Source organism: Macrotis lagotis, chromosome 1 (genome assembly GCF_037893015.1).
Source record: "Macrotis lagotis isolate mMagLag1 chromosome 1, bilby.v1.9.chrom.fasta, whole genome shotgun sequence".
Taxonomy (NCBI): domain Eukaryota; kingdom Metazoa; phylum Chordata; class Mammalia; order Peramelemorphia; family Peramelidae; genus Macrotis; species Macrotis lagotis.
Genome location: NC_133658.1, coordinates 244,405,053 through 244,526,948, shown reverse-complemented (window position 1 = coordinate 244,526,948; position 121,896 = coordinate 244,405,053). Strand labels below are relative to the sequence as shown.

At 36.1% G+C, this 121,896-nt stretch overlaps 2 protein-coding genes across 5 annotated transcripts; one reads left to right on the top strand and one right to left on the bottom strand.

The window, feature by feature from the left end:
* Positions 1 to 5,627: 5,627 nt before the first annotated feature.
* Positions 5,628 to 37,450, bottom strand: ESCO2 (establishment of sister chromatid cohesion N-acetyltransferase 2). 2 transcript variants are annotated; one of them, XM_074210007.1, is made up of 12 exons: positions 36,846 to 37,448; positions 35,718 to 35,783; positions 35,388 to 35,438; positions 33,159 to 33,951; positions 31,711 to 31,807; positions 22,783 to 22,840; positions 19,447 to 19,594; positions 17,873 to 18,004; positions 13,806 to 13,895; positions 12,518 to 12,661; positions 7,769 to 7,950; positions 5,628 to 6,576 (listed from the first exon to the last, which is right to left on the bottom strand). In XM_074210007.1, exons 4-12 carry the CDS (start codon positions 33,930 to 33,932, stop codon positions 6,444 to 6,446), a joined length of 1,758 nt encoding a protein of 585 aa, XP_074066108.1. In that variant the 5' UTR covers positions 33,933 to 33,951; positions 35,388 to 35,438; positions 35,718 to 35,783; positions 36,846 to 37,448; the 3' UTR covers positions 5,628 to 6,443. The 2 variants fall into 2 exon arrangements, with proteins under 2 accessions (XP_074066108.1, XP_074066107.1); XM_074210006.1 differs by lacking the exon at positions 35,388 to 35,438 and having other exon boundaries at positions 36,846 to 37,450.
* A 3,621-nt stretch (positions 37,451 to 41,071) lies between these two features.
* Positions 41,072 to 87,396, top strand: CCDC25 (coiled-coil domain containing 25). 3 transcript variants are annotated; one of them, XM_074210008.1, is made up of 9 exons: positions 41,072 to 41,207; positions 46,445 to 46,492; positions 61,450 to 61,489; positions 71,596 to 71,647; positions 72,052 to 72,127; positions 75,309 to 75,412; positions 75,698 to 75,900; positions 83,533 to 83,578; positions 86,992 to 87,396. In XM_074210008.1, the coding sequence occupies exons 1-9, from the start codon at positions 41,183 to 41,185 to the stop codon at positions 87,019 to 87,021; spliced, it is 624 nt and encodes a 207-aa protein (XP_074066109.1). In that variant the 5' UTR covers positions 41,072 to 41,182; the 3' UTR covers positions 87,022 to 87,396. The 3 variants fall into 3 exon arrangements, with proteins under 3 accessions (XP_074066109.1, XP_074066110.1, XP_074066111.1); XM_074210009.1 differs by having other exon boundaries at positions 41,085 to 41,207; positions 46,445 to 46,532; XM_074210010.1 differs by lacking the exons at positions 41,072 to 41,207; positions 46,445 to 46,492 and adding an exon at positions 49,100 to 49,183.
* The last annotated feature ends 34,500 nt before the right edge of the window (positions 87,397 to 121,896 follow it).

The following is a 121,896-nucleotide window of genomic DNA, read 5'->3' as shown; positions in this document are numbered from 1 at the left end:
CCAGGACTTTATCACCCATTGACTCCATCTTTTTTACTATATTATACCATTATATTCTGCTCTTTCTTATGTCCTGTCTATATATACTCCTTCTAACAGCTCTTATAAATGAGAAAGTTCATATGAGTTATCAATATCTTCTTCCCATGCGGGAATACAAACAGTTCAATATCATTAAATTCCTCATAGTTAGTCCTCTTCCACTCCCTGTATGGTTCACCAGAGTCTTGTACTTGGAGATCAAACTTTCTGTTCATCTGTCATTGTTTCAATAGGAAAGTTTGAAAGTCCCGTTTCATTGAAAGTCTATCTTTTCCCCTGAAAGAGGATGTTCAGTTTTGCTGGGTAGTTGATTCTTGGTTGTAAACCAAGATCTTTTGCCTTCTGGAATATTATATTGCATTCCCTATGAGCCCTTAATGTGGATGCTACCAGATCCTGTGTAATCCTGACTATGGAGCCTCTGTAGTTGAATTGTTTGTTTCTGGCAACTTTTAGAATGTTCTTTTTGATTTGGGAGTTTTTGAATTTGGTTATGATATTCCTGGAAGTTTTTCTTTTGGATCTCTTTCAGGAGGTGATAGGTGAATTCCCTCAATTTCTCTTTTACCCCCCTCTGCTTCTAGGATCTCAGGGCAATTTTGCTGTATTATTTTTTTTAAGTGCTTTGGAAAGGCAATGGGGTTAAGTGGCTTGCCCAAGGCCACACAGCTAGGTAATCATTAAATGTCTGAGGCTGGATTTGAACTCAGGTACTCCCGACTCCAGGGCCCAGTGCTCTATCTACTGTGCCACCTAGCTGTATTATTTCTCAAAAAAATGAAGTCTAGGCTCTTTTCCTGGTCGTGACTTTCAGGTAGCCCAATAATTTTCAAATTATTCCTTCTGGATTTGTTTTCGAAGTTGGTTGTTTTTCCAATGAGATATTTCACATCCAATTTTTGGCTTTTTTGGAATTTTTATTTCTTCCTGATTGCTTGAAAAGTCATCAGCTTCCTTTAGTTCCATTCTATATTTGAAGGAGTTATTTTCTTCAGAGAGCTTTTTTATCTCCTTTTCCAGCTGACCAATTATGCTTTTTAAGGCATTCTTTTCCTCATTCACCCTCTGTTTTGCTTTTTCTATTTGACCTAAACTGGTTTTTAACATATTATTTTCTTCAGTGTTTTTTGTATTTCTTTCACCAAGCTGGTGATTTGGTTTTCATGATTTTTCTGCATTGCTCTCATTTCTCCTCCCAATTTTTCCTCCACCTCCCTTGCTTTTCAAGGTCTTTTTTGAGCTCATCCACAATCTGAGACCATTTTCTATTTCTCTTGGAGGTTTTGGATATGGAAGCTTCAATTTTGTCATCATCTGAGTATGTGTTTTGATCTTCCATGGGACTAAAGTAATTCTCTACAGTCAGATTCTTCTTTTTCTGTTGTTTACTCATTTCTTCAGCTCAAGACTAATTTCCAGCACTTCCAAGGCTTTGGGGTTGGGTTTTTTTGTGGGGGGACACCCCACTGGGACCTTTATTCCTCCAAGGTCTTTTGCTCTCTTGCTTGTGCTTTGATATGTAGATGGCCCCTGCCCTGGAGCTATAAGGAAGATCCTGCTATCTTAGTATGGGAGCCCAAACTGCAACCTGGATCTGTGTAGGCAAACAGCAGAGTTCTACTCTGAGGGAGAGCAGAGAAATCTCTGCAAACTTCCCTTACAGTCTCCAGGGGTGCAGGCTTTCTCCAGATTCTCGTTGCAGATTCTGCAGCCTGTGCTCCTCACTCCATACTTATTCTGGTGTAGCAGAGTTCTCTCCCTGACCCTTCAAGCTGTTGCCGGTGATCTCAGGGATGGGCTGGGCTGAGCTGCAGGCCACAGCTTTTTTCCCAACCCCTGGTCCTGGTGAAGCATACCTTTCCCGCAGAACTTCTAAGTTATCTTGGACTGGGAAAATGTATCACTCAGTCTTTCTGTGGGTTCTTCCCCTCTGAATTTTGGCTAGAGTCATCATTTGTTGGTTTTTTGCAGTTTGAGGGGAAGGAGTTCCTGGGAAATACTGCCTTCATGCCGCCATCTTGGCTCCGCCTCCAAGCATCTTATTTCTTATAGCAAGATAGCATTCCATCATAATCACATACTGCTGTTTGTTCAACTATTCCCCAATGGATGGGTATCCCCTCAATTTCCAATTCCTTGCCACCAGAAAAGATCAGCTATAAATATCCTTGTACATAAAATTCTTTTCCTTTTTGTCTTTCGTCTCTTTTGGAATACAGACTTGATAGTGGTATTGCTAGGTCAAAAAGGTATGCATGGTTTCATAGCCCTTTGACCATAGTTACAAATTGCTCTACAGAATTAAATCAATTCACAACTCCCATCAACAATGCATTAATGTCTCTTTCTCTACATTCCCTCAAACATTTGTCATTTTCTTTTTCTGTACTATTGGTCAATCTAATTAGGTATAAGGTAGTAAACTCAGAAATGTTTTTATCAATAGTGGAGTTCATTTTTTATAGTACAATGGTATACCATCACAATCATATACCACAACTTGGTCAGCCATTCCTCAAGTGGATCACCCTACAATTTCCAGTTCTTTTCTACCACAGAGAGCTACTATAAACATTTTATAACTTATGGGTTTTTTCCCCTTTTCCCTAATTATCTTCAGAAATAGATCAAGTAGTGATATTCCTGGGTATAGTAGTTTCATAATTTTTTGGCATAATTCCAGATTATTCTCCAAAATGGTTGGATCATTTCACAATTTCACCAACAATGAACGTGTCCTATTTCTTTCATATCCCCTCTAAGATGTCACTTCAAATATTTTAGCCAATCTAAGTAGAAGTAAAATGTTATCTCAAGGTTGATAATTTAAGAGAATTTTTTTCATGACTATAAATTGTTTTGCAATGGAAAATTCTGTTTATATTCTTTGACTATTAGGGAACAACTCATATTCAATAAAGTCCTATATTTTAGTTAAGACTGATAAACTATAATACCCCCCCCCAATTTTCAGATTTCCTTCTGATCTTGGTTTCATTTACACAAGCCTTTTTAATTTAATGTAATCAAAATTATCCATTTTACAGCTAACTTTGCTGTCCTTTATTCACAAATTGTTTGCTTATCCATAGTTTTCAAGTGCCCCATTTAGTACAGCCCCCTAAATAATCCCTTCTATAAAACCAACAAATGGACTTTTACTTGAAGAGTTCTGAGTAGGAACTTAACTCCCAAATAATAGTAAGATTTCAATATATTTGTTATTTTTCCCCCTTTGTCTTTAAAAATGCTATGTTCTATAGGATACCTCTCTGGGAGGAATAAAGTACTGGGGGGGAAAATATGTAGTAAACAAAATAAATCAATAAAATGAAAATCTAGGTTGCAAAAATAGGCTACCTCTATACTAGTGATTTAGCAAATTGCCTAGTACATAAGCATTAAATAAACAATAGATTTATTAAACAGAAGAGTTGCATTATCATTTTTATTTTGTGGAGTGTATTTTAAATATATATTAAAATTAATGTTTTAAAAATGCTAAGTTTCTTTTCTTTTTAAAAATCTTTGAATGTTGTGAATCCATTTAGAATGTATTGTGGAATATAGTGGCAGGTTTAGTCTAAGCACAATTCTCTATTTTCCAATTTTTCTAGCAGCTTTCATCAGTTTTTTTCCTTGGGAAATATTTTTTCCTACTTTATCAAATATTGGATCATTGAATTTCATTGCTCTATTGTTTAACAATGGTTTTGAAGATTTGAGTTTAACAATACCTTACATTATGATGTATGGAAGTTTGCAAACATGTATAGTTAAGATAAACAAATTCCTGCAGTAGCTGTATTCCAAAAAAAAAATTGTTTCCATCAGTCTCTTTCTGGAAAATGGGTAGCATGTTACATCTTAAAGTCTTTTGGAATTGTGACTGGTCAGTCTTTCAATATTGTATAAGTTGTTCTGTTCCCTTTACATTAATTCATTCAAGTCTTTAAACTTTGTTCAAATTCCATGGTTCTTTATCTGGATACAGATGGTATTCTCCATTGCAGACAGCCCCAAATTGTCCCTGATTGTTGCACTGATGGAATGAGGAGTCCATCAAGGTTGATCATCACCCCCATGTTGCTGTTAGGGTGGACAGTGCTTTTCTGGTTCTGCTCATCTCACTCAGCATCAGTTCATGCAAATCCCTCCAGGCTTCCCTGAATTCCCGTCCCTCCTGGTTTCTAATAGAACAATAGTGTTCTATGACATACATATACCAGTTTGCTAAGCCATTCCCCAATTGAAGGATATTTACTTGATTTCCAATTCTTTGCCACCACAAACAGGGCTGCTATGAATATTTTTGTACAAGTGATGTTTTTACCCTTTTAATGTTACCTTTTTCTAAACTTTTTGATCTCTGGGGGAATGAATTATAGGCATGGTAGCAGTATAACTACATGAAATTCCAGCATTTTAGTAAGTTTTGGGGCATAGTTCTAAATTGCTTTCAAAAATGGTTGGAACACATTGGGTGATGTTGAACCATGCAGACTTGTTCAAGTCAGCAGTACAATAATCATAATAAATCTAAATCTAAAAACAATAAATCTAAAAGCCTTGTGATGGAAAATAGCCATATTCAAAGAAGAAACTAGGGAGTATTTAAATATAGACTAAAGCTTACTATCTTCAATTTTTAAAAGTTGACTTATGTGTTATGTGGTTTTTTTCCCCCGTTTTCTTCCATTTAGATTTGATTCTTTACATGATTAATATGGATCTAGGTTTAGCATCATTATACAACAAAGTCTATAATAAATTTCTTTCTGTAAAGGAAGAGGAGAGAGGAAGAGGAAGAAATTTAAAACTCAAAAATCTTAGGGTGGCTAGGTGGCACAGTAGATAGAGCACTGCTCTGGAGTCAGGAGTACCTGAGTTCAAATCCAGCCTCAGACACTTAGTTGTGTGGCCTTGGGCAAGCCACTTAACCCCACTGCCTTGCAAAAACCTAAAAAAAAAATCTTGCAAAAAAAAATGACTGTTGAAAACTATCATTACACATAGTTGGAAAAATAAAATATTTAAATTTAAAATGGTTGGACTAATGAATGTTGAAAACTATTTTTCATATAATTGGAAAGAGAAAGGTTGGATCAGTTTATCAATCTACCAACAGTTGTATTAGGATACTTTCCCCACAGACCCTACAATTTTTGACATTTTCCTTTTTTAATTGTCATTGTGTGGGATGCGCAGCAGAAAAATGTGCATTTTTCCAATTATTCTTATTAGTTTTTAAGTATTAGCTGGATGATCAATTATTTAATATTGTAGAGAAGGAAATCTTGTTTCACAACAGGTTTGTGGGCTTTCCCCCACTTTTTTGGTGAGCTATGTCACAGAACCTTATAGAAAATTTTCAAGTACCCCATCTTGTCCAGCCCCCTAAATAATTCCTTCTATAAAACCAACAAATGGGCTTTGTTGGGGGAAACACTTGCTGTTGTTTCCAACAAGTTAAGTACATATTATTGTCTCACCCTTAAGTTACATTTACTTATTTACTAAGCAAACAATTGTTAGTCTAGTTGGAAACTTAAAAAAAAAGAATCACTAAAATATCAAGAAAGTTTTTATTTTAATTAAATGTATTTTAACAAGCTATTTCTAAATATCAGTGCAGAAAACACCAAAATTCACCTTGAAAAGACATAAGCAAACTTATTTACACCTTTCATAATTTCCTCTAAACATAATATCACCTGAAGAGATACTGAAATATTCAATCTTATAAAGTACATTTCACCAGTTTAAGATTCTTAACAAAGTAAGGTGCATTTAAAGATGAAAAAAAAATTAATGGAATTTTAAGTTGTCTTAAGTAAACAATTACAAATTTATTAAAGCACAAGTAGCACAAACTGTCAAATTTTCACTTGATTTAAATTATGGAAATTACAATTACTAACAAGTTAAACTTGATGAATCAATTCAACACACATTTGGTTTATTTCAGATGTTTCTCGATAGCATTAAAGCATCTAAAACGTGTCAAAAAGTTTTTATATTTACCTGGAAGATATTAGAAATTTGAACCATAATTTAATGAGCATAAAAAATTCTCTCAATATAACAAACCACTCTAATCAAATGGCTATACTGTTTACTAAAACTTAATCCCTCATTTCTAGAGACTCAATACTATGAAAAAGCAAATACTTTTTGTCAAACTTTCTCTTTGCATCAAAAGGCAAGAGAGATAATCGTTTTTTACAATCATAGCCAGGCACTAAAAAATGATAAATCAGAAAACAAGTCATCCTGTTACAAATTTTTTAATAATTTGGATCTTAGGGGGAAAAAAGGATAAATTTGTTCTCTGATTCACTAATTTAATAAATAAAAACTGCTAAATAAGCTTTAATATTTTTGAGTATAGCTAAACTTGTCTAACTAATAAAATTATATACAAGGAAGTTGGGTGTGTTGCAGTATTTGGTCGCAAATAATTTGCCATCTGGTGTTGGATCAGAAAAGGCTATTTCATTGGTACTCAGAAAGCAGCCAAACATGAAGTAATTCCTAAAATAGAGAAGGAAAAAACAAAAAGAAGTCTCATTGGAAACAACTTACATTATTTAACAACCACTAAAGGAAATCATTTTGGATCACAAAATCAGTTGGAAGGCATATGGAACACATCTAGCCCAATATTTCTTTCTTTACCTTTATAGGAATTCCCTCTACAGCATGCTCACAAATGGTTATCCACTTTTAGGACAAGTGCAAGGACTTCTAGGTGAGGAGGATCCACACTCTCCTGAGAAAACCTGTTCCCTTTCTTTAGTTGTATTGAAGTTGGCCAAGAAAAAATGAAATTAACAGAACTATAGCAGATTCTAGATAATTTGAAGAAATAGGAGCTCATGTTGAAATGCATAAGCAAAAATATTTAATCTAACTCCAGCATCTACGAGTCTAAATTCATTTATGTAGTAAAACTTATTTGAATTCTATATCTCACTTGTATTCTTTCAATCCTTTCCTCTGTCCAAGGAACTATTAAGAGGACAATGATCACAAATGAAGAGGAAAGGGAAAAATGAGTGCCCTGAATTACTCATAGAAAAAATATTATGACTTCCTAACAGAGCTGATTATATTCCATTGGCTGCACAATTTTAGGGTAGAGAAGGCAGTGGATTCATCCCATCGAGGATGTAGTTTAACATTATGTTAAACTTTTCCTTTTTTTATATAAAGAAAGTCAATTAGGGGCGGCTAGGTGGTGTAGTGGATAAAGCACTGGCCCTGGAGTCAGGAGTACCTGAGTTCAAATCCAGTCTCAGACACTTAATAATAATTACCTAGCTGTGTGGCCTTGGGCAAGCCACTTAACCCTGTTTGCCTTGCAAAAACCTAACAAAAAATTGAGTTAGAAAGTCAATTAAAATTAAGTATAGATATCTCTTTATTTTTAGACTGCAAATATTTTCAAACAGCAAAACAAAAAAAGTATTCCTGGGGACCAGGACTGGGACTCTCTCTGTGCTTCTGTCGGTAGGTTGTACTTAAGAAATTTTCACAAAAAATACGAAGTCCATAAAAACAAACAAACACAATATAGTCAGATAGCCGCTTCTCTGGTGTCCTTTACTTAGCTTGGAGTGGGGGCAAACCTGTCTGATAAAAAGTGGGAGAGAGGAATAGGGCAACTTCCCTGAATCCACCTGCATCTCTGGGCTCCCTCCAACCCCTTCTTTCTCCTCCTTACCGGACAGTATCCACCAATCGACGGGCAATGCCCTTTCTTCTCATCAGGCTAAAGACCCAGATCCGACTGATCCCACAGAGCGCTGGTTCTGGGGTGCTGGAACACTGCCAGGCTCGCTGGTTGTGAAACATTTGCTGGTTTGGAGAGTCTGCATTAGTTGGTTCAGTTAGGACACGGAAGGCCTGTGACAGACACACAGAAGTTTCTTGGTAGCTAATGTTGCAACAAGCACTATTATTTCTTAGTATACTAATAATGACAATGATAGTAACTAGCATCTACAAAGCACTTTGAAATTTGCTAAGAGTTTTACAATTATTATGTCATTTGATTTTCAGAACAACCTTTGGAGATAGGGACTATAATCTCCATTTTAAAGATGAGGAAACCAAAGGAGAGAGAGATTAAGTGACTTGCCCAGAGTCACACAGCGTGTTTGAGGCCAAATCTGAACTCAGGCTCTGACTCTTAGACTCTTTGTTTTCTGCATACTGCTCCTGCTAGTTGCTTCATTTCTTTTTATCTTCCTGAAAATTAGATCCAGAACCAATCCTGTTACAAAAGCTGCTGCTTCCATTGGTTATATAAACTAGGACTTCTTGTTCCAATCTCTAAGTTACATGACTTAATCATATCTATACCAAAGCTAATGCTAATAAAAAAAAAAGTTGCAGGGTTGATATATATATTCCATATTACTGAAAATTCTATGTTAAAACTGATTTAGAGGGTGGCTAGGTAGCACAGTGGATAGAGCACTAGCCCTGGAGTCAGGAGTACCTGAGTTCAAATCCAGCCTCAGACACTTAATAATTGCCTAGCTGTGTGGCCTTGGGCAAGCCACTTAACCCCATTTACCTTGCAAAACAAAACAAAACACCTGATTTTAGTTGCTTTTTTCTAATAAATAATTATTTTTGAAAAAAATAATTCTAATAATTATTTTTGCAAAATAAGAAGCCCAATTTTAATAAAAGGTAACAGCCAGTATTAATTCTCCTAATATTTTTTTGAAAGGATCAAAAAGGTATATGGATAAGTCAGTCACATTCCACTAGTTATCATGTAAATATTAAAACAACCAAGTTGGGAATGTTTCCTTAAATGTTCACTGTCCAAAAAAAAAAGTCTACTCTTGCTCTGATTCTTTGTGTCCAGGGAGGTGTAGAACATGAAAACAGAAGAAAGAAGAAAGAGGTTAAAATGACATGTATTTGTGTGTCTTTATAGAAAATGATTAGATACGTAGATATAAGTATAGATATAAAACATGTAAAATACATTTTTATTCTTCAAAATATTAATACTTATTTTCAAAGAAAAATTGCATTTTCTTCACATTGTGTATGTCTGTGTATATACCCTGAGAAACACTGTCACAGGTGAAAACTGAGTGTCAGATGGCCCAAAGAGGCAAACCAGAGGTGCATGGATTGTAAAGAAGTCAGAGGTTGAAAAATCCCCTATAAAACAATTTTTACAACTAGTATTTCTGACAAAGGATTCTTTTCTATTTTAGAGAATTGAATCAAATTTATTAGGAAAATCAAGCCACTCCCCAATTGACAAATGGTCAAAGGAAGTGCAAAGGCAATTTACAGATGAGGAAATCAAAGCTAACCATAGTCATATAAAAAAATTGCTCTAAATCATTAGTGATTGGAGAAATGCAAATTAAAGCAGCTCTGTGGTATCATCTTACACCTATCAGATTGGCCAGTATGATCAGAATCGATAATGTCCAATGGTGGAAGGGATGCGGGAAATCTGGGACACTAATACACTGTTGGTGGAGCTGTGAACTCATCCAACCTTTCTGGAGAGCAATCTGGAATTATATCCAAAAGGCAATAAAAAATGTGCATACTCTTTTATCTAGCAATACCACTACTGGGTCTATACTCTGAAGAGATCACGCAAAAGGGCAAAAACACAATTCATACAAAAATATTCATAGCAGCTCTGTTTGTGGTGGCAAAGAACTGAAAATTGAGTGAATGTCCATCAATTGGGGAATGGCTTAACAAATTGTGGTATATGTAACTTATGGAACACTATTGTTCTATTAGAAAACAAGAGGGATGGGTTTTCAGAGAAGCCTGGGAAGACTTGACTTGCATGACCTGATGTTGAGCAAGATAAGCAGAACCAGAACAACAGTGTACACCATAACAGCAACATGGGGGTGATAATCAACCTTAATGAACTTGCTCATTCCATCAATGTAATAATCAGGGACAATTTTAGAGTATCTGTGAAGGAGAATACCATCTGTTAGTCTTTACTTTGTTTCCATGTCATACATTGATCCAAATTGAGTGTGATGAGAGAGAAATCATATCCTTAAGAGACAAAAAGTCTAAGAGATAACAAGATTAGACAATAAAATATCAATTTTCCCCCCCTGTATTAAAGGGAATAGTCCTTGAACTTTGTTCAAACTCCATGGTTCTTTATCTGGATACAGGCAGACGCCCAAAATTGTCCCTGATCGTTGCACTGATGGAATGAGCGAGTCCATCAAGTTTGATCATCGCCCCCATGTTGCTGTTAGGGTGTATAGTGTTTTTCTGGTTCTGCTCATTTTGCTCAGCATCAGGTCATGCAAATCCCTCCAGGCTTCCCTGAATTCCCATCCCTCCTGATTTTTGTACAAGTGATGTTTTTACCCTTTTTCATCATTTCTTCAGGGTATAGACCCAGTAGTGGTATTGCTGGATCAAAGGGTATGCACATTTTTGTTGCCTTTTGGGCATAGTTCCAAATTTCTCTTCAGAAAGGTTAGATGAGTTCACAGCTCCACCAACAGTGTAATAGTGTCCCAGATTTCTCACAACCCTCCCAACAATGATCATTATCCTTTCTGGTCATATTGGCCAGTCTGAGAGGTGTGAGGTAGTACCTCAGAGAAGCTTTAATTTGCATTTCTCTAATAATTAATGATTACAGCAATTTTTCATATGACTATGGATTGCTTCGATCTCATCAGTAAATTGCCTTTGCATATCCTTTGACCATTTGTCAACTGGAGAATGGCTTTAAAAAAGACTCAGTTCTCTGTATATTTTAGAAATGAGTCCTTTGTCAGAATCATTAGTTGTAAAGATTGTTTCCCAACTTACTACATTTCTTTTGATCTTGGTTACAGCAGTTTTATCTATGCAAAAGCTATTTAATTTAATGTAATCAAAATCATCTAGCTTGTTTTTGGTGATGTTCTCTATATCTTCCTTAGTCATAAACTGCTCCCTTTTCCATAGATCTGACAGGTAAACCTTGATCTTCTAATTTGCTTATAGTATTGTTTTTTTATGTCTAAATCCTGTATCCATTTGGATCTTATCTTGGTGTAGGGTGTGAGGTGTTGGTCTAATCTAAGTTTCTTCCATACTAACTTCCAATTTTCCCAACAGTTTTTATCAAAGAGAGAATTTTTATCCCAATAGCTGGACTCTTTGGATTTATCAAACAGCAGATTACTATAATCATTTCCTGCTATTGTACCTAGTCTATTCCACTGGTCCACTACTCTTTTTCTCAGCCAATACCAAACAGTTTTGATGACTGATGTTTTATAATATAATTTTAGATCAGGTAGGACTAAGGCCCCTTTCTTTTGTACTTTTTTCACTAAATCCTTGGAAATTCTTGACTTTTTATTTCTTCATAAGTAAAATTCAAAGCCTTAAGGAAAATGATAGGTGGAAACTACTATTGTATGTAACTGGAAAACAAAATATTAATAAAAACAAACAAAAAAGAAAGATCTCGTATATGGCAAAAATATTTATAAAAGCACTTTCAATAGTGGCAGAAAAGCAGATACAAGTAGATGGGCATTGATTAAGGATTGGCTAGACAAATTGTAGTCCATAAATGTAAGGAAATGATTGTGTCACAAATAAGGAATATTTAGACTCATTATGAACCAATAGCAGGATTAAGAAGCAGAAATAGGAAAACAAGTAACATAATGACAACAATATTGTAAATAGAAAGAACAACATAAAAGGAAACTGATGGGTATGCATTTTACTGACTAAGCTTGGGCATTGAATAAAAGTTTTAAAAATGCAGCTCTCCTTCATTGCAGAGGTGGAATATTTATGTATCTCGGGCCAGCTCTACCACTTGGCCTATACCCCAAAGAAATTTAAAAAAATAAAATAACTAAGGAGTGCAAGAATGCAGGGATGGGCACAGCAAAAAACATGGAGAGAAGAGATAAAATATTCATTCTCCTTCATGCATTTAAGTAACCTGGAAAAGTAGAAGCCAGGCTGTAAAAATCTTTAAAGCCAAATAGAGGCATTTGTATTTGCCCCTAGAAGAACTGGAAGTCATTAGAATCTACTAAACCAGAAGGATGGGGGTGAATTTGAGATTTTGGAAAATCACTTTGGCAGATGTGTGGAGAGACTTGAAGCCAGAAGACCAACCCAACAACGTGTGAGGAGTTTTGGTGGTAATAGATTAAGGTAATTTTCAGAAGTAATAATACCAAATTATTGGCAGTCAGACTTGGACTATTTTTAAATTCAACTTAAAAAATAATTATAGTGCAAGGAGCAGCTACATGGTAAAGTGGATCAAGGCTCTAGCCCTGAATGAGAAGGAACTGAGCTTAAATCCAGCCTTATATACTTAGTGTATTACCCTGGTAAGTCACTTAACCCAGATTGCCTCTTCACACTGTACCACACCCTTCCCACCTTCCAATCATAATATAAGTTTAAAAGATATACATACTTGTTTGATTGGCTCAGCAATTAAACATCCAACTACTTTCTTTTCATCAGATATGTAGAGGAAGGTTTTAATTTTGCTTGGATAGTTTAGGATAACTTGCTTATATCCTAGTTCATTATCTACAAGTTCACGGACATCTTCTGCCTATTGAGAGTTGTTGGAGCAAGAAGTCAAGTTACTATTATATATTTAATAAACTATCAAAGCAGAATAAAAATGTGAGATATGTATAAAAGTGCTTCTTAGAAATAAATCAATGATTTTCCTTTACTCTAAACAGCATATTAAGGAAAGAATGAAATGCTTTCCTAGCCACTCAAAAGCCCATTTTCCACAAATCATTATTGCAAAATATGAAATGTTATTTTTTAATAACTGAAGTTTGAGAAGGTTAAGAAGCACAGCTGAACTTCAAGGGGTTCCTTTAGTTATGTTCTACAGACTTCAGTGTAAAGATTGTCATCCTTACAGAGCACTGAGCAAAGTTATCATTTTACATTTAGAAAGTAAAGTTGATTTAATGTTACTTTCTTGAAAAAAGAAGGATTTTAAAAGGTCAAATTTTATCCCTTTCACACTAATGTTCTATTAGTGGAGCTGTGAATTGATTCAACCATTCTGGAAAGCAAAACTTTCCCAAAGGGCAAAACATCTGTTCAAACCCTCAGATCCAGTAATACTATTACTAGGTCTTTAGCCCAAAGAGATAATAAAAAAAAAAAATGGGGAAAATCTCTTATGTTCAAAAATATTTTTAGCAGTTTGTTACAGTGGCAAAGAATTAGAAAATTGAAGGGATGCCCATCAATTGAGAAATGGTTAAACAAGCTATGGTATATGAATGTTATGGAGTAATGGGCAGCCAGAATTTTGAGAAGCCTGGAAAGACTTGCATGATGCCGATACTGAATGATCAGAATTAAGACCACATTGTGAGATGATCAACACTAATGGACACAACTCCTCTCAGCAAATTTAGTGATCAAGGACACTTGAGAGACCTGCTATTGGCAAAGCCATCCAATTTAGAGAAAAAACTTTGAATGCAGAGCAAAGCACTGTACTTTTTTTTCTTTCTCATGTTCCCCCCCACTTAGTTCAAATTCCTCATTCACAATATGACTAATATGGAATTATGTTAAACATTATTGTACATGTACAACTTTTCCCAGATTGCCATGGAGATGGGTGGTAGGAATATATGGAACTAATAAACTTGCAAATAAATGTGGAAAACTACCTTTGCATATAATTGGGAAAATAAAAAAATAAAAATAAAATTTTATACCTTTCGAATAGCATATTTTGGGTCACTAGGAAGTACTAATATAATCTTGCCATCCCAAAATTCTGCCACAATACGTTCTTTCTTCCAACCCTGCCAAGATAAAAATGTCTAATTAATGAAAAGTAACATTAGTGATTAGTGATCCTTTTACATTAAAAAGTAAAACTCAACCATTCAGGAATTTGTACATATTATCAAGAGGGCAAATGTGAACAATTTTAGGATACTTACAAAATTAAGAGATGTTTAATGAAGCACTCACTTAGGACTTGGTGAAAATCAGTAGTTCCAAAGTTCACCATTATTGACTATTAAATGGTAACCCCATATAACAGTCAGTTCCTAGTTCCAGTACTTTAACCTGAGGTGTTATTGAAATCTCCATTAATAAAAGACAAGATAAATAGGCCATACCCTCAGTTCTGAACTGGTATGTCTTTAACCAGCCCCCCTTGCAGCTTTTGAGTTTTTATATCCCTAAAGAAAGTTGGATGGAAAAATCATAAATAATACTTAAGGGATCCATTTATTCTGAAACACCTTAGAAGGAGGCAGGGGCTGGGAAAAACTTGTATATATGTATTTTTAGCAGTGGACTCAAAGAGTTAAGATTCAAATTCTTATCATATACTTGAGTTTTACATTTCTGCTTTTATATATGGGAGAGGCAGCTCTCCACATATGCCTTCCATTTTATGCCAAATTTTATCCTTTAAAAATCACCATTAAAGGCAAATTAACAACTTCTCCAATACTATTCGTTTAGCTCAAATAGAACATGACGAATACTTTACCCTGCTGGAGAAAACGTTCATTCTTGTTTGAAAATACTAATGCAATTTTCATTATTTAATTGTCATATTGAACCATCTCTAATATGTATGTGGGAAGGGTCTATAAGAATTCTGTAAAACTGACAAAGTGAAGGAGAAATTACTAAGGTGAATTGACAATGGTTAAAGAAGGGAAAGGCAGTAAGAATGAAAACAAATAAAGGAGTGAGGAAAAATAGGCTAGAAAGTGACCATGGGAAGAAGACAAATTGTGCTGAAATAATAGAAAAGTGACTGTACAAACTTTTAAACAGACAACTATTTTAAAATAAACACAACTATTTTAAAGACCAAGCTAACAGTCAGGCTCCCAATCTCTTCTACCCATTTCATTCTTGTGTTAGCTGGGCAAATCCCTTTGACTACAAACCACTGAATTTACAAACAGAGCTTTTTAAGAGGCAACATAGCAAGTCAAGACACAAATACCCTTTAAAAATTATGGGGAATAGGGCAGCTAAGTGGTGCAGTGGATAGAGCATAGGCCCTGGAGTCAGAAATACCTGAGTTCAAATCCGACCTCAGACACTTAATAATTACCTAGCTGTGCGGCCTTGGGCAAGCCACTTAACCCTGTTGCTTTGTTAAAAAAAAAAAGGGGGGGGAATGCAAAGAAGTCAAAGACAAATCCGATGTCCACCAAAACATTCAGAAAGGTATTATTTTTTAAATTAGAAAAGACTAGAAGGAATCAGTGGATTAGAGTAGACACAAAAGAAACAGTAGTCATTCATTAATATATACTATATATACACGAAATATATAATGTATGATAATGTAGTTTGATAAACCCAAAGACACTAGCTTCTGGAATAGGAACATACTTTTCAACAAAAACTGCTGAGAAAAATGAAAAATAGTATGGCAAAAACCCTATACCTAAATAAGGTCGAAATAAGGTACAGGATTTAAATATAAAGGGTGATACCATAGGTCAGTTAAGAGAACAAGAAATACTCTGTCAGATCTATGGAGAGGGGACAAATTTATAACCAAACAAGAAATAGATGGGGCAGCTAGGTGGTACAGTGGATAGTGCACCGGCCCTAGAGTCAGGAGTACCTGAGTTCAAATCCGGCCTCAGACACTTAATAATTATGGAGCTGTGTGGCCTTATGCAAGCCACTTAACCTCATTGCCTTGCAAAAAAAAGAAAACATTATAAATTGCAAAATAGATGATTTTGACCACATTTAATTTTTTTTTTTGCAAGGCAATGGAGTTAAGTGGCTTGCCCAAGGCCACACAGCTAGGTAATTATTAAATGTCTGAGGCCGGATTTGAACTCAGGTACTCTTGACTCCAGGGCCCGTGCTCTATCCACTGCGCCACCTAGCCGCCCCAACCACAATTTATTTATTTATTTATTTATTTTTAGGTTTTTGCAAGGCAAATGGGGTTAAGTGGCTTGCCCAAGGCCACACAGCTAGGTAATTATTAAGTGTCTGAGACCGGATTTGAACCCAGGTACTCCTGACTCCAAGGCTGGTGTTTTATCTACTACCACCTAGCCGCCCACCCAACCACATTTAATTTAAATGTTTTTTGCACAAATAAAATGAAGCCAAGATTAGAAGGAATGCAGAAAGGGGCAACTAGAGCACCTGCTTAGCTGTGTGACCTTGGGCAAGTCATTTAAACCCATTTGACAAATAAAATTTTTTTATTTTTAGGTTTTTGCAAGGCAAATGGGGTTAAGTGGCTTGCCCAAGGCCACATAGCTAGGTAATTATTAAGTGTCTGAGACCGGATTTGAACCCAGGTACTCCTGACTCCAGGGCCAGTGCTTTATCCACTGCGCCACCTAGCTGCCCCCAAATAAATTTTTTTAAAAAGAAAAAAAAGGGATGCAGAAAACTGGGAAACAATTTTCATAGCTAGTGTTTTTGATGGACACATTTATATACAGAACTGAATCAAATTTATAAGATTACAAATCATTCTCCAGTTGATAAATGGGCATAGGATATAAACAGGCAGTTTTCACATGAAGTTATTTGTAGTCATATGAAAAAATGTTCCAAATCATTATTGCTTATAGAAATGCAAGTTAAAACAAAGATGAGGATATCTCCTCACATTTACCAGATTGATTAAGATGAAGATGTGGGAAAATTAGGACATAAATACAGTGTTGGTGGTGCTGTGAACTGATCTAGTCATACTGGAAAGCAATCTGGAACTATGCCCATAGAGCAATTATACTCAATTATACTCAATATCAACATAGATCTACATCCCAAAGAGATCATAAAAAAAATGGGAAGTCTCCCATGTTTAAAAATATGCATAGTTTTTAATACTGTCAAAAAAACCCCAGAAATTGAGGGGATGTTCAACAGTTGGGGAATGAGGGTCGCTAGGTGGCGCAGGGAATAGAGCACCGGCCCTGGAGTCATAAGGTCCTGAGTTCAAATCCGATCTCAGACACATAATTATTACCTAGCTGTGTGACCTTGGGCAAGTCACTTAATCCCACTGCCTTGCAAAAAAAAAAAAAAGAACCCTAAAAAAAGAAGTAATGATTACCAAGAAATCAAAGATGTGGAACAATGTACAGGAAAAAAATAAAAAACAAAAAATGAAGTGACTGGTGTATAATTAAAGAGAGGAAAATGTTAAATGCTTCCCTACATTGTATTTGCTGGCAGACGTAGCTAACGTACTAACATTGCTAAACTGCTCTCCCTGCCTCAGCCCCCCTTTTATTTATTCTTTGTTAGAAAGTCTGAGGGAAGAGAAGGATTTGGAAATGAAGGTGACAAAAACAAAAAAGATCAAAGAAAAATTTTTAAATAATAAAATAAGGGAAGCCAAGATTTAGGAAGAAACAATTCACAGATTAAATTCTTCAGGAGGCCAGTGGAATGTTAGGCTGATACCAAAGGGTCTAGCTAAAAGCAATTTTGCTGGTATTGCTCCTAATTCACTAAATTGTTGCTGTTAGTCATGAATAAAACTGATGATCATATTTCTAAAATACACCTCCCACTTCAATTATCTGACATTTATAAGTCTGCTCCACCTAACTAGCTTGACAACTGTGAACCAGGAAGTCAATGAAGAAAGCTTGGAGTTTAGGCACTGCTAAAAAAAGAGCCAAGAATTGCCTAAGCTGGTAGCCATGAAAGCTGCTGTGTGTGTGTGTGTGTGTGTGTGTGTGTGTGTGTGTGTGTGTGTGTGTGTGCGCACCCCATTTAGGAATGATGGTGGTTAAACTACCTTTTGACTTACCACATATTTAATTCCTTCCAGGAATCTCTGGTGATAGTGGGCATGTTGTGCTTCATCCTCAGGGCTAGCTGCTGAGTAGATCATGCCACAAGACTTGCAAACAATGGCTCCAAAATGTTTCTGACCAGCATCCTATCATTAAAGAAAAGGATAGAAACAGAAAAGCTGTAGTCAAAGAGAATTTGAAACTGAGGTCCCTTATGAGTATCTGTCCCAAACTGTCCCTTAGCTAAACATGATTCAATACTACTTAGAATGACATTCAAAAGAATACAAAGAAGCCAGGTAAAGGTTGAAGAGGGTATCTAAAATAAATGATGGAATATCATGGACAGGGATTCAGGGCAGTTTGATTAAAAGATTAGGTCTAAGACACCAAGAATGTGACTAAAATTAATGAAATTATGAATTTTATTGAGAGGATAAATATGAAGTATTTCAATGGCTCAAAGATTATATGATTTAATCATTATGTAGAGTTTCTTGATCTGCTGTCATAAACTACAACATATCTATGGAGGTCTTCATTCAACAAAGATTAAACAATATACACATGGAACTATGTTAGGCACTAGAGATATAAAGCCAAAATATGAAAGAAATCCTATCCTCAAAGTACTTGTGTTCTATTCTGAGGTAGTATGGATCAGCAGAAAGAATAAGTGTTTTGGAATGAGTTTGAATCATGGATCTTCCATTTATTATCAGTGGACATGTCATGTCCCCTTCTCAAGATTGTTTCATTTATAAAATGAAGGAATTGGATCAGAAGATCTTTAAAATTCCTTCATTTCTGGATCTATAATCCAGAAATTCTATTCACAAACTGCCAAGCCTTCAAAATGAATGATCTTGTCTAAACATAACTTGTCCTATTCTGATGGATCATTTTAACAGAATTTTTGGAGGCTCTTCTAGTAAAGTATGAGCTCTGACAGTCCTACCAAACTAGAAAAGACCTTAAATTATGACTCAGGGACTGACTAATGTATATATTTCACATATGTTAATCTGTCACCTGAGGGCCAACCTGGATAAGATCTTAGGAATTACTGTATTAGCTCTTGCTTTGCATAGCAATGTTTCAAAAGGCTACACAAGATGTAAAAAGGAACAAGATGAAAATCTGATAGTAAATATAAACTCAGTTGATAGATCATCAAGAAAAATTAGGAGTATCCAAGATAATTGATTTCAATTGTCATGATAGACACATCACATTTTACAACAAACTATTTTTAGTGTCACTTGTCAGAGACAGAATTCTGTGATCACAGGATGGCATTTCTCATGTTCCTATTAAATCTAATTGGTAAACACAATCCTTTATCCACTGTCAGAATTCAGTCATCAACATTTCCACTGAAACTGTACTATGATTTCTTGTAATACAACATAAACAGGCAGATAAGACATTTTTTAAATCCACATTTTATTCACAAAGATAACATTAGATTATGACAAAAATTGACAATCTATATAGTTAACACCATATTATGCGAAAACAGTAGACTACTTATTATCTGTACTAAGGAGATTACAAACACTATGAACTTTTACTTTAATTTACTCACAATAATGAACTGGTCTTTCAACCCTTTGTTTAATTCTTTGTTGTTTTTGTTAGTCTTCTGTGCTTGGAGCTCTTTCAAGACATTTGAAGGCTTATTAATAGTTGTATCAGGTCCTAAAGGTAATTGTTCTTCTGAAAAAGCTAAAGAACTTAGAACAGAAACACATCCACATGAGCTACAGAGTTTTAGTTAACACTGTCATTTTTAAAGAAAATTAAAATAGCAGAATAAAAATTCAATATGAAGAAAAATTAGTGACTGGTAGTTGAAAGAGATCACATTCTTTGGCTTTAGCAATGCAAAAAGCAGAATGTTCCAACCTCTTTATCACCACTCTTTGAAGCACAGGAAGTCAGTGACCTTTAATTTCTTTTTCTTTTAATTTAAGGCAATGGATTAAGTGACTTGCCCAAGGTCACACAGCTAGGCCATTATTAAGTGTCCGAGGCTGGATTTGAACTCAGGTCCTCCGGTTTCCAGGGCCAGTGCTCTATTCACTATACCACCTAGTTGCCCTGTCCTTTAATTTCAAAACTGTCTGCTCATTCCTATAAAAAAATACAATTCCCCATAATAAAGTCAACCTTTTGGACTTTACTACTTCCCATTCCCAATGATCTTTTGAGTGATGCTAGATCCTACAGTTCTAGCCTTTGCTCTTCAATCTTTATATTTCTGCCCTTTGTATAACTTCATTATGGACATGACTCCAAAAGCTACACTTGCTGGTTGAACCCTGAACTTTCACTAGTTTCCTATTTCTTAGTGCTTTGAAAACTTTTCTTCTTCACCTTCCATTCAAATTGTCATCAACTATCTTTCTTTTCCATTTCCATTGCTCCTGCTCTAGTATAATCCTTTATCATGTCGCACTTTTATTAGCAGAATACCTGAAGGTTCATCTCTGACTCTAATCTTTCCCATCCCACATTTTGCCAGACTAATTTTTCTTAATGATTTGAACATATCACTTTTTTTTTGTAAAAACCCAATCATTCATGATGGATAATAAAGCCTTCATTCATCTCTTTGGATTACAATCTTATTCTTCATTCTCCTTGACATTCCTGAAATTATAATCCTGTATACTTTTATATTGATCCTTTTTGTAAATAATTGCTTTTGTCCTGGTTCAGAATTCAACTGGTCTGTAATGGATTAAGTCCAGCTGTCCTATAAATCACTAACTAGTTCTTGCCTCAATTTAGCTGACCTTAGGGGATATATAGACACAAGACAGACAAGTCTAATAATCTTTTAGACCACAAAGCCAGCCATCAAGAATGTCTGGTTTGTTGTCCAAAAGGACTGGGTGCCATATTGTATACAAGCAATGAACATTTCTTAGTCAAAAGGAAGGAAGGGGGTTGTTGCTAGCTCCCATCACCAAACTTTCAACCAATCATGTTGTTCCCTTAGCCACAAATCTGTAATGAAATCATGTTGCCTTCAACCCTATGATGTCACCTAACCTGTTCTGTTCTTTGTTCTTTATTCCCCAAAATTTATAAAGGGGAACTGTCCTTTTGCCAAGGTCTTTGGCATTGAGCCACCCATCAACCTTTTACTGACCAGGCAGCACATCCGTTATAATAAATGTTATCTTGTGGGAAGAATGCCCTCTTTTTACCCATGTTAAATTTAACCCATGACAATGTCTCAGCTTACTTCACCTGTGTCATCACCAGGATCTCTGGAGTGTCTTCACTGTTTCTTAAGGTGGTATAGTGGAATGAATGCTGGGTTTGTAGTCAGAGGACCTAGGTCCCAAACTCATTCCTATCACTACCTGTAAATCCTTTCAGTTCTCTGGGCCTTAGTTTTCTTAGCTATACAATGAGGGGGTTGAACTAACTGACTTCTGATTCCCCTCCCTGATACAATATATAATCCTATAGATGTAATTACTCATTCCCACTTCTCTGTCAGAAATGGGTTTTCTGCATCCATTCACCTAGGAAGGTTTATCTTAAAAGTTTCACTTTCAAATGGACAGTGAGTGCTTCTTTCTTTGACCTCTCCTTCTATATATATCCGATGCCATGTAATTGTGCACTCTATTAAAAATGCTAATTTTATTTTGCAACTGTAAAATAAAATTAGTATTTTTTAATAGAGTGCACAATTACATGGCATCAGATAGAAAATGCAACAGGACTATGATCAGGCTGTCAGAAAAGTGGGCTGGTCTGGCAACTGGGAGGCTGGTGTTCTAGTTACTACTCAAAGTCACTAGTTATGTGTCTTGGAGGAAGCTACTTTATTTCCCAAGACTTAACTATCCCAACTATAAGACAAGGGTATTGAACCAGATGACTTTTAACATGCCCTCCAAAATGCCATGACCCTCTTATCTCCTTTCCATCCTCCTTAGTTTCTAACACTGGACAAAAGCACATAGAGCTACTGCTATTATTGATGATGATGATGATGAAATAGCTAGCATTTATACAACTTTAAGGTTTGCAGCACTTAACTAACCATATTTCAATTTGTCTTCACAACAATCTTTGGAAGCAGATGTTAGTTTTATCATTTCCATTTTACAGAGGAAAAAACTGATGCACAGCAAGGTTAAGTGACTTGCCCACAATTACATAACTAATAAGTATGAGGAAGATTTAAACTTCTAGATTCCAAGTACAGTGCTCTGTAAGCTGTGCCACCACTGCTGTAATGGGAAGAACAACAATTTCTGGAATTTGGTATTTTCATAATAAATCAGCCAGGTCTTAGATAGAAAGTAGCTGCTCTAAAGTGAAACCGAGAAGTCACAAAGTCATCAGTCAAATTTTTATTCTTATGTTAGAAGGTAAGGATCAAGTGAAATAATAAGAATAGTTAAGGATAGGCATCCATTATTAGCAAATGAAGATCACTTACAGACAACTTGCAATCTTAAACTAGCTTTGTTTTTCTTATCAAGTTGCCTCTTGGTCATCTTTCACTAGCCATCAGATAGTAAATTCATATGGAATATAAAACATGATTAGGAAAAATTATGCAATACACAATTTGCTATAAAATATGTCAAGTATTATATTCCAAAGCTAATTGGGATTAATTATATATTAATCTGTTAATCAATAGTTGCTGTAGTTGACTACACTTAGTTTATGCAAAAAGGCTGACAGATTAATGGATTTCATTTCATGTATCTAACGGCTTCCTCTCCTTTCAACTAAGTTAAATAAGAAATCATACCTTGTAATAGAGAGAAAGGACCTAAATTATACATATATTGGCTAAACTATCAGTAAATAACCAAAGGTGGGTATTATGAATTGTTAAAATTTCAACTAATAAAAATTACTTAAGGATCAAGATTATTCATACCTTTTTTGATTTATTGAAGTTGCACTAAATATGGGATAGGTAACAGACTCAGTAGATCCTGAAAGAGAAAAGTACAAATAATCCACATTGTAAATGCAAGTATTATATATATTAATCGAATCATAGAGTGTTTTACATAGTCTAAGTTCAGCTTTAACCCTAGAAAGGATTGGTTGCTAAACTTTAATCAGTTGCATAGGAAATGACTAAGTAAAAGGTTTTAGATTAATCTTGGAATATTTCAAGCAATTACACACACACACACACACACACACACACACACACTATAATAAAAATAAAGGAAAATATTTAAATATGAAATAACAGCATATATATGTAAAAGAAAAAAAGAATTGGTTTTGCAGGCTATTTAAATCTCTTAGTTATCTATGCAGTTGTAACATTGCATGCTTCAACATAAAATAATGAATTAAAAGATCAAGAAGCAAAGCAAGAGAACTAAAGTTAAAATCTTATGATTGTAAGTTTCTTGAGAGCAGGGGCTGATTTTTGTGTCTTTTTGTATCCCCAACAGTGTCAGTTACATAGTAGTGTTCAATAAATGTTTACTGAGTAACATGTTTAAGGAAAGTTATTTTACACTGCCCTCTGCAAATTTTCCCCTATAAAAAAAAAAACACTTTTGCCCTACAACTTTTTGCCTTTTTCAAAGTCACTATAAACCTGTTTGAGTTTTTTGGCTTTCTCCAAAAGTATAGCTAAAGTAGATGAGGCAAATCTAGGGACCAGGTAAGCTGTTGCTCAAAAGGCAAACTCTCTTGGAAGAGATGTAAAAACATTTGAGAGTTTGGCATAATCATCATTAAGGAAAAATTGAGCAGGTAAAGAGTGTATGTTTGTCAGGCCTGTGATGTACTGTCCATCACTATCTCCCCACCTATAGCTATTGAGGACAACTACATGTAAATGGCAATGAGTTAGGACAGGGTAGGTAAATAATATATTCTTCTTTGTGTTTTTATAATTTCAATGACATGTGGTCTAGACCATGACATGTGTTTATTGAATTCTAATCAGGAATATCAAAGTTCATTTAATGGATCACAAACATCTTTTTTTTTTTTTAGATTTTTGCAAGGCAGTGGGGTTCAGTGGCTTGCCCAAGGTCACACAGCTAGGTAATTATTAAGTGTCTGCGACCGGATTTGAACCCAGGTACTCCTGACTCCAGGGCCAGTGCTTTATGCACTGTGCCAACCTAGCCACCCCTTGAAACAAACGTTTAAAACATGTTAATATTTTATTGTACAGTATGACAAAATTTCAAAATATCATCCCTCATCAGGCAATGGAGAAGCATATGGTAAGCTGTCTTCAAAATCTTACAAAGAATTATTAAGGAAGACCAGAATAAATTATGTCAGCCACAAAACGTTTGATGGGAAAAAAAAGCTGGCAACATGACAAGAGCAAGGAATTTGTTAATAGTCTGTATATTCCATGGCTATCCTCTTGTTATGAAGAATTGAAGGAGAGGCTACAGAATAATGGTGGATCTCCTAGGGCAAAAATGGGAGAGTATGGACCAGAGATGCTTAATAGGGGTAGGCATGGATGTGCTGCTATCTGCATCATAGGAACACATTTTCATATTGAGATCAGATTCATATGATTTAAAAACCCCTATATTTTCCAAAACATACATTTGTAAAAATACTTGACCTTTATTTTACTTCCGTTTTCTCTGCCAAGAAGAATGATCTTGGGAGTAGAAAGAAAAGCACAAAAATGTTTAATAGGGAGTTAATATTCAAAAAAAAGAAGGGGGGGGGCCCCTTTTTGGTCAAGTTAGTTGCCTGAAAGGAGAAAGATCGCTCAGCCACTACATACCTAGTTCCACAAAAAAAGAAAAAAAAACCCTTAAAATTCACACCAGATCAAATAATGATCATGAAAATCCAATAAACAAATACAATTAAGGGACTTTTTTCATCCCAGAACTGCAGGAAAAAGTCATTTGGAAGTTCAAAGCCAGTAATGAGAAAGGGGTTGTCAGGAAAGTGAGTGTCTCTCCAGCAAACAAAAAAGACAGCAATACTGCTGCTTGGAAGACTGTGTTTGGAGTAAGAAAGAATGCAGGGCTCTCCTAAGAAAGCCTCAAAACCCTGGAGAGGAACTGAGACCACTGCTGTGCTTGGGAAGGTTTATTAACAGTCCCCTTCACTATGCCCTAGTGGTAGAAGTCAGCTCAGAAACCCAGTGATGCAGAGCAAGGCCACCAAACCTCAAAGCACAGCAGGAGGTGGAGCCAGGTCCTGGAACAAAGCTGCCAAGCTAAGTAAACCATGACAGTGATCAATATTTCTAGAGAAACACAAGAGTAATTCTGTAACAACAAGCAAAGACTCAAAATAAAAAAATGGATTTTCCACTCATTACATGAACATCAAGAAGAAACTAAGAAAAGAAATAAATAAAAGCTTTGGAGGAAAGACTGAAAAGGAAAAAAAATTATATATATATATATATATATATATATATATTGCTTAGAAAACTCTACCCATAGTAACATAGTGACTCCCTGAAAACTAGAATAAATCATTAGACCATAATTGAAAAATTGAAAACAAAAACCCCACATATGCAGTATCCAAAACTAAACATAAATGACCTGGAAAAAACTTAAGGATAATTGAAACTCCTTGAAAATCATGAATTAAACCAGAAAATAAAGATAGAAAGCATACCCTAATCACTTCTTGGGGGCAAAAAAAGGATAAAAATTCCAGGAATATCAGACAAAATCCAAATCTCCCAAAGTGAAAGAAAAGAAAAATTCCAAGTATTCAGAAAAAGTCATTTAAATTTATCATAAAACTAAGTCAAGACCACACAAAAATAGTAGCTTTTACTAAAAATCAAAGATAATCTAAGAATACAGGGGTTCCAAAAGGCAAAATATATAGGCTCAGAACTAAGTATAACTTACTTTGTAAAGCTGAGTATAATTTCACAGGGGGAAAAATTTGAAATTTAATGGAATAGAAGACTTCGAAACACTTCTGATAAATATAGAAACATCAGTCTCAATAGAGAAACAAATGGTGAAATTGCCAAGGGGATGAGGGATGGGAGAAAGCCCCAGCGATACTGAATGAAGAATTTTATTGGGGTTATTTTTTGGTTTTGTTTTGTTTTTGCAAGGCAATGGGGTTAAGTGACTTGCCCAAGGTCATAGAGCTAGGTAATTATTAAGTGTCTGAGGCCGCATTTGAACTCAGGTCCTCCTGACTCCAGGGCCAGTGCTCTATCCATTGTGCCACCTAGCTGCCCCTTGAATGAAAAATTTTAAAAGAAAAAAAGTAAGTCAAAGTACTAGAATTCTAGAATTTAAGATCATGCCTATCAATTAGGAAATATTTGAACAAATTGTGATATGTAAATCTCATAGAATATTATTGTGCTGTAAAAAATGATGAAAGAGTTGATTGAGAAAAATCTGGGTAATATGAAGAGGCAGTGAAGAAAAACAGAAAAAAAACCAGAAAAACAATTTATACAACAATATTATAAAGAAAACAACTCTGGACCAACCATGTCTTCTTAGGACCTATGATGAAGCATATTCTTCACCTCTTAAAAGAAAGTTGATGAACTCAAGACCCATATAAGGATATAGCCCCTGTGCAGATTCATATTGTTTAACAACCAGGGTTATTTGGTATGTTTTTTCCTTTCATTTTTTAATTAAAGGAGGTTTGGGGAAGCAATACTGATACAAAAACCAAAGAAACCACCAACTACAAAAAGAAAAGTCATTAAATATTTAAAAATATACCATGTACACTTTAGAGATCAGAAGGAAGCACAGACAAGCAAACCAGTTTTGAGAGTAATATGTATAATTTACTGCACTTTTTTTAAAAGAAATATGAAATAGCTAATCATAGTTTCATATAAAATCTTTTTATGTCCTATTGTATATATAGAAATTCTTTTATTTGGCGGTGCTAAGTTCAGAGAAAAAAAATATATATGGAAGAAAAAAATAATAAGTAGGAAGGTAGTATAATTCTGAGCACTGTCTTTGAAATAGCGTAGAAAAATGTAAACAAATAGCAGAGTGGATTAAAAACCAGAATCCTACAATATGCTGCTTACAAGAAACTCATTTGAAGCAGAGAGATACATATAGAGTAAAGGTAAAAGGTTGGAGTAAAATATATTTTGCTTCAGCTGAAGTAAAAAAGCAGGGGTAGCAATCCTTATCTCAGACAAAGCAGCAGCAAAAATAGATAGTGTTAAAAGAGATAAGGAAGGAAACTATATCCTCCTAAAAGATACCATAGACAATAAAGTCATTTCAATATTGAATATATATGCACACAGTGGGACAGCACCCAAATTCTTAGAGGAGAAGCTGAAAGAATTACAGGAAGACATAGATAGCAAAACAACAAAACTCTACTAGTGGGAGACCTCAACCTCCCGCTATCAGATCTAGATAAATCGAATCATAAAACAAACAAGAAAGAAATTAGGGAGGTAAATAAATTGTTAGAAAAATTAGATATGGTAGATTTATGGAGGAAACTGAATGGGGATAGAAAGGAATACACCTTTTTCTCTGCAGTACATGGAACTTATACAAAAAAAAGAAATAGCCTAGAAAATAAAAGTATTGAGGACAGACTTCCTGATTTTAAAAGAAAAGCGGGAGGGACGAAAAAATACCACATCTTAAATTATACCACAAAGTCATAATCATCAAAATAATTTAGCACTACTGAAGTAAAAGAAATTTATTGCTTTTGATTTCATAAAATTCAAAAGTTTTACACCAACAAAACTAATGCAGTTAAAACAAAAGTAAAAAATTTTTGCAGAATATTTGTTCCTTTGATAAAGATCTCATCTTGAAGAAATGATTCAAATTTCTACGAAAAATAACCAATCCCCAAATGACAAATGATCAAAGGATATGACCAGGCAGCTTTCAGAAGAAATCCAAGCTATTTAATCACCATAAGAAAAAATGTTCAAAATTATTAATAGAGAAATCCAAATTATAACAATTCTGAGGTTCTGCAGCATACCCCTCAAAGCTGACAAAAAGGGAAAATGAAGATACTGGAGGAACTGTAAGGAAACTAGGCATTATCAATGTTTTGTTGGTGAGGCTGTGAAATGGTCTAGTCATTCTGGAAAGCAATTTGGAACTTTGCCCTAATACCAACCAAAAATATATATATATACTTTTAAACCACTACTAAGTCTATAGCCAAAAGAGATTAAAGACAGAGGAAAAGGGCCTGTACATACAAAAATATTAACAATTCTTTCTGGATAGCTAGGTGGCACAGTGGACAGAGCACTGGCCCTGAAGTCAGGGGGACCTGAGATCAAATCCAGCCTCAGACACTTAATAATTGCCTAGCTGTATGACCTTGGGCAAGTCACTTAACCCCATTGCCTTAAATAATGGATGGAGATGAGGGGGGAATTCCAGAAATGGGGGACCTACTAGTGAAAAATAGTCATAATTTTCTTCCTAATGACAGCCCATTCTCATATTCCTTATAAGTCTAAATTTAGTCTTGATGAATAATTTACTGGTTATAGTGTTATTTAGGCAGCTAAGTGGCTCAGTGAATGGAGCTCAGGGTCTGGAATCAGGAAGACCAGAATTCAAATCTGACAGAATCACTTACTAGTTCTGTGACCTTGGGCATGTTACTTAACTCTGTTTGCCTCAGTTTCCTCTTCTCCAAAGCAAGACAGATAGAAAATGGCAAACCACTACAGTATCTTTGCCAAGAGAACCCCAAATAGGGTCACAAAGAGTTAGATAGGATGAACAGTGTTACTTATTAATATTATGGGATACTTTTGAAACATTAATAAATATTCATTAGAGACTATTAGTCTATAGTTCTTTCTCTGACTTAGTCTGATTTAGGTATCAGGACCATATTTGTTTAGTAGAAACAAGAGTATTTTCCCCCTATTTTTGAAAAGTTTATGAAATACAGAGATGATTTGTCTTTACATTTCTGATGGAATTCACAATCTGATCTTGTCCCTGGTGTTCCCTGCCCCTGCCCCACCACCTCAAGAAGACTCAAAGCATACAAAAAAAGCCATCTTCTCTAATATTTGAAGGACTATCATGTAGAAGGGGGATTAGATTTATAAATTCCAAGAAGACAAAATCAAGTCAAAAAGAGGCACATTTAGTCCTGCTATCAGGATCTTCCTAATAGGCAGAGCTATCAAAAAGTAGAAGAAAAAAGATTGTCCTGCAAGGTACTGGGTTTTTCCTCATTGAAGGTCTTCAAGAAGAGGCTGGCTGATCTCATTGTTGGCTCTGGTAGACTAAGAAGTCTTTTTTGGTTGGTTTGAAATAATAGCAGAGGTTCCTTTCAACTCTAAAATTCTGTGATTTGCCAAAAAAAAATTAAAGTGTCATGGAATAAATCACAGTGGCAATAAAAAAATTTAGATTTGCTTCTTTCATTCATGATTTCCTTATCAATTGCTATTTGTATCATTATAGGTTGTAATGGAAATCTTATTTCAGCCTATTAGTAGTTATTTATAACTTAATAGTATATTTATTTATAACTTAGAAAATGGCCTTGTCTGGATATTAGCAAAGAAATATCTTCTCACTCTTCATCTTTAGTTGTTTTCCCTTTTATATAGCTGGGGCTAAACTGAGTTCTAAGTAACTTATCCCCAGTCATAAATAACCACTGAGAACCTTGTACAATGGAAAGAATTTAACTGGAATTTTTTTCCAAGTCAGTCAGTATAGGGAGCCACATCTAGGGGTACTGTATACAAAGTTTAGCCAGGAAGGTATCACACAGAACTTTTCAGCCTCTGACTATAACTTGGGGGAAGAAGTGGTCAAGGGACAGGACTAGGATAGGTCTGACTTTGCAGGAAGCATGAACAGGAGCCAGTTGGAAGCTCTGGTATTTCAACTAAGACCTACTGTGAACTGAGGAGGAACCTATACACAGATGGCCCACCTGTGACTGCCTGCTGAGTTGTGGCCTGAGGTTGGGTACCAAGTAAGAGGCACTGAAAGGGGATGGCTAGGTGGTGTAGTGGATAAAGCACCGGCCTTGGAGTCAGGAGTACCTGGGTTCAAATCCGGTCTCAGACACTTAATAATTACCTAGCTGTGTGGCCTTGGGCAAGCCATTTAACCCCATTTGCCTTGCAAAAACCTAAAACAAACAAACAAACAAACAAAAAAAAAACCAAAAAAAAAACAAGAGGCACTGAAAGGCCAGCAGTGGTGATCCTGTTGTGGGGGTTTGCAGATCCTGAAATTCTGTTGCTATCAAAACCTGTAGAGCCTTCAAGCTAAGACTTATCTTAGGGCTGGAACCTTCAGAAACATATTGGTGCTCTAACCAGAGGCAAGTCTAAATTTGTGACTCAAACTAGCATCAGAAACTTTTAAAGTTAAGACGAAAAGGACAGCAACTTAACTATGCTCTATGTCAGATTGCTTTGGGCTAACCAAAAGGCTGAAGGACCTGAGACAATCCTGAGAGCCTTGAAGGAAGACACATCACTAAATAACTGGAGAAAGCAGCAGTAATTTACCAGAAAATATAAAACTGAACCAAATGAAGCTTAAATATTCTTTCTAGAAATGTGTAATAGACTCTAGTCCTAACACAATTTCCCAGTCTGGGAAATGAGACAGAAGAAGTTGTTTACCAGGGGTTGGGGGTGGGGGGTGGGAAGAGCTATTATGGTATTAATGCCATACTGTCTTAAGACACAAACCCAAGAGAGAATGACTCCAAGTCTATAAACCAAGTCTCAAAAACCAAAAAAAAAAAAACCACAGCATGGATACAAGTTAAACTAGAATTCCAGAAAAAAAAAAATGAAGCCAGCATTTTCAAACATCAAAAGATTTGGAAGACTACCTCAGTACAAGATATTAAAAAATTTACCTACATTAATAGACTCCTTCAAAATCAGAAAGTACCAAATAAAAGTTACTAAAATCCATGAGAAATAATGAAAACTTCCAGGAAATCATAATAAAATTGAAAATTTTCAGGTCAAGAGAAAATACCACAAGCAGCCAGAAAGAAAGAGTTCAAATACCAGGCAGCCACAGAGTGATCACACAGCATTTAGAGGCAGATTATAGAATACAATATTCCAAAAGGCAAGAGAGATACAGCTTATAACAATAACTGACCTAACAAAACTGAATACAGGGGAAAATGGAGCTTTAATGAATTGAGTATGTTTCAAGTATTCTGGTGAAATGGCCAAAATTAAGCAGCAATTTTGAAATACCAGCAACAGAGTCAAGAGAAATATAATAGGTAAATATAATTGAGCAATCTGAAAGGACAAAATTAAGAGTGAAGAAATTTATATTCCAATAGCAAACTGAGTTGTGTCCAACTCTGTGACCCCAGGAACTTTTGTCTAGTGTTTTCCTTACTGAATGGTTTGCCATTTCCTTCTCCAGGAAGGCAAATTATGGTAAACAGGGTTAGGTTACTTGCCCAGGGTCAAACAGTTTATATGTTTCTGAGGTCAAATCTGAACTCAGTTCTTCCTGACTTGCAGGCCTGGTGCTCTAGCCACTGAAACCATCCTGTTCCTCCAATATATATTTAATATCCCTCATAGCACTAATGTCATTATATAAGAGGGCCTGGGAACAGTCTTTTTTATCTTAAAATAAAGAGGGTGGAAAAAGGACAAAGACCTTTGAACCTTCCTTTCATCTAAAATGGTGAAAGAAGGGTGGAGAGCTATATATCTATATATCCACCCACACAGAGCTAGGTGCAGAAATACTCTACAATCTATGCAAACTTTCCCAAGTCAGCTGGCACTATATAATTTCCAAGTCAGTGTGCTTTCTAAAATATTACAATTAACAATTTTTGAAAAAGCTGTTTTAACTTTACTTACCTTCCTTACTATTCTTACTGTGAGATCCCTTTAAAGAAAAAGACTTATCCTCAACAAGTTTCTGTCCTTTAGAAGAAATAATTCTATCATTTGGTCCCTAAAAATGAACAAGTTAGAAAAAAGAAATCACATTAATGTTTAGTTCCTAATTAACTAATAAGGTCACAACATACTGTATTTGTTCACCATAGATTTATGTATTAAAAATGCACAAATTTGTAAATTCTAAATCTGATTCTTTTTTAATTTAATTTATTTGGAGGCTGCCTCTTGAATAATGACAAGACAGTGGAGACCTTACTGATAGCAAAAGACCTGCTAAAACTTGTGTTTGCTAATAGAGCCTTTAAGGAAACTGGTGAGGTCTAAGTCAAGATGAGGCAAAGAAAATAACTCTTGGGGAAGAACTTATTTCCAGTAAGATATTCATAATGGAAGAAGACTTTATGCATCACTTCCACAGGGATGTTTTCAAGTAAATATGGGATATTAAGAAATATATTTTTCTATGAAGTTTCAGGAAAGAGAATGGGAATAGGGAGTTATTTTGAAGCATATATCTTAATATTACTTAAGTTTGCAAACTGAGTGCGTTTGTGTATATTATACATATATACATGTATGTATGTATGTATATATATATTGTGTGTAAATATATATATATAAACATATATTTACACACACATGCAATCAACCTGGAAATTGAAACCCTGATAATTAAAATACTTTGAGGCCAAGAAAAAAAATAAAAGAATTTATTTGGGATTTCTATTTGATATCCAGTGACAAGTGAATTATTAACGAATCTATTACCTTTCAACATTTACAGTCATCTATAGTTCATGTGTTTCAACCTTCAGGATTATGCCAGATAAAATAATACCTGTTTTTTTTCAGTTTTTGTGTGAAGAATTGTAAACTATTTTAAATATAAGTTTAAACTACCAGAAGGTCAATCTATATAATTTCAAAACAACATATTCATCATGTAGCATCCTATCTTCTATTACCATATTATTAGAATATTACTCATTTGGAATGATTGTAAGACTAAATTTTTTTCAAGTTGTGTGTTGTGGAATTCTTGGTCACAACTAAAAGATTCTTTTTTTCAGGTTTTCTCAGGTTATGGGGAGATAACCTCCTTTCTCTGTTTCTCCCAAATACTCTTGAGTGATGTATCTGATTATTAGGGCTAGTAGGATCTTAGGAATCACATATAGTTCAACACATTTCATAGATAAGAAAAACTTGAGGCCCAGATGGGGTTCATTTTTCAGCAAGTGAGTTGCAGATCTCACTTCCCAGCATACTCTTTGCACCATACTACAGATGCCCCTAAATAATCTCAGTAAACCTTTCTTCAATCTTTTATTTTTGTGTCTTTCAATTCTTAGGCTAAATTTGCCACCATACATTCTTCTAAAGATTTCTGGAATGTGACTTACCTCCGAAATCTCTCTTTCATTAGTGGCACGCAAACCAGGTTTCAGACTTGATTTAGCCTTATTTGCTGTGAGTTCAGACGCTGTTTGACCATCTACAATTACTTTTTTGGCCAAAGAGTGGGATTTTTTCCCAGCCACAAAAAAAGCTGCCCCACTCTGCAGAGTCACTTGGGGTTTAATGTTTAGACTCAGCACTTTGCGAGGAGCTGGGATCAAACTTTTGTCAGGTTCATGATTGTTATCTTCCTGCCCCATGACTGGTTTAAAAATCACTCTGTTTTGCTGGGGTTTTACAGCATTTCTTGACACTGTTTTAATGCCTTTGTTGCTTCCATACTTAGGAGCTGAATTCCTTTTTACTTTAGGATTTGTCTTCTTGAGCACCTTTTGATGTTTTTTTCCTGTCTGGGTGGGAACAGGCTTGTTATATCCACAGTCATTGTTCTGACAAAGAGACCTACTCTCTTTGACAAGCTTCCTCTCCAGAGGGTTCAAGTACCATTTATCTCTATTATAAAAGGAACTAGTGGACAGGGCAGATTTGAAGGGAGAACCTGGCTGTGGAGACTTCATCTGGATCAATCCCCCTCCTTTTTGAATAGTACAGGCTGTTTCTAGTGGATATTTATTGAACTGACTTGAAACATGGTGTCCTTGTAAGAGGTAACATACATTTTCTTTATTCACATTATTAATTTGGGACATTCCCTTTTTAGGGGTTCCCTCTGGGGATGAAGACATACTTTCAGTAAAGTCCAATATTATTTTCTTCATTGGATTTTCAAATAATAGGCTATAAAAAGAAAACAAATCCATTATTTTAAGCATTACTATTTTCAGGTCCCCTATCATTATATAATACTAAAACAATTTTTATTATTGGACCCTACTAAAAATGGGATTCTGTACTTTTGGGTTAATTAGTTGTGATTTGAAGATATTTTCCCCCCTGGAAATCCTATTTTAATAAATAATAATAAATCCATTGAATAAAATGTCATTACAAAGAAGCATCTTATAATAAAGCTATGTTTAAGTCCAGTAGATTAGACAATAGTAAGAATACCTTATTGAGCTGGTAAAAAGGAATTCTTAATAGTTCATTTTCTTATGTTAACATTATTAGCTAAATTGCTTTAACTCTACTTTTCTCCATCTGAAACACTCTAGTCAAATTCTAAGAAAAACACAAAACAACATGCTGGATTTTTATTTATTGTTAAACATTTCTCAATTACATTTTAATCTGCTTCCTGTCACTTGGAAATTCAAATTAGACACCTCTGGCTCCTGTCAATAGTCTTTCACTCAGGTGCCAGGAAAAAAAAAACTACCCAAAAAAGTATCTAGAAATGGAGAATATTTCTTTTCAATTGGTAATTTACTAAGGAGTCTAGGTATCTGTCCTGTTTTTTTTCCTAGAGTTGGTTCTAGACTTTTTGTTTTGAAAAGTATTAAGATAAGCTATCTTAGACAGACTAGGGGACTTGTTAAAGAAATAAGAATTATATATTCTTTGGTACACTTTTATTCAATTTTAGAAAGGAAAGAATTTTTTTGTTTTTGAAAAGCAATGGAGGGGCGGCTAGGTGGTACAGTGGATAGAGCACTGGCCCTTGAGTCAGGAGGACCCGGGTTCAAATCCGGCTTCAGACACTTCATAATTGCCTAGCTGTGTGAACTTGGATCCTCCTGACTCCATGGTTAGTGTTCCATGCTCTATCCACTGCCACCTAGCTGCCCAGGAAAGAATTATTCTTGACACTTTGTATAAAGGCAGACTTTCAGCATTAGATTTGTTAAAAGTAAAGAAAAGCTTTATTATAATCAATTTTTTTTTTTAGGTTTTCTGCAAGGCAAATGGGGTTAAGTGGCTTGCCCAAGGCTACACAGCTAGGCAATTATGAAGTGTCTGAGGCCGGATTTGAACCCGGGTCCTCCTGACTCCAAGGCCGGTGCTCTATCCACTACGCTACCTAGCCACCCCTATAATCAAATTTTAAGTCAAAAAACTATTAAAAATATTGATGTTTCAATTCAATTACTGCACAAATAATATTTTACTTTTCAGCATAAGAGTTCTAGAATAGAGGTTAATAGAAATTGCAGCTATATCTCACTGACAAAAGGAAATACTAAGAGTAATATATTTCCTTTTAGTAGGAACAGATACCTACTAGAAAAGATATTTCTAGAATTATAAGTTTGTATTAGGACATGCCTTCTTACCATGGCCCCAAACATCAAGATACCTCAGTTTCAAATTCTCTCTCAGCTACCCTTTTTGAGAAGGCAAGAGGAAAAAAAGTCATTTCAAATACATAGAATCATTAGCCTCATGTCATAAAGTAAGTTTTAAAAAACAAGCAGGAAAGTTTAAACAAGTCTGGACAACATTTGGTTTGATGTGAATTAAAAACTTTTCAGTGATGAGATCCAAGTAGAAAGTTTAACTGAGGTAGTTATCTCACCAAAAGTCTTAACAGGTGTACTGTAGAAGGGATTCTTAATTGGGTATGGGTTGGACTGATGGGCCTTGATTTCTTTTTATAAACTCACCTGCCATATTTAGAAGAACTTTGATTTCTTTTCCTTGGAGTAACATTTGCCATTTTATGAGAATCCCTAGAACATAAGATTTTTAAGGATGACCAAATACATAAAATAATTAGAATCAGTACATAAAAACAATTCTCACATATTTACCATCTGCATCAGAAACCTGAGGCAGTATCTAACAAAGGAGTTCTGGTCTGTTAGGAAGTTAAGGGAATTTTATGAATTCCTCACTTGGCTCTTGTGTTTAAAGGTTTACCAAGTGCTTATTCCTGTGCCACAGAAAGTAGTACAAGAACCTGGAAACAGATTCAAAGGCATTAATTGATCCATGGCAAGTTCCCAGCAAGGGCGTGATGGACTCCCCATCTCTGGGGCTTTCCACTACCCCATGCTCATTTACCACCACGTGATGTGTCATTTGGAAGCTCTCCTCCGAAGTTAACATTATTCAAGACTGCGGGCAGTCTCCAGACTTAGGGCTTTTTTTTTCTCTTTTCCGTTTCTTCAGTGCTTACTCGCGTGTAGCGCCCAATAGGTGCTAAATAAAAGGATTCTATTCATTTTCTTTTCGTAAAAGCAGAACTAAAAATAAGAAAAGAAGGGGTGTCTGGGGCGGCAGCAGAATTGGGAGGGCAGCCAGGGAGCCGTGCCGGGGACACCGTCCTCCAAGGGCAGAGTAGCGGTAAGTGGAGGGCTGGGGCCGGCCCCGGATGTCAGGATGGCCTCTGGAGGACTTTCGGGCAGGTTCCGCAATGACCCGGGGCGCTGGGCGGCTGCGGGACTGGGCCAGCCGCACGCACACGGGGGGGGGGGGGGCGGCTCCGGGTCTTGGGGCTGGTTTCCCCTCGACTCGGGACCCCCCCACCCCGGAGCCTGGAGCTTATCTCCAGCGGGCAGGGTTCCAGAGTCCTGCGGGCTTCGCTGACCAGAACCTGGGCTGGGGGGCGCGACGCCCAGGGTGGCAGGTTCAGAGGCGGATTCCTCTTGGCCCTTCCCCGTCAGGCACCAAAAGGGCCCCCCAGAAGCCTCCCACGAGGCTGGGCCGCTCCCCCTCTCCGACCCCCACCTCCTCTCTTCCCTCTGGGCGCCCCACCCCACCCCCACTCCTGGGGGCCGCGGGCTCCTTACCTCCGGGCGGCGAGGCCGCTGCGCTCGCAGTGCTCCAGCTTCCCCCAAGCCGCCGACCGTTTTGAATCTGTATTCAAATTAGCGCGCGGAGCCGAGGCCCCGCCCCTCCTTCGTCCCCATTCGCTGGTTCCGACTCGGCTTCGGCGACGAGCCCTCCAATCGAGTCTCTTGCTCGCTCTGGACCGCCTCTCTCCGACCGGAAAGACTCGCGCTCTCTCTTCTGCGCCAGTCAAGTCCGCAGAAGACCACAAGTCCCAGGATGCTCTGTTATTAAGAGCCGCTCGCAGCCGCGCGACTGGAGTAAGGCGCTTGCTGGGAATTGTAGGCCAAGTGGAACGCCGCTTCCCAGGCCTCTAGGATTTTGTGGGAGTGTTTGTCGTTGTAACCGCGTGATTCTCTTATGATCTTACCAGCAAGTTTTGATGATGTCACCGCCCTGTTTACCAATCTTATAGTTTCTGGGTTCTGCCCTTCGCAGGCTGGCTGGCGCCCCATGTGGGGCACGCGGCTCCTAATTGGTCAGCTCTGAATCGCCGCCTCGCTTTGCGTCACCCTCCTTGAATCCCAAGCTGTTCCCTCAGCTGAGCTCGGGCGGCTCCTCCTACCTGGGGCCTCTCTTGATTTCCCAGCGGTTAGTAGAACATTTAAGAATATGCAAAAGTTAAAGATTTGGCATTAGATAACCCAGGTTCACCTTTCTCTGTAAACTGCAGAACATCTCTGCCCCTGCGGAGACTCAGGTCCTCCCATTTTCCCTTGAGGCTGTTGGACTGTAAGGTCCCTCCCTGCTGTTTCCTTTTTTTTTTTTGAAGTAGAGTCTTGTCTCTTGAGACCGGAATGTCTTGGGTTCAAGTCCCACACCAGACTCACACTGGTTGTGTGATCTGGTCAAGGAAACATTGAACTTCTCAAGTCCAGGGAACTCCTTAAGACTTGGTAGATTAGGTAACCAACTGCACTGGTTGCTATATGTGGGAAAACCCTAGTTTAGCCTTCCTATTCCCACCCTTTAGAATTAAAAACAAAATCTGTCCCACACTTGACTCAGAGAAAGGGTTGAAATGTTTGTTTGGTTGCTGGGAAAGGGCTTTTGAGATCATAGAGTCCAAATGTTTCATTTTACAAATAATGAAGCCAGTACTCAGGAAAAGTGAGTGACTACCTAAGGTCTCACTCATAGCCAGGATTCTAACTCAGATTCTTTGACTCCAAATACTGTGCTTAATATATTCAATAAACATCAATGCACATGCACAAATATCACTTAATGTACTCAGTAAATTCTAGCTGTTTTTTATCACCTCCAGGATCAAATATAAAATCCTCTGAAATTTAAAGTCCTTCATACCTCCAACTTCCCACCCTCAAACTTGTACTTTCTTACATCTTATTCCCACTATGGGCTCTTCTTACTCTTCTATCCAGGGCTAAAGTCCCATTATTTACAGGAAACCTTTCTCAATATCCCTTAATGCTAGTACTTTTCATCTATTGATTATTTTCGATAATAATTAACTCCTGGATATGGTTTAAGTAATTGTTTGCCTGTTGTCTCCATTATTAGAGAATGAACTTCTTAAATCTTTCTTTGTGTCACTGGGCTCATAGTAGGTGCTTAATTCAATGACTGACCAATAATGATCTTTTTAGGAAGGTTGTACAAGGATTATTCCCATTTTACAGAATTATTCTCTATCTAGAGTTCATGTGGGATTGTCTTTGTTTCATGATTCAGAAGGCAAAGCAAAGGAGCTGAGTGTCAGCATGGGGAGTTCTTTCACCATCATGGCATCATGATATCATGGTCTTCTTCCACAATGAAGGACAAAACATCATCATTGTCACTATTTGTAACTTAGCTCACAAAAGTTTATACCTACATTTTATTTTTATTGTTGGGGGTATGGGAGGAAGCTTTGCTAGACAGATATTTTGGAATCTTGCCCATTTCTCTCCCAGTTAGATTTTTAAAATTATAATTATTATTATTTTTCTAATTATATGTAAAGATAGTTTTCAACATGCATTTTTGTAAAGTTTTCTCTCATCCTTCCCCTCCTCTATCCTAAGACAGCAAATAATCTGATATAGGTTGTCCATACATAATCATGTTGCACATATGTCTATATTAATCATGTTGTGAAAGAAGAATCACAACAAAAGGGAAAAACTATGAGAAAGAAAAAATTAAATTAAAAAATTGAAAATGGTATGCTTTGATATTCATTTAGACTCCATCATTCTTTTTCTGGATGAGGATGGCATTTTCCATCACAATTTTTTTAGAATTGTCTTTGATCACTGTATTATTGAGAAGAGTTAAGTCTATTGTAGTTGTTCATCACACAAAGCTATTACTGGGAACAATGTTCTGTTTCTGCTCACTTCACTCACCATCAGCTTATGTAAGTTTTTCCAGATTTTTCTGAAATCTGCCTGCTTATCATTTTTTTTTCTCGATTTTTCAAGGCAATGGGGTTAAGTGGCTTGCCCAAGGCCACACAGCTAGGTAATTATTAAGTGTCTGAGGTCGGATTTGAACTCAGGTACTGACTCCAAGGCCAGTGCTCTATCCACTACACCACCTAGCCACCCCCCATTTATCATTTCTAATAGAACAATAATATTCCATTACATTCATATACCATAGTTTGTTCAATCATTCTCCAATTAATGGATATTCCCTTAATTTCCAATTCTTTTAAGGCTTTGATTTTTTCTGTTAAAGGTAGTCAATGGTTTATTGTTTGGAAGAGAGTTTCCATTTTCTTCCCATGGTTGGGTGGAAATCATAGGTCCCCCTTCTCTAAAAGAAGTTTTAGAAAATATGGTTACCACATTACACTAAGCCAGCTGCCAGTTTGACACAATATTCAGGGATTTTACAAGACTCCACTCTCTAGAGCAGTGGTTCCTAACCATTTTGTATCTTGAACTCCTTTGGCAGTCTGGTGAAACTTTTCTAACAATAATATTTTTAAGTGCATATAAGATATAGAATTACAAAGGAAACCAAAAATTGATGAAAATGTGGTAAGCATTGGTCATCATTCATTGTGAAAAATGATCAATAAAATCACTAGGGTGATGTCTTGACTTTCAAGTGAATTGGATTTCAGTGAGATTATAAGTGGAAGCCCATTGACAGAAAAATGGCTAATAAATATAATAGAATTTCATTATGCTTCAAGGAGATGTGAAATGCAGAGAAACATGGAAAGACTTTTATGATCTAATGCATTTAAGTAAAACAGTCAAGAAAATCATATTCACAAAGATGACAAAAATGAAATTTAAGTGTAATTTTCAAAATTACAAAGAACAACTATGGATCCCTGAAAGATGTGAAAAGATAGCAATTCCTTTGCCAAGATGAGAGGTGCTCGGATGTAGAACATCACATATACTTTCTGATTTTACACTATATTAGTTTGCTTTTGTTTTTCCTCTTTTCTTTTTTTAAGTTTTTTTGCAAGGCAAATGGAGTTAAGTGACTTGCCCAAGGCCACACAGTATCTGAGGCTGGATTTGAACTCATGTACTCCTGACTTCAGGGTCGGTGCTCTATCCACTATACCACTTAGCTGCCCTTCTTTTTCTTTCTTTAAAAAATATTATCTGTTAAGTGGGATGGCTCTCTGGGAGGAGGACTGATAATGTGAAAAATTGTTGATATTAAAAAAAGATATTAAAAATTAAAAAAATAAGAACGATGTGTTAACTTGATGATTCCCAGCACTTAGCTTTAGCTACCTCTACAAGTCAAACTGTGAGCACCTCAAAGGACCTCCGGGTCCCCAAACTGATCAGAAGTAGCAGCATTTGCACATTAGTAAAAGCTTTTTCCTCCCCGGAGGTTCCCTGCACTGGTGCAGTCACAGTTTTGGTTCCAACTTGCTCTATGCAAAGCATTAGAGGTTTAAAAAAAAAGTTAACTGTCTTCAAAGAGTTTATATTCTAAATAATTAAATAAAATCCCTTCGGGCAGGAATCACTGTTTTTTTTTGGTGGGGGGTATTCCTGTTCCCAATACACGGAGCTGTTAACTGGAAGCAGCTTAATGGGGCCTTTGAGCTTCACACGCTTCCACTAGGGACTCCCGCTCAGGCCCGGCCAATAATATCCGAGGTCTCAAACCCACGTGGTGCTCCCCCCCCGCAGCGCCGCTCACCGAGAAGGCGGGGTCGACGTTATGACGTCACACGAGGACGCACGGGAACTGCCGGCTCGGAGGGGCGGGTCCGGGAGAAAGTTCCGGCGGAGAGACTTCTTGAGTGACGGACGGAGTAGGTGCTGCTGCTCTGGGCCGTTACCTCGGAGCCGCCGCCGCCGGCAGCATGGTCTTCTACTTCAGCAGCCACGGTGAGTGAGGGCGGGGGCAGTCTCTGGCGCGCTCGGGCTCGGCCGGCCCCTCCCCCCTTTGCCGCTCCAGGTGCTCCCGGGCCGGCCCCGCGCGGGGCCTCGCTCCCGCCGGGCCTCAGTTTCCCCCCTGTGGCACCAGCCAGCTCGGTCCCTCCTGGGTCGTGCCCCCTCCCGGGGCTGCCCCTTGCCCCCCTCTCCCCAGAGGTGGCCCCGCGTCTCCTGGTGCCGCCTGCCTCGGCCGCCCCGGGACAACCACTTAGCAACCTTAACCGCCTTCACCTAAGTGACCCGGAAGGAAAGCGGGAAAGAGGTACTTGAACTTGATGGACCTGATAGGGCAGGGCACGCCGCGGGGGCGCCGCAGATGCCGGGGGTCACTGGACCCATTGTACCCCCGCAACGTTCCGGGGAAATCTGAAGGGAAAAGAGAAACGAGGATGGACAGCGTTGGAGTCAGACAAACCCCGCAAGAGGATCCTAGCGCCGAAGCACTCGGGTTTTTTGTTTCATTCGTTCATTTATTATGTCTAATATGGAAATGTTAGAAAAAAATAGGGACAACCAGCTGGTGCGGTGGGAAGAGCACTGACCCCGAAGCCAGGAGCGGCTGAGTTCCAGTCCAGCCCCGGACACTAGCGCTATGACCTTGGGCAAGTCACTTAACCGCCGACTGCCTTAAATCCAGAGCTGTCTCTAGTTGTCCTGATGCATATTTGACCACTGGGCACAGATGGTTCCAAAAGAGAAAGTGAGTCTGATGACTTTGCACAGCACCCATGCAAATCCAGTTCATGCTTTTGCCATGGCATCAGCTCCCTGATGGCATGGTTTTCTACAGACATCACCATCATCAATATGAAAATATGTTTTGCATGATTTCATATGTGTATCTGATATATCACTTGTCTTCTCAGTTTGTGGAAGAGAAATTGGAGGGAGGAAGGCATTTGGAATTCAAAATTTTTAAAAAATGTGAAAAATAAAATTTAAAAATATAATTGGGAATTTAACAACAATAACTGAAAATGATTTTTAAAAAAGATCCCTGCAGGATGCTATTGACTTAGTAAACCACATTATTACCATTCTATTATGTTTTTATTTATTTTGTTAAGTGTTTCCTAGTCACAGTCTAATTAATTTTGTTAAATATTTTCTAGTCACATTTTAATATGATTCAGCCCTACTTCCCATGTAGGGTATGGAGTTTTGGTGTGCCCTAGTATTTGACATCTGTGATTTAGAGCACTCTGAGTACCTTACTTTTCTGGCCTCATTTTTCTCATCAGTAGATGGACTTAGAATACCTCTACCAGTTTCCTTCCAGTTGTAAATATATAATGAGAGGATCTTCTGATATCTAAATTTGAGATTATAATGGTCCTTTTTCAGTTGTCAGTTCTGTTCAGTTCTAAATCTATGAAACCAATGATCCCATGAAGCTGAAATTCAGTTACTATGTAAGGTCAGTATTCTACAGTTTGAAATTTGTCCTTTGTGTTTGTATTTTTTTTTAAATACAGCATTCTGTCTCATTGATGAGCAATAGAGAAAAAAGAATGCTAATTCTTAATTCCTTCATGATACTTTCTCTAATTCTTATTTGCTCGGAAATGAATATTAAAGATTATTAAATTTCATCTTGTAACCTTTATGCCTGCTCAGTGGTGATAGGATTGATTTATATTGCTTATTGGGTTGGTATGTTATTTTTGAAATGGACTTTTAGATAGAGTAGTTGAGTTACTTTTGAACTTTGAGGTTGTCTTGTTTTGTTTTGTTTTGTTTTTAGGGTTTTGCAAGGCAGTGGAGTTAAGGCCACACAGCTAGGTAAATTTTTTTTTTTTTTAGGTTTTTGCAAGGCAAATGGGGTTAAATGGCTTGCCCAAGGCCACACAGCCAGGTAATTTTTAAGTGTCTAAGGCCGAATTTGAACTCAGGTACTCCTGACTCCAGGGCTGGTGCTTTATCCACTGTGCCACCTAGCCACCCCACAGCTAGGTAATTAAATGTCTGAGACCCGAGGTCGGATTTGAACTCAGGTTCTCTTGACTCCAGGGCCTGTATTCTATCCACTGCACCACTTAGCCATCCTGAGGTTGTCTTGTTTTATCAGTATCCTCTCATTTACTTTTATTTCTCTTTGCTTTGGAGTGAAGTCTGGTGTTAATAGAAGAGTGATAAAATCTTAGACCTAGAGGGATTTCATTTATTATTTTGATTTTTATTGATATTTTATTTTACCACATTTTCAACATTCATCCACATGTATAATTTATGTTACACAGTTTTCTTCTACCCTCTCTTCCCACCTACCTCCTAAAGCAATGAACAGTTTAGTGAGCATTATGCATATACATTTGTGTTTAACATGATTGCAGATTAGTTATTTTCTGTATGAGGAATTAGGACTAAGGGAAAAGAAAGTAAACTATGGAATAGGAAAGATTCATCAAAGTTTATTAACTCAAAATGTTGTTAATGTGTTCAGTGTTCTCTTGGTTCTGCTCTTCACTCAGCATCAGTTGCTGTAATTCTTTCCATCTGTTTCTAGAACTCAACCATTCATGTTTTTTTGTTTTTTGTTTTTTTTTTTTTGGTTTTTGCAAGGCAAATGGGGTTAAGTGGCTTGCCCAAGGCCACACAGCTAGGTAATTATTAAGTGTCTGAGACCTGATTTGAACCTAGGTACTCCTGACTCCAGGGCCGGTGCTCTATCCACTGTGCCACCTAGCCGCCCCTTTACATTTATTTTTTAAGAACTTATTTCTTATTTTTAAAACTTATTTAAAACATACCTAACTGCAGAGTTTAAAAGAATAGCAAGAAGATATGATGATGATGATGATGATGATGATGATGATGATGATGTTTTGTGCTTCACTCTCAAAGAATACCATGAAATCAGGGGAGGTGATGCCATGACAAATATATAAATTGGATTTAAGTGAGGGGGATGCTGTGCTAAGCCACTAACCTCACTTTCTTCTCCAAGGCTATCTGAATCCAGTGACCAGATGTGTCTCAGGACTGACCATGGAGACAATGCAGTTAAATTTCAAGGTCTGAGGCTGGATTCAAACTTCTATCCCCCTGAGAGTGCTCCACTTAATTGTCCTAGCAAGAGGATGTAAAGTTGGGAACAGCTAGGTGGTGCAAGTGGATAGAGCACCGGCCCTGGAGTCAGGAGGACCTGAGTTCAAATTTGACCTCAGACAATAATACCTAGCTGTGTGATCCTGGGCAAATCACTTAACCCTATTGCCTAGCAAAAACTTTAAAAAATAAAAAAGGAAGAAGAGATAAGATTTTCTTAAATGAAAAGTATAAAGAAATAGAAGAAAACCGGAATGGAAAAGACAAGATCTCAAGAATATTTGAGCTAGCAGGAAAAAAAATCTCATGCAAAAAAAAAAGACAAATGTAGGGATTTAACAAAGGCAGATGAGATAAAGAAGAAATGGCAAGAATACACAAAAGAAAAACACAAGAAAGATTATTATGATGTGATTACTGTTCTAGAGCCAGACATCCTGGAGAATGAACTCAAGTGGACCTTAGGAAGCATTACTAACAATAAGGAGAGTAGAGGTGAAGGAATTCTAACTGAAGTATTTACAAATCCTAAAATATGTTGCTGTTAAAGTGCTGTACTCAATATGCCGGCATATTTAGAAAATACAACAGTGGCCACTGAATGGGAAAAAGATCAGTTTATGTTCCAATCCTTCTTGAGTCCAAGTATCCTTCTCCTCTCACCTCCTAGAGAGCTATCCCATATAAGGAGAATTTTTAGGAGGACACATTTAACCAATATATTGAAAAAATGAAAACATATGCTATGTTTAATACCTGTGGAACTCTCCCACCTTCATACAAGTGTGAATTGGGGAAATCTCATCTTTTCATTCCAGTCCTACTTGATTCTTTATAACTTTGTTATGTTTGCTTTTGGTTTTTTTGTTATGTAGTTATTTCTATTTCCATTGTTATAGTTATTATATTATTTGTATATATATTGTATATATTATTTGTATATATATAATATTATTATATATATATTATATATATTGCTTTCTTGCCTCTGTTTGCTTCACTCTTTTGTAGTTCATGCAGATCTTTTTCTGTTTCTCTATATTCATCACACATATTTCTTACAGCACAGTGATAATCCATTACATTCATGTATCACAGTTTGTTTAGCCATTTCTCAGTTAATGGATAGCCACTTTGTTTTCAGTTCTTAGCCATCACAAAATGTGCTGCTTATAAATATTTTGGAGTATTTTTATTGTTTTCTAGTAATATAAGCCCAGTAATGAAGTCTGTAGTATGGACATTTTAGTCATTTTATTTGTACAATTCCAAATTGGTGTACTATTTCACAGATTCACCAATAATGTATTAGTATGACTATCATTCTTCAACTCTTCCAACATTGATTATTGCCATTTTTTAAAAATAATTTTTGTGAATTTTCAGGATTGTGAGGTAGAACCTTAGACTTGTGTTGATTTATCTAGTCTTCTGTCTTGTTGGTTATGTGACCTGGAAGTACCATGTCTTTTCTGTTGACATGAAGATGGTGTTTCCTAAGTTTTCATAATATAAATTTGGAAAATAAAATTTGTCCAAATTTCACAGCTTCCTAAATGCTTGAGCAGTTTTCCACTGTGAAATAGTAGTATTTTTGTTTTGTTTTGCCCTGGAGTCAAAAGGACCCAAGTTCAAATCCAGCCTCAGACACTTGACACTTACTAGCTGTGTAACCTTGGGCAAGATACTTAACTCTGATCTCCTTGCATCCAGGGCCATCTCCAGTCATTCTGATTGATATCTGGCTCCAGAAGAGAAAGTGAGGCTCACGACATTGCACAGCATCCCCTCACTCAAAGACATTTCATGTGCATATCATGGTATCACCTCCCTGATGTGTCATGGTCTTCAAGGATGAAGGACAAACAACAGCAAGAATGCCAAGCATTGTTTAAGTTGATCTTATACTGAAGATTACTACTAGAAAATTTATTTGAATGAAATTTCTTTATATTTGTACTTTTTACAAACCTACTTGATCTTCAGGAGAGATAAAATTTTTTAAATCTCAAAACTAATGTAATATTTAGTTGGAAGCAATGTTGTATATTATCTTGCCCAAACTTTTAGTGTCTGTTTTTCTCATGTCATAATTTTATATTGTTAGCTGATTTCTTTTCCTTTTTCTGTTTTCTTCTTAGTTGATTCATCTGTTTACACCATTTATATGGGAAAGGATAAATATGAAAGTAAGTTTTACAAAGCATTTGATTTTGAAATTTCCAACAGGTAAGTGATAACTATTTTTCTTTCTATTCCATTTTGCTTTGGGACTGAGTTTTTGATCTTTTTTGTATTTGCCCTTCAAGTCAAAATTTCATTATTAAGAATTTTAAAATAGGTGTCAAAATGCTTTGATTTTAATTTTTTGTATTGAAAGAATAGTGTTTGAAATTATTAGGTCAGCTGGTTCTTTTTGGTTGAAATTGGATAAAAATCCTATGTATCTTAGGTTTTGAAGATACTGCACACATTTTTTTCTCCCTCTCCCTATACAGCTGCTTAGTTTAGAAGTTCATTATCTTTCACCTAGAATATTGTAATAGGCTCCTAATTGACCTCCCTACCTCAAGTCAAATCCTTTCCCCACCACACTGCCCAAAGTTTTCCTAAAGTGCACACCTGATTATTTCTTTGTTCTACTCAATAAACTCCTGGGGTTTCCTATAACTTTAAGAATCCAAGATAAATTCTTTTCTCTGGCTTTTTGAGTCCTTTACAAATTGGCCTTTGCTCCTCTTCGTACATTCAGAAGTCCAATCAAACTGATTTTTAAAAATAATTTACATATTTTATTTTTCCAGTTACAAGCAACAGGAGTTTTCAACTAACATTTTTTTTCAAGGTTTTGTGTTTTCTATTTTTCTCCCTCCCTTCTCTCTCCCCTTCCCCTGACAGAAAGCAATATAATATAGGTGTCACTGTATAACCATGCTAAACATAGATTCAAATTAATCATGTGAAAGAAGAATCAAATCCAAATGGAAGGGGGGAAAATCCAAAAAAAAACAAAACAACCAAACTAACTTATAGTTCCTTATAAATAACACTTCATTCTTTGACTGAGGAATGTATCCTGCAGTTCACTTTTTAGAATCAATCAGCTAGTCAATCAGTATAAACCCCTAGTGTTATTATTAGACACTTAGTACATAACTGGCACTGTGCTAGGTGTTGGGCATACAAAAAAAAAGGCTGAAGACCATTCTTGCTCTCAAGAAGGTCGTATTCTTCATGAAGAGACAGTATACAGAACAGCTGAGTCTGAATAAGATATAAACAAGATAAATTTGGTGATAATCAACAAGAAAGGCATTATAATTAAAGGAAATCAGGAAGGCCTTCCTATTCTAGGGGGAGATTTTAGCTGGCACTTGAAGGAAACCAGTGTGGGGGGAGATGAGGGAGAGATTACAGGAATGTGGGGCAGCCAGTGAAAATATATGGAGTCAGGGCAGCTAGTTGACACAGTGGATAGAGCGCTGGCCCTGGATTCAGCAGGACCCGAGTTCAAATCCTGTCTCAGACACTTAAAAATTGTCTAGCTGTGTGACCTTGAGCAAGCCACTTAACCCCATTTGCCTTGCAAAAAAAAAACAAACAAAAAAAGGCCAAAATTTAAAAAGGAAATATAGTCAGGAGATGGTACATCTTGTTAGAGAAAGAACAAGGAGGCCAATTGACAGTAGAAGATACATGTTAGGGAGTCTTTGCTAAGTTCCCAGTGATATTTGCTCCCAGAAATATTGGGAGCAAAGCCAAGTTAGAAAGGGTTTTGAATGCCAAACAGGATTTTGTATTTGCTTCTGGAGGCAATGGGGGGGGGCACTGGAGTGGTTAAACATGGTTAAACTTGTGCTTTTAGGTAGGTTACTTGACAACAGGGTGGGATGGGGAGAGACTTATGGCAGGGAGACAAACCATCAGTTGTTATAATAGTGTAGGTGTGGTGAACCAGGGTGGTGACAGAGTTAGAGGAGAAAGAGGAGGGTAATCCATGCATCTTGGATAGCAGGTTGAACATGGGAGGGTAGGGTGAAAGTAAGAAATTGAGAATGACACTAAGTTGTGTACTTTGGTGACTGAAAAGGATGATTGTGCTCTCAATAGTAATGGTTCTTGGCCTTCGTTATTAAAGGAGACCAAAAATGACATCACTATGTTTGAGACAAATTACAGTGTGTCTGACTGTGGCTGACTAGACCAATATGAGCTTGGAATGCTTTGTCACAGGTTGGGCACAAATAGTCCATGCGAACACCTGGGGTGGGTATTCTAATATCATGTTTCCTTTGAGCTGTTTCAATTCAGCCTTCCTCATAGAGTGAGTGCAGCACCCTCACTGATGAGGGCACACCATGTCCTGTGGCAGTATCTCTTATGCTGTATAATCAGTCCTAAAGTTCCTAAGAGAGACCTCAGGGTGTCCTAAATTGCTTCTTCTGACCCCCTTGTGAATGTTTGCCCTGTGTGAGTTCTCCATAAAATAGTTTTTTTGGCAAGCATAGGTCTGACATTCTAACAACGTTGGCCAACCCATTTCAATTGCACTGTAGTAATATTTGTATGCTTGACAGTTTGAGAAAGGACCTCAGTATTCAATTTGTTCTGCCAGGTGATCTTCAGAATCTTCCTAAGACAATTTAAATGGAAGCAATTCAGTTTCCTGACATGGCGCTGGTAGTTTTTCCCAGTTTCATAGGCAAATAGCAATGAAGTCCGCACAGTGGCTTGGCAGACCTTCAATTTCATAGTCAGAGTCTAATACCTCTTCTCTCCCACACTTTCTTTTGGAGCTTCCCAAATACTGAGCTAGCTCTGGCAATACGTGTGTCAACCTCATTGTCAATGTATACCTCCTTGGAAAGGACACTGCCAAGGTAAGTGAACTTGACCACAGTACTCAAAATGTCTCCATTTGCTGTAATCAGTGGTTCTGGCTGAAGGAGCACCTGTGTTTTCTTGGTGTTAATAGTTGAGCCAAAATTAGCACAAACAGCAGAGAGTTGATCCATACTCAGCTTCAGAGGCTGCATTGAGTGTACAGTCATCTGCAAACAGAAGATCTTGTACGAATACTCCCTCCCCTTTGGTCTTGGCTTGAAGTCTTTTCAAGTTAGTTTATCATCAGTTGTGGTAGCTGACTTGGATGCTGTGTTCATTGTCAGTGAAGTTGTTTGATAACATGACTGAAAACATCATGCTGAAATGCATGGAAGCAAGAACACAAACTTAGTTCACTTCATTGGTGAGAAATTAGGAGGAAGGGAAAAGATTTGGGTAAAAGAACATGAGTTCAGATTTGGAAATATTGAGTTCAGATGTCTAATGGATAACCAGTTCTAAATGTCCAGTAGATAGTTAGAAATTTGAGACTGGGCATCAGCAGAGAGTAGCACCTCAAAGTAGATTTGAGAACCATTAACATGAAGATAATAATTTAATCCATTGGGAGTTGATGAGATTATCAAGTGAAATAGAGAGAGGAGAACAGGGTCTATGACAAAACTCTTTGTGACCTCTATGGTTATCAGAGATGTTCTGAATGAAGATCCAGCAAAGGAGATGGAGAAGGAACAGTCAAAAAGTTGAGAGGAGAATTAGGAGAGAGTAGTCTTGAAAATCTAGTGGGAGCATGATTAACAGTGTCAGAAGCTAGAGAGGCACCAGGAAAGATGAGGCTTGGGAAAAGACCATTAGATTTGGCAATTAAGAGAGCATTAGAAAATTAAAAAAAAAAGAGCGTTAGTAAATTTAGAAAGTTTTAGTTGAATGATGAGGTTGGAAGTAAGATTGGAGAGTTAAAAGAAGAGAAGAAAGGCATCCTTAATTTTTTGTAGGGCTCAACTCAGTTATCACCTTCCTTAAGCCTTTCATGATTTTCCATGTCCCCTACTTTGTCCTTTCCTTCCCAGGCCCTAGTGTGTTTCCTTTCAATTTGTTATATACCTGTGTCTCCCTAAGTGGTTCCATGAGGCCAAGAACCATTTTTATGTTATTTTTGTGTCCCAAACACCTGACTTAGTGTCTGGCACTTTGTTTTTTGATTTCATACATATTAAAGTGTCAGAGACTGGATAAAAAACCATTTTTCACAAACAATTTGTCAATTTTGGTTGTGTAGGAAAACCAGTCTTCTTTGTAGTCCAACTTGTTACTTGGATATTATATTTTAGGATATAGTTTTTACTTTAGAAAAATTGAGAAGAGAGACTAGACTACAGATTGACTCCAGTAGGCTTAATTGTTTGTAGTCCTGACACTTAGAATGCTGGGGATCTTGGGGAAGAGAGTGAGGAGGTGGGTGGTTAGGTTTAGGAAAGGGAGAGTAGCTTTGGTGACCAGAAGGAAGTTAAAAATCACAGTTCTTCTACTCCATAATCATAGAGCAGAGGTGTTCATTCAATGCTTCCTTCAGTCACCTAAGAGTTTCCCAAGTCCTGCCTTTTCTGCTAACTGGAGGGGTAGCTCACAGGGAAAAATAACTTTACCCTGGAGAATACAGAGCTGAACTACTATATTTATGATATCTCTTTGGTTCCCTGGTTTTTGTTTTTGTTTTTTGCAAGGCAACGGGGTTAAGTGACTTGCCTAAGGTCACATAGCTAAGTAATTATTAACTGAGGCAGGATTTTTTTTATTAAAGATATTATTTGAGTTTTACAATTTTCCTCCCCAATCTTACTCCCCCCCCCCCCCATGGAAAGCAATCTGTCAGTCTTTACTTTGTTTCCATGTTGTACATTGAACCAAATTGAGTGTGATGAAAGAGAAATTGTATCCTTAAGGAAGAGACAAAAAGTCTAAGAGATAACAAGATCAGACAATAAGATATGTTTTTCCCCCTAAATTAAAGGGAATAGTCCTTGAGCTTTGTTCAAACTCCACTGTTCTTTATCTGGATACAGATGGTATTCTCCACTGCAGAGAGCCCCAAATTGTCCCTGATTGTTGCACTGATGGAATGAGCAAGTCCTTCAAGGTTGATCATCACCCCCATGTTGCTGTTAGGGTGTACAGTGTTTTTCTGGTTCTGCTCATCTCGCTCAGCATCAGTTCATGCAAATCCCTCCAGGCTTCCCTGAATTCCCATCCCTTCTGGTTTCTGATAGAACAATAGTGTTCCATGACATATATATACCAGTTTGCTAAGTCATACCCCAATTGAAGGACATTTACTTGATTTCCAATTCTTTGCCACCACAAACAGGGCTGCTATGAATATTTTTGTACAAGTGATGTTTTTACCCTTTTTCATCATCTCTTCAGGGTATAGACCCAGTAGTGGCATTGCTGGGTCAAAGGGTATGCTCATTTTTGTTGCCCTTTGGGCATAGTTCCAAATTTCTCTCCAGAAGGGTTGGATGAGTTCACAGCTCCACCCACAGTGTAATAGTGTCTCAGATTTCCCACAACCCTTTCAACAATGATCATTTTCCTTTCTGGTCATATTGGCCAGTCTGAGAGGTGTGAGGTGGTACCTCAGAGAAGCTTTAATTTGCATTTCTCTAATAATTAATGGTTTAGAGCAATTTTTCATATGGCAATTGGATTGCTTTGATCTCCTCATCTGTAAATTGCCTTTGCATATCCTTTGACCATTTGTCAATTGGAGAATGGCTTTTTGTTTTAAAAATATGACTCAGTTCTCCGTATATTTTAGAAATGAGTCCTTTGTTAAACTCAGTTGTTAAGATTGTTTCCCAATTTACTACATTTCTTTTGATCTTGGTTACAGTGGTTTTATCTGTGCAAAAGCTTTTTAATTAAATGTAATTGAAATCATCTAATTAGTTTTTGGTGATGTTCTCCAAATCTGACAGGTATACTAGTCCTTGATCTTCTAATTTGCTTATAGTATTGTTTTTTATGTCTAAATCCTGTAACCATTTGGATCTTATCTTGGTAAAGGGTGTGAGGTGTTGGTCTAATCTAAGTTTTTCCCATACTAACTTCCAATTTTCCCAGCAGTTTTTATCAAAGAGAGAATTTTTATCTCAATAGCTGGACTCTTTGGGTTGAGGCAGGATTTGAACTTAGGTCCTCCTGACACCAGGACTGGTGCTCTATCTGCTGTGCCACCTAGCTTCCCCAGTTCCCCAGTTTTTGTTTTCTTTTCCTGGGTTTCCTGTTTTCTTTTCTTTGAAGTGTGGATGAAAATATGAGACTCTTTAAAGCATAGTGTAAAATGTATTGTACTTGCTTTAAAAAACTGATAAAGTATTGATCTTTCTGTTTTAAATGTTCATTATTAAACAGCCACAAAACATAGAGCTGGAAAGGCAGAATGTCTTTGACCTACAATGACCTACAAAATGTAGGGTTACATATTATAGAACTAAACAGCCTGAAACATCTGAGAATTCTAATCCACATTTTAGCCAGTTGCAGCCAGGTAGGATGAAACATACCTACATTTCTCCTGACCACGAAGTGGGATTCAGAGTACAGAATGAAATCTATGCTATTCCTTACATTAGGACTATGTATTTTCTTCATATCAGACATCTTTTATTTCTCTTATTCAAAATTCCTCATGTTTTATATAGTGTAGCCTGCTCATACTCATCATGAACTTTCCATTGTCACCTGTGTGATTCTCATTTTAACTTTTAGGAGATTGTGTATTCTCTGTCTCTATGCAACATGTAACAAAGATAGAATGTTGGCTTTAAAAATGATGATGAGGGGTGGCTAGGTGGCGTAGTGGATAAAGCACCGGCCCTGGAGTCAGGAGTACCTGGGTTCAAATCTGGTCTCAGACACTTAATAATTACCTAGCTGTGTGGCCTTGGGCAAGCCACTTAACCCCGTTTGCCTTACAAAAAAAAAATAAAAATGATGATGAAACTTTGTTTTCATGGAAAATTTGGATGAAAGCATTTTGCAGTTTCCCAAAGTCAATATATGTCACACCTGTCTGTCTTCAGTCTCAATTCCTAATACAGATTGAGAGACAAGGAGTATAGGCTTTCCATTCAAATATCATAATCTGGGCAATAAACATTCTTTATCTATTTGATTTTCTTTAAATAGTCAGGCCAAACTGTTTTGATTGATAATGGTGCTGTAACCCTTTTCCATGTAGCTTCCTTGTTCTAGGACTTGATATAACTAGCATATCATCTTATAAACAGGAACATCTCAAGGACCAGCTTTGCTATCTACATACAGATTGAAGTAACAGATGTTTCACTGTTGTGTGCATATGGAACTCTTACTAACCTGAACATTAATTCCAGATATACTTATGGGGGAGATCAAAATGGATCTAAGAGAAACAAATATGGGAAAAACAGGGAGATTGGATTAAATGTAATGAGAGATAATTGTGAGGGAACAATATGCAAAATATACTAAAGGAAAGAAAAATACAAAAGACATGGAGAAAGATCTCTGACCTTAATAACAACACAAGGCAACTGGAAAAAAAAATTAGCAGCTGCCTGCTTTTATACTTTTTATTTCCATTCAGTTGTCTTTTTTTAAACAAAAATTTATTTTATTTTTCCAGTTACATACTTTGGTAGTTTTTCAACATTCATCCATTTGCAAATTTATAGGTTATATTTTTCTACCTCACTCCCTTCCCTCTCCCCCTTGATGGCAAATAGTCTGGTAAAAGTTATACATATACATTTTTGTTTAGCATATTTACATAATAGTCATTTTGTTTAAGAGGAATCTGGACTAAGGAAAAGGAAAGAAAACCATGAGATAGGAAGGAAAAACATGTTTTAATAAAATCAGCGTAGTATTCATACAGACTGTGTTTTTTTTTTTTTATTTTTCTCCTCCGAATGTGGATGACATTGTCCATAACAAGTCTATCATAATTACCCTTGTTCTCTGAATTGTTGAGTTTGTAGTTGATCAACTCACACTATAGTTAATGTGTATAATGTCCTCATGGACAGTATGAGTTTGCTCAGTATCAGTTCATGTAATTCCTTCCATGCTTCTCTAATATTTGACCACTCATGGTTTCTTATAGAACAATAGTACTCCATAACATTTAAATACCATAACTTGTTCAGCCATTGAGGTATCCCCTCAATTTCCAATTCTTTGCCACTTCAAAATGAACTAGTATAAATATTCTTGAACATGTGGGACTTTTCTCACTTTTTATGATTTCTTTTGGATATGTATCTAGTATTGATATTGCTGGATCAAACAGTATGATTAGTTTTATTGCTCTTTGGGTGTGATTCCAAATTGCTCTCCAGAATGATTGAATCAATTCCCAACTCCACCAATATTGCATTAATGTACCAATTTTCCCACATCTTTTCCAATATTGATCATTTTCTTTTTTAGTCATCTTAGCCAATCTAATAGCTGTGAGATATGGTACTCATAGTTGTTTTAATTTACATTTCTCTAAACAATAATGATTTGGAGCATTTTTTTCATATGACAATAATTTCTTCATCTGAAAACTACCTGCCTGTTTTTTATCCTTTGACTATATCAATTGGGGAATGACTTGTATCTTTATAAATTTTTTTCAGACTTTATCAGAAACACTAGCTGTGAAAATTGTTTCCCAACTTTCTGTTTTCCTTCTAATCCTGGCTGCTTTGGTTTTATTAGTGCAAAACCTTTTTAATTTAATATAGTCAAAATCATTTATTTTGCAACTTATAATGCTTCCTTTTTCTTGTTTGGTCATAAATTTCTCCCTCTTTCAAATTTCTATCTGGCAGTATTTCTTGATCTCTTAATTTGTCTTTAGTTGATATCATCCTTTATATCTCAGTCCTGTACCCATTTTGACCTTCTTTTGGTATAGGGTGTGAAATGGTCCCCTTACAGATTGAGGTCATCTTCAATGAGGATATTAGGGAATAAACAGATTTTTTTTTGCAAGTGCCATAATGGGTCACATCTTTACCATTTCACAATTGATTGAAAACTACAAAAGACTGTTAAGATCTCACTGTATATATTATTGATTTTGAAAAAGCAGTAGAGAAAAAAATCACCTTAAAGACTTTTTTCCAACAAAGTATTTCTCATCCCTTTGTATAATTATTTAAAATTCCTTAAAACATAAGAACCACCCTGTTCATTGATCCCCTTATAAATATCAAGTGAGGTATAAATCAGGAAGATGTAAGCTCACCAAAAGTATTTATCACTTTGCTAGAATAATTACTAATACTGAGTTGTCTTTTACTTGAAGGTGTTTTCCCTCTTTTATTTGTTTCCCCAAAATAATGTGCAGAAGAAGGTGAGATATATATGTGTATATATATATATATATATATATATATATATATTTATATATATACACATACATATACATATGTATATGTATATATAGCTATGAGTCTCCACTAGAACATAAGGAGGTGGGGTGGCTAGGTGGCATAGTGGATAAAGCACCAGCCCTGGAGTCAGGAGTACCCGGGTTCAAATCTGGTCTCAGACACTTAATAATTACCTAGCTGTGTGGCCTTGGGCGTTTGCCTTGAAAAAACCTAAAAAAAAAAATAAGGAGTCTGGTGACAACTACAGGTGTCATTAATGCATCTCTAAATCAAAAATGGTATTCGTATTTTTTCTGTCTCTGCTACCTAGTAGTTTTTTAGATTTTGGCTTTTCCTTCACTTTTAAAACCAGAGATAGCAGTAAGAAAAGATTGCTTTTCTAACCTTGACTTATTTCCTGCCCTTTAAATTATACCCTTCACTGCTCTTGAATTATGGAAATTTTTTTCTCATTTTCTGTTGATCTTTCCACTTCTTCCAACCCTCTTATCTCCTGGTGTAGCAGAAAAATATCGAATACTGCAAAGAAATTTTTGATACAAGCATGATCTTCTCTAGTAGCTTTAGTCATGTTCAGTGTCCTCGTCTTTTGGATAAGCAGCTTTGGCAATTTTTTCTCTCACCAAGGCTAGTTGCTTATTCCTCTCATTGTTCAGCAGGTGGAATCAGAGAGTCAGTCATGGTTTGATTGAAAGTGAGAGAAAAGAGATAAATCATAGGATCTCAAAAGATGTAAGGAATTTCTCAACTTGGACATAGTCTTATTTATTCTTTCTATAGTTTTACTTTTATTCTAAATTTAGCAAATAACTAACAAAATGGGCATTTTCATATATGCCTTGTAAAACAGAAAAAAAAAGATTATATGCAAAACTCCAGATCTCTTTTTTATGTATAGCATGATTTTCTTTTTCAGGTATATGAGTTCAACTTAAAACTTTCTAACTGTCCCATTTGACTATGCTTTTTTCTGACCTTATCTTTTTTTCTGCACTAAAAAAAAAAGAATGATGCCTCAGTGACTTTCTTTTCTTTCCTTTTTCTTCTCCCTCTTTCTCTTTCCATTATATGAGGAATAAGTCCTCTAAGAAACATCTTCAGTTTGAAACAAAACAAATGTCCACTTTAACTCTATCTGAAAATGTAAGTCTCTTGCATCTTGAACTCATTACTTCTTGGAGATGGATAGTACTTCATCTAAGCTTCTCTGGAGACCATTGAATCTTGAATTTATTTTTGTCCTTTTTACCCACCCCACAGAGGAGAGAAAAATGGCAAAAAGGAAAGTACAGAAGAAAATCAAAATGACTAAAAATTAGTGATTGTTTTTAAATCACCAGAAGTTCTTCATCAACATGAATGAATTCTATATTCAATATTCCCTATTAGAATTTTGATTTCCTTATCTGTAAAATAGGGATACCCAAAGGGCTTTTGTAAGGGAATAGATTAAATGAGGTAATGTACCTGAAAATGCTTTTGTAAACTGTTAAGTACTACTAAATATAAAATTTATAGGGAAGGAAACAGATTAATTCAAGGTCCTCCAACAACTTAGTGACAGAGCCAGAATTTTAACTCAGATCTTCTGGTTCCCAGTCCAGTTATGTCTTTCATTTATGTCATGCTAAATGTATTTTCCTTTATTTATTTGTTTATTTTTGCAAGGCAATGAGGTTAAGTGGCTTGCCCAAGGCCACAGGGCTAGGTAATTATTAAGTGTCTGAGACCGGATTTGAACCCAGGTACTCCTGACTCCAGGGCTGGTGCTTTATCCACTGTGCCACCTAGCCGCCCCTCCTTTATTTTTTTTAACCTTCACTAAAGACCAATTCTGTTGCCTCATTGTGTTATGGTTTTGATCAAGAGTCTTGAGGGCTATGCCAACTGATAGTAAATTTTGGCAGATAGCTGGAGAGAGGGGAAAAAAACTTTGAATATGTTATTCATGCCTATTATCTGAGGGTAGAGCTAATTATCTGAGCTTCTCACCAGAAGGTTGGTGATAAGAAGCCAGTTTTGTTATTGTTCAATCATGTCCTACTCTTCATGACCCCTCAAGACCATATTATGCCAGTACTGGCCATGAGGTACTAGAGTATCCCTGGAGTTTGCCATTTTTTTCTCCAGAGACAAACAACAATTAAATGGCTTGCCTAGGGGTACACAGCTAGTAAGTCTCTGACATAGAATTTGAACTTTTGTCTTCTTGACTTCAAGCCAGTGCTTTAGCCATTGAGTCATCTAATTTCCCAAGAAAGCAGTATTTATTCTAACCTACAGAAGAAGATATTGCTGTTAAAGCTGGATTATTACTTTAATAGCCTTGAATCTAGGCATGAAAATTAATAACTTTCTTCAGTTTACTGGTATTATTTTGTTTAAAATTCAACAGGAAGAGGGTCAACTAGGTTGTGCAGTGGATAGAGCACTGGCCTTGGAGTCAGGAGGACCTGAGTTCAAATGCAACCTCAGTCACTTAATAATTGCCTAGCTATGTGACCCTGGGCAAGTCACTTAACTCCATTGCTTTAAATAAAATAGATATGTGCATGTATTTTTAGATTATGCTGATTATAATGTATGGTCATGCAAAACAAATTCTCACATTGCCCATATCCGTAAAAATTCACAAATATGTCTTGTTTGAGGAACCTCATTATGGTAAATTCGGAAAGGACATGCTAGTAAAGAAGCTTTGAATATAGGCCTGCTGTTGGACCATTGCCTATAAACTAAGGACAAGTCTAATTAAATTCAGAGCCTTATCATTAGAAAGTTAATGAAGTACTTTGGTGGTAAAAATTTAATTTACATGTGATCTTTGGATTATTTTTGCTTTTCATATAACTTGATTGCTTGAATTTCTTCCTCTGAAAACTGCTTATATTTATTGACCATTTATCAATTAGAGAATGGCTTCTTAAGGGGCAGCTAGGTGGTACAGTGATTAGAGCACCGGCCCTGGAGTCAGGAGTACCTGAGTTCAAATCTGCCCTCAGACACTTAATAATTACCTAGCTTTGTGGCCTTGGGCAGGTCACTTAACCCCATTGCCTTGCAAAAAAAAAAAACCTTAAAAAAATTTAAAAAAGAATGACTTCTTAAAAATGTGAATAATTTCTTTATCTTAGAAATTAGATCTTTAGGGGCAACTAAGGGCTCAGTGGATAGAGCACCGGCCCTGGAGTCAGGAGGACCTGAGTTCAAATCCTGCCTCAGACACTTAATAATTGCATAGCTCTGTGACTTCAGGCAACTCACTTAACCCATTGCCTTAAATAAATGAAATTAAGAAAAAAAGAAATGAGATCTTTATTAGGAACTCTGCTGTGAAAATTTTTTTTCAGTGTTTTCTCTTCTAATCTCAGCTGCATATTTTTACAAAACTTTAAAAATTTTATGTAAATAAAATTGACGATTTTGTCTTATGTGATTATGAACTTTGGTAACTTCTTCCTTGCTTCTCTAATTTGTTTAAGATGGAACCTTTTAAATCTCAGCCATTGTGAAATGTTGGTTCAAACATAATTTCTGCCAGGTCCATTTCCCATTTTTCTAGTAGTTTTTGTTGAATTGTGAACCCTAACTGTTTGTTTAGGTATATGTCTAATTCAATCTTCTCTGTTGATCAGTCTTTCTATTTTTTAACCAATCCCAAATAGTTTTGTTGATTATTGCATTGTAGTTCATTTTGAGATCTGGTACTACTAGACACCTCAAAATTCATGACATTTTATCTTCCAGATTTATTTCATACTTTGTAAAAACTATAAAATAAACCTTTGGCAGTTTGATTGGAATGATATGGTTCATTCTTATTATTTTGTTTTTTGTAAGCATTTAATATTTTTCCAGTGACTAAGATCTATCTATATATATGTTAAATCTTTTGTAGTTACAGTCATGAAGTTCCTATGCATGTCTTGGTGGTTGAATTTTTAAGTTTTTCGTACATTTTGTAGTTTTTTAAGAGGCAGCCGGGTGTCTCAGTGAATAGAGTGCCAGGTTCTGGGAGTCAGGAAGACCTGAGTTTAAATTCAGCCTCAAGTTACTTATTAGATAGAGCAGATTGCGTAACCTCTGTTTGCCATTATCCAATGAAGAAGAAAATGGCAAGTCACTCCAATATTTTTGCCAAGAAAATATCATAATTAGTATTGATGTGCTATGGTTTGGTGGGGTCATAAAGAGTTGGATGTGATTGAACAATAACAATAACAACCTGTTTTATTTTTATTTTTAATCTTTTTAATTTTTTTATATTTTAGGTTTTTGCAAGGCAAATAGGGTTAAGTGGCTTGCCCAAGGCCACACAGCTAGGTAATTATTATTAAAGTGTCTGAGGCCAGATTTGAAACCAGGTACTCCTGACTCCAAGGCCGGTGCTCTATCCACTGCGCCACCTAGCTGCCCCAGCAACCTGTTTTAAATGAAATTTTCCTGTCTTTTCCTGATGAATTTTGTTGATAATTTATAGAAATGCTGATTATTTTTCTGGACTTAGTTTATATACTGTTTTGCTGAATTTAGTAATTTCAGCTTAGTTAATTCTTTTAGGGTTCTCTAAATAAACCATCATTTCATTTGCAAAAAGCAAAACAATTATTTCTTTTTCAGAAGTGATGGTTTTTACATATACATCTATCCATATATACACATTTCTTATGCTTTTGGCTTTATGATTTATTATATAGTTAGTGATATGGAGCACAAACTGCTAATTGCCCATGTTAAGATAATGCTAAATTCTTTATCTGAAGTTAGTAAATTACCATGGTAACTAGATATTGAGAATATTGGAAGAACATTAACTGGAAATTGATAACAGAACACTGATATTTATAAAACCTTTTCTAAAAAAAGACTGAGTGACTGTATTGTTGTTCTCAGGAATCAAGCCCTTTTCAAGATGTTGTCTTTAAGCTTCAGTTAAAATATAATAAATGAGTGATTAAAGCATTTATTAAGCTTTTCTGTATGCAGAGCACTGTGTTAAGAACTGAGGCACATATAGAAGAATAAGACAGTCTAGACTCTCAGAAAACTCACATTTCTAAGAGGAAGAAAATACAAAAAAACCCCTTTTAGCTGCAAGTCTGATGGAAAAGTCCCATGGTCCTTAGTGTGAAGAGAAAAGTTGATGAAAATACCTTTTCTTTAATGACATTATTAAAGTTCTTGCTTAAGATAAAATGTTGTTTCTAATGTTGGACTATTAGAGAGTTCCAAGGGCTTTGGTGATAAGAACTTTCTTTTCTGAATCTTCAGTTGTAGCAATAGCTTCTCTAGGAATAGTTTTCAGACTTTTTATTCCACAAATGAAAGCAGGGTCTGTTGCCATCAGTGTCCAAGGGGAGTTGGTTGTCAAGGTAATGGTGGTGGGTTTTTATAAAAAAAGAATTTTAGCCATTTTTCTAATCTTTTAAAAATTACTTCATTAACTCAATTAAAAAAAATTAACTTACCTGGTTTTAAAACAGTAGTCACTTGAAGATACTGTGCTTTTCCTTTCTATCTGGGAACTTTGACTAAGAACTATTGTGCATTTAAGTATTCAGTATACATTTATGGAGAACCTATGTTCAAGGCACTAAATATTGTCCAACCTCAAGGTGTTTTTAATCAAACACATCTAATATGTTGGACTAACCTACTGACCTCCTTGCTGAACTCTGGGGACAGCTAATAGTTTACCACAATCCAATGAGAACTACTGGTTTAAATAGCTTATTCTTACTACTACCCTTAAAATGCTTTAAGAAAAAGGCTGCATAGTTTTTGCTTGTTTTTTGATATTATAAACCATGACCAATCTTAAGATGTCTGGTTACTAGAATGTTTCTTATCCTTCTCTTGTGTTTTCTTAGATGAGGATCTAATAAAATATGGCTGGCCAGAAGATATTTGGTAAGTAACTCTATTTTCTATGAAGTATCACTCCTTGACTGTGAAGAAATCTTCCTAACTTAAGACTTCATGATCAAAGCTAAGACTTCAAAGACTGGGAACAAGGCAGTGTCACATGTTTGTAATTTAAGTAGATTAAATTATAAGTAGCTGAGTAGCTCCTAAGTTTTGCTATTACTGCCTAACATAGGGGCTTTCTCTTAATGATACAACCTTGGCAACAAGCACATCAACACATCCTTGCCTTTTTTTTTTTAATGGGGCCATTTTAAACCAATATTTTAGTTTTTATTTACATCCTTTTTTTTTTTTTTTGGTTTTCACAAGGCAATGAGGTTAAGTGAATTGCCCAAGATCACATAACTAGGTAATTATTATTATTATTATTATTTTTTTTTTTTTTTTTAGGTTTTAGGCAAATGGGATTAAGTGGCTTGCCCAAGGCCACACAGCTAGGTAATTATTAAGTGTCTGAGACTGGATTTGAACTCAGGTACTCCTGACTCCAGGGCTGGTGCTTTATCCACTACGCCACCTAGCCGCCCCTATAACTAGGTAATTATTAAATGTCTGAGACTGGATTTGAACTCAGGTCCTCCTGACTCCAGGGACAGTGCTGTATCCACTGCATCACTTAGCTGCCCCCCTTTACGTCCTTCTTAAATAATATAATCACTATTCTACTATGAAGATTGAGAATAGTTTGACTGGATATTTAAAGGCATACTATTTGTGTGCACAGAATCCTGTTGTATGTAGATTTGGAGATAGTATTTACATGTTACCCTTAGTTTGTTTACTTCTTTCCAGTCCCATTAATTTTAGTCCAGAATCCTTTTATCTAGCTAAGTCTGTATTTTTAAAGTTTTCAGGTCTGAAGCTATCCCTTTAGCTATCAAAGAAGTCCTGGTTAATATTTCCTTTTTTTTAAATTAAACAACATCAGGAACAACAACAAAACAAACTTTTTCTCCAGTGCTTGACACCTGGTTTCTCCTGCCAAGTTAGTATCTGTTCTGTGAACCTAGAGTTATCTCTTGAGGGAGACAAAAGACAATTACTGTCATTGTCATTGTCTTATAAGATATGAGCTTTTAACATTTACAAATAAGACATACAGACAGGTACACCAAGAAGGGTGTTTTGCAAAGCCTTTTGACTCAGAAAAAGGACCATTTATAGACTTAGATACTTGTTATAGACTGTTTACTGAAAATACATGTTCAGTGGGTTGCTTGCACCCAAAATGCTCTGGGTGGGAAGGAATCCTATTACAGATTTCCAGGGTTTCTTTTATACTCCCTAGGACTCAATTAAGTGTTCTCTGATTCTAGTGAAATATTGGGTGTTAGTTGATCCTGTTAGGTGAGAGTGATAATTCTTGCTTAAGTTAGGTAGCTTCAAGAAGCCAAGATTAGCCTAAGTTTTAAATCAGGGAGACTGGAAGAACAGGTCACTTCTGGAATTTTTTTTTAGAGTTTGATATCATACTGTCAGATTTGGGCATATCCTTAGGATTTCTGGATTTGAATCTGGATTGTCACAGAATGAATTCATCCCCATGAGAACCCTCAATATAAAGAATGATCCTGAAATAAGGATGAAATTGAGTGAAAAAGGGGAGAATAGATGTGTTACTATCCATATATTTACACAAAGTTGTCTATTCAAGGGAGTTAACTGGCCTAGCTACTAGAATTTTGTATAAGCTACCTAAAATGAATCATAATCACTTACAGATGTTTAAATTTATGTGTTATGGGCAATAATCAGAGGAGTAGAATGAAGAAAAAAGGAAATTGAACATTAGAAAAATCTAGACTTTCACAAAGACTTTGAACAAAACTGTACATCAAACATTGGCTTAATAGAATAATAAATCAGGGCTAATAATAATGGGCACTGGCTCTGTAATTAGAGAAACTTGGTTTAGTTCTCATCTCCTACATAATCTCTGTGACCTTGGGCAAATCACTTAAACATTTTTGGGGCCCCGGTTTCTCTTTAAGGAGTAAGATTTGATGGCCTCTCAAGTCTCTTCTAGCTTTACATCTGTAATCTTAAGTAGTATTTTATGTAGATTCACCATAAACCCTGTGAGGTTTAATGGATTAGGAAACAAAGGAGTTAATTGACTTGACCAGGGAGAAACTGTATTTGAGATGGAATTAAATCTTAGGTCTGCTCACTCCAAGTATAGTATTTCACTATGCAGCTACTGGTATATTATTAAGGGCTGGATTATAGGGGGCAGAGACAAGATGGCAGAGTAGAGGCATCAACCCAGGTAAACTTTCCCAACATTCTACTTAGACAACTTTAAAATAATATGTCACATTACAGCCCAAGGCAACTGTGGAGGTCATTAGGAGGATCTGTGACATTTGGCCTGTCTGTGTACTTGCATTGTAATACCAGCAGTGCTCATTAGATGTAGCAGCAGTGGCAGCAGCAGCTCTGGGAGCTCTCAGTCTAGAGATAGTGTTGGTGTGGGGTAGTTGGTCAAAGAGAATAAATATGTAGAGGAACCAGCACTGGATGGAGGATTAAACACTGATGAGCATTTTAGTTCTAGGGTGTAAATGGTGCTTGTGATCAGCCACAAAGGAGCAAAAACCATGGTTGCAGTTCCAGGTCAAAGAAGAATATTAGTGCTTGTGTCTATAGGTGAACAGGGGCCCCCTTCCTGGATAAAGAGCAGAGCACAGACCAGGAAATCAGTGACCACATATCTCCCTAGATAACATCACCGTGGAAGCACTGAAAACTTGCAGACTTCCCAGGACTAGCTCTGAAAGCAGCAGTGTGAAAAAGCCTGGAGCTTAGTACAATGTCTCTCCACCCCCCAGGTGGACAGAGTCCAGCTTTAACATAAAGTTTAGTCAAGAAGTAGACTGGAAAAATGAGTAAACAAAAAAATACTGACTGGTGACAGGAAAGATTAAGATTCAAACTCAGAAGATAAAAATGTGAAAATAATTATAAGTAAAACCTTAAAGAAAAAATTGCAAATTGAATATAGATTCAATAAGAATTCCTGGCAGAATTAAAGAAAGATATGAGTGGTATAGGAAAAATTGAGATAAGAAATGAGAGTGATACAAGAAAATTATGAAAAAAAGAATTAGAATTAAAGAGGCACACAAAAAATACTGAAGAAAATAATAACACCATAAAAACAATTGACCAAATGGCAAAACAGGTACCAGATTCATTTAGGAAAAGAGCTCCTTAAAAAGTGGAATTGATCAAAAGGAAAAGGAGTTCACTGAAGAAAATAATTCCTTAAAAAATAGAACCGGGCAAATGGAGGCTAATAATTCATGAGTCATTAAGAAACAATAAAAATAGGGGCGGCTAGGTGGCATAGTGGATAAAGCACTGGCCTTGGAGTCAGGAGTACCTGGGTTCAAATCTGGTCTCAGACACTTAATAATTACCTATCTGTGTGGCCTTGGGCAAGCCACTTAACCCTGTTTACTTTGCAAAAACCTAAAAAATAAAAAAAATTTAAAAAAAGAAACAATAAAAATAAAAAGAATGAAAAAATAGGTGAAAATGTGAAATATCTCATTGGAAAAACAACTGACCTGGAAAATAGAACCAGGAGAGGGAATTTAAGACAAACTGAAGGCCATGATCAAAAAAAGAACCTAAATATCTTATTTTAGGAAATTATGAAGGAAACTGCTCAGAAAGATACAGCGTAAAATAGAAATTGGAAGAATTTATCAATTACCTCCTGAAAAGTGATCCCAAAAGAAAGTCTTCAAGGAATATTAAGAGTCAAATTCCAGAGCTTCCAGATCAAGGAGAAAATGTTATAAATAGTTAGAAAGAGCCCATTCAGAGTCCAGTCAGGATCACTTAAGATTTAGCAACTTCTACATTAAAGGAGCAGAGGACTTGGAATATGATATTGTGAAAGGCAAAGGAGCCAGGATTACAACCAAGAATTACCTACCCAGCAAAACCTGCAGAAGGAGAAATGAATATTTAATAAAACAGAGGACTTAAGCATTCCTTTGTTTTTTTTTTTTTGTAGGTTTTTTGCAAGGCAAATGGGGTTAAGTGGCTTGCCCAAGGCCACACAGCTAGGTAATTATTAAGTGTCTGAGACCGGATTTGAACCCAGGTACTCCTGACTCCAGGGCGGGTGCTTTATCCACTACTGCCACCTAGATGCCCCTGACTTAAGCCTTCCTGATGAAAAAACGAAAGTGATATTTATTGAAAGCAAAAAGAGAAGCATAAAAAGATAAACATGAAAGAGAAGTGATAAGGACTTAATAAACTGTTTATAATTCCTATATGGGAAGATGTTACACATCATTCCTAAGAACTTTATTATAACTAGGGCAGTTACAAGGAGGCTACTTAGTCAAGAGGGTATGAATGTGAGTTGTTCAAGTTGGGATGATCTTAAAAAAAATGAAGATGTGAGAAAGAAGAATACCCTGGAGGAAGGGGAAAGAGAGGGAAAAAAATGGGAAAATTATCTCAAATTAAAGAGCTATATTAAGGAAAAGGTTTTAAAGTGGAGGGGAAATTGGGGAATAGGGGTGGTGGGCAGCACTTACATCTCAAATCAAAATTATTTCCAAGAGAAAAGACTATATAACTATATAACTATATAACTATATAACTATATAACTATATATATATATATATATATATATAAACACAAACACATTCATTTGGGTATAGACATGTATCACCCAATAGGCTGGGAAGGGGATAAGAAAAAGAGATAGGTGTATTAAGTGGGAGAGCAGATTAAGGGAGGCAGTGGTGAGAAGCAAAACAGACTTTTGAGGAAGGGATAGGGTAATAAGAGAAAGAAAAAAATAGTATTGAGGGAAAATATAGTTAGTAAATCATAACCATGAATGCAAATGAGATGAACTCACCCATAAAACAGAAGTGAAGAGCACAATGGATTAGAAATCAGAATACTACAATATGTTGTTTACAAGAACTGCATTTGAAACAAATACAAAGAGTTAATTTAAATGACTGGGACATTCTGGAATCTATTATGCTTTTGCTGAAGTAGAAAAGACAGGAAGCAATTATGATCTCAGATAAGCAAAAGCAAAAATAGGCCTAATTAAAAGAGAGTATCAGGGAAATTACATAAAAGTACCATAGGCAGTGAAGTAATGAACATTTTGCAGTGAATTTCTTTAATAAAGGCTTCATTTCTTTTTTTTTAAATATTTAAATTTATTTTTTATTCTCATTTTGTACAAATTTTTTTTTACATTAATAAAATATTCTTGTTTACAAGTAAACAAAATACCCCTCCCCCCATGAATATAGATAAACTTGCTTGGGCGAAAAAAGTAAAGGGGAGAGAAAAAAAATTAAAATTAAAAAAAAATAATAGTAATAATTGTAGGTATGGCCAGGTGGTGCAATGGATGAAGCACCAGCCCTGGAGCCATGAGCACCTGAGCCCACATCCAGCCTCGTAAACCCAACAATCACCCAGACGTGTGACATGCAAGCCACCCAATCCTCACTGCCCTGCAAAAACCAAAAAGAAGAAAAAAAAAGACCCAAAATAAAATAAAATAGTAATAATAGTAGGGGTGGCTGGGTGGCAGACAGAGCATTGGCCCTTGAGCCAGGAGCACCTGGGTCCAAATCCAGCCCCAGACACCTAAAGATCCTCTGCTATGTGGCTCCAGGCAGGCCACCCAGCCCCACTTGCCCTGCACCCCCCCCCCCCAAATAATAATAACAAAAAAATGTGCTTCAGTCTTTGTTCCAACACCAACAACTCTGTCACAGGTGGGTCACATTCTTTATAAGTCCATCACAAAAGTTACTTCCATATTTTTCCACTGTTGCCATTGCTGATTGCAACTCCCTCCTTTCTTATTTCTCCATTACCATGTTCTATATTTTCTCTCTCCTTTCACTCTGACTCTGCTGTAGGGTCTCTGAGTGGCGCAGCAGACAGATCCCTGGTCCTGGGGCCAAGAAGCCCTGAGCCCCCATACCACCCCTTAGACCCAGCATCCACCTGGCCCTATGGTCCTGGGCAGGCCTTCCAATCCCAGCCCCTTGCAAGAAGTAAAAAAGAAAATGTGTTATATCTGACCACTCTCCCCCCATGATCCATCCTCTCTTCCTTTATTCACATTCCCACCCCTTCCCCTTGCTCCCCCCTCCTTCTTACTCCAGATGTCTATACCCCATTGAGTATATTTGCTGTTTCCTCTCCTAGCCACCTCTGATGAGAGCAAAGATTCCCTCATTCCCCCTTGCCTCTCCCCTTCCATATCATTGCAATAGCTCATTGTAATAAAAAAAAAAACTTATGTGAAATATCTTGGACTATTCCCCCTCTCCTTTTTCTTTCTCCCATTCCATTTCCCTTTTTTTCTATTGACTCCATTTTTACACCATATTTTATCTTCGAATTCAGCTTTCTCCTGTGCTTCAAGTATAAAAGCTCTCTCTACCTGCTCTATTAAATGAGTATTATCAGTGCCATTTTTCTATGCAGGAATGCATGCAGTTCATCCTCATTAAGTCCCTCATATTTCCCCCCTCTCCTCCAATCTCCATGCTTCACCTGAGTCCTGTATCTGAAGATCAAACCTTCTGTTCAGCTCTGGCCATTCCAAAAGGAACCTTTGAAATTCCCCTGGTTCATTGAAAGTCCATCTTTTTCCCTGGAAGAGGACATTCAGCCTTGCTGGGTAGTTGATTCTTGTCTGCATTCTAAGCTCTTTTGCCTTCCGGTATATTGTATTCCAAGCCCTATGAGCTTCCAATGTAGTTGCTGCTAAGTCCTGTGTGATTCTGACTGCAGCTCCACGATATTTGAACTGTGTCCTTCTGGCTGCTTGTAATGTTTTCTCTTTGACTTGGGAGTTCTGGAACTTGGCTATAATATTCCTAGGGGTTGCTTTTTGGGGATCTCTTTCTCGGGGGGATCGGTGGATTCTCTCCATTTCTATTTTGCCCTCTGCTTCTAGAATATCAGGGCAATTTTCCTGTACTAATTCTTTGAAAATGATGTCAAGGCTCTTTTCCTGATCTTGAATTTCAGGTATTCCAATAAATTTTTAAATTGTCTTTCCTAAGTTTTTCCATATCAGTTGTCTTTTTTCAATGAGATATTTCACATTTTCTGCTAATTTTTCATTTTTTTTTGGTTTTGCAGTATTGATTCCTGATATCTGGTAAATTCGTTAATCTCCCTGAGTTCTATTCTTTGTCTGAAGGATTTGTTTTCCTCAGAGAGTTTTTTTTCATCTCTTTTTCCATTTGGCCAAATTTTGCTTTTTAAAGCATTCTTCTCCTCAATAACTTTTTTGAACTGTTTTATCCATTTGACCTAAGCTGGTTTTTAGCATGCTATTTCCTTCAGCATTTTTTTGGATTTCCTTGACTAAGCTGCTGACTTCATTTTCATGTTTTTCCTGCATCTCTCTCCTTTCTTTTCCTAGTTTTTCTTCCAACTCCCTCATTTGATTTTCAAAGTCTTTTGAGCTCTGTCATAGCCTGAGCCCAATTTCTGTTTTTCTTGGGAGTCTTTAGATGCAGGAGCTTGTGCTTTCTCATCTTCAGACTGAGTATTTTGATCCTTCTTGGGCTCATTTGCAAAATATTTCTCAATAGTCTTCCTTTTGTTTCTCTGCTTGCTCATTTTCCCAGCCTGGTTCTGGTTTTGAGGTGCTTTCTGAGCTTTTGGGACACTCCCCCAAGGGTTTCAGTGTGTGAGGCTCCGTCCTCCCTCCTGGTCTGTGAATGACCATATGCGCCCCCCTCTGCCACGGGGCCGAGGTGGGGGGGGCCACTGCTGTTCTATGGGGGGGCCTAGACTGCGATCAGGATCTGAATGTGGTCAGAGCCCCAGAGTCCTGTTCCTGGGGCAGAGGACAGAGCTCTGCAGTCTCTCTTCACTCCCCTCCTCAGCTCAATGGGCTAATGCCCTGGGGGCTCCAGCTTACAGGCTCTGCCTGCTTCTGTTTCCTGGATCAGGGCTGGGGAAAGACCAAGCTGCTTGCTGTGTGCCCTGAGGGCTGAGCTCCATATGGTCGCTCTGGCAGAGGTCCCCCGCTGTTCCCCCACTTTGTGCCTGGTGCTCCCCGGGGTGCAGCTCAGGAGACTCCCTGGCTGCTGTGAGCTGGGGCTCCCAGCGCCCTAGGACTGCCTCCCGGAGGCTGAAGTACTTTCGCTCTGGTGCACCACCCCTCTGGCCGACTGCCCCTCCGACCCCGGGGAGCAGAGCCTTTCTGCTCTTTTCCAGGTTACCTTGAGTAGGAGAACTGCCTCACAGGGTCCCTCTGTGGGTTCTGTCTCTCGAAAGTTTAGTTAGAATCCTTAGCTTATGAGTTTTATCAGGGAGCTCCTAAGACTTGATCCCTTCTTGTCGCCATCTTAAAGGCTTCATTTCTTAACTATATAGGATACTAAGACATTTATAAAAATAAAAGCCATTCGGTAAATGGTGAAAAAGATATGAATAGCAATTTTCAGAAAAAAGAAATCAAAACTATTTATGCTTATGAAAAAAATGCTTGAAATCACTTGATTAGAGAAATACAAATTAAAACAGCTTTGTTGGGGGTGGCTAGGTGGTGCAGTGGATAGAACACCGCCCTGGAGTCAGGAGGAGTACCTGAGTTCAAATCTGGCCTCAGACACTTAATAATTACCTGGCTGTGTGGCTTTGGGCAAGCCACTTTTAACCCCATTGTCTTGCAAAAAAAAAAAAAAGAAAACAAAAAAACAGCTTTTTGAGGTATCATCTCTATCAGATTGACTAACATGACAGAAAAATGACAAAGATTGGAGAGAAAAAAATATAGCACTATTGGTGGAATTAAGAACTGGGCTAAACATTTGAGAACAATTTAGAACAATGGCCAAAGGGCTATAAAACTGCATTTCCTATGATACAGCTGTACTACTTCTAATTCTGTATCACAAAAAGATCAAAGTAAAAGGGAAAAAAAGACCTATTTGGACCAAAATATGACAGGGTTTTTTTTTTTGTACAAAAATATAGCATTTTTTTTTTGACAAAGATTTGGAAATTGAGATGTCACTCAATTAGGGAATGAATGAACAAGTTGTATATATTTGTGATGGAATACTATTGTCCTACAAGAAATGATGAGGGGAATAGTTTCAATAAAAACTGCTGTAAAATAAAATGAATTAAATCAGGAGATTATTGTACACAGTAATATTATATTGTATTATGTTATATCATATTATGTTGTTTTGTACTGTACTATACTATATTATATTATGTTATGTTATATTATAATATTATAATAATGCCAACTGGGAAAGAGTTAGTTTCTCTGGTCAATACAATGACTCAAGAAAGTTTGAAGGACTTTTGATGAAAATGCTATCTGCCCCCAGAGAGAGAATTCATGAACCTTTGAGTGTAAAGTGAAGTATAATTTTTTTCAGTTTCTTTATTTTTCTTGCCTTTTCTTTTTGGCAACATGGCAAATATGGAAATATGTTTTACATGATTTAACAGGTATAATATATAAATTACTTGCCTTTTCAATAGATGGGAGGAGAGAATTTGGAACTCAAAGTTTCAAAAATAATGCTAAAAATAAACATTACATAGTTAAAAAATAAAATAAAAACAAATAGTTAATAAAATAGTTAATAAAATAAAAATAGTTAAATAGTTAAAATAAATTACAAAAAACAAGAATTAGGTTACAACAAGGAAAGAAAAAAATATATTTTTTTTTGTAGTAGAGAATGTTTACAGTGGTAATCCTTAGGAATCAGTGCCAGGAGCAAGAAACAGAAGTACATGAAATTTTCAGATTTATGTAGATGATAGTTAGTTCTCTCAGATTGTGAAATGCCATGAAGAAAGCCACAAATGCCATGATAAATTAATGGATGCTATAACTCTTAATGGATTACTTAAAATAGGTAGGGGAGCTACACATATTTGGGACATATGAATAATATTTTGAGAACTGTCTTGGAGAACTTGCGCTGCTTCTTAAGACCTGTTATGGTCATGCCCTTTCTTTATATTATCATTCTGTACATATGCTAGGCCCAAGCCTCATGTTAAAAATGATTTTCTTCTTTTGTAGGTTTCATGTGGATAAACTATCCTCAGCTCACGTATACCTTCGACTACACAAGGTAGAGCTAACTCCTTTTAAAATATTTTTTTTAATGCAATAGAAAGAATCCTGAGTTTGGAATCAGGTTTTATTCCTCTCTCTGCCACTTTACAAGGATGTGTTTCCTTATCTGTAAAATTATGGAATTGGTGTAAGACTTCCAAATCTATGATTTCTATGATATTTTTCCCAATGAGAAATATTACTCATTTATATAATTAATTTACTTTAATATATTAATTACTAAAATTGAAGAGAATGAAAAGATAAAACTTCCTTTGACTCTTGTAAACAGTGCTCAGCTACAATTGGAATCCTCTCATTGAATAAAATAGAACCCAGTGGGATAACCTGCACTTCTGTACATATTTAGATTTTGATCAGCATTAAACATAATATGATTCATTTAGGTTTGTGTTTCAGGGGGAAAGGATAGAAGACATTCCTAAGGAGGTGCTGATGGATTGTGCACACCTTGTGAAGGCCAATAGTATTCAAGGTAATCGTTGCCTAAGGCATTTTCAGAATTTGTATAGTCTGATGGACCCAAGAATGTTGCTTTTTTAAAATGTACTTTTTAAATATATTTAAAAATTTTTTCAATATTAAAAAAATTGTCATGTGTGCAGCACAATCTGAGAGAATTTATAAGACAATAAATTCTGATTTCAAGAAAGCCTGTATAATACATGTTACATAGCATGTTCAAAATTGTTCATCTTTGCTCTTTTCTGTTTTCTTTTGTTCTCTGCTGTTCGCTGTTTACTTTTTTTCCCTTTCCCCTCTCCCCAGGATGTCTATAATTAAGTGTGTGTGTGTGTGTGTGTGTGTGTGTGTGTGTGTGTGTGTGTATCTGAGTGTATTTGTGTGTGTACATCTATTTACATAAACACACCTGCCTACATATGATACATATATGCATACATTATTCATATATTTGGTTTGCTGTATCTTTAATTTTTATAACATTTCCTGAAAACAACATTCCACTACTCTACTGCTTGCTACCTTGTCCTTCTATTCCTTAATCTACTGTCCTTCAAAGAATTTCTCCCTTATACATCCTTCTAAATCTGCAGTATTTTTTAATATACAAGCATGCTTTTTTTAGTGGTAGCTTTGCTAAGTAGAAAGCATTTGCAGTTTTTTCCTTATGAAACAATTTGTTTTTCATTTCCCTTGTATCTTAATTCATCCCACCTCTTTATTTTTCTTGCCTAAAATGAAAGATTACTTTAGACTTTTAAAAAGTTGTCTTTAAAAGTGATTTATAAAAGGTTTTTGTACATTAATATTATCAGCTCAGCATGAGAAGCATTTGTTTGTAAGTTTGTCATTTGGTCATCAGATTCCATTTCTAAAGAACATTTTCTTTCTCTTCCCTTTTTCATGCAAGTGTACTTTTTGTCTTTTTTCTTTTGCGTTGAGATGAAATAGATTGGTTGATATTATCAAACATTATTTTGTTAGGGAATGATATGTTCTAGCTATAACTTCTTGACAGTTAAGGCGTGAGAAGAAAAGAGCTTCAGGTATTTTGAGGGTAGATGGATGCTAAGATGTAAATTAGGAGTTGAATTTGTTGAGAAAGACATCTTGAACCTATAGGAGGTTTTAGTGGAGCAGATATTAATGGGATTTGACTTAGAGTTGATGAGAAGGTAAAAGGAAGATTTGGTATTAGAACTGAATGTAGTTTGGGATAGAAATAGGGATTGAAGGGGGAAGATATTGTCAGAGAATTAACATTGAGTTTTACAGATACATTTATCTTTTTCTGTTTATTAGGCCTCATCAGACATTATCCCTTGTTTAGGAACAAAATGAGATTTTAAGATGATATGCCTTATATTTTTTTTTAGATTTTTGTAAGGAAAATGGGGTTAAGTGACATTCCCAAGGCCACACAGCTAGGTAATTATTAAGTGTCTGAGTCTGGAGTTGAACTCAGGTACTCCTGACTCCAGGGCCGTTGTTCTATCCACTGTACCACCTAGCCACCCCCGATATGCCTTATACTAAAAAAGATCTTAAAGATACCTGAAATATACAATTTAGATTTTTTTTTTTTGTTTAGGCATTTCAGTTGTATCTGATTTTTTTTTTTTGTGGCCCCATTTATCATTTTCTTGGCAAAGATTTTGAAATGGTTTGTCTTTTCCTTCTTCAGCTTATAATTCAGAAGAGGAATTGAGGCAAATTAGGGTTGTGACATGCTTATGGTCAAATATCTAGTAAGTGCCTGAATCTTTGGCACTGTATCCACTATACTTTGCCCTCCCTAGATTTTCTGTATTTCAAGAAAATAAAATATATTTTTAAATAAGATTTTATATGGGGAATATCTGCTAAAGGTCACATGGGGTCTTATTTAACTTGTTTTATAGATGAGAGAATCATGATCCAGGGAGCTTAAATGAATTATCTTATGACTAGAGACAAGATCTGCTTTCCAGTGTTCTTTTTTAATACTATATTGCCTTATTGTAAAATTCCTTTTTTTCTAATTTGTTAATTGATAAATTTACTTTAAGATACTTAGCTTTTTGTAGGTAAAAGCAGAATTTTCTGAAATTTTAAATGAAATTTACCAATTAAAATTACATTTCTCATTTCTTTGGTTTTCATTCTCATTTCTTTCTCTTCTTTTCCGTATTCACTGAATGACTGATGAAAATTATGGGAGCTCTAAGTGTCTCCTCTACAGTCTTGTTTTACTTTGGTTCCAGGATCTCAGCACTCCCCTCCCCCTCCCCCCATTGTTTGGAACCCCTTTTTTCTCCATATCTCCTCTTCTCACCCTAGTGGAATCAGTCTGCCATAATCAAAGCAGCACTTGTGAGTGATCATAGAAAATAAAAAATTCATAACTAGAAACATTTAATCCAAGCCTCTCATTTATAGAGAAGCAAACTGTGCCCCAGAGGAGGATAAGTGACAAGTTCATATTTACTTAGGTGGTTAATGAATTTGTCTCACTCCCACAGTATAAGACTCTCCCACCTCTTAAACTATCCCAGAGACCTCAAAACTACCATGTTCTTACTATCCCACAGCCCCAGAAACTGTATTGCCATCCTATTTTCCCTGATGCCCCTGAGAATTTCCCCTGGAAGAATGGGAAATTGATTCTTTATTTTCTTTTCCCCCCCTGATTGTAGCTTTAAAAAAAAAAAAAGTCAAGTAGAGAGAGACTCTTCTTGAGGACTCTAATTCCTCAAGATTTATTTTTTTTATTACTCAGAGCTGGCTAGTTGTGGGGTTGAATATAATGCAGCATAATGTTAGAATAGGCAAGGACCTTAGAGAGCTCACCTTGTCCAACTTCATCATTTTAATACATGAGGAAAGCCAAAGGTCAGAAAAGGTTAATTTGCCTAAAGTCACGCAAAACAGAATTCAGACCTAAGTCCAGGTTTTCTTATTTCTTGCTCCTGGTGCTCTTTCTATTATGGTACAATTGTTTAGTGGTAATTTTATTTAATGAATCAGCTGTCATTTTTTGAATAATGGAAAATCATCTCAATGCCTTAGCATTTTATTATTTTGATGAAGTGTTTTGGTTTAATTATGTTTAAATTTATCCTTACTGACTTGTGATTGTTAATGGAAAGTTTGAAGGGAAAGCATTGTCTGATCTTCTCTTGCCTTATATGCTGAAGAAAAGTTTCTCTTTTCAGGCTGCAAGATGAACAATGTTAATGTGGTATATACACCGTGGTCTAACCTAAAGAAAACAGCAGACATGGATGTGGGACAGATAGGATTTCACAGGCAAAAAGATGTAAGTGTTTCCTATTTTTCTGATGAAAATAGGTTCCTATATGAGTATAGTACCTAGTTTTTCCATCTAGCACTATGCTTTTGAGGATTGAGTATGTTTCAAGTTTTAAAAAAGAAAATAAACTGTGTTTGATCACTAATACAATAACTGATAACTCCCTGTATAGGTTCCTCCCTTCCTTCTGTCCCAACCACCTTTAATCAGGAAAACAACTTGTTCCAAAGAACAAAAAAAGCTTACTTTTTCTTCTCATTCCCCACTCTAATTTCTCTTTTCTCTGTCAAGGTGAAAATTGTAACAGTGGAAAAGAAAATAAATGAGATTCTGAACCGATTAGAAAAGACCAAAATGGAGCGGTTCCCAGACCTAGCAGCAGAAAAGGAATGCAGAGACCGAGAGGAGAGAAATGAGAAGAAAGCTCAGATCCAAGAAATGAAGAGGAAAGAGAAAGAAGAAATGAAGAAGAAGAAGGAAATGGATGAACTTAGGTGAGTTGAAATTGTAGGACTAACCTCAGAGATTGATTTCTAGTTTTCTTCTTTGTAAAATAAAGGATTTGGACTAGTTCTGTAGTGTCAGAATTCAAATAGAAATAGATTAAACCTCAAATTAACATCTGTTTTGTGTTTTATTTTTATTTTGTTAAACATTTTGCCAATGACATTTTGATACAGTTCTGAACTCGAGCTACAACCTTAACCCTTCTGGTTTTTACATAATCCCGGAGATACCTTTCAGCCTTTCCCAAACTTTCTCCCCTGATAAACTTTAAAAAAAATTTTATTCATTGTTAGGGACTGTTGTGTGTGGGAGTGCTGTGAACCTTCATCACCTGGTGTCCTTGAGCACCAGAACCTTGTTTTACTAAGTGCCACAGAAGTGGGAGTGGATTAGAGACTGGGAAGTTTAAGCACTGGTATTTGGTTCAATAAACGGAGACCTTGGTGCACAAAGGGAGAACTTGTCTTCCTTTTCTCCCACCCCTTCAGTGCTCACCTGGGTAAGATTGAGGGAGTCAGAAAGAGACTCAACATATGATGTCCGAACAGGGACTCAACAATTCATGTTAAACTAAAATAGAAAATGAGAAAAAAAGAAAACACTTTTCCATATACACAGGAAAATATGAGATGATTCAATTTAAAACGATAAATGTCCATTTCAAGAAAACCCATGTAATAAATGCTAAACTTATTTTTCTTTGCCTCTATCTAGGTTTCCTGTTGTGGTCTTTTTAATTTATATCCTACCAGCAGACTGCAATTAAACACAAACATATATTTATACCTATATATTAATACACACATACATATGTACATACAGGCATATATATATATATGCATACAGACACCTGTAAGACCATACCATACATATTTCTATTTATCAGTTCCTTCTCTGGAGATGAATGGCATCTTCCTTCATAGGGTTTAAGTTTTTCCATGTTTTTCTAAATCAGCCAGCTCATCATTTCTTATATCACAGTGGTATTGATATATTCATATATTCATCATATCTTATGTACACAACTTGTTTAGCCATTTCCCAATTGAAGAGCATCTATCATTTTAACTAACTGGTATGTGTAAGATGATATCTTTACTTTGTTTTAATTTGCATTTCTTTAATCAATAATTTAGAGCATTTTTTCCTATAATTATGTATAGTTTTAATTTCTTCATTTAAAAAAAACTGCCTGTTCTTATCCCTTGATCATTTATCAATTGGAGTATGACTTGTATTCTTATAAATTTAACAAAGTTCTTTATATATTTTGGTAAATGAGACCCAAACTGTATTGAATAATATTGGTGACACTGTATAGTTTTTATGTTTTTTCCTTTTAGTTAAATCTATTTTATCTTTAATTTTGTCTGAGGTGTTGACTCCTTTTTTTATGTAATAAATTCTCTTCCAGTTTATATTTTAACTCTGAATATCTCATTTTTATTATGTTTCCTGAAAACAACATATTGTCGAATTCAAATTTTTAATATATTCTACTGTCCATTTTATGGGTAAATTCATCCCATTCACATTCAAAATTATACTTTATTTCTTTCCATCCTATTTTTCCTCACTGTCCTTCTTACCCTATTTACCCTATCTCTTCTCAATCATCTAATTTACTTCTACCTGCTGCCTTGCCCTCCTGTTCCTTAATCTACCCACTCTTATTAGAATGCCTCCTTTATCCTCTTTCTCTGCCTTAATCTGCCCAAGAGTTTCTCCTTTATCCCCTCCTTCCTCCTAATTTTTAACTGTCCCTCCCTTATCCTAGTCTAACCCCCTTTTTTGTTTATAAATTTAGAAGACATTTATGCCCTTCTAGTTGCATTGTTTCCTCTTTAACCCATGGAAGGTTCCAGGTCCCCCCCACTTGCTTCTTTTGTATTAGTATTTCTTTTCATACCTCATTTGTAATAAAATAATTATTCCTTTTTAATCTTTCTCATTCCAGTTTTGTGTTTTAGAATCACCCTATCATATAGAGCCTAGCCCAAGTCTTTCTTTCAAATTATCCAAATAATAAGTCATAAGAGTATTGATAACATTTTCACATATAAGAAATTCATAACTTTTGATCTTATTTAGTCCCTTATAAATCATTTTTTACTGTTTATCTTATAGGCTAAATTTTTTGTTTTTGTTTTTGTTTTTTGTCTCAAATGCCTGAAAGTCTTTTAATTTATTAAATGTCTTATTTTTTTCCCTCATTCAGCATTATACTTAACTTTGCTGGGTAAGTTACCTTTGGTTGTAACCCCAGTACTTTTGCTCTATGAAATAAATTGTTCCAAGACCTTTAGTTCTTTAATGCAGCAACTACTAGGTCTTGCAATTGTAGCTCTGCAATATCGAAAATTGTTTCTTTTTTGTTGTTTGTAATATTTTCTTTTCAACCTGAGATCTTTGAAACATAATTATGATATTCCTCTAAGTTTTCTCTTGGGAGCTCTTTCAGGTGGTGGTGGATTTTTTTTCTTATTTCTGCTCTATTTCTGTTCTAGAACTTCAGGTCAATCTTTCTTAATAATTTCTTTTAATATTATATCAAGATTTTTTTTTTGATCCTAACTTTCAGTATATTCTCTCAGTCTTTTTCCAGAATTTTTTTCTGATGAGGTGTTCTATATTCTCTTCTATTTTTTCATTCTTTTTATTTTATTTGGTATTTCTCCATGTTTTGTCAGCTAGCTCCCCCTTGTCCAAATCTAGTTTTTAAGTAATTATTTTCTTCCTTAAGTTTTTGATTTTCTTTTTATAGTTGCTTGTCTTTCTTTTCATAATTTTTTTGATTTTCTTGGATTGCTCTTATTTTTTTCCCTAATTTTTCTCAGTCTCTTGATTTTTTATTTTTAATATATTTTATTTTTTCAAATTATATGTTCAAACAATTTTTAGCATTCATTTTATTTTTAGATTTTTTTTTTTAAGGCAATGGGGTTAAGTGGCTTGCTCAAGGCCACACGGCTAGGTAATTATTAAGTGTCTGAGGGTGGATTTGCACCCAGGTACTTCTGACTCCAAGGCCGGTGCTCTATCCACTGCGCCACCTAGCCGCCCCAGCATTCATTTTTTTTATAGTTTTTTTTTTTTTTGCGAGGCAAGTGGGGTTAAGTGGCTTGCCCAAGGCCACACAGCTAAGTAATTATTAAGTGTCTGAGACCAGATTTGAACCCAGGTACTCCTGACTCCAAGGCTGGTGCTTTATCCACTACGCCACCTAGCTGCCCCTCTAGCATTCATTTTTACAAGATTTTTGAGTTCCATATTTTTCTCTTTCCTTTTCTTCCTTCCCCTCTTTCTAAATCTTAAATTTTAATGCCCTTTTTGAATTCTTCTTAGAACATTTTTTTTGGCCTTGTAAGCATTTGATGTTTGTCATTGAAAAAAGAATGACTTTTTTTGGTTACATTTTCTTCCTCTAAATATGAACCCAGATCTTCTCTATCCCTTCTCTACAGTAGCATTCCTATGGTTGAATTTTGAGTTCTGTCTTGGGGCTCAACCTTGGATACTCCTCCCCCCTGCTTCATTATCCTACAAATGTTATTAAGCCCAGTACATTCCGCCTGTGGTAACACACCTCAACTCTCCACAAACCCTTCCCTTGATTCCTTTAGTTATTGTCATTTATCTTCCCTCTTGCTTCTGTACTTCAGATCAAATGAACCTTTTCCTTCCATTGACTTTTATTCAAATGAAATAATATTTGTAAAATGGCACATCATACATTCTTCCTCTTTCCCTTTTTCCTTCCTTCTCCCCTCCCCTCCTCCTTCCCTCCCTCATCTCTCTGAAATAGTGCTGATTTCTAATCAAATAAAATGGTATTTTCTTCTCTTTATATAATCACTATCAGCTTTGATAGATTTTTTTCATTTCTTGAAGTCGTCTCTTGAATTCATGTTTTATATTGCACTGTCTTATTTTCACTTTGGGCTTCTTTTCTTTGCTGGAACCTCTTCCTTTTCCATTGCCTTAATTATTTCTAAGGATTACTCTTCAATTTTTTGGTCATGCTTCCTAATCCCTGGGAAAGATAATTTCTAATAGCTTTAATTCACATCTCTATTCTAATAACTCGCAAATTTGCATCTCCAGCTTTAATTTCTCAATTGCTTTCTTTTTGTCTTAATTTCCAGTTGTCTCTAGACCATCTCTTTTCAGCTGTCCCTTAGTCTTATCCTATATTAAACCACAATTAAGCTCCATTTCTTAACTAACTTCTTCATTTCAGTATCAGCATGGTTTATTAGTAATATTAGACAAGTAACTTTGACATCTTTGACTTTTCTATCTTCTATATTAGTATATGATTAGATTGTTAATTTTTTTATATATTTCTTAGATGCATACTTATCATTTTCACTTTCAGCACTTTAGTTCATGTCTTCATTTTGGATTATTATAGTAGTGTCCTAATTAAAATTCACTGCCTTTATTCTCTATCTTTTCCAGTCCTTTTTGTACATCACTGATTTTCCTGAAGGACAATTCATATTGTTACTCTTCGCAGGAATTTTGAGTCTCTTCTCCTTAGCAAATTACCTAAGTGTTTCTTAGTTTACTTTTTTTTTTAATGGTAATTTTAAATTGATATTTTTTGGTATCTTTCACTCCTCCCACACAGGGAGTCATTTTTTAAAAAAATATAACTATTTTATTTGTTTTTCCAACTACATATACATTGGTAATTTCTACCAATCATTTTTTTTTTTTTGGCAATGTTTTGAGGTTTACAAGTTTTCTCTCTTCCCCCCATCCTCCCCTCTCAGCCTGGGCCTCTGACAGAAAGCAATCTGATATAAGCTTTACATTTGTAACCAGGCTAAATATAGGTCCATATTGATTCTGTTGTGAGAGATCAGATCCAAAAGCAAGAAAGAAAACATTAGAGATAACAAAATTATATAATACATAAGAAAACTTTTAAAAATTGAAGATAATAAGCTTTGGTCTATCATTTAAACTCTACAGTTCCTTCTGTGGATATGGATGGCATTCTCCATTGCAAGTCCCCTAAAATTGTCCTTGATTATTGTACTGCTGGAATGAATAAGTTCAGGACAGGGAGTCATCTTTTAATAAAGAATATTTATTTTAAATAAAAAGAAGAGAAAAAGCAATCAGCAAAACTGATCAATATACTGAAAAACTATGAAAATTATGCAGTGTTCTGTACTTGTGTGCCTCTCACATATGCAAAGAAGTTGGGAGTGTCTTCTCAGATCTCTTTATTTTGGGCCATTCTTGTTTTTTGTAATTTCTAGTTATGTTTTAGTTCAGTCGCTACTTTAAATATTTTTGCGTAGATTAGTCTTTAATCTCTTTGATATAACCTATTCATAGTAATTTTGGGTTAAAGTTACCTGCACAGTTTAGATAATAAAATACTTTTCTGAATGGTTTGATTAATTTCCAACTCTACCAATAGTGCATTTTTGATCCTCTCAAAACCTAACAACCACCATTTTTCTCTTCTGTCATTTTTTATCAGTCTCATGAATGTGAGGTAGAATCTGAATTGTTTTAGTTTGTGTTTCTCTTTAGTAATTTGGAATATTTTGTTGTAGGAATGTTGATAATTTTTGTTATCTTCTTGTGAAAACTGCCTGTTTGACATTTTTTTTTTAGTGGATCTGAATTTGTGGAGTCTTTATGGAAAGTAATTTGGAATAATACTGCTAATGTATATGTATGTACCTTTTGAATATTTATATATGTATATGTGTACAAATGTACATTTTGATTTAATGCAACTGCTACTAGGCTTTTACCCAAAGGCTTAGTAACAAACAAATAAAAGGACCACTAAGTATAAAATATTTATTATAGCTCTTTATGTAGTATCAGAACTGGAAACTAAAGGTGAGGGGTATCCAAGAGTTGGGGAATGACTGGACAAATTATGATATGTGAATATAATGGAATGATATTGTGCCCTAAGAAATCAAGAAAGAGATAGCTCCAGAGAAACCTGGAAGGACTTATATTAAGTGATGAATAATGAATAAAGACTTATATTAAGTGATGAATAATGAAATAAGAAGAAATAGTAGAACCATTTATATTAAAACAACATGGTAAAGAAAAGTAATTTTGAAAGACTTAAAATAACACTGATCAGTGCAGTTTGCCTGCCTGATTCCAGAGGCTGATGGTAAAACATTATTTATCCACCTGATTCAGACATGATGGACTCAAAGTGCAGACTGAAACATAAATTTTGGATATGGATAATGTGAAGATAAAATTTTACGTGAATATACTTTTCTGATACATGGATTTTATATTTTAGGAAGTGGGGAGAGAATTGGTCAAAAGAGTTAAAACATCAGTGGAGATAGTTAAATTAAAAAAAAGAAAAAATGGACACTGAGCATTTAAAAACACATAGAATAGACCAGAACAAAGATCATTATGTAACAAACAATACAACTTTGGAAATAACATATACTTAAGATGAGAAATTCATAATACAAATTTGGAGCTTCATATACAATCGGTTTTTTTTGTTTGTTTTACTATATTTTTATGTAAATGTTCACCTTATTTAGTGTTACATTCAGAATAAAAAAGATAAAACTGCCTGTTCAAATCCATTGGAAAATTTCCTTGATTTTCAAAGCTTTGTTTTCATCTACATTTAATGGAAAGAACATTTGATTTGGTGTCAGTAACTAGATTTTAATCTCAATTCTGCTGGTGTCACTTAACTGTAAATTACTAAACTTTTATGGACCTCAGTTTCTTTATCTGTAAAGGGAGAATTCTCTCTTAAATTATCTTCTCTAATTCTAAATTTTATGATCCAGACTTATTTTCCACTCTTCTCTCCTATGAACTTTGATCTTCATAATATTCTCTACATAATATGCTAATTTTCTGTTTCTGTACTTCTTGTTTTCTGTAAAACTTTATGGTCAAGGACAACAGTTCTCCCCTTCTCTCCCCTCGTTTTACAGATGAGGAAACTGAGACCTAGAGAGACAAAATGACTTGCCTCTCACAGCACTGCTGGGCTAAAATCTTCTCTATTCTTTTAAATTTGACTTAAGTTCCATTTCTTTCATGACCATTCTGTCCCACTGATGTATCCTTTCTTTAGATTTCTACAGCACTTATTTTTCTATATCACATTTTTCAGTTCTTAATTTTTTTTATTATCTTTTTTCCCCCATGTGTATGAGTCCTGTTTCCCCAACTACAAAACAGGGAGCATATCTTCTACTTCTTTTTGTACCTACACTGTCATGAAATTTTTAAGTTGATTGGTTGATTGTGTTTAGTAGTCTTTCCAATAACTTAAGAATAATCCTTTTTTTCCTCTTGCCATGGAAATGCAAACAGTTTTTTGCATTCTTTCAGTGTTTTTCAATGTCTTAGTAATGTTATTTTTGTGAAATTGTAATATATGACAACAGTATACAATACTGTAGTATATGTGAGAGCAGCATTTTAAAAATCCTCATTTTTACTTAAAGTTTTTGTCTAGATCAGAGCTAATATTAAACTGCTGTGTATGTAGAACACATATATTAATTTAAAAAATAAACATCTTATCCTCTTCTTCCAGAAAAGCCCTAGCACTAATTGAAATATCTTTTCTATTGTAGGAGTTATTCTTCACTGATGAAGTCTGAGAATATGTCTTCAAATCAGGTATATTCTAGGTTGTTTGCTTTAATAATATACTTTTAAGTGAGCTTGGTTTAAAATTATTTAAGAAGAATTTAATTCTTATTGGTGATATATCCCTGATGTTATCTTATAGATATCTTATAGGTAACTTGGCAGTTGTTTAGCATCAGGACTGGATTCTGTTACCTTTAAGCTTCACTTTTAATCTTTGCTCCACCTTATAAGACTTTTAAAAATGAAATTATTATGGAGTCCAAGAAATCTATATACTTTTAGTTTCCCCCTCCCCTTTCCTGCCTTGGTCACACAAGAATGTTCATTATTTGCATTTTTTATTTTTTTCTGTACTCATGTGGCAGCATATTCTTTGTAGAAGTAGAGTGAGAAACAAAATTTACATCTAAACTAAAAAAAAAATTAATAGCAGTATTAGCACTCACATTCATTTGCTTCCCAAAGGGAGATTTAACTCTTTAATTCTTAAATTCTAGCCTGAACAAAGAAGAAAACATGCTCTGTACTGTAAATGAGAAGATGGTTACTAGATAGAAAAGACACCAAACCCAAAGTCAGCCTGACTAGTTGTGAATCCCTTTTCTGTGACTGTATCATTTGGATCAGGTTACTGGAGCAGTGAGATGAAGACCAAAATATTTGCACTATTTAATCTCATGTAACTGAGACAAACATTCTTTTTTTTTTAATTAAAGATTTTATTTATTTTGAGTTTTACAATTTTCCCCCTAATCTTACTTTCCTCCCTCCACCCCCCACAGAAGGTAATTTGCCAGTCTTTACATTGTTTCCATGGTATACATTGATCCAAATTGAGTGTGTTGAGAGAGAAAGCATATCCTTAAGGAAGAAACATAAAGTAGAAGAGATAGCAAGATCAGATAATAAGATATCAGGTTTTTTTTCTAAATTTAAGGTAATAGTCCTTGGTCTTTGTTCAAACTCCACAGTTGTTTCTCTGGATACAGATGGTATTCTCCCATTGCAGAGAGCCCCAAATTGTCCCTGAGTGTTGCACTGAGTCTGTCAAAGTTGATTATTGTGAGGCAAACATTCTGTAAAATAAATTATCTGTAACTTTTATCCGAAGTTTGAAGAATCCCATAGGAATTGCTCTCCCCAGAGTTTCTTTTGAAACCTCCAAAACGGGCTGCTTAGCAATGTCCTTTGCAAAACATTGAATTTAATGAAGCATTTGTAAATTATTGCATATGTTTTAGTCATTTTACTTGTAAATGTGCTAGGAATTTTTCTCAAAACTACCCTGCTAAAAATTTTGAAACATTCCAAGTCCAAAGTCAACACTGTTTATAAAAGCTCTCAGTTATTTGTTGTATAAAGAATATTTCCGGCTGAATTTCATCAGAATCTGGCTCCCAGATTGAGTTTTGACTGTGACCTTAAACATTTTCATGCCAAGCATTAGTGAATAGAAACTTTTTGGACATTGGACCAGAATTAATCTGGAACTTTTAATAAGTGTGCATCCAACTGATTAGTGACAGATGTTTAAAGCTACCATGTTAAGCAATGTAATTTATAGAGCAAGGGATTTTATCCCACATGATCCTCTTCTCTGTTCCTTTCTTCTCTTTGTACTCCCTGCTTTCCATCCTCGTGCTTCTCTTGTGCTTCCCCCTTTGCAGGGATTGCCAGGCTTGATCCTTTGAACCAATTTTGAATGTAGTTCAAGTTCCCAAAGAAGAACTGAACCAAATTAATTACTGTCTCAAATTGTATGGATACAAAGAATCATTGTGCCCTTTTCCACTCTTACTCCTCCATGAGTCATCTCACAAAAGATGGCAAAAATAAGAGCACCCAATCTGATTGCTATATTGAAATGTTGACTGCTAAATAGAAGCATTTATACATGGACCAGTAGTAATTAAAAACACCACTGTGCTCCAATTGTAGGATAGAGCCTCTAAGGAATTTTTCAGTGTCATCAGTGAAATCTCTTTGACTTAAAAACTTAATCTATCAGTTTATTTGAAACTGGCCTATAGATTCTGTAGCCCTGCATTTAAGGTAGTCTTCAGCCTTGGTGACTTATTTCACTTTGGCACTTGAATGAACAATAGAAAATAGATTTTCTCCTCATAGTTTCTCCAGAGAAAAGCTACAGTCTCTCACTGTGTCTGAATGTCAAGCAGGCACCTGTATTATTCCTCCTATTATGTGTCCAGAGTTGATACATGATATATTTTTCCTGTGGTTTAACTAACTGTACTGACTGTAGAAGACCAGAGACTAAACTTGTTCCTCTATGTCCAATATTTATAAAAACATCTAAGAAGTCCCCAAATGATTGAATTTTTAGCATGAAACATCTTTCTCTTTCCTGTGTAGTCTTATAGTGAAACAGCTTGAAGAACAGGGCCTTAAGACAGGGTGGGAAGCAAGAACCAAGTACATAAAATAAGTAGGCTTGAGTTTCTGACAGACTAGAAATTACCTAACCACAGTGTGTATTATCACCTCCAAAACTATCAACTTGGGAGAGTCAGGTATTATTGAACTGGTATTTTCATTTGCTTAAATTGTTTTTGGAACTCTGCTTTGGAAATTTCCTTTGGAATTCATTTGTGAGTCACACCAAGAAAATCAGTATCACTCTTCTATAGAGACACCTTATTTTTTCTCAAATTGATTCCTCTTCCAGATTCATTAGATTTGGTTTCTAATGATTTGAGTATTTCAGAGAAATCAACCCTCCCACCCCCACTTCCAGGACAAAAACTCTGCAGCCAATGTGATAATCAAAAGCATATAATACAGGCATTAAAGGGAATTTCTAAAGTGGAGTTCTAGAAATATTTTGAAAAATAAAGCTATTTAAGGTTTATAATGCACTTTACATTATAAGAAGGCTCCTTTGAGCCTTATAATGCTATGAACTAGATGCTATTGTTATCCCCATTTTACATATATGAGAAAGCTGAGGCTCACATGAAGTTATGTACCCAGGGTTTCATAGCCAGTAAGCATCTGATAGCAGGATTTGCACTAAGGTCTTCCTGATTCCAAATCCCATATTCTACCTGGCTATTATATTTGGAATTAAGGATGTATGATTTCACAAAACTGACACAAATTTAGAATAAATTCTGGTTTTTTGGTTTAAAAAAGTTCACAGTGAATTTTGTGTAGTGCTAAACTGGGTAACAACACCTTTGATACTTTGGAGCATACATGTTCACTTATTGTCATCTGTTCCTAGAAAATGGCTTACTAGCTCAATTACAATAATTTGGAGATGACAAAGAGGGATGATTGTTTAATGGCCCATGAATAACTAGGGTAGAAGTGAAGGGTTTGTGAATTATTTAAAAAATGTTTTTAAAAATTGTGAACTAGAAAAATTTAAAGTCTTCATTTTCAGAACTCCTGTAATGGTTTTATTTTTCTTTTCACAGGATGGCAATGATTCAGATGAATTCATGTGAATGAAGAAAATGGACTGTGAATTTTTTGACAGAGACATTTTGATTTTCAGATGTGTTCTGCATACCAAAAAAACCCACCTAATACCTATATAAGTATCATTAGCTTTGAAGATTTGGCAACTTGGTTCAGTTTTGTTTGTGGAAAATGATCCTGTGTATAACAGTAGAGCTTGGAGACAAACAAGGATGTAGCTTTAAGAATGAGGAAATGTTTGTACCAGAAGAACATGTCTTGGCAGCTCATGAGAGTTGGCTCTCCTTGCTCTTGGGATAGGTTTCCAAAATAACTAACTTGGGGAAGTATTTGTGTTGCCATATTATTTCCCTGATAAAAAATTGATGTCATAGAAGACCCGCCTATTTTGCAAATTTCAACCTCTGTGTATGTTTTATATATTAGAATGGGGCATTTGGGGAGAATGTTTTCTTACATTCACCAATTAGAAATGGCTATGTATGTGGCTTGAAATGACAGGAATTTGGGCCTGTGCTTTTTTTGAACTAAGGCAATTAAGAGGGACTAAATTATTCTTTGTATTGCTTAATTTGTTCAAGGAAAGATTTAATATGCATGTTCTGTTTCATTTCTTATCCTATCAGCAGAGTGATCTAAGTCAGACTCCAGTTTCTAGCCTTTTTAATTTAAGACAAGGGAGGTTATCCATTGACCGTCATAATAATGTTACAGTAAAAAAGAACTGTCAGGGGTCTTTGAGATTGGATTCATGCCAGTTTGCATTGACAGACAACTCAACTGGTTACACATACAGATTCTAGATTTTAATTGTTTCTTAACATTAGGGTATCTAAGATCTCAGTCTTATTTCCCCCAATCTTTTTTAAAAGACATGCCATCTACCCAAAACTCCTTTCTTCTGTGTTTTTAAGTGCCATGATCTCTTCCTCCCTGAATATGCTTCAGTATCAATTATTTTAAAAGCCCTATAGCAACCAAAGCATGATGATAGTTTTAGAAATTCACTAAAACAGGCTAAATAGCATAGTTGTGGGAGAGCAGTACCTTCCAAACCTCTTTCTAGGTTTGTAATTCTCATTTCAAGGGTGAACCTTGTCTTTAGGGTTCTTGCCTATTGAATGTAGCAAGAGACTAATGTCCACAATGGGGATAATACCAGAAAAATACTTAGGAAATTTCAAAAGTTAATAATCAATGGACCAGTTTTGTTGTCTTGAAGTAGTAGGATTACTCTTTAAAGGTGTAACATCAGATTCTAGATTTTTCTCCTTTGATCTCGAATAAAACCCTAGGTGGTTTTTATGTAAGTTCTTGCAATTGTATCATCTTATTTCTAAAGTCTTTTGTAATTTTATTCCTGTAAAAGAAGATAAAGAAACAATGAAAGAGAAAACAAAATCTGCAGAGTCGCAATAATAAGTAAGTTTACCTTTTAGCTTATCCCTCTCCAGACTCTCATGCTTGCTGAATCTGTGCTGTAGGCTAGGAAAAGCCTTAACTTAAAAGAAATACTGCAACTTAAAGCAATTCTGAGCATTTTCAGAGGCTCTTTGGACAGAGTGATTTAGAAGACCTATTTGTGTTTATTTCCAAGGTGATGTGCAAAGTTGAACAGGAAAAATGTCATTCCAGGTTATTGGCAGAACTTGGGAACAGAAACTTCTAGAAAGTAGTGATTTCTTATGTAATCTTTTCCCTCTTCTAAACACAAGGTTTTTCCTGTTAGAAAAGAACAAAATAGCATCACTGAATATGAAAGACCAATGATGTTACAAATACCTTTGATACTGTTTTAAAAGTGGGGAGCCCACTCTCAACTGTCACATGTTGACAAGTTGTTGGATGCTTTAAAGTACTTTCCAGTTAATATATTAGGATCCAAACAATTCTGGTTTCCTCCACTATTTATTTTTTACTGCTTTTCAGTGCTTTCCCCCACATCCTTCATCCAAGAAATTTCTCTTTTTAACTGATTCCACCCGAGGATTCAGAATCTATTTCCATGATCTTTTGTCTGCTCCCGTACTGAAAATATGTGAATTTCTTTAAAATATATGTTGATGCTTTTACTTGTTTGAGAATCTTGAAGTAATATCTTTTAATACTTCAAAAGAATGATTTTATTGGTGTAGACATGTCCAGTTCATCTGACCAAAACCTTATCTACTGACCTTCTGATGATAAACAACTCCAAATTTAGCAAGCTTCTTTCTCAAATGAGAGAGAGTAGAATTCTGAGCCCAAATATTTAAGGTCTTTTCATTTTGAGTATGACCTCTCAGAGCTTGTTCTTGTTGACAGTCTTTGAAAAAGCTGGGTGGTTTCCACACCAGAGTTAAAATTAAATTAGGACTTTCAGTAGGAGAAATGACACAAATGAGGTAAATTATAATTGTATAGATTCATGTTGTTCACTTTGCCCTTTTAAAACGTTAATCCATCTCTAATAAATTCTCTTTTATTGCTTTCCTAGACAGCTCATCCCACCTCTAATCTTTTACCCTTAGCATCATTATAGTTTTGGGGTGGGAAAGTAATCCAATTTACCTCTACTCTCTTTTGGATTTGGAATGGAATATTTCAACTCCTTTTGTTTCTAGGAAATCTAGGTTCTTTTCTTTCAGGTTCACTCCAGATTCAATTCAAAATTGTTTTCCTTGAACCAATCTAATATATTTTGTTAGATAGGATTTAAGATTCTAATCATAGAAATTGTTTGATTAGCTTCTACTCTAAGTACCCAGCACCTTATGACTTCTCCATGAACATTCATAACTCTGCCACCAGATTCACTAATGTAATTGATTGTAAGGTGGCCAAGTGTACTAGGTACGTCAGTATCTCAATTTTTTCCCCATCTATTTCACATTTTCTGCCTCCAATATTTTTGCAGTATTCTTCAAACTCTACATTTATATTGTATTACACCCACCCTAGCTGGCCTGGGGTCAATTATCATGCTACAGGAGTGTGTGTGTGTGTGTGTGTGTGTGTGAGAGAGAGAGAGAGAGAGAGAGAGAGAGAGAGAGAGAGAGAGAGAGAGAGGAGTGGGAGGGAAAAAAGAATGTGGTTACAGTGCCTTAGCAGAAGATTAATCACCCTCCAAGAACTGACATTCTATCTAGTGGAACCAGATGAACAGTCTTTAGAATTTTATTTGTTATCACCCGTGGGAGAATTCCCTCAATGTAGGTGATAAAGGCCTATGTTGAGATTATGGTCTTTTACTCCTGCAACCTCTGGTTCAGCAGGTTGTTTAAACCCAAACACTTATTTTTCTCATTCATAAAAGGTGTGAACTATTTTAAAAACAAGTTTAGACTGAGAGGATGACAGTTTAGCAGCCTTGATAATTCACCCTACTTGCACTCTAGTTCAAAGCTAAAACTATTTTTCTCAGCTTTGCATCAGTCAGAAAGATGAAACTTGGTTCCCACAATGTAATGGTTAAATAAGGAAGGCTTCTGAGCATAATAGCAAGATAAGAAAGCTGAATGGTTTTGCAATTCCTTGAAAATCACAGTGTGACTTTGTTATTTTGTTGGAAGCCCAGTTTTATGACTGTACTCCTCATAGAGGCAATTAAGGTTATCTCAAGTCTGAATGAGTCTCCACCAAAGAGATTGGTAACCTGTAGTCTAGGTATAAAATGGAAAATTCGCCAACTTTTGACTGATAAAATAGCATCCTCAAGCCAACTTGACCATTCAGCTGAGAACCAATGTGTTCTAAGTGGCTGGTGTGTAAAACTCAAATAAAATCTTGGGTTTCATTAGAACTTGTTAGCTTGTTTATGTGACTCCCTTGCACACTCTACTCTCCATACTCCACTCTACAATAAAGTGAACACTCACTAGAAGCAAAGTGGAATAAAGCAAAACTATTTCATGGAATTAGAGACCTAGAAAGTTGAAAATGATCTCAGTTCTCTAGACCAATCTATTCCTGATTAAGCAAGAATCTTTTCTAATGAGTGACAGTTCACTTCAAAACTTCTAAAGTGGTCTATTTCATTTCCAGAAAGCCATTGTGATGAGTAAGCCTCTCTTTACATTGATTTAAAATCTGCTTCTTTCATTCCATTGCACCTATGAATGCCCTTTAACAAATTTAATTATTCTTCTACATGACAGTGTTTCAGTTCCAAGAAGACAACTATATAAATTTCCTTGACGTCCTTCCCTAATGTGTTAAATCTCTAGGCTAAAAACTTAGTTTTCTTGATATCTTTTTTTTTTACTTTCATTGCTACCTCCCTATCTTAAATAAGGAAATATTAAACAAAGAATAGTAGTTAAACTACTTTTATATTAGGTGAGTAGTAATGAGGGATCATAGGATATGGATGCAAAGCATGTTTTGAAATATTTTTATTCATTAATTTTATGGATTGAATGAGGTGATCTTAGCCTTTAAATTGAGATTCTGTAAACTTGTTTCTTTTTTAATAGGCAAGGGATTGCAATGGACCTAATGTATCTGGATTTCAGCTAAACATCTGATAAAGGTTTTCATGAAATACATACTTGGGGCTGAGATGAGCAGTTAGAACTAGGTGGTAGTAGCTGAATTTAGAATTGGTTGAATTAGGTTTACTCCAATTATTTCTTGAAGACTTCTCCTGAGGAAGTCCACTACTTTCCAAGGCTGCATGTTTCACAAACTGAGGGGATTCCTTTCCTTAATCTAAGATAAATCTGCTCCTCCTCAACTTAGATGCTTTACTCCCACTTCTGGCACAGCCCAAATTGAACAAGTCTAGTCTGATAGGACAGCAGCTAGCAGGTCTTTAAATCTTTTCTTCCACAACTGCATTGTTTAGTGCCTTTAAGTGATCCTCCTTTGGTGTTCCTCATCCTAATTTTTTTTTTTTTAGGTTTTTGCAAGGCAAATGGGGTTAAGTGGCTTGCCCAAGGCCACACAGCTAGGTAATTATTAAGTGTCTGAGATCAGATTTGAACCCAGGTACTCCTGACTCCAAGGCTGGTGCTTTATCCACCTCCACCTAGCCACCCCAATCCTAATCCTTTCAAAGCCCACTTTTGTATAGTGGCCAGCATGAACACAATGAAGAGGTCTCAGCATAGCAAGTATAGTCAACCTCATGAGTCCTGGATAGACTGTGTTAGTTTTTAAACTATGGTTGATGTCATGTTGCAAAGTTTTACATGGGGTTTTCCTCAGAACGACTTTACATGTGGGTAATGTGCAAACAGCATTATACCCATTTTACAGATAAGGAAAGAGTTCTGAGAAGGTAAGTGATCATCTCAAAGTTAACAAGGTGGGATTTGAAACCATACTTCTTGAATTTTAAATCTAGGTTTTACTGTTTCCATTTTTGGATATCATGTCATACTTCATATTGAACTTATTAAAGGAGTGGGTTGTGTTTTCTAGCTAGACATCCTTTAAATTTTGCTTGTTATTAATTGAGCCAATTTTTTTCATAGATTATACAAAGATGAATTTACTCAGAAAGACATTCAACAAACATTTATCATAAGAGGAAGTAAATAACATCTGTACATGTATAAAATCCCAGACAGAAGCCCAAGTACAATTTTTATATAGGCTTCATAGATTATAAAGAACTAAATTAGTCCAAAACTGCATTAGTTTTACTGCCTCAAAGACTTTTTAATTAAACTTTAATCAGATATTCCAAATTACAGTCATTCATGAAGCACAAAATCCTAGATAAACAAAAAATTTGGTGAAATACCACCAAATAATTTTTGGTAGAAAGGATTATGTATGTAAAAATTATATGTGGAAATCTTGCTTCCATGCATGTAACTACTTTTGTTACTAAAATTATGACTTATTTTTCCCCAGGATAAAAGTTATTCATAATCATTTTTATATGTATTCTCTATTTTCTGTCATCTGAAGAGGCTGGTAAAGATAATGGAGTGCAGAATGGACAACAAACCCCATATTCTTGAAATATGTTGTCCAATTTCTTTAGTCTAAAGCAGGCTGCCCAATCTTCGGTTATCTTAGGGCTGTAGTAAAATAAAATAATTATTCAAGGGCCACACCCATAATAAAAATACAATACATTAATATAGTTAATTTGTAGTCTTTAGGTTTAGCTAGTGCTACAAAAAGTCATGGTACTTTTAACTTCTTAGAAAGTTGGGGGAATGGTGCATCATCAATATGAAGGCAAAAACAAGTGATGACACAACATTATAAAGGTAGCAGAAACATACTGACTAATCTGCATCTTTTATAGATTGAACACATCCCACAGATTGATTGAAAATTCCTTGCGATATGTTCAGTCCATAATACTGCTTAAAAATACCAAAGAAATTAATATCAACAAGATTGTTTATTAGTGATAGAACCCAATGTCTGACTGGATCCAAGAATACATGTTGGGGAGTAAGGTGTAAGGACATCATAAAGGTAGGCAAGGAGTGTGAATGCCAAAGGGGATTTTGTATTTGATCCTGTAGACAATAGGGAGTCACTATATTGAGTTGGCATGGTGGTGGGGTGGGGGTGGGGTAGAATGATGTTTTGAGGAATGTCACAAAGGCACTAAGCTTTGCTAGGTTTTGCCTTGACCCAAGCAAAAACTGAATCTTCCTTGTTTACCATTTGCCTTTCTGGCCTGAGGAAAGCTTGAAGGAAGTTTATATTCTTGGAGGAATGAACCTTTTCACCAGTCAGGAATGTAATTTCCTTGAGAACAGGAACTCCCATTTTTGTATTCCCAGCACTTAGAAGAGTGCCTTGGATACAGTAATCTCTTAATAAATTCTCATTGATTATTGAATAGTTGACTATAGACTAAGACCTAATTTTTTTAAATTTGAGGCAATGGGGCTAAGTGAATTGCCCAAGGTCACACAACTAGGCAGTTATTAAGTGTGTGAAGCTAGATTTGAACTCGGGTCCTCCTGACTCCAGGGCCAGTGTTCTATCCACTGTACCACCTAGCTGCCCCCCTAAAACCTAATTTCTATATGGAAAATTTTCAGGAGAGAGCCCTAGATTGGTCTCTGACTTACCTTTTTGCTCTGTAGTTGTGTTTCCACAATTAATTTTCCATGATACACAAAGGTTTCAAGAGCCTATTCCAAAACCAATTGGAACTTATATTTTAAAAATATATTTTGTTTACAAATTCAGAGTATCTCAGAGTTCTAGGGACCTTAGAGGCTATCTAGTCTAACTTGTTCCTGGACAAGTATCCTATCTACCTCATACCCAATCCTTTGCCTTCTCTGAACATTCCTCAAAGCTGAATTCTCAGTCTCCTTTTTTTTTTCTCATTTACCCAAGCAACCCAGAGGGCACTAGCTATCACCAGTTTGCAGATGGACTTAGATATTTCTTTATTCTTTATCACTCACCCAAACTATGGCTCATTTCCAATAATCATAGGCTATCTCCACTTGGAGGATGAGGTCATGGGATCAATTCTTCACAAATCTTTCAGTCATCTTTCAGCCTCCTAATTTTAAAATTGGATTCAGTCTTTGACTCTTTCTCCTCACATAATCAATTAGTCACCAAATCCTGTTTCTGTTTTTAAATCTTCTCATATTCATTCTTTCCCTTTTGCTTCCATAGCTGCCACCAAGTTCAGAGGATTGTAGGATTTAGAACTGCATAGGATATTAAAAGATTATCTAGACCCAGTCCTTCATTTAAGAAGATCACACCACTGCATTTTTCCTTTTGTAGAGACAATGGACATCTTTTTGATTTCCTAATTGATGCTGAACACCAGCTTAGTTTTTTAATTCTGACCCAATTAGAGCAAAAATACCCATCAGAATTCTCTCACTGGTGCTAATTTGGCATCATCTACATGCATCTACAATAAGAGGGAGTGTGGGGACTTAGGGAGCCTGGTGCCCACCTCCTGACACACTTAATTGCCACAGAAGTCCCAAAACAGTTTCTGCAAGTGGGTGTCTGATTTTAAGACAGGAAAAAAGTAAAAGAAAATATTACTGATGGGGAATTCTCCAAAGTCAGTATTATTTTTTCATTTCTACATCAACCCCACCCTGTAACCACTGCAGTAAAAACATAAAGGCTAAAGCTTGACATTTTATATCCTGTCCAGATGAGACTTCAGCTGCAAGGGCTCTCTAGTGTTTAGATTCCAGCATTTACTCAGGCATGCAGAGATTGCCTGTGTTTTCAGAAATTCTCAGACGGTAGGCTTAATACACTGCGACTTTTTTGATGAGACAACTCCAGGGTTAATAGACTATAATCAGACAGAAAAAATAGCATATTCTATGATTTTTTTGAAGAGGAAATTAAAATATTAGCTCCTGGACAATTTCTACCTAGTTCAGCTGTACTGAGTTGGTCTGCAACTGAGAAATACCTAGAATTTAGTTCATAATATTAAGTCCATTTAAAATGTGAAGTTTGGTGATTTACTAGAAGGGGTTCAACACTTCTAGTAAAGAGATTCAGGATTGAAGGTGAAGAGAATAAGCATTTAAGTGCCTTCTTTGTGCTTGTGGTAAGGACATTTTACAACTATTAACTCATTTGAATAAGTAATGTTTAGTAACAAGCAGGACTTTCTTGACAGATTTTTTGGTAAAGCCTATTTTGAAACATAAAAATAAGGTTTAAATTTAAATGTAAAGAGGGTTTACAAGTCTAATGTGATTAAAATGAATTTTTAATTAAAATTTTGATGTACATCTTTATGTTCCCTTTGCATATTAAACATTCATTACTCTTTAAAGCTTCTATTCCATTTAAAGCTTTAAAAATACTCCTCTATTAAACCAGTTTAATAATAGCTGACATTTATATAGTACTTCAAAGTTTGCAAAGCACTTTATATATGACATGTGTGCTTGTGCCCACGTGTGTGTGTGTGTGCGCGCACGCGTGCGCTAGATGTGCATGTGGTGATGTTGCTAACACCATGAGCATTCCCTGCTTCTTGCCCTGAAGGCTGTCAATGAGTAACCAGGTAGAAAGTGTAATAGGCAGCTAGTTGTCACAGTGGATTGAGTGCCAAGCCTGGAGTCAGACTGAAAAACAACTGAACAACGACAAGGAGTATAATATATATTTTTCAGCAGTTTCATAACTTCATTAGAAGGTGTTTGTTGTATGTGTGGGCTTTCCTAATGTCTTTAAAGCACTAGTCTATAAACCCTAACCCTTAGATTACTCCCTCTTATTACTGCCCTTAGCTCTCTAAGGAGGCTATATATATATATATGATCTTAGAATAAGACCTAGAATATTCTTTTTTTTTTTATTTTTGCAAGAAAGGCAATGGGGTTAGGTGACTTGCCTAAGGTCACAACTTAAGTGTTTGAGGTTGAATTTGAACTAAGGTCCTCATGACTACAGGCCACTGTGCTGCCTACTGCCCCAATCTAGAATATTCCAAAAAAAAATCACTAAATGGGGGGAAATCTCCAATCTCTTCCCTTAGTCCTCATCCTATATTAGGAAAATCTTTTTTTTTTTTTTTGGTAATTTCATAAAACTTTTAAAGGCTAAATGATTAATGAAATGAGGTTTCATTAAGGAAACATAAATAGACTATATATTCTCTGATTTTTCCATTAATTATCCTTACTACCTGGAACATGGGGAGAAGAATCAGGGAAAGGACTGTAAATTCAGAGATCTTTCTGGCAAGAAAGGGAAGAGAGAAAGAAGGTGCAGGTTGAGAAGCCCTAGAGTTTAGAACCCTACCCTATTCTTAGAATGGTTGGGGATGGGGTAGGGGGAGAAGAGAAGAGAAGGGGAGGGTCATCAGTTCATCAGTCTCTCGCTGCAACTGAGAAGTTAGTGATTCTCTACTGTGCAGAAACATGCCTCTATGATTCAGTGTCTGTTTTCTGGGACTTCTCTCCCCACCACATTTTTCTAACCATTACTTCAAATAAGCAGCTAGCCTAATTTTTAAATCCATTGATAAGGCAGGCATCATGCTAAGGGTTGTGGATATAAAGAAAGGTAAAAAAAGATGTTCTCTGACCTCAAGGAGCTCACATTCTAATGAGAGGAGACAACACATAGACAACTATATGTGTTAATATAACATATATAGAGAGAGTAAGTGGGAGTTGATCTCAGAGGTAAGAAACTAGCAGTGTTAGAGACTAGGATTGGAGCTGGTCTTGAAAGAAGCCAGGGAAGTCAGGAGATGAAAGTGAGTGGGAGAGCATTTTCCAATGGTTGGCAGCCTTTCACTCTGAAGTCCTGAACTGAATCCATGGGGTACATGGAGTAAGGATACTGGAGAGGTAGGAAGGGGCCAACTTGTGAAGGGCTATAAAAGCCAAGCAGGATTTTATAGTGAATCAGTCAGGGCCTCAGCTTATTAGATCTTTGCAGAATAAATTCAACACAATGTGAGCGTGAGGTATCTCCCACAGAGATAATGTCAAAAGTGACCTTTCAGCTAAGCTTGAAAGGAAAGTAGGATTTTAAGTGGTGGAAGGGAGGGCAGAGAGTCTGCATGAAAACAGGGAAATTAAAGAATAATACTAATAATGGATATTTCTACGATGCCTTGCAAAGAGAGCTTATTATACCATATCTCATTTGAACCCCACAATAACCCTGTGATGTAGGTCAATACATCTAAGAGCTATGATTTTGATGTGATTGACCCAGAACTAGGTAAGACTTGAACTTTTAGGAAGCCTCAGTTTCAGAGACTCCTAGTCAAAAGGTAATAGGTTCAGCTGAGTTTTGAAACTAGGTCTGACTGACTCTAGGTTCTACAATCTATTATTCCAAGACCTGCCTCTTAGATGGCTAAGATCTCTTTTGGCACTAACATTGTATGAAGATGGAAATTTTTCCTTGTTTGTTGGGAGATTCTTTTTATTATTATTATTTTAGGTTTTTTTTGCAAGGCAAATGGGATTATGTGGCTTGCCCAAGGCCACACAGCTAGGTAATTATTAAATGTCTGAGACCGGATTTGAACCCAGGTACTCCTGACTCCAAGGCTGGTGCTTTATGCACTACGCCACCTAGCCGCCCTGGGAGATTCTTGAAAACATAAATTTTCCAACTCCAGGACAGAGGGGGGTGATTTTTTTTTCTTCCAGGACCCCAGGAAGCAGAATGAGACCCCATCCTCACTAAAAACTTTTTGGATTATCCATAGAGCTGACAAACTAATCAGTGTCTTAAGGGACTTTTGCAGTGTTAAATGTCTGACATTAGTTTCTCCAGTTTGGAGAAACAGGAAGTGAGTAAAAAGACCAGTAGATGGCAGAAGAGAATAAGCATTGACCTCAGCCCTCTGACACCCTTTCATTATTCTTGGCTTCAATTGCATTAACCTGCTAACTTAAAGAGATCAGAGCTGTTTTCCCTTATTTGGTAGTATAAGTTTCAGGTTGGAAAGGGATCTCAAATCATTTGGCACAGATTCCTTTTTTTTTCAAAATTTATTTTTAATTGATATTTTATTTTTCTAGATATATGTTATAAAAATTTTCAACATTATGCATATATATATATATATACACACACTTTAAGTTACATAATTTCCTTCCATCCTCCCTTCCTACCCCCCTCCCCTCAGCAGTGAACAGTCAAATGAATATTGTACATATACATTTGTGTTTAACATGTTTACAGATTAGTCATTTTCGGTATGAAGAATTAGGATTAAGGGAAAGAAAAACATAAGAAGTTTTTTAAAAAGTGAATGTAGTTTTCATCAGATTCTGAAGGCAATTTTTTTTGTTTTTTGATTTTTTTCCCTCTGGATGGGGATAGCGTTGCCCATAGTAGCACTCTGAACTACTGAATGCATCCATCAAGATTGATCAACTCAAAATGTTGTTGTTAATGTGTCAGAAATTCTCTTGGTTCTGCTCCTTTGCTCAGCATTGGAGCCTGTAATTCATTCCATGCTTCTCTAGAGTCCTACATTTATGTTTTCTTATAGAACAATAGTATTCTATAACATTCATATACCATAACTTATTCAACCATCCCCTCATTTTCCATTTCTTCTTGGCACAGATTCTTTTTTTCCTCCTTCTTTTACTTTATTTCTCATGAGGTTTTATATTTTTTGGGGGGAGGGTTATTATGTTAACTCTTTTTTTTGAATTATAAAGATTTTATTTATTTTGAATTTTACAGTTTTCCCCCTAATCTTACTTCCCTCCCCACCACCCCCACAGAAAGCAATTTGCCAGTCTTTACATTGTTTCCATGGTATACATTGATCCAAATTGAATGTGATGAGAGAGAAATCATATCCTTAAGGAAGAAACATAAAGTATAAGAGATAGCAAGACCAGCCAATAAGACATCAGTTTTTCCCCCTTAAATTAAAGGTAATAGTCCTTCGTCTTTGTTCAAATTCCACAATTCTTTCTCTGGATACAGATGGCATTCTTCATGGCAGACAGCCCCAAATTGTCTTTGATTGTTGCAGTGATGGAATGAGCAAGTCCATCAAGGTTGACTACCCCCCACCCATGTTGCTGTTAGGATACAGTGTTTTCTGGTTCTACTCATCTCACTCAGCATCAGTTCATGCAAATCTCTCCAGGCATCCCTGAATTCCTGTCCCTCCTGGGTTTCTAATAGAACAATAGTGTTCCGTGACATACATATACCAGAGTTTGCTAAGCCATTCCCCAATTGAAGGACATTTACTTGATTTCTAATTCTTTGCCACCAGAGAGAGGGTTACTATGAATATTTTTGTACAAGTAATGTTTTTACCCTTTTTTTGTCATCTCTTCAGGGTATAGACCCAGTAGTGGTATTGCTGGATCAAAGAATATACACATTTTTGTTGCCCTTTGAGCATAGATCCAAATTGCTCTTCAGAAAAGTTGGATGAGTTCACAGCTCCACCAACAATGTAATAGTGTCCCAGATTTCCCACAATCCTTCCAATAATGATCATTGTCCTTTCTGGTCTTATTGGCCAGTCTGAGAAGTGTGAGAAGAAACTTTAATTTGCATTTCTCTAATAAGTAATGATTTGGAACAATTTTTTGTATGACTATGGATTACTTTGGTCTCCTCATGTGTAAATTGCCTTTGCATATCCTTTGACCATTTGTCAATTGGGGACTGACCTTTTTTTTTAAATTTGACTAAGTTCTTTGTATATTTTAGAAATGAGTCCTTTGTCAGAAACTCTAGTTGTAAAGATTGTTTCCCAATTTGCTTCATTTCTTTTGATCTTGGGTTACAGTGGTTTTGTCTGTGCAAAAGCTTTTTAATTTAATGTAATCAAAATCATCTAATTTGTTTTTAGTGATGTTCTCCATCTCTTCCTTAGTCATAAACTGCTTCCCTTTCCATAGATCTGACAGGTAAACTACTCCTTGATCTTCTAGTTTGCTTATAATATTGTTTTTTTTATGTCTAAGTCCTGTATCCATTTTGATCTTATCTTGGTGTAGGGTGTGAGGTGTTGGTCTAATCTAAGTTTCTTCCATACTAACTTCCAATTTTACCAGCAGTTTTTATCGAAGAGAGTTTTTATCCCAATAGCTGAATTCTTTGAGTTTATCAAACAGCAGAATATTATAATCATTTCCTGTTTTTGCACCTAGACTATTCCACTGATCCACCACTCTATTTCTTAGCCAATACCAGACAGTTTTGATGACTGATGTTTTATAATATAATATTAGATCAGGTAGTGCTAAGCTACCTTCTTTTGCATTTTTCTTCATTGAATTCCTGGAAATTCTTGACTTTTTATTTCTCCATAAAAAATTTACTTGCAACTTTTTCTAACTCATTAAAGTAATTTTTTGGAATTTTAATTGGTAGGGCACTAAACAGGTAGTTTAGTTTTGGTAGAATTGACATTTGTATTATATTAACTCGACCTATCCATGAGCAGTTGATGTTTGCCCAGTTACATAAATCTGATTTAATTTGTGTGAGAAGGATTTTATAATTATTTTCAAAAAAGATTCTGAGTCTGTCTTGGCAAATAGACTCCCAGGTATTTTATATTGTCTAAGGTTACTTTGAATGGGATTTCTCTTTCTAGGTCTTCCTGCTGTATCTTGCCAGTCATATATAGAAAAGTTGAGGATTTATGAGGGTTTATTTTATATCTTTCAACTTTGCTAAAATTGCTAATTGTTTCCAGTAGTTTTTTTGGATGATTTCTTGGGATTCTCTAAGTATACCATCATGACATCTGCAAAGAATGAAAGTTTTGTCTCTTCCTTCCCATTCTAATTTCTTCAATTTCTTTTTTTAATTTATTTTTATTAAAGATATTATTTGAGTTTTACAATTTCCCCCCAATCTTTCTTCCCTCCCCCCACCCCCACCCCACAAATAGCACTCTGTCAGTCTTTAGTTGTTTCCATGTTGTACCTTGATCCAAATTAGGTGTGATGAGAGAGAAATAATATCCTTAAAGAGCACAATTCTCAGAGGTAACAAGATCAGACAATAAGATATCTGTTTTTTTTTCTAAATTAAAGGGAATAGTCCTTGTACTTCCTTCAAACTCCACAGCTCCCTATTTGGATACAGATAGCACTCTCCTTTGCAGACAGCCCCAAATTGTTCCCAATTGTTGCACTAATGGAATGAGCAAGTCCTTCAAGGTTGAACATCACTCCCATGTTGCTGTTAGGGTGTACAGTGTCTTTCTGGCTCTGTTCATCTCACTCAGCATCAGTTCATGCAAATCCCTCCAGGTTTCCCTGAAATCCCGGCCCTCCTGGTTTCTAATAGAACAATAGTGTTCCATGACATACATATACCACGGTTTGCTAAGCCATTCCCCAATTGAAGGACATTTACTGGATTTCCAATTCTTTGCCACCACAAACAGGGCTGCTATAAATATTTTTGTACAAGTAATGTTTTTACTCTTTTTCCTCATCTCTTCAGGGTATAGACCCAGTAGTGGTATTGCTGGGTCAAAGGGTATGTACATTTTTATTACCCTTTGTGCGTAGTTCCAAATAACTCTCCAGAAGGGTTGGATGAGTTCACAGCTCCACCAACAATGTAATAGTGTCCCAGAATTCCCACATCCCTTCCAACAATGATTATTATCCTTTCTGGTCATACTGGCCAATCTGAGAGGTGTGAGGTGGTACCTCAGAGAAGCTTTAATTTGTATTTCTCTAATAATGATTTAGAGCATTTTTTCATATGGCTATGGATTGCTTTGATCTCATCTGTAAATTGCCTTTGCATATCCTTTAACCATTTGTCAATTGGGGAATGGCTTTTTGTTTTAAAAATATGACTCAGTTCTCTGTATATTTTAGAAATGAGTCCTTTGTCAGAATCATTAGTTGCAAAGATTGTTTCCCAATTTACTACCTTTCTTTTGATCTTGATTACATTTTTGATCTTGATTACATTGGTTTTATCTGTGCAAAAGCTTTTTAATTTAGTGTAATTGAAATCATCTAATTGGTTTTTGGTGATGTTCTCCAACTCTTCCTTAGTCATAAACTGTTCCCCTTTCCATAGATCTGACAGGTATAGTCTACCTTGATCTTCTTCCTTGATCTTCTAATTTGCTTATAGTATTGTTTTTTATGTCTATGTCCTGTAACCATTTGGATCTTATCTTGGTAAAGGGTGTGAGGTGTTGGTCTAATCTAAGTTTCTTCCATACTAACTTCCAATTATCCCAGCAGTTTTTATCAAGGAGGGAGTTTTTATTCCAATGGCCAGACTCTTTGGGTTTATCAAACAGCAGATTACTATAATCCTCTCCTGCTTGTACACCTAGTCTATTCCACTGGTCCACCACTCTATTTCTTAGCCAATACCAAACAGTTTTGATGACTGATGCTTTATAATATAATTTTAGATCGGGTAGTGCTAAGCCACCTTCGTTTGCACTTTTTTTCATTAAGCTCCTGGAAATTCTTGACTTTTTATTTCCCCATATGAATTTACTTACAATTTTTTCTAATTCTTTAAAGTAATTTTTTGGAATTTTGATTGGTAGGGCACTAAACAGGTAGTTTAGTTTTGGTAGAATTGTCATTTTTGTTATATTAGTTCTACCTATCCATAAGCAGTTGATATTTGCCCAGTTATTTAAATCTGATTTAATTTGTGTGAGAAGTGTTTTATAACTGTTTTCAAAAAAGATTCTGAGTCTGTCTTGGCAAATAGACTCCCAAATATTTTACCCTGTCTGAGGTTACTTTGAATGGGATTTCTCTTTCTAGCTCTTCCTGCTGTTTCTTGCTAGACATATATAGAAAAGTTGAGGATTTCTGAGGGTTTATTTTATAACCTGCAACTTTGCTAAAATTGCTAATTGTTTCCAGTAGTTTTTTAGATGATTTCTTGGGATTCTCTAGGTAGACCATCATGTCATCTGCAAAGAGTGAGAGTTTTGTCTCTTCCTTCCCAATTCTAATTCCTTCAATTTCTTTTTCTTCTGTAATTGCTGATGCTAACATTTCTAATACAATATTGAATAGTAGTGGTGATAATGGGCACCCTTGTTTCACCCCTGATCTTATTGGGAATGCCTCTAGCCTCTCCCCATTGAATATAATGCTTGTTGATGGTTTCAGATAGATACTGCTAATTATTTTAAGGAACAGTCCATTTATTCCTACACTCTCTAGTGTTTTTAATAGGAATGGATGCTGTATTTTGTCAAAAGCATCTATTTTTTTTTCAGCATCTATTTGTATGATCATATGATTTCTGATAGGTTTGTTGTTGATATAATTGAATATACTAACAGTTTTCCTAATACTGAACCAACCCTGCATTCCTGAAATAGATCCTGCCTGATCATAATGTATTATCCTAATGATGACTTGTTGTAGTCGTTTTGCTAAGATTTTATTTAGGATTTTTGCATCTATATTCATCAGGGAAATAGGTCTATAATTTTCTTTCTCTGTTTTAACTCTTCCTGGTTTAGGTAACAGTACCATATTGGTTTCATAGAAAGAGTTAGGCAGAGTTCCATCTTTCCCTATTTTTCCAAAGAGTTTATATAGGATTGGAACCAATTGTTCCTTAAATGTTTGGTAGAATTCACTTGTGAATCCATCAGGCCCGGGAGATTTTTTTTTTAGGGAGTTCAATAATGGCTTGTTGAATTTCTTTTTCTGAGATAGGGTTGTTTAGGTATTTAATCTATTCTTCATTTAACCTGGGAAATGTATATTTTTGTAAATGTTCATCCATTTCACTTAGATTATCAAATTTATTGGCATAGAGTTGGGCAAAATAATTTCAAATTATTACTTTAATTTCCTCCTCATTGGTGGTGAGTTCACCTTTTTCATTTATGATACTAGCAATTTGGTTTTCTTCTTTTTTTTAAATCAAATTGACCAGAGGTTTATCAATTTTATTGGTTTTTTCATAATACCAACTTTTGGTTTTATTTATTAATTCAATAGTTTTTTTGCTTTTGCTTTTTATTAATTTCTCCTTTAATTTTTAGAATTTCTAATTTAGTATTTGATTGGGGATTTTGATTTGTTCCTTCTCTAATTTTTTTTAGTTGCATGTTTAGTTCATTGATGTCCTCTTTCTCCAATTTATTCATATAAGCATTTAGAGCTATAATATATCCCCTGAGAGTTGCTTTGAATGAATCCCATAGGTTTTGGTATGTTGTTTCATTATTATCATTATCTAGGATAAAATGGTTAATTCTTTCTATAATTTGTTTTTTGGTCCACCCATTTTTTAAAATGAGGTTATTTAGTTTCCAATTTGTTCTGGGTCTATATCTCCTTGGCCCAGTATTGCATATGACTTTTATTGCATTGTGATCTGAGAAAGATGTATCACTATTTCTGCCTTTCTGCAGTTGATCATTAGGTTTTTATGTCCTAGTACATGGTCAATTTTTGTATAAGTTCCATGTACTACAGAGAAAAAGGTATATTCCTTTCTGTCCCCATTGAGTTTCCTCCATAAGTCTACCATATCTAATTTTTCTAACAATCTATTTACCTCCCTAATTTCTTTCTTGTTTGTTTTATGATTCAATTTATCTATATTTGATATCGGGGTAGGTTGAGGTCTCCCACTAGTAGAGTTTTGCTCTCTATGTCTTCCTGTAGTTCTTTCAGCTTCTCCTCTAAGAATTTGGGTGCTGTCCCATTGGGTGCATATATATTCAATATTGAAATGACTTTATTGTCTATGGTACCTTTTAGGAGGATATAGTTTCTTTCCTTATCTCTTTTAACGCTATCTATTTTTGCTGCTGCTTTGTCTGAGATAAGGATTGCTACTCCTGCTTTTTTTACTTCAGCTGAAGCAAAATATATTTTGCTCCAACCTTTTACCTTTATATGTATCTCTCTGCTTCAAATGAGTTTCTTGTAAGCAGCATATTGTAGGATTCTGGTTTTTAATCCACTCTGCTATTTGCTTACATTTTAAGGGAGAGTTCATCCCATTCACATTCAAGGTTATGATTACTAATTCTTTATTGCCCTCCATGCTATCTTCCCTCTGTTTGTATTTTTCCCCCCTTCCCCCCCCCCTTTTATCCATATTCCCCAGTATTTTGTTTTTGAATACCACCCCCTTCAGTGTGTTTGCCCTCCTATATCACACCCTCCCCTTTCTTTCCCCTTTCCCTTTTTCCCTTTTCCCTTCCCTTCCTTTTATTTCCCCTTATTTCCCCCACTCCCCATTCCCTTTCTCCGTCCACTCCTCCCCTTTTCCCCTTTTAATACTTGAAAGGTTAGATGTTTTATAGGTTAACTTAGTATGTGTAGGTTGACTTTAAGCCAAGTCTGATGAGAAGATTCAGGTGTTTCTCCTCTGCTCCCTTCTTCCCCTCTATTACCATAGGTTTTTTGTACCTCTTAGTGTAATGAAATTTGTCCCATTCAATCCCCTCCCTCCTCCCATCTCTTTCTTGTCCCCCTTTTTAGGGAGGTAGTGTATTTTTTTTAGATCATTCTATCTAAGTCATAGAGAGTTCTGAGTGTCTATCCCTTCTAGTTCAGTATATTCTATTGAATAGAGTCAAAATTCCTGAGAGTTATTAGAGTCTTTCTCCCAAGTGGGGTTAAAGCCAGTTACATCCCATTACATAGCAGTCTCATGATAGATCATGGATGTCCATAATTTCTGGCTAGGTATATTCTCTCTTTTAGAGTTACATTTCTCAGGATTTATTAGAGTCTCTCCCCCCCCCCCCCCATGCTGGGATATAGCCAGTTTCAACTTATTGGATTGCATTTTTTTCCTTTTACCGCCCCCCCCCTTTTTTTTTTACCTTTTCATGTGTCTCTTGAACCTCCTGTTTGGTATCCAAATTTTTTGTTTAGCTCTGGTCTTTTCATCAGAAATTTTTGGAATTCTTCCATTTTGTTAAATGTCCATCTTTTTCCTTGGAAGAGAAGGCTCAGCTTTGCAGGAAAGTAGATTCTTGGCTGCATTCCAAGCTCCCGTGCTCTTCGAAATATCTCATTCTAGGCCCTTCAATCCCTTAAAGTTGATGCAGCCAGGTCCTGCATGATCCTTACTGTGGCTCCTTGATATTTAAATTGTTTCTTTCTGGTTCCTTGCAGGATTTTCTCTTTTATCTGATAGTTCTGGAGTTTGGCAACAACATTCCTTGGTGTTTTCATTTTAGGATCTTTTTCTGGTGGGGATTGATGTACTCTTTCAATAGCTACTTTGCCCTCCGATTCCATGATATCAGGGCAGTTTTCCATCACTAGATCCTGTAATATTAAGTCCAGGCTTTTTTTCTCTTCAATGTTTTCAGGAAGTCCTATAATTTTCAGGTTTTCTCTCCTTGATCTATTCTCGAGGTCAGTGGTTTTGTTGATGAGGTATTTTACATTTGCTTCTATTTTTTCTATTTTTTGATTTTGTTTAACTGATGCTTGCTGTCTCATGGAGTCATTAGTTTCTGTAGACTCCATTCTTTTTTGGGGGAGGAGTTTTCTTCATTAACCTTTTGCAACTCCTTTTCAAATTGGTCAATTCTACTTTTGAAAGAGCTTTCCATTTGACCAATTGAGGTTTTGAGAGAATTAATTTCTTTTTGCATTTGCTTATTTGAGGATCTGAGAGAATTATTCTCATTTTGTATTGGTCCAATTGATGATCTGAGAGATTTATTCTCCTTTTGTGTTTGTCCAATTGTACTTTCTAAGGTTTTGTTTTCTTGTTGCGAGTTATTAATTGTCTCTCCCAAATTTTTAAGCTCCTTCCTTATTTCTTCAAGGAAGTCTTTCTGTGCAGGAGACCAGATTGTATTCTCAGAGGTTCCAGGTCTCTCTGAGTTGGGCTCTTTCCCTTCCAGGAATTTTTCTATGGATCCACCTTTCCACTGACCCTTCTTCATTATGCTAAGACCTTGAGTTGGGGGGGGGGGGGCTGGTTCACCTGGGCTTGGGATCGCCAAAGGCTTTACTGAGTGCAGTTTCTCTGACTGGCCAGTAGGAGGTGCTGGTTGCCCTCTCTGGAGTGTCTCTGACCTTGGTTGGGAGGCCTTCTCCCTTTGCTTGAGGGAAGGAATTGGAGCTATTGAATTCTTTTGCCTTCAATCAATGGTGGGCTTTACCCTGGCCTGAGGTCATTCCTCAGTTGGGCTGGTTCTTTTGCTCACACACCTGGGCCTGAGGCAGAAGTAGTTTGCAATTGTTTGTTTTGGAAGGAGGCTTCAGTGCAGTGGAGGCGTGGACTCAGAGTTTCTCAGACCTGAAGAGCCCAGCGATGGTGTCAGCTGCTCTCCTGCACCAGACCTCTCCCCGCAGCCCCTTCCCCAAGCTCCAGGGGGACAGCACCAACACCAGCACCTCTGCTTCCCCATGGACCCAAGCCCCTTTCGTCCAGCCCCACCGCTGATCCAGCAGGTCTGGCTCTCCAGCCCTCAGACTCCCGGTTCCGATTCAGCTGTTAATCTGGCTGATCCCGGGCTGATCCTCCCTCGGAGCCCAGACTCACCAGCCCGAATTCAGCCAAAGCTGTTGCGGGAGACAGATCCTGAGGTAGATGTTCCTTCTCCTGGCTTTTCTTTCTGGGTTTCCTGGTTCGGATTTCTTTTAAGAGGTTTGTTTCATGTGATAGATAGGGAAAAGATCAGGAGACTTTAGAACTGTGCCTGTCTTCTCTCCACCATCTTGGCTGGAAGTGATGCTAACATTTCTAATATGATATTTCATAGTAGGGGTGATAATGGGCATCCTTGTTTCACCCCTGATCTTATTGGGAATGCCTCTAGCCTCTCCCCATTGCATATAATACTTGTTGATGGTTTCAGATAGATACTGCTTATTATTCTAAGGAACAGTCCATTTATTCCTACACTCTCTAGTGTTTTTAGTAGGAATGGGTGCTGTATTTTGTCAAAAGCTTTTTCAGCATCTATTGATATAATCATATAATTTCTGATAGGTTTGTTATCTATATAATTAATTATACTAACAGTTTTCCTAATATTGAGCCAATCCTGCATTCCTGGGATAAATCCTACTTGGTCAAAATGCATTATCCTAGTGATAACTTGTTGGAATCATTTTGCTAAAATTTTATTTAAGATTTTTGCATCTATATTCATCAGGGAGATAGGTCTATAATTTTCTTTCTGTGTTTTAACTCTTCCTGGTTTAGGTATCAGTACCATATTGGTGTCATAGAAAGAATTAGGCAGAGTTCTGTCTTCCCCTATTTTTCCAAAGAGTTTATATAGAATTGGAACCAATTGTTCCTTAAATGTTTGGTAGAATTCACTTGTGAATCCATCAGACCCTGGAGATTTTTTCTTAGGGAGTTCAATGATGGCTTGTTGAATTTCTTTTTCTGAGACAGGGTTGTTTAGGTATTTAATCTCCTCTTCATTTAACCTGGGCAACTTATATTTTTGTAAATATTCATCCATTTCACTTAGATTATCAAATTTATTGGCATAGAGTTGGGCAAAACAATTTCGAATTATTACTTTAATTTCCTCCTCATTGGTGGTGAGTTCACATTTTTCATTTATGATACTTGCAATTTGGTTTTCTTCTTTCTTTTTTTAATCAAATTGACCAGAGGTTTATCAATTTTATTGTTTTTCTCATAAAACCAACTCTTGGTTTTATTTATTAATTCAATAGGTTTTTTGCTTTCAATTTTATTGGCACAGATTCTTAATCAATAAACATTAAGTGCCTACTATGAACCATAAACTTCATTAGATGCCTTAGGTTTTTTGTCAATATGTATATCTGGGTCCAAAAGTAAAACTGGACAAGTCAGACCCAGAGGTAAACAATGGAAGAGCAGGCAAGATGGTCTTAGGGAAATTTAAAAGTTCCTTACTTAACCAATAAGCAATTATGAAGCACCTTCTATGTGCAAAAGACAGTTCCGTGCCTTCAAGGAGTTTACAATTTAGTAGGATTCTTGATTTTTCTTCCATAGATCCTTTTTGGCAGTATGGCATATGGTTTTTAAATGTATAAAATATATGATCATAATGGAAAATATTGGAAAAATATATTTCTTCCCCTTCCCAATGTCATGGACTCCCTAAAATCTATATCTTTATCCAGGTTAAGAATCTCCAGCCTGACCTCCTGACCCGTTTTAACTTTAAAAATGAAGAAACCAAAGATCTGGGAGGTAAAGGGACCTATCACACAGGTAATCAGCAGAGGCAAGTTTCCATCTAGTTCTGCTTCCAAATCCCATCCTCATTCCATTACATCATTAGAAGGATCCAAAGACAAGGCAGTTAGGTGGCATAGTAGTAGTGGTAGTAGTAGTGGTGGTGGTAGTGGTAGTTGGTAGTTGTAGTGGCAGTGGTAGTAGTAGTAGTAGTAGTAGTAGTAGTAGTAGTGGTAGTAGTGGTAGGAGGAGGAGGAGGAGGAGGAGGAAGAGGAGGAGGAGGAGGAGGAGTAATAGTAAAGACCTGAGTTCAAATTTGGCTTCAGACACTTAGAAACTGTATGATCCTGGCTAAATCACTTAATCTTTGACTTAGTTTCTTAAATTGTAAAATGGGGATAATAAAAAGCAACTTACTTCCAGGATGGTTATGAGATCATAGAAAATACTATTTGTAAACTACTTAACAAAGTGCCTGACACATAGCAAGCAATAATTCTTGTTTCCTTCACTATTTTTTCCTTCTAAAGCAATACCTTCCCTGATAAAACCCAGTAGGTTCTTCCTAATGTTTCATTTTAATCTAAACAGTGTGTGACCTTCCTCCACTAAATCTTCTACTACAGTCTTTCTTCCCTCCCTCCTTCCTTTTTCCCTCCTTCCCTCTTCCCTCTCTCCTTTCTTCCCTCCCTCTCTTTCCCTCTCTCCCCCTCTTTCTTTTCTTTCTTTCTCTTGATTTATTTTCCTTCCTTCCTTCCTTCCTTCCTTCCTTCCTTCCTTCCTTCCTTCCTTCCTTCCTTCCTTCCTTCCTTCCCCTTCCTTCCTTCCTTCCTTCCTTCCTTCCTTCCTTCCTTCCTTCCTTCCTTCCTTCCTTCCTTCCTTCCTTCCTTCCTCCCCCTTTTCTTTCTCTTTCTTTTCTTTCTCTTTCTTTCACAGAAGTAACCAATCTCTCTATTTTGCTTAATGGTGTTCCTGTTCTCTTGTAGCAGTGGAGTACTGGCTTCAGCTAGTATGCTGCAGAGAAAGTTGATTGTTAAGTTTTCATTGTGAGCATTTAAAATTTCAGAAATTGTATTTACCAGTACACTTCAGTCTCTTAGATTGATCAAGGTTGGTCAAAGCTGGCCAAAGTTAGCACTTTCATTCTTTTGCTTTCCACATAAGTCATTCCTTTCCCCAATTGGGATCTTTTGCCATCTGTTAATATTTTTTACAGATTATTTTGTTTGAGGAGTAGAGAGGGCAAAGGTCCTGACATAATTTATCTGTGTAGGAAAACTCAGAAGAATGGAAATTTCCATCACCTAATGAAGACAGAGCAACTGAAGCAGTTGTGGCAACTCCTCTGCAACATGGATTTGTCTGGGCATGGAAGCTAAATTACTTGCCCATCTTCACCCATCAATTATGGTCAGAGGCAGGACTTATCCATTAGAGCATTGTGCAGGTTTTTAGAACCATAGAATTGTAGAACTGACAGGCACCTTAGAAAATCCTCTCTAATTCTGTATTTTACAAAAGCTTTACAAAATTTTACCAACACCCCCAAAAGGAAACTGAATCCCAAATCATCTCAGTCAAAGGAGCTGTTTGAAGCCAGACTATCCAGTGCTAATAGCCTATGGGATCCAAATGCAAGGACAAATATATTTCATGTGTATACTAATTCAGCATGTCTGCAACCTGTGCTCCTTCCTTCTTAATCTCATGATTGGCTCATACCCTTTTCTTTTTATACATTTTTTCCCAAGCTTTTGCAAGGCAATGGGGTTAAGCAGCTTGTCCAAGGCCACACAGGTAATTATTAAGTGTCTGAGGCCAGATTTGAACTCAGGTACTGCTGACTCCAGAGCTAGTGTTCTATCCACTGTGCCACCTAGCTGCCCCCTCTTTACCTTTTCTTGAACACAGTTCTTCATTGATAAAAATGCTTCCATCTATTTGTGCCCACAGTTTATATCTATCTGAAGGAAGAGAAGATACCAGAGAAATGAAAACAAAGTTTCTTATTAATTCCAAAAAATGGTAACCTAGAAAACACCTAGTGACCTTTATGTCTTCCCTCTTTTCCATAAAAAAACTTTATTAGTATCATCTATACACAAAGTCATCCTTGATGAGGGAATTAATAAGAAACAAACTTTAAAAAGTGATATTAAGTAATAGATTAGATCTTTATCATTTCAAAGCTAACAAAGATATAGAGAATATAATTTTTCATTGAACTTTTTGTTGATTATGAAAAAATTTTGATCAGTGGAACATGTTGCTACTTTATAGGTCATTTTACATAAATATGTCACTCATAATACATCAAAATCATTCAAGATACATTGTAAGAAATAACAACAGCAATAATCATGTTCAATGAAGTCTCTAATTTAATAATCTTTGAGAACTGTGGATAAAAAGTTAACTGATCATCAGTCAAGTGAGTGATGACTCTCTTCAAATCTGACTAAGCTGGTCTCCAAACAACAGACATCACTGTGTTGACTGTGCCGGTTCTTGCGACATTGTGGTTTGCTTTGTGTTTATTGCTCTAGGGTTGTCTTAACTTCTCAATATGGGAAATAGGCTCCTTAATTCTTGTATGTATTGACTCTTTTAAAACAAATATTGTCCTTGGCTACTATTCCAGCCAAAGTTGCTACTTAATAACTATTATAGAAAGGGTTATGAACTTGAAGTCTAAGGTTCCTCCAGCAAATAGGAAAAGAAAAATGGTGCCCAACATATAATGAAGTATGAAATAGGTACTCTATTTTCACAGAGAAAAGGGACTGTGAAGCAATAAAGAATCATAGAATGATTAGAATCAGAATTCAATAATTCACCACTACAAGTACCATCAGTTGGGAGTCTAATATGCAAGATTTTTTGGAATATAAAATGTTTTTGCAAAGTTATTAATTCTCCACTTCACCTCCTGTCCACTGAGGGTTGTCTGACCAAAAACTAAGATCTTTTTTTGTGGTTTCTTTCTCTCTCCCCATTATTGATTACCTCTGCTTCAGCAGCTACTGGTGTAATTGCAATCAACCTCTCAGTTGGACACCGTAGCTGCTGGCCCCTCACAGGACCTCATGACCTAAAATTCACAAGGCACTGGGGCTTAAGGTGATTATTCAGTCACCTTTTGCCATAAAGTGACTGTTCAGGCACCTATCTGGCCAAGGAAGTAGAAGAACCTTCTAGACAGGACAAAAGCTTATGACTTTATTGGATTCCAACATTTTTCCTATTTTACTCTTCTCCCTGTAACTTTTATACTTCAAATCCAGAAAATAGGAGGAGTAATGAAGGGATGGATTGTTCCTTTAATATACCTATGGCTTTCTGGCTTCAGCATTCTATTGAGACTTTTCATAATCACACAGTTTAACCTTGAGTCATCATAATTGAGAGGAAGCAATCAGAATATTTGCACAGGTTCTGAAGGGAGCAGAGAATCCATGAGATGGACTGGGATGCCAACTCTGCTTGCTCTAAGGTGGGGTAAGGCACATGTATTATAGAATTCTTTCTAGCTTGGCCAAAACTGCCTAGATATTATACTTTGTTGATGTAGCCTGTACTTTTGTTAAGGGCAGCTCCATGACAATGGAAGCCATGAGGATGGGGGTTTGAATACAGCTTCAGACATTTGATACTTACTAGCTGTATGTCAGTGGACAAGTCGCTTAATCCTGATTGCCTCTCATCCAGGGCCATCTCCAGGGGTCCTGATTCATATCTGGTCACTGGAACTTATGGCTCTGGAGAAGAAAATAAGGCTGGTGACTTAGCACAGCACCCCCTCACTCAATCCAATTCATGTGCTTGTCATGATATCACATCCCTGATGTCATGGTTGTCTTCAAAAATAAAGGACAAACAACCTGATTTGGTCTTTGGTAAAAGGTGATGATGGGAGTTTGCACAGTACAGAATGCTGGATCTGAAACAAGTCTCATCTTCATGAGTTCATATCAGACACTTACTAGCTGTAAAATGAACTAGAAAAGGAAATAGCAAACCAGCTTAGTGTCTTTTCTGAGAAAATCCCAAATGAAGTCACTGAGAATCAAATTGACTCAAAAATGATAAGACAATTTTCAAACAAATGATGTCATATTGATTTTTTTTATGGAAAATAGGAATTTATGATGGTGATGTAGGATGGGTCATTGCCTTTAGAAATTATAAAAATCTTATCCTTGAGAAACTTGGATATATCCATCAAGGTAATAAAAAGAAATGATAGAAAATGTGCAACCTATCCCTGAAAGTTCCAAAATTAGCACCAACTGAATAGCTAGCAAAATGTAACCTGTTAGCTAGAATTATTCATCTGAAGTTTGCTTTCTTAATATATGAATAGATAATAAAAATTCCTGTTCTAAAAATAAAGACTTCAAAGTACTAATATTGATCTGTTATCTCATCCAGAACTGTTCACAACTGGCCAGATAGACTACTGATCCACAAAAAGTTGCCTTTGTTGTTTTTAATGTTACCATGCCAAATATTCTTGTAATGAGGAGAAGATGATGAGTTCCTGTTCAATTGAATTCCCCTGGTTCATTTTTGAAATTAGAGGATGGAAGGGGAAAATAACAATGAGATGTGAGGGTATTTTGAGTGATCCATGCACCTTGTAAAGGCAAAAAGATTTGATTGGCTTATTTGCAAAACTGGTGAAAAATCTGCAGAGATAATGGACTCTTTACTTACTGAGGAAGAAATGTGATTTAATTTTATTTTTTAATTTTTTGCAAGGTAATGGAGTTAAGTGACTTGCCCAAGGTCATATGGCTAGGCAATTAAGTGTCTGGGACTGCATTTAACCTTGGGTCCTTCTGACTCCAGGGCTGGTGCTCTATCCATTGTGCCACCTAGCTACTCCCAGGAATGTGATTTTAAAAGTAAAGGAGCTAACTGTTAGATTTGAAGAGTAATCAGTTAAGACAGCCCATTGATGGAGGAAGAACTCAGCTGTTAAGAATTTGTTCTTCACCTTTTTCTTCATACTTCTTTTTGAACACAAGTAAGGAGGAGAAGGAGTTGATTTTGCTCATTTTTTAATGAAAGGACATGGCTGTGTCCAGGGCAGTGGGGGGTCCAGTTCCAGAGTCAAGGTAGTAAGAAGAATTGGAGGCATGGTTCCAGGAACTGGGATCTTGCTTGGGAGATAGCAGGCCCCAGAGCTGAAACTCCTGTAGGTTCTATTTTCCAGTTCTTTCTGAAAGTGAATAACAGTACCTCAGGTCAGGGTTTCAGCTAAGTCTGAAACTAGAGATAGAGCATACCATGGCCCAGTGTTGGGACCATGTGCTTAGCTCAGGAGTAGACCAAGTGCCTTACCCTGTAGAGAGAAAAAAGAAGAAGCTCAAGCATACTACAAGAAGCCATAGAGGTAAGGGCTTTGCTATGGGAGGTATAAGATGCCTTGGTTACTTAAGTTCCTTATTTTTGTGCCTCTCTATGTAAATTTTATGTGTCCATTCTTCTTACTAAGGTCTTTTACTGTGAGAGAGTACACTGTGGGTTTATGGGAAAGATGGTTTGTTAGGACTACTCATGCTATGCCATTTCAGTAAATGACTTTGCTTTGAGCAGTAAATCTACTATATGCCTCAGTTTTAGGTCTACAGATTTCTTTGACCTTGAGGTCATTGGCTCTGGGATAACTAATTTATAAGTACATTTTGGGCAGGAGTAGCCCAGAGGAATCCTACCCTCATAATCTCCAAGTAACAGAAACAGAAACAGAAAGCTTTCAAAATATAGAGACATCAAAAGAAATCAAAATTATGTGGAAACAGGATAATATGCCATCCCCATAATGTTTTCTTCCACTGGAATTTCACTGAAGATGTCTTCAGTGAGTCTATAGAAGATATCTTCCACTATTTTTATTGAATTACAAAAAGCATAAATCAGATCCACCTATCTGCAAAATAAAAAAATATAAGCAAACAATTTTGTTTTATTCATTTATTTCAATTGTATCTGACTCTTTATGATCTCATTTGGGGTTTTCTTGGGGAGTAATTTGCTACTTCCTTTTCTAACTCTTTTTACAGATGAGAAAACTGAGTCAATCAAGGAAAAGTACCTTGCTTAGGGCTACCCAACTAGTAAGTCTTTGAGGGCCAGATTTTAACTCAGGCCTTCCTGACTCTTACCTATTCCACCACTAATAATAATAATTTGTCCCAGGACCATTTCTGTCTAAATTAATAGGAAAAAAGAGGAAGAGAATGCGATAAACAAGAATCATATGAAAAGCAATAATAGCATTTTTATAACCTTTTTTAAGATTTGCAGTGCACTTTACAGAGCATTATCACATTTTTATCCCCTACAGCCTTGGGAGATAATCCCTATGGTCTCCATTTCACAGATGAAAAAACGAAGACAATCTTTGCTTAAGTGAATTGCCTAGTGTCATAGAGCTAGTGCTTATCTAAGGCATGTTTTGAACTTAGGTCTTTCTCACTTGATGGCCAGTGAGTGACTGTACAGTGCACCACCTACTTGCCTCTGATAAACTGAATTATTCACAACTCCTTCAAGCAAATATAATTCTCAACAGAAACATGAGATGGACAAATTTAGAGAATCCATCCCAAAGGTTCACATGGATGACTTGGTTTGATATGCGATAGTGTATTCCGAGCTCATATTGGTCTGATCATTCACAGTCAGATCCACTGTAACTGACTGACATAATGATGCAGTTTTGGTCCTCTGAGAACTAAGGGCAATAACCAATAAGTATAATTATCCCCATTTAACAGGGACACTGAGGATTAGTGTGGTCAACAGACTTGATCACAGTCATACCATTTTTAAATATAAGAGCTGAAACTCAAACACAGGACTCAGTCTCTTTAAGTCAATCAATCTTAAATCAATTACTTATTCAGTATCATTAAATATCAACCATTTCTAGGCTGTATGCTAGGGACTAATGATTCAAAGATGGCCCCTTTCTTCAAGGAGCTAACATTCCATCGGGGGAGACAACTTGTTCATTTATAAAGAGAAACAAAATAAAGACAAAGTAATTTTGGACGAAGGCCCTGGTCATGTAGTAAGGATTCTGAGAAGCACTGATGGAGAGAGAACAATCCAGGTAGAGAGCCAGCCTGGCTCTCATGAAAGGGAGCCCTAGTATGAAAACAACTGGAAAGGTAAGATGGGAACACCTTGTGAAGTACTTCAAAAAACCAAACTGAGGAGTTTAATATTTGATTCTGGAGTTAGTGGAGAACCACTGAACTTACTAAGCAGGAGAATGATATACATGGTCACCTTGATGCTTTAAGAATGTCTCAATACTTGGGACAATTAGCAGGTGGAGAATTTAGAAAGGTAGATACACCTTCAGTTAGCAAGACCTAAAAATTAAAGGATTCTAGAACCTTAGAAAGGGTTATTTTTTTTAGAAGAGATGTGAGATAGTAGAATTAGCAGTGTGTGTGTGTGTGTGTGTTTTAAGTTTTATTGATGCTCTTAAAAAAATTCCAAAAGCATTATTGTCCCTTCCAAACGACTGATCTTCCTGGCAAAATCCTTCCTGGCAACAAAGAAGCAAAACAAATCAAATGATTGCCCAAGTTTGAAAAAATGCCTCATTCTGTACTTATAGTCCAACTGCTGAGGGGTGGGAAGCATGCTTCATTTTCTATCATTTGTCTTAAAAGTCAGAAGCAGAGTTCTTTAGTCCTTTCATTGACTCTTGGGAGATCTATAATCTTAGGCAACTTCCAGCTTCTATGAACCAAGCCTCATCTATCAAATGGGGATAATTTATTTTTGTAGTACCTGCCACACAGATTTCTTTAAGGCAAGCACTTTGCATGCCTTTAAACACTCTATAATAATTTTTTTGAGGCAATCTAGATTAAGTGATTTGTCCAGAATTGCACAGCTATTTGAGGTTAAATTTGAACTCAGATCCTTCTGACTACAGGACTGATACTCTTAGCCACTTCCCTGCCCCACCCTATAATAATCCAATAACAATAGCTAGGTGTGAAATAAATATAAACTTTAATGTTTACCAAACACTTGACAAATAGTATCTCATTTTATCCTTAGAACCATTTTGGGAAGTAGATACTTACTTTATAGATTAGGAAATGGAGGCAAAATGAAGAAAAGTAACTTGCCCAGGGTCATACAGCTGTAAGTGTTTGAGGTGAATTTGAATTTAGGTTTTCATGATTCCAGGTCCAGAATTCTGCCTTTTGATCTACCTAATCCCTTTAAATGTTTTTTGTTTGTTTTGGTCAGGCATTTGGGGTTAAGTTACTTACCCAGGCTCACCACTCTAAATGGGAGGTAGTATTCTTTCCTCTCACATTTTTTTAGCATTGTAAAAATTTGTCAATGACTGCCAAATATTAAATTGGAGATGTTATAGGAGAAATCCAGAAGAGGGAGTATTTGGGCTCTCTAGAAATATGGCCTGTTGAAATTAGAGACAAAGCATTGAATCTGAATGTGATAACAGTAGCCTTACCCATGAATCCTGCCACTTGATAAAGAAAATGTATAGAGGAAGCTTGTATTTATAATTAGATTAAGGGGCAAAGAGCAGTCCCAAGGAAAGATCAGCTGCTTTGTCTACTCTGGACCAGAGTTGAAGATATTCTTAGGATCATGGACTTTAAAGGTAAAAGGAATTTAAAGAGATTACCCAGTTCAATCCCTCGCAATAGACTCACTTATTACTTGCCAAAAAAAGCTAGATATCCATTCTCCCTAGTTCTTGTCTGAGTCTGGCACTCGGACCCCACCACCAACCTCACTACTCCTTTCTCAAGGAAGGGCTCCATGCCTCAGGAACTCTTTGCCTAACCAGGGAAATCCTTGAACCTACCAGTGGTTGGTTGGTTGTTGCCCTTCATTACTGAAGAAGACCAAAATGACATTACTATGTTTGAGACATATTACAGTGTGTCTGACTGTGGCTAATCAGACCAATATGAGCTTGGAATGCTCTACCACAGGTTGGGCACAAATAATCCATGTGAACACTCGGGTGGGTACTCTAAACTTAAGTATGTCATGTTTCCTTTGAGCTGCTTCAATTCTGCTTTTCTCATAGAGTGCAGCCCCCTCACTGATGAGGGCATTCCATACTGGGTGGTCCCAGGCCAGTGTCTCCTATGCTATACAATCAATTCTTTTTTTTTAAAGAAAGATTTTTATTTATTTTGAATTTTGCAATTCCCCCCCCTAATCTTGCTCCCCCCCCCCAAATCTTCTGACTTCATGTCCAGGCTCCATCTACTTAGCCATCTATGGAGTACCTTAGTTTTTCCTCTTACAAAATGAGGATTCTCGTCTCTGCCAAGTTTCCCAGAATTCCAAGATTAGGCTTGCCAGCACCTTACTTTCCTCCATTACCTCTTCCTCCTCTAATTTGCTTGGAGACTTTTTGAATTTAGAACTAGATCTTTCAGGGGTTGTCCCATTAGGTGATCTTTGTACAGCAGTAGACATACCCTATGGGACATGTGACATTTAAACCTCATGACTAACTTTCTATAAAACTGGAAGGGCCTAGCCTGGGTTGGCTTTGAAAGGAGAGGAAGGTTAAGGGAAAAAAATTTCAAGGTCTTGGAATAAGTATAAGAACTACTTAAAAAAATTTTTTTTAAGGTTTTTGTAAGGCAAACGGTGTTAAGTGGCTTGCCCAAGGCCACACAGCTAGGTAATTATTAAGTGAGGCAGGATTTGAACTCAGGTACTCCTGACTCCAGGGCCGGTGCTCTATCTACTGAGCCACCTAGCTGCCCCTAAAAAAATTTTTTTTAAAAGAACGAATTTGAATGCAAAATGAAATCCATTTATCTCCTCCATGAATTTCTAAAGTTTTTACCTTAGCAGCAGCTAGGTGGTACAGTAGATAGAGCACTGGCCCTGGAGTCAGGAGGACCTGAGTTCAAATATGGCCTCAGCCACTTAATAATTGCCCAACTATTTGACCTTGGGTAAGTCACTTAACCCCATTGCCTTAAATAAATAAAATTAAAAAAAACATATGTATGTTATTTGATTAACTAAGTGGAGACAGAGAGGGGAAGACCTCAGTCTTCTCTATTTATACAGATTATCAATGACATGACATTGGGATGAACCCTCAGTCTTTCTGGCTCAGTCTCTTCAAGGCTACCACAACAGTATACATAAAGAACATCTAGTAATGTCACTGTCTTGCTCAAGTACAGTATCTCCCTATTGCCTTTAGGAAAAATATAAATTCTTCAGCCTGGCATTTAAAGCTCTTCTTAATCTGACTCCAGTCTGCTTTTCAGGTATATTTTCTATTCCACCTCTTCATGCATTCTAAATTCCAGTAAAACTGGACTGTTTGAAAAAGTCAAGAATATCAAGGGAATTAATAAAAAAATGTAAATAAAGGAAGCCTAGCCATACCAGATCTAAAATTATATTATAAAGCATCAGTCATCAAAACTGATTAGTACTGGCTAAGAAATAGAGTGGTGGATCAGTGGAATAGATGAGGTGCAAAAATAGCAGTAAATGACTTTAGTAGTCTTCTGTTTGATAAACTCAAAGACTTCATAAAACTCATTCTTTGATAAAAAGTGCTGGGAAAACTGGAAGATAGAAGGACATAAACCAATCATCAACCAATCTCTCATACCCTATACCAAGATAAGGTCTAAATGGGTTCAGGATTTAGACATAATAGGTGATATCATAAACCAATTACGAGGACAAGGAATAGTTTACCTGTCTGATCTATGGAAAAGGGAGCAGTTTATGACCAATGAACAGATGGTGAATATTATAAAATGCAAAATAAATAATTTTGATTACATTAAATTGAAACAGTTTTGTGCAAATATAACCAATGCAATCAAGATGAAAAGGAAGGCAGTAAGTTGGGAAACAATTTTATAAGTGTTTCTGACACATTTTTTTTTTTTTTTAGTTTTTGCAAGGCAATGGGGTTAAGTGGCTTGCCCAAGGCCACACAACTAGGTAATTTATTAAGTGTCTGAGGTTGGTTTTGAACTCAGGTATTCCTGATTCCTGGGCTGGTGTTGTATCCACTGTGCCACCTAGCTGCCCCCACATTTCTAAACTATATGGAGAACTCAGCCAAATTTCTAAGAATGCAAGTCATTCTTCAATTTATATATGATCAAAGGATATGAAAAGAAAATTCTAAGATGAAAAAATTAAAGCTATGGTCATATGAAAAAAAGGTTCAGTGAAACAATCTTTGAACCTGAGAAACTTGGACGATCAGCAGGAAAGCTCTGTCTCATTTAGGTAAAAGAGCACAATCTAGGACAGGAAGCATCCCAGATAGCAGCAAGTCCTATCTCAGTAAACTAGTGGGAGATTTTGAGCTCTTTTGCAATGGATCAGGCAAATAATAATACCAAGATCCCCGCCCTCCCATCCCACAATGTGACTCAATACAGCCAGGGGAACTAGCAGCTCCAAGAACCACCATGTGCTTCAGTATGGCCCCAGGCAAACAGACAACCTCCAGGAGCTAGACCTCTCACATGTTTCAGTGTAGCTCTGAACAAACTGGAAAATCTCTAGTGTTTCAATACAATCCAGAGCAAATAGGAAGATTAAAATTTAGTCAAAGCAATACTAGGGAAAATTTATTTCACTAAATTTTTACATCAGCAAAAATAGAAAAAGAGATCAGTGAATTAGGCATGCATCTAAAAAAACTAGAAAATGAAAAAATTTTAAATCCTCATTTGAGAACCAAATTGGAAATCATGAAAATCAAAAGATTAAATTAATATGATTGAAAGTAAAAAAACAAATTATTGAGCTAATAAATCTAGAAGTTGATATTATGAAAAAACAATAAGTCATTAGTCTGATTTTTAAAAAAGGAAACCAAATATCTAGAATAAAAAAAAATGAAAAAGGGTGAAGTTGCCACCAATGGAGAAGAAATTAGAGCAATCATTAGGAAATATTATGCACCAATTATATGCCAATAAATCTGATAATCTTTGTGAAATCAATGATTATTTATAAAAATATAAATTACTAAGATGTTCAGATCAGGAAACAGAATGCCTAAATAACCCCATCTTAGAAAAAGAAACACACCAATCAAATAGTGAACTCCTTAAGAAAAAATTCTCAGGGTCAGATGGGTTCACAAGAGAATTCTGCCAAACACTAAAAAACCCCCCCAATTATTTTCAATATTATATAAACTATTTGGGAAAATAAGTCAAGAAAGAGTCCTAGATGGCACAGTAGATAGAACACCGGCCCTGGAGTCAGGAGTACCTGAGTTCAAATCCAGCCTCAGACATATAATAATTACCTAG

Excerpts from the sequence above, each read along its gene's own strand:
- ESCO2 (XM_074210006.1), bottom strand. The coding sequence starts at position 35,770 with ATGGCAAATGTTACTCCAAGGAAAAGAAATCAAAGTTCTTCTAAATAT. Across the intron at positions 33,952-35,717 it reads AGTTCTTCTAAATATGGCAG|CCTATTATTTGAAAATCCAA; the intron begins GTGAGTTTATAA and ends TTCTTTTTATAG. Across the intron at positions 22,841-31,710 it reads CAGTAAGAATAGTAAGGAAG|GATCTACTGAGTCTGTTACC; the intron begins GTAAGTAAAGTT and ends TTTCTCTTTCAG.
- CCDC25 (XM_074210008.1), top strand. The coding sequence starts at position 41,183 with ATGGTCTTCTACTTCAGCAGCCACG. Across the intron at positions 61,490-71,595 it reads GGCTGGCCAGAAGATATTTG|GTTTCATGTGGATAAACTAT; the intron begins GTAAGTAACTCT and ends CTTCTTTTGTAG. Across the intron at positions 72,128-75,308 it reads GAAGGCCAATAGTATTCAAG|GCTGCAAGATGAACAATGTT; the intron begins GTAATCGTTGCC and ends TTCTCTTTTCAG.